Below are 144,179 nucleotides of genomic sequence, written 5' to 3'. Positions count from 1 at the left end.
TGTGCGCAAGTGTTTCAGTGTGTAGTGTGCAAGTGTTTCAATGTAGTGTGCGCAAGTGTTTCAGTGTATTTGCCCTAGACGGCCTCCCATAGTCTCTCTCTCTCTCTCGCTCTCTCTCTCTCGCTCTCTCTCTCCTATTTAGAAGCTGAAAATCTCTGGCTTCAGGCTCCAATAAAGAGGACATTTCTAATCAGTTTAAAACTGCCTTTAAATAAGAACACAAACCAGACACTAAAGCCCAGGCTCCTGTAAATCTGACTGATGCCATGTCAGCGTCTGTGAATGAAAGTGATTAGGAATCAGAGGATAGTTAATATAAAATCAAAAATTAAAATAAAATATAAAATGCTTTAAGGCAAACAGCATGAACTCTTCACACAGGCTACCAGTAATGTCCTGGAACACTGTTCCCTGATAGAGGTCATGTGGTGTAAGGCCATTATAAAGATATTTATATATTTAATTCACAACCGACTTCCCTCTGATCAGGGTGTGAATGCATTTACACTACACTCTCAGATCTGTAAATCTGACTCTGTCCCTCTCCCTATCGTTGTTGTTTTTTAATCCAGAATTTGCCTAAACAACATCTATTCACATTGTTTGTGTTCATAAAAGTCTTGCCTGTGAACTTGCTTTACTTGAAACATGATGAAGCCTGGAATTACCATGTGTATAGAAAAGTAATAAAACATTTTAAATTGTAAACATGTTTAAATATAATTAAAAACAAGTTTTATGGCTTATAAAGTGAGGCACTGCAAAGTAAAACAAGCTGCAAAAGCACAAAACACATCCATCAAATGACGACACATGGGCTTAATTTTAAAAAAGGCGATGCAATTTTGAAAAGCTGCAAATCAAGTCACAACATAACAGCTGTTTTCTGTGTATGCAGAACAACAAATTTCTCACCAGGATCTGTCTCTATTCACAAGCATCACCAAGCAGCGCGGGCAGTATCATTAGTTGCATTGCATTAACTATCACAGGAGTCTAGCAACACCTTAGCCACCACCAGGAATACTACAACTCCACAGTAACAAATTAGCAACCATCTGTGATACATTAGCAACACCCAGCAACTTTTTAGCAACAAACTTTTATACCATTAAGTAACACTTTGCAAAAACCTTAGCAAAAATTACTCTACAACTGCTCTATAAAACAGGTGTTGTCACAAAGCAGCATTATATATTTCCAGGTGCTAGCCCCAAGGGACCAAGCTGAGGCAAGGGTGGTAGAAAATAATTCCCTCGGAGCAGAGGATTCTCATAAGCAAATATTTGTAAGTGGGACCCATATTCCTCTGGTTCTTGCAGGTGGTAATCAAACTGAAAAATTGGCAAATATCAATGCTACAATGAGTGTACACTGGACCGTTATGTTCTGTGTGTTGAGAGCTGTGTCTGAAGCATGTGAGGAGTGAACAGGTCTGGTCTCAGTAGTCATTCTGTGATGTGAAAGTGAGACAAACAGGCACACGCAGAGGGTTAAGCAGGAATCTGTAAATTTTGAAGCATGTTCAGTTTGTCTCATGGTCAGAGCCGTCCAAATGACTAGCCCGTGAGTACCTCCCTCGAACTTTCCTTCCCCAGCATCAGTTCATACTGGATTCTTGTCCTGCTCAGCAGAGAAGCATGTAGATAGCTAGGTCTGATATTTGACTCAGTGTGAGTTAGTGAGTTAACATCATTGGAATGAAGAAAAACATATTGAACTGTAAAACATTGCTATCACCTTTGCAGCAATCTCTTAGCAACATTTGTACAACAACTTAAATATTGTCAATCAACATTATGGCTACAAGTAGGAACCCGATTACAGAAACATAGGACAACCACAGCATCATCATTTGATAGCATAAAACCCTTTAATAACAGCTGTGCAACCAATTATAATAATATAAAAAATGCACCTGCAATCAACACCTTAGCAACAACCTTAGAAAACTTTCCAACCCTCTAGGAATGCCTCACCAACCACTTGGTAAGCATAACAACTGCTTAAAAACACTAAAGCAACCACATGTAACATGATAGCAACCACCAAAGCTACCATATCACCTCCCTAATAACACCTTACCAACTACTTTCGGATATCAGAGAAACACCCACTGTGCTCCAACCTAAAAAAGCCTTGGCCATAACCTGCGACATCTGAGGATCCAATTAAAGACAATATATCAACCATTACACACTGTATTAACGACCTAAATTATTCCATATCAACAGCCTAATAACCATCATGGATATCTTAGCATCCATAAAGCAACAGCAAACAGACAATAAAAAATAATTTAGCGAACACAGACATTACAAAGCAACAACATTACTATTCCCAGGAATATTTTAGTGCCAACAACCTTCAACAAATCATTACGTTATAAACTACCATCTTATCTAAGACACAGTGGGTTATTTAAAAATCAGTCACACGGCTCCAGAGCTCTGGAGGTTATGGGTTCGAGTCCTGCTGCTGTCTGTGAGGAGTGTGGTGTTCTCCTTGTGTCTGCATGGGTTTCCTCCGGGTGATTGTCTGTGAAGAGTGTGGCGTGTTCTCCCTGTGTCTGTGTGGGTTTCCTCCGGGTGACTGTCTGGAACATGGATCAGTAAGTGACTCTGCCATGTCCGTCCTATACCAATATCCATGTGTTGCAGCGGATGTCACAGTGTAGAGCATATTGGGGACCTACTCCTTACTCAAAAACTGTACTACTTAAATTATTATTATTATTATTTTTTACAATATTATAAGTCCTCATTTAGATTTTAAAATTAAAGAAATGTATGTATGGATCCCTGACACATTTATCTGTGTCACATTTGTAAACAGAATAAAAAGCTTATTTGTGTCCCAAAATACTCTCTTACTACATACATAGTGCATATCACAGATAATAAAACTAAAAATACTGCATTAAGACAATATTTAGACACAAATTAGACCAGAAAACATGAATCATATAGTTAAAAAATATATATATTTTCATCATATAACACTATGTTTTATGACAGTCTGTGCCCTTTGAGGGAGACATTTGGAATGGAAAATCTCTTTGATTACTCACACTTTCAGATGAGGAGAACTACTTTATTACACTTTAAGCCAAACCAGAAAAATAATTTAATCAGAGAGTCGTGATAAAACATCCGCCAAGAATCTGTTCCATTCTCAGAGCGCAGGGACAGAGGGATCAGATTATTCACCTGTAAACAGTGGGAAAAGACAGAGGAATACAGGGCTTGTATCTGTCGTCTCTTACACATTACCACAACACAGCAGTGAAATAAGATGATGACTGAAGCTTGTGTGTGATCTGTGTGTGAATAACTCACTCAGATTCAGACACGAGCAGAAAGACGCCTTAGAGACTGACATGATAACTGTTTTCCATTAGATCCTATGACTATATACATACAACTATATACAATAATGTACAAAAGTCTTAGACACTTCAGATTATTATTTAAAACAATTTATCTTCTCAATAAGTGTTGTCCTCCTACAAAATTATATGCAATTACAGTAAGTACAAAATCCTAAATAAAGAACTTTAGTGTGCTGATTTGTACTACACTTTGCATTTTAAAAATTTCGTTTTATTTCAAAAACATTATATGACCTACACTATACTAAGCATTTTACAAGAATATGACTTGTATTATATTACTGTCTCTAAAGCTACAAACAGTGGAGTGTATCTTTAAAGGTACAGCAGTGGTGTTAAAGTCCATTTGTGTTCCCTAAATCTCTGTAATCTTTCATTATACAACTGTGGAGAATAAAAGAACACAATAAAAGTCCTGGAGATTACACAGGGTGAATGACATCAACACAACTTTAAAATCTGAAATTAGACTAAGGTACAATTCTAAAGACACTGAACCCCTTGAGGGTACCACCAGTGAGTTTTTCTGAGAGGAGATATTAAGTGTAACTTCATATCATTTTAATTACATATTAGTACTGTTTTATTACTAATTAGTAGATCAAAAATAAGTACATAACTACCCAGGTAAAAATGAATTAATGAACTTAGTAGTAGATAATAATAAATAATAACAATAATAAAAAATAAGTACATAACTACCCAGGTATGAAGCATACTTCAATGTACTGAAATACTTTAATATTAGTGGGTACATTTCAAGCACATTATTATGTGCTAAATATAAGATCAAGAAAATGTCTGATGTAATAATTACAATTTCATTTTACCTCAGCAGTACTTCGGATCTATACATACATTAAAGTACACTAATATTTAAATCAAACTTTGGTGTATTTGGATAAAGTATACTCAACATCACAAAAATTCACTGAAATGGATCCACTAAGTGCTTCACTTAATGGTGTGCTTTGAATGCTTTAAATATATGTTACATTTTAGTGGACTTTCATAAACAATACACACTAAAAATAATGGATTTTGAGTGGTTTTTTTTGTAAGTTAAAAGGTGCTACATAGAGTCCTGAACCACGGAGAACACTTTGCATGCTCAGACTGACAGAGAATAGGGTGAAGTTCTATACAGGACCCTTTAGAAAAGGATTATGGCTCCAACAAAGTGTTCTTCTCTATGGACTTCAAATCATCACTATATAAGAACCATATTTGGTTTATAGAATCATAAAGGCATGGAAGTATATTTAAATTAAGTATATTTCAGTGTACATTTCCCCCTTCATATTTCAGTGCAATTTAAACATACTTTTATGTTCACAAGAGATTTACATGTACAGTGAGTGATTGACACACACACACACACACACACAGACCAGTGTTAGTGCTAAACCTGAAGATGTGTGTAAGTTTATTTTCTCTCACACAGAAGCACTGAGGAGTTATAATAAACTCTAAACCCAGCGTAGAGGGGCTCAGTGAATGTGGAGGTGAATGTGTGTAAGTGTGTGAGTGTGTATGTGTGAGGTGAGATGGTGTAGAAGGACAGAGTGCCGGACCCCCAGTCCAGATACACTCCGACTCTGTTAGAGTGAGAGGGGGCAGGTATCACAGTTCTCTGTTTATTGTGTCTGACACTGTAATTGTCCTCAAAGCACTCCAGACTCCAGGAGAATTTATTGGATCCAAACACACACTCAGATCTGTCTCCTTTCCTCCTGATTCCTCTGTACGACACTGAGATGTCAACCTTCCTCCCGCTCCACTCCACCTCCCAATAACGGCGTCCAGTTAAACTCTCCACACTCAGAACCTGCCAACACCTATCAAATCTCTCCAGATGATCTGGATATGACTGAGTCTCCTTCACCCACTCCACCTTCCTGTTTCCCTCAGACAGAGAGAGAGCAGTGTGTGCTGTGTTTGGATCCAGAGTCAGAGCACAGGAATCTGTGTATACACACACACACAGAAAATGAAAAATGAATAAATGAAAGTATGTATGTGTGTGAATTTTTTTGGTGTGTGCGATATTGTGTATTTGTTAATGTGTGGAGTGGTGTCTGTGAGAATTTTTGTGTTGCAGTGTGTAACTGTTTGTGTATCTTACATTTCTTTTGTCCTGGGTTTATCCAGATCTTCCCTCTGTGTTCCACCCTAGACACACACAAACAAAGACAGATACAGTAATTCATTATTTTCTATCTGCTTTCTTTTCATTTTCCTCTTACACATACACACCTAAAGGATACAGACAATTAGATATTAGTCATTTATCCTGGTGTTACACAGTATGATGCAGTGTGGTATTATTAATTTCTACACTAATGGAGAATATAACAATTATAAACCAAAATAAATGTATGCCTCAAGCTGTCAGTGCTCCACTTAAGGTGCACACAGGGTAGGTAGGTCCACTATTACCCTCCACCTAACAACTCTGGACACATGCACACATAACCCAGTCAGTATCGTCCAAAACAAACAGCACTGAGTTCCCAAACCTACCTTCCAAATAATACCTGTTTAGTGGGGGTCCTGACCACTTAAGAACAGGGGGAAATGCAGCTAAGAAAGCATCCAGAGCTTTTTTGGACTAGTCTGTAATTGTAGAACTAAAGTGCTCCTGTGTGGTCAATGGAGCTGAGAGAATGGACAGTGAGTCTAGAAATAAGGAGGTGGTCATAATATTAGGATTCGACTGCGTCAGATGGAGTCAAGGGATGAGGACCAGGAGCAGAGGCCCTGTTTAGTGTTTTGCAGAGATACAGTATGTGTGCATAATTTTTGTGTGCTTGTGTATGTATGCATATATATATATATATGTGTGTGTGTGTGTGTGTGTGTGTGTGTGCAAAAAAAAAAAAATAAATAAATAAAATAAAACTCACTGCAGCTTCTCCAGTGCACAGCCTGGAACCTGCAGTAGATCAGAGAGCAGCTTCACTCCAGACTCTCCTGGGTGATTGTAGTTCAGATCTAGTTCTCTCAGGTGGGAGGGGTTTAATTTCAGAGCTGAAGCCAGAGACGAAAAGCCTTTTTCTGTAACCTTACACCCAGACAATCTGTAGGAAAGAAGAAATTAGGATGTTGTTTTCAAAACAATTAGTTTACTAACCTTTATAGGCTGATTTCTTGTAATATACAGCAAACAAAAGGAGATTATCTAAAATTGGGTTTGTAATATGGTGCTATTGTTGCTATTTGTTGTCATATTATGACCTTTCTCAGAAAACACCCGGAAACCTAACAGGATGATTTGACAGAGTTTCTGGTTACTGTGCATGCTGATAGAACCAGGCCTGCATTCCTCTGCATTGCCTGACAAATCCTAGCTAATTAGCTCTATGAGCTAAACCTGTGAGGACTTAGTGTGAACTCAAGTAGAAGTGAAGAGTAGGTCAGCCACAAGCAATATTGCACAAACATTTCCAAGTAAGTTCCAGTGACTGTGGTTATTTGAAAGTGTGTAAAATATAAATGAAGGAACATTAAAATAGTAGTGACTCCTGCTGATATATATTGGTACCTTGAATACCAAACTAGATACTTCTTGTAGCTGGGGAAACACCCGTAAAAATTGGGTCATAAAGTTTTTCTATTAGGGAGAGATTCTAAAATATTACTTCTGAATATTAACAGAATTAATAATACTTACTGGGAGTTACGTAAGTTTACATGTATTACAGTGGACAGTTACTTTCATTTCTGTAACTTTCATTCATTGTCTATAACTGCTTATTCTGTTCAGGGTCACCTCGGGTCAGGAGCCAGAATAACTGAACACAAGGAAGGAACAGGACTCTGGAGCTTTGTGACAGCAAAACTAAATATTGCGACACTGTGCTGCCCTCATTCATGTAAGTATATAAATTTTTTCTCTCTCCAGTCAACTAAATATATATTAACCATTCACAATGTTTATTAAAGAGATAAAACATTGTGTGCTTTATCATACTGTTTTCACCTGAGAGTCTCCAGTTTACAGAGTGGACTCTCTAGTCCAGCAGAGAGCAGCTCCACTCCTGAATCTTCTAGGTCATTTTCACTGATGTCCATTTGTTTCAGGGAGAAGTTTTCTGATTGTAGAGCTGATCCCAGAGCTTTACATGATGTGTTCTTAAGATTACAGATCACTAGTCTGTAAAGGAATATAACCAGCATAATAGTGTTATTAAACAACCACCAGTTAAGTTGAAATATCAAAGTGTTTGAAGGCTGTATTAAATGATTTTTCTGTAAATATAAATGAAGAATATTCCTAATGATTAATTATAAAACACAGGTTTGAACTCCAAGTGAGGCTCATATAACTTTTAATAATTTGCTATTTAACAAGTCATTACTGATTTAAACAGATAAAAGACTCTTTATTGTCATTATACACAAGTATAACAATATTTCGTTTTCCAGGCAGGACATATATTTACAAATACAAATTTACATGGACAACAGAATAGTTGGCAATGTAATAAAAGGCAGTGTTGGGGTAGATTTTGCAGTTGAAATTCAATCAGAAGTGAAAGCAAAAATGTGGGTATAGACCCCAAGATAGTAACAGATTCCAAGGTCGTGGTAGAGGTTTCTGTATAAATAAGCTACATTTAGTAAGTAAGGAATACAAGTATAAATCAAGTAGTAATAAATATGTTGATTGTAAAGTGACAGTGCACTTGCTGTGCAATAAGTATTACAGAAAGAATAGGGCTTAGAAAAAAATTTGCTCAATTATGTACAGAGTAAAGTGTCAACAATTTAAACTGGGAAGTTTAAAAACAACTAAATAAATCATATAAATTTTACCTGAGAGTCTCCAGGTTACAGTGTGAACTCTTCAGTCCAGCAAAGAGCAACTCCACTCCTGAGTCCTGCAGGTCATTGTTACTGAGGTCCAGCTCTTTCAGGGAGGAGTTTCCTGATGTTAGAGCTGATCCCAAAATTTCACAGGAATTCTTGGTCAGATTACAGCCAATGAGTCTGAAATGAAATAACACTTCATGAGTTTTGGGTAAAAGCATGGTGGCACAACATGTAAGTGTAATGTCACACAGCTGCAGGGTCCTGGGTTTGTGTGTTCGATTTCCACACCGAGCAACTGCCAGTGAGGAGTTTAGTATGCTCTCCCCATGTCTGGGTGGGTTTGCTCTTGGCAGAGTTTTTCACAAGTAATTTCTTGCATGTCTATTGCCAAGTCTCTGAGCTCGAGTCCTAGGCAAGGCAAGATTATTTATAGAACACCTTTATATATTTTGGTCAGAGGCAGTTTATTGATCCAAACAATTATAATAATAATGTAATGTGCAATTACATTCATCATTCCTATTGAAAAATGTTTATTATCAGCTGTTGCCAAAGATGAATATTCAACTATAGTGGAATCAGATCATGCACCAGTCCTATTGAATCTTACATTCTCTTCTAATTTGATAGTAAAACTTCCCTGGAAATTGGATAAAATGCTATTAACTGATGCTGGTTTCTGTAACTTAATATCTGGTAAAATTGATGACTTTATTTTGTGCAATAAAAATGATAATATCTCCCCATCACTTCTTTGGGAAACATTGAAAGCAGTCTTCAGGGGTGAGATTATAGCTTTAAAATGTGTAGGGCAAAGCAAGATAAGCCTATCAAGTTAATAAATGAGGTGGATGCCCAGTACTCTATTGCTCCCTCCCCTGAACTTTATAAAAAAAAAAATTGACCTCCAAACCAAATATAATTTATTATCAACTGGTAAAACTGAACATCTCCTGTTGAAATCTCATGGTCTGATTTATGAATATGGTGAAAAAGCAGTTTGTCTCCTTCAAATAAAGAAACGGAGACATAACTTATTAATGGAGACATAACTTCTGATATAGAGAAAATTAATTAATTAATTTTTGCATATTTTTATTCCAAATTATGTTAGACAGAAATGCCCTGTGACTGCACGGATATGTACAGTTTTTTAAATAACCTTCAGGCCCCTTTTATACATAATAGAATCAAATCAGAAATTGAGCTACCACTACAGCTGGAAGAAATTGTCAGTATGAGTCATTGCAATGCGGAAAAGCACCTGGTCCTGATGGCTACCCCATCGAATTCTATCAGGCATTTTTGAATAAATTGTCACCTCTTTTACTGGACATGTTTAATGATTCGTTATCTTGTGGTTTGCTCCCATCAACATTGACCCAAACTTCAATCTCTCTGCTACTCAAACCTTGCAAAGATAAAATAGAATGCAGTTCATATCGGCCAATATCTCTACTTAACACTGATGTGAAAATCTTAGCTAAAGCCTTAGCATCATGTCTTGAAATTGAAATGCAAGATGTGATCTCTGCCAATCAAAAGAGTGGTCGACACTCTTTCACAAATATTCGCCACTTTTGAATATTATCTACTCCCCTCCATCCAGTGAGGTCCCAGAAGTGTTGGTTTCATTGGATCCTGAGAAGGACTTTGATCGGGTTAAGTGGAAATATTTATTTTAATGCTTAGAAAAATTCAGATTCTGTCCTACATTTAATTCATGAATTAAGCATTTATATACCTCTCTTAAGGCTTCAGAGATTACAAATGGCAGGCAATCACATTATTTTCAATTGGCAAGAGGAACGCATCAGGGCTGTCCAATTAGCCCCCCTCTTTATTTGCTCTGGCTAATGAGCCCTTGTCCTACTTAAATTATTGTCATCAATAAGTGGAATTCTTAGAGGAGATGAGGAGTTCATACTCTCTTTGTATCTAGATGACATATCGCTATACATATCAAATCCCGTTCTGAGTACGCCACATATTGTTCATATACTGTAGATATTTGGTGCATTTTCCGGGTCTAAATTAAACTTTGATAAAAGTGAATGTTACCCTGTTAAAATCTGGTACTTCACTTCACATATTCAGGATAATATTTTGCAGTTTCGTATCCCTAAAAATGGTTTTAAATATCTTGGTGTTAATATTACAAGAGATATGCAAAACCTGTTTCAACAAAACTTCTCTCCCCTACTAGAGAAAACAAAACTAGATTTAACTTTCCATGTTCCATTTGAACATCTTATATTTGCATAGTACAAGATTTTATTTATTTACAATTATTATATTACATATTTATTAATATTTTTCCTGTAACATATATTATGTTATATTTGAATATATTTGTATTTATGTACATGTACATTTGGGCACATTAACTGATTTGCACATTTTCTGGATATCTTTTTTACCTCTCCTATTTATTTTATTTTAGATTATTTTATTATTAATTTATTCTGTTTTGTTTATTTGTTGGGGGGGGCATGAGGGAGGGAGGGGGTGGGACTTCTATAAAAAATGTATACATTAATAATTGGAACATGCTCCATTGTTAAAATATGACTTGTACTATACATAAAAAATATCTGTGTATAATTGGCAGCCTGTGCAGAGACCTGAGGACAGGGCTGATGTTATTGGTTCTCTTGGTTGTGATAATAGCTGCTGCATTTTGAATAAGCCACAGCTGCCTGACTGTGGACTAGGGTATTCCAGTAATGAGACCATTGCAGTAGATCAGCTGCTGGAGATGAATGAGTGTATTAGTGTTTCTAGGTCTGTTTGTGTAGGTATCTTTGTTTAGTTGAAGGAACCTGTCCCTCATCCAGTTATTTACTGAGGCTAGGCAATTGTTGAGTGTGTCAATGGGAATATAGTCGCCTGCTGACAGAGCTAAATAGATCTGAGTGTCATCTGCATGACTATAATAAGTTATTTTATTATTTTTAAAGATTTATCCAAATTGTAACATGTAAATTTATAACAGTAGAGGCCCAAGAATGGATCTTTGTGGAACACCACCAGTCAACAATTTTCGTGGATGGATAGATAGAGAGATAGAGATAGAGAGAGAGAGATAGATAGATACGATATTAACCAGCTGAGAATTGTTTCTGTAAGCACTGCCAAGTTCTCTAGTCTATCCAAAGGATGCTGTGATCGACAGTATGAAACATACATGCCTCACATACACTGTACTATTAATATTATGTCTGTAAGGGAGCAAGTAGGACAACATTCCCCCAGTTTTTGGAGAAATCAGTGTAAAGACAGCCCTGTTTCAGCTGCTTACTGGACATTAGTAAAGGACAGAGGGCAAAAAAGGCCAAAGTGGAAACGAGAAAAATAACTGGAGACCAAGCCCGCAATATACTCCTGAACCCACAAAGACTTAAGAGTGAAAAATCGAGAGAAATAAAGAGATAATTCTGTACACGTGACGAAAAAAATGGAAGAAAATGTGCAGCTGAAGGAAAACTATTTGCCTGTTCTTCACATCATTATAGACCTAAAACACCGTTTAATACAGCGCCACACCCCCTTCACCTTCTGATACAAGTGCAGAGAGCCACTGTGAGCATATGCTCCAAGCCCTGATTTTACATATAAACTTTTAAAGGGCATAACTGATACAAAATTGACTTCTCATTTTTATTTCTTTCAAAATGCTTATTTCCCATAAATGTATAAATTGTTTAAAATATACATATACATATAACATATATACATATATGTTACACAACTACATATACATATATGTTACACATGCAAAAATTCCAGCCAGACTTTGCATTATGCCCCCAGAACAGAGGAAGAACAGCTCTTTTATTTAAGCTCTAGATGTATTTAAGATCATTGCAGAATGTTTAGAATTTCATTACTGAAGACAGCTGCAAATTCATTACAGAGAGCAGTTCTGGGTTTACCTGTGGTGGTGGATTTCTCAGCCTATCAAATATGGTAAATAGCAAGCAGGCGTTTTTATAGCTTTTACTGATCTCAGAGAAATAGGCTTGTCTGGCCTTTCTAATTTCCAAGTTGTATTAATGAGTTTCCACCACCTTTTCTGTTTTCTCTACATACACTATAAAAACTGTAGCCTGGGGGAACGGATTCTAAAAGCACAGCAGCATTGGTGCTGTTTTCCAGCCAGGTTTCTGTTAAAAGTAAAAAGTCTAGATTTTGCGGGGTGATAAAATCACTGACTATAAATGATTTTTTATAAGTGACCTAATAGTAAGAAGAGCTAGTTTTAAAACAAATAACTTGGGTTCCAGATCTGACTGATCCACAAGGACATACGTCAGGTTGGAAACATTTACATTATCTGTTCTGTACTCTGTTTTTCTGTTTCTGATAAGTAGTCAGCAGACTTTACTGATTCAGTCACTAAAAATCCAAAAATGTTTCAGTGTAAAATCAAAATAAAACATAGTAAATATAATCTAAAACTACACTATGCTACACTGTAGTACCTTGCCTGAGTAAAATAAAAAAATAAAATAGGAATAAAAACAGCTAAGCAGGAGCAATAGGATAAGCATCTTCTAGTCAAATCTCAAGTAAATGAGGTGCTTCGGTTTCTTCCCACGATCTAAAAAAACATGTTGGTACATGGATTGGTGACTCAGAAGTGTTCATAGGTGTGAGTGTGTGAGTGTGAGAGTGAATGTGTGAGTGTGTGTTTCCCTGCAATGGAAAGGCGCCCCCTCCAGGGTGTGTTCCTGCCTTGCGCCCAGTGTCTATGGGTAGGCTCTGGCCCCACAGTGACTCTGAACTTGATAAGCGCTTACAGACAATGAATTAATCAGTTTAGGGTCAAAAGAACTCACTTATATCAACATTTAATATTTTGTTATGATTACTATATAATATTTAATTATCAAACGTTTAATTATCAGTTACACATTGGAAATCATTGAATACTGCCATTCTCGTGAAGTTTATTACATTTATTCCATAACATAAATTATCTATATCTTTGAGAGTGAACAGAAAGTATCAGACTAAAAAGCTATTAGTTACAAAGAAGAAAGTTTGTGACAGTTTTGTCTTGACATTTCACATATTTAATGAATAATGAATGTTCTTCAGGAACTGTGAACATTTTGACACCATCAGATAATAATCCAGAACCTAGTTTGTAAAAGAATTTGTTGCATATTACACAAATGAACAAAACAAAGAAGGACATCCAAATTTCAAATTAGTTTATCCTGAGCCAAAGAATCTCGAAATGCCTCTAAAAATAATAATAATAAATTCTTCTACACTCTCTATGTGTTTTACAGGAGATTTGAAGGACTAGATTTCAGTAGACTGGGTGTGCACAGAATTATTTGAAGGCAAACTGTGCTCACTGAATATTTGGAACAGTAAACATGAAATGCCTTTGGTTTGTATTTTCAATCCCAACGTTTGTCCCAACTTTTTTCGGATTTAGGGTTGATTACACTACACACACACATTGGGATTCACAGAAACCTCACCTGAGAGTCTCCAGTTTACAGAGTGGATTCTTCAGTCCAGCAGAGAGCAGCTCCACTCCTGAATCCTGCAGGTCATTGTTACTGAGGTCCAGCTCTTTCAAGGAGGAGTTTACTGACTGTAGAGCTGATCTCAGAGTTTCACAGGAGTTCTTGGTGAGATTACAGCCAATGAGTCTGAAATGAAATAACACTTAATGAGTTTTGGGTGAAAGCTCACAAAGCTGCAGGTTGAAATGGTTTTAAAGGAGTCCAGATTGCAGCCCGTGAGTCTGTAAAGAAATAACAGTTTTCCTGAAATCATCCCTATTAAATAAGAAATAACCCATTAACGTTAACGTTAATAAATCAGCAAATAACTCATTGCAAATTAATGGTGTAGTGGAGTTAGTGTCCTGATCAGAGAAATAAGCCACACTCTACTCTGTTTTGCTGTTCTCAAGGCCTTGTCTTCACCCTTGTGACCAGCAATAGCCCTCCCCGTGTTTGTTTTGCCCTCCCCAATGAGACAGAGCCCACCCACAAGTCATTCTCTAAACAAGATGGTTGATTCCACAACCAAACCTTCAGAACAACACAACCATCCACATGTTCCTCCATGTTCTTCAGCAAAAACAGACTCTTAACATAGAGTGAGACAAGCCAAATATCATCTCTGCACTGACATTTCCTTCATGGAGAACACTGTTACACGCGATAATGTGCACTGTGAAAGTATACAGGTGCTGGTCAAAAAACTAGAATATCATGAAAAAGTTTATTTATTTCAATAATTAAATTCAAAAGGTGAAACTTGTATATTATACTCATTCATTATAGACAGACTGATATATTTCAAGTATTTATTTGTTTAAATTTGATGCTGGGAAAGAGAAAGAAAAAGAGTCTGGCTGTTCACAGAGCTCTGTGTCCAAGCATATTAAAAGAGAGGTGACGTGAAAGAAATGATGTGGTAGAAACCGCACCCTGGAGAGGATTTTGAAACTAAACCAGGGGTCGGCAACCCGCGGCTCTTTGATCCCTCTGATACAGCTCAGCTTTTGAATATAATTAATGAGTATTTAATTAAAATGTATTTTATTTTAGTTAGTTTTCAAAATGTAATTCTATGAAGATTATGGCGATCTTGTAACATCTAAAATATTTGTCGCTCTTAATACATGTCACAACTTCCAATGTGCAACACCCGCCAGTGTGCGGTTTCTTGAACTTTTTGACAGCTGACTGCACCGCACCAGTAAAATAATAATGGCACGCAGAGGACAGCATTTTTTGTTTACTGCCAGTGGATAATTTAAGTTCAGCGTTTTTTTTCCATTACTACAAGAACTCAAATAGACATTGAGTATTTTACTTAACTATCAACACAACGTGTTTTTTTCTGAGTTAAAAATGTTTTGTTGCATGCAGAAATGTTATTTCATTTTCTCTACAGTCGTTGATTGACTTCATAAATGTAACACAGTATAGTTTGTTTATACACAGCATAAAGGCAAAAAACCCTGTTATGCGCAATGTTATTTCATTTAAAGTTTCAAAAGGGTTTTGTGGCGCCCAGTGTTTTCTTTATTGTATGAAATGGGTCCAAATGAGTGGTAAAGGTTGCCAACCCCTGAAATAAAGCCATTCAAAAATGTGGGAGAGATTTACAAAGACTGGACTGCAGCTGGAGTCAGTGCTTCAAGAACCACCACGCACAGATGTATACAAGACATGGGTTTCAGCGTCGCATTCCTTGTGTCAAGCCACTCTTGAACAAGAGAGTGTCAGAAGCATCTCGCTTCCAAAAAGTACAGGACTGCTACTGAGTGGTCCACAGTTATGTTCTCTGATGAAAGTAAATTTTGCATTTCCTTTGGAAATCAAGGTCCCAGAGTCTGGAGGAAGAGAGAAGAGGCACAGAATCCACGTTGCTTGAGGTCCAGTATAAAGTTTATAGTCAGTGATGGTTTGGGATGCCATGTCATCTGCTGGTGTTGGTCCACTGTGTTTTCTGAGGTCCAAGGTCAATGCAGCTGTGACGCAGCCTACCTCCTACCCATTAATCACCACACCCTAATGGTCATAAGAGGGATAATACCCACTAACAATGGGTTATATATTAAAAAAAAAAACCCTGTGATTATAGTCCGACTACGGCACCTGAGGAATTTCACCTCAGGAAATAAGACTAGTAAAACTAGCCAGGCAACCCAGGTTCGTTTGTTGGAGACAGAGGCTCGTGGTCCACACTCAGTTTTATTTTCACAATAAGAATTTTTATTTCAATACACATTCAACATTGACCTAAAAGACTAAAAGACTTTAGCTGCAGCTTTTAAATTAATACATCAACATTCATTAAAAATCATTCAAAATTACTATATTTTAAAATGACAACAAGGTGCCATAAACTAGCAGCCACAAGGAGAGAGAGAGAGAGAGAGAGAGAGAGAAAAGGACTCAAACAGAAAAAAAATAAAACAAATTGACAAACTCAAATAACCAATTACAACAAAACCAGAATAAACAAATGAAAATCAATGAGGATAGTATACACACAAAGAATAAGACAAAAAAATAATAAGAAAAAATGAGCAAGCCCGAAATTGGGATATAATCCGCCAACTAAACCCAAAAATTGACAAATAATCTAACAAAATAGGAACGAAAACTTAACACAAAAGAAAATCAACAATTTCCAAAAGAAATACAACTGTCGCAGAATAAACTGCGCCTTGAAAACGAAACAAAAAAGAAAATAACCAAAAACAAACAAAACAATTTAACAGACCCGCAAGTGATACGAATCTATACAGCGCAGCAGCATGACTTGGCCAAGACATGGAGAAATCAGCAGCAGCACGAGAGGAGGAGCAGCTAGGAAAATGTTTAAACTCCATTTAAAAGGAGGTTATCTGTCTCTGTCGGCACAGAGGTGCGACAACCGATAGAAGCGAAGGAGCAGCTGGCAGTGTGACGGCTCTAACGAAATATAAAATGTAAATACAAAAGACAACTGGAAATATTCCTAGAGAGAGGGAACATGTCCACCTGGAATTAAACTGTGAAGCAGCAAAACAGCGAAGATGCAAAGCACAGAGCAGCAACGATGCGAAGCAGAGAATGATTGAAGGCCTCAGACCACGGCACAACACCCACAGCACTCACTACTAAATACACACAAATCACCCAATTACTCCACACATTGTAAACCCACGCAAATAGGGAAAAATATACCGACACCCATGGTCCTACCTAAAATAATTAAAACACACAAATCATTGCAGTTGTACCTGAATCCACCACCGCCAAACCACACGCCAAGCCAACAACAGGAGGGTCAAGTTCACCGGAAAGAGGGGGGGGGGGGGGGGGGGGGCAAGCAGGTCAAACGAATCACTAAGTCCTCCTACTCCCCCTTCTTATAGGGCTACAGTGATATCCCCCAATTAACCCTTGACATTACCCTTACATCAGTATCAAATGGAAATAAATAAAACACAATCTGCCACACAGCCATCTACCAGGAAGTTTTAGAGCACTTCATGCTTCCTGCTGCTGACCAACTTTATGGAGATGCAGATTTCATTTTCCAACAGGACTTGGCAGTGCCAAAGCTACCAGTACCTGGTTTAGGGACCATGGTCTCCCTGTTCTTAATTGGCCAGCAAACTCCCTTGACCTTAACCCCATAGAAAATCTATGGGGTATTGTGAAGAGGAAGATGCAATACGCCTGACCCAACAATGCAGAAGAGCTGAAGGCCACTATCAGAGCAACCTGGGCTTTCATATAACACCTGAGCAGTGCCACAGACTGATCCACCCAATGCCACGCTGCATTTCTGCAGTAATTCAGGCAAAAGGAGCCCCAACTAAGTATTGAGTGCTGTGCATGCTCATACTTTATGTTCATACTTTTCAGTTGGTTGCATTTCTGAAAATTCTTTTTTTTTTGTATTGGTCTTAAGTAATATTCTAATTTTAATTTGAGGTTTTCATTTGTTGTCAGTTATAATCATCAAATTATAAGAAATAAACACGTGAAATATATCAGTTTGTGTGTAATGAATGAGTACAATATACGAGTTGGAGTTACTGAAATAAATCAACTTTTTCATGATATTTTAATTTCTGTAAAAGTCAAAACATGCTAAAAAAACAAAAGTCATAAACACATTTAAAAGTAAACTTAAAAAGTATATAATATTAGAAACATCATAATGATTTCCTACAATTTATTATGGGTTTTAGCACAGATAACTGTGGCCAAGATATCTAAAGAATTACACAGTATCTAGGAGAGAGGACACTAAAGCTTATGTGGCTTTATTATATACAAGGTAAAAAAAACAAACTCAATGTAACAAAAAAAACAAACAAACAGGGTACTCGAGTAGCACAAAGTGGCAATAAAGCTCCATCTACCTCCCACACCCCAATCGACAGAAAACCCTGAATCATATTAGATGTGAAATGGAGGACGGTGGGGTGGAAGCAGTGTGAAATTGAATCTGACCTAAAAGTAATAATTCTGTACAAGAAAGATGCACACACAAATAACCAAGGACTGCTTTTTATCACACTACTGGTTTATTAAATGTAATATCAAATATTGATTATACATTCATATAATGAAATGGATTACAGCGATACCTGAGGGAGCAGGGAGATTAATATATGACGGAATTTCTCTATGATAATTACCCTAAATTCTTACCATTCATATTATCCATCTCTTCAATTTGTCATCTATATTCCTCCTGCGGACATTCAGGATCTTAAATTTCTGAATAATATGTGTAACTGTACTCACAGGAACATCAAGCTGCTTGGAGATGGTCTTGTAACATTTACCTTTAACATGCTTGTCTATAATTTTCTTTCTAATCTCCTGAGACAAATCTTTTCTTCGCTTCCTCCGGTCCAGGTTGGGTGTGGTACACACCATGTTACCAAACCACACAGTGACTACCTGTAGCCCTATTTATAGGCCCACTGACTGATTACAAGGTTGTAAACACCTGTTATGCTAATTAGTGGACACACCTTGATTTAACATGTCCATTTGGTCACATTTTTTTCAGGGGTACAATCATTTTTGTCCAGGCCTGTTTAAGGGGTTTACTTTTTAAAATAATTGTTTTGAATGGTTCAAATTCAATGTTGGATTTTCATTTGTTCATTTTCATAGTATTTTTATTTATTATTACTTTTGTCAGATTCAAGTTATTTCTGTGACCGTTGTGGGTTTTTCTTTCATTAACCGAGGGGTACTAATAACGTAGTCCATGTGTGTACTAACTGACTACTTAGAAAATACCCGTCGATCTACTTCAGAGAATCTGGCGCCACTTAAAAGAAAAATTATGAGACAGAAATAGTTGCCCCATGGTACAATGATAAAACTTGTACCTTAAACATCACGAACAGAAACTAGAGTGGAAACAGCGATCAACCAAGCTGGAAGTGTTCCACTCTGCCTGGAAGGACAGCCTTAGAGTATAGAAATGCTCTCACTAAAGCTCGCTCAGCATATCTGGCCTCGCTGATCTCCAATAATATAAATAATCCTAGAGTACTGTTTAGTGTGTTTTCCAGAACTACAAAAAATAAGGCAGGTACTAAACCACAAATTCTGCCAACTTTTTTTTTTTTTTTTTAAATCAAAACTATTAGACAACAGACTCAACCCACAGTACTAAATCTGACCTGGTTGTCCTCTGATGTGACTGACATAACATAATTGTAAAAGGAAGGCTTGAAACCTTTTGCCCTCAAAGTAGTATTACTAGTTATTGTCAATACTCTTTTAACTATAGTAAACTCATCTCTTAGCCTGGGCCATGTACCCAAATGTACCCATAACAAAACAGTGACAGAGACTTTGACAGAAAGACACGGAGCTAACAGAGACAGACAAAGGGAGCTAAGCAGACTAAATTTAAATACAGAGAGCTAGACAGACTAAACACGGAACACTAAAACAAACGGGACAGACAGACTAAAGAGCTAAACAGACTAGCACTGGACAGACAGCTAAACAGAGTCATAAACAGAGAGAGCTTAATAGAGAACTAAACAGAGAACAAACCAAAACGAGGATCGACAGAAACAGACAGGCTTGGGAATAACACAACAACGGTGAAACAGCAGAGGCAGACAGAGTTGGAAACAACATGACAATGGAAACGATGACAGGGGAAACGAGTAACAGCAGAGGCAGACAGACTAGACCAGGCAACACGACATAGGAAACGAAACAAGTAATAGCAAAGACAGACAGACTAGACTGGGTAACATGACACGGGAAACGACGGAGACAGTTTCCTTGGAAATGAAACGATGACAAAGGAAACGAATAACTGACAAGAGGAAGTAAGACCTTAATACCTAACTTAAATACCTAACACAGACAAGAGACACCTGGAACAGATAACGAGGGGGATGGATTACACCGATGAGGAGGAGGAACAAAGGTGGGATTAGCGCAGAGACATGAACAACAAAAAACAGAGCCATGTGCTAAGTGAGCACATGGTGGGGAAAACAGACACGACGGGACAAGGGCATGACACAAGCCTGAAAGAGCAGACTTGGCCTAATGGTTAGAGACCGGGCTTAGTACCAGAAGGTCACTGGTTCGATCCCCAGGACCAGCGGGAACATCCATGGCTGAAGTGCCCTTGAGCAAGTGCCCTTGAGCAAAAGCTCCCTGGGCACCGGGGATGGCCGCCCGCCATTCTGGGTGTGTTTTCACAGACCCTAGCACACTAGTGTGTGTTTGTTCACTGCCACAGATGGCTTAAATGCAGAAGACACATTTCGCTGTACATTGTACAATGACAAGTAATAGCACATTTGATTTTTTTTTTTTTTCATTTTAAATACAGGTCTATTTCTAATCTACCATTTAAATCCAAGATCTGTGAGCTGTGGCCCAACAACTCAGTTCATATCTACATATGAAAATATATTTAAAAAATTCCAATCTGGATTCAGGCCACATCATAGCACTGAGACAGCTCTAGTCAAGGTAAACAAACTTCTTCTTGCCTCTGATCAAGGCCACTTATCCCTGTTGGTGCTTCTTGACCTCAGAGCAGCCTTCGATACAATAGACCACAGTATTCTCCTAGAAAGTTTAGAAAACATGCTTGGAATCACAGGGACAGTCTTATTATGGTTCAAATCTTACTTAGCAGAATGTTATCAATTCGTAAATCAGTAAATGATTTATCTTCAAATAATTCTAAAGTAAGTATTGAAATTCTGCAAGGCTCTATTTTAGGACTGATATTATTTACATTATACATGTTACCGCTAGGCACAGTTATGAGAAACCATTATACATACATAGATTTTCTTTTCCGCTTTTCCATTTCAGGGTCGCGAGAAATAATGGTGAGAAAACATTATACTATACTATAATATTAACTTTCACTGTTAATAAAACTTTCACTGTTTCACAATGCAGACAACACTCAATTGTACATATCAGCCAAGCCCGATCACAAACAAACCATATTTCAGGTCTGGGCAACCAGTTTGTGCTACACCAATAAGAGTCCTTAGGCAAGACTCCAAACACTGTGTTGGCCTACCTGTAATACCAGTAACATTGTAAGTCTCTCTGGATAAGTGTGTCTGCCAAAATGCCATAAATGTTAATTAAACACAGATTAAAAATACAGAGGACAGTGTAAAAGACAAGAAAGGCTGGATGTGACATAACATCCTCCTTCTAAACAGTGAAAAAAGGGGTTTTGCTCCTGGGTCCAAAAGTGGCAAGAAACAAATCATCAGATTTCATTTTAAATCTCACTGACTTTCCAGTTAAACCTGGTTACGCAGCAAAAAATCTTGGCATCATAATTGACCAGGATTTATCATTCGATCAACATATAGGCAGTATCACTAGGACAGGTTTTTTACATCTTTGCAACATCGCCAAATTAAAAATGTCTTATCCCTGCATGATGCAGAAACATTAGTACATGCCTTTATTATTATTTCAAGTCTTGACTATTGTAACAGTGTTGCCCTGATCCAGCCGCTGACCCTGTGTACTCTGTATCATTACTATATATTCACATTACTATAACTGACTGTCTCTATCAGTTCACTTGTACTTTTGTTTGTTCTCTGTTGTTCTCTCCGGTGTCGACCCGAGAAAGGACGGGTTCCCCCGTATGAGTCTTGGTTCCTTCCCAGGTTTCTTCCTTGGAGCTGAGGGAGTTTTTTCCTTGCCACTGTTGCCCTTGGCTTGCTCATCGGAGGCTTGGACTTGGAACTCTGTTAAACTGCTTTGTGACAACATTCTGTTGTGAAACCTTATATAAATAAAATTTGATTGATTAATTAAGTGCAAATTAATATCAGCTGGTTACTCATTACTAAGGTGCCATACAAGAAACATCTCATGATAGCAAAACCAGTGAGCTGTTGCAAGACTTTCCCGGTACCAAGGCTGCCCCCAACATGTTTGGAGGTCAAAGGTCACCCCAAAAACACCATAGCAACAGTGAAGTTTGAAGGTGGGAACAACATGGTGTGGGGGCTGTTTTTCAGCATAGTGCACTGGCACGCTTTGTATTATTGAAGGAATGATGAAAGGACTAATCTATAGCGACATTATTGACAAAAATCTGCTCCCATCTACTAGGATGATGAAGATGAAACAAGGGTGGACATTTCAGCAAGACAATGATCCCAAACACAAAGTCAAGAAAACTCTTAGTTGGTTTCAGAGAAAGAAAATAAAGAAAATAAAAACGGCCAGGCCAATCACCGGACTCCTACTGAAAACCTATGAAAGAACTAAAGCCCAAAAGGAGCCCACTGAACCTTCAGGATCTGAAGAATGTTTGTGTGGAAGAATGAGCAAAAAATCACAATGCAATGTGATTAGTTTCTCCAAACAGGAGGCGTCTTAAAGATGTCAAGGCTTTTGTACTAATATAAAGTATTAAATATATTTCAGTGTGTTCAATACTTCTTCCCTGTGTCATTTCTCATCTTTACACATAAATTAATCTATGGACATCTATGGTATGATTTCTTTGCATGTGTGGATTGGATGGGTTTTTACTAACATCTGGTGAAAATTTAATATCAATAGCACCTTTAGAAATATATTTACCTAGAAAATTGTTGATGTGTTCAATACTTATTTCACCTGCTGTATGAAAGTATAACAGATACGTAGATATAACACTCACCGAGCTTTCCTGCAGACAGTCACAGCTGGGATCAGTCTCCTATAACCTTCCTCTGATGTCATGTATTTACTCAGATCCAGTTCCTCCAGCTCCTCCTCTGAACTCAGGAGCATGTAGAAAACAGCTGCACACTGTCCAGGAGAGAGCTTCACCTGTGAGTGTTTCTCTGAGGTTAGAAACTCCTCAATCTCTCTGTAGAGGGACTGGTCCTTCATCTCAGAAAGACACAGGAACAGGTTGATGGATCTCTCAGTAGAGATGGGATTTTTATCTCCTTTGATTAATCTCTTGATGTACCATGTGGTTCTCTCTGATCCACTGTGTGTTTGGGTCAGTAGACCCTGTAGGAAACACTGATTGGACTCCAGTGAGAGTCCCAGCAGGAACCGGAGGAACAGATCCAGCCGTCCATTCTGACTCTTTACAGCTTTATCCACTGCTCCCTTCAGAAGATCATCCAGAGGAACCTTCTCAGACCTCCCTCCATACCCTGGTATAAAACACTGCAGTGGCTCCATTAAGTTGCTCTCATAGCAGTGAAACACAAAGACAGCAGCCAGGAACTCCTGAAAACTCAGATGAACAAAGCAGTAGACCTTCCTCTGGTGGATCACACATTCCTCCCTAAAGATCTCAGTGAAGATCCCAGAATACACTGAGGCCTCAGTGACATCAATGCTGCTCTCTCTCAGGTCCTCTTCATAGAACATCACATTGCCCTTCAGCAGCTGTGTGAAAGCCAGTTCAGACAGTTTCAAAAGCTCGGTTCTGTTGGACTCCAGTAGTTCTTTTGGGTCTCTCTCATCTTTCTCCTCATACTTCTCCTTCTTCATATTTGTCTGAGTGAGCAGGAAGTGTGAATACATTCCAGTCAGAGTTTTAGGGATTTCTGTGTGACTCTGTGTGATCATTCTCTGAAGAAGAGTGACTGAGATCCAGCAGAAGACAGGAATGTGGCACATGATGTTGAGGCTCCTCACTGTCTTAATGTGGGAGATGATCTTCTGGGCTTGGTCTTGGTCCATGATTCTCTTCCTGAAGTACTCCTCCTGTGGGTCAGTGAATCCCTGAATTTCTGTCACACGGTGGATGTACCGAGGAGGGATCTGATTGGCTGCTGCTGGTCGGGAGGTGATCCAGATTAGAGCAGAGGGAAGCAGATCTCCTCTGATGAGGTTTGTCATTAACACACTCACTGATAATGTCACGGTGATGTCAGACACTTTCTCACACTGTTTAAAGTCCAGTGGAACTCTGCTTTCATCCAGACCATCAAATATAAACACAGCTCTGAGCTGGTGATATATCTCTGGGTCCAGATCTTTGAGCTCAGGATGGAAGGCACACAGAAGTCCATGAAGACTGTACTGATCATCTTTAATCAAGTTCAGCTCCCGGAACGGAAGCACAAATATGATATCTACCTCCTGATTGGCTGTTCCTTCAGCCCAGTCCAGAATGAACTTCTGCACAGAGACAGTTTTTCCAATTCCAGCAATGCCTTTAGTCAGAACTCTTCTGATCTCCTGCTCTTCTGCTCTTTTATCCTCTTTTCTGTCTCTGAGTCTGAGATCTTCAGCCTTCACTCCTCCATCAGGACCTTGTAGAGGTTTAAATATGTCTGAGCAGTGGATTGGAGCATCCTGCTGGTGTCTCCTGGGTGTTTTCTCCATCTTTAAAACCTCATGTTCTTCATTCACTCCTTCACTCTCTCCCTCAATGATGTAGAGCTGAGAGTAAACACTGTTCAGGAGGGTTTTATTCTCTGGGGTTCTGATTCCCTCAAATAAGTTCTCGTACCTGTTCTTCATCCTGGTTCTGTGTGTGTGTAACACCTCCTCCACTGCTGGGTAAGAACCCTGCTGCACATCTCCAAGTCTCTCCTCCACAGTGAGAGTCTGTAGAGCTTCTTCTGAGAAGTGTTGCCTGTTGAGGTTCAAGCACAGAAACATCAATATCAAAAAAATGACCACAGGAAATAACTTATAATCTCATTTAGTGATGGGCCAATCTATGTGTTTTTTAGTTCTGATACTATTCCAACTGCAAAAACTGTTACAGATTATAATAAAATAAAATAATTAATATTATTATTGTTGTTGTTGATTTTGTGTTTAAGGGAACATAATGAGGCTGGAATTAGGCCAGCACTTATTATTAGAAGGGCAAAATATATACACACAATGCATTGAATTTAAATAATTCCAAAGGAAATTATGTAGGAGTGTTACTTAAATTCCAGAGAAATTATTTAAATTCAGTGCATTATGTGTATATATTTTGCTCTTCTAATAATAAGTGCTGGTGTAATTTCAGCCTCATGATGTTCCCTTAAACACAAAATCACCATCAACTCTGACACTCTGAGGTTAAGATCAGGCTAAAATAATGTTAGTAACAATACAATCTTCAGGCTAACACCTGGGCCCACACACTGATCCTCTTCTTGTTGTGTCAGTGCAGTGTATTTTGTAGTGGAGTATGGATCCAGATCAAGAAATGAAAAATTAAGACTCTGACTCTCCATTCTGTTTCATAAAAAGGAAGGGATGGGACCTGCATTCCACAGAGTGTGTGTGTGCTGAAAGACTACGCACCCCCACCCACCCACACACACACACACAAACTCATGCACACACCTATATCTGATAGCGAAGGCTAAGCAGAACACTTTTCAGTGACCCCCAGGATGACTACTCCCCCTTCTTCTTCTGAACACTAAGTGGTACCCCCCAATGTTATGACTCCATTAAGCCTAAAAGATCAATCAGAGTCTTGGAGACCAGGATTAAAGAACCCCAGCGTTTATTATCGTCAGCGTCGGACTGGCGACCCTTATCTAATCGCAAAAATAAACAGATGACTCAGGACTGCCTGATGGTGACCTCTCGCAACCCGAGTTCAAACCAGACAAACAGTATGGACCAACAGTGCCCCCAAGTGGACATTTGCGAAATCATTTTTCGCCCTCTCTCCCTCTAAAAAATCATCTCGGACGCACATGTTTCTGCTGAAATTAAGCATGTATTATGCAATGTGTTATTAATGTTATCCTCTATTTTTCTCAGGTGACTGTCTACTAACTAACTGAGTGATGTGAATTACTGTTTTTATCACGAGGAAAAATCCCTGTCTCAATTTAGAAAAATGAATGAATCTCTAACATCTAGAATAGTTGATAATATACGCGATATATATATATATTGGTGCTGTTTAGTTAATTAGAGTTTGGCACCAAGTGTCTTCAATATTGAACCTTTTCACAATATTCTAATTTTCTGAGATACTGAATTTGGGGTTTTCATTAGTTGTCAGTTATAATCATCAAATAAAAAAAATAAACACTTGAAACATATCAGTTTCTATGTAATAAATGGGTATAATATACATTTTTCACTTTTTGAAAGGAATTACAGAAATAAATGTATTTTTCATGATATTGTAATTTTATGCACCTGCACACCCCAAAACAGAGTGAATATGATGCCCAACTAAAGGTACTGGATATGTAACACTGAGGGTACCTCCACAGTTAAGAAAAGTATAAGAGAAGCATTCTAAATGCGCCACATTTCTTAAATATCATCCTAATTCAAATAAATCCTAAGTCCTATTTCTACCATTAGCTGTTTTACTTGAAAGGGTTTTTACTATTTTCAGGAAACCATGATTGGCAGAACATTGTAGACACATTCTCTCTTTCCTCAATTCACTGCATGTCTTAATGTCTGTGAAGATTTTACAGAAATTACCTTCAGCTGTAATTGTTTGTAATGATATGTTAAATATATTTATAATAGGATGAACATTAGTGCTGCTCAAGAGAAACTGATACAGATACAGACTTTAACATGAGGTGAGGTAACGTAAGTGAAGCTGTAGATAAAATAAGAGTGTACTAAGTTATATGAATATTTGTTCTAGAGTTGTTGATACATTTCCACAGAAAATTAATACATGATTAATACAAATGCTGGAATGTCATTCACTGTTGTTGAGATAGAAAGTCATGAAACAAGAGTGAGCTGCTCTGTGCAGTAACATTTTTCAACATTTATTTCATCACTCATCAGTTATAGGCTGAAAGATAACTCACTTTTGGTCAGAGAGGATCCATTCATTTCTGGGCTGGTCACAGCTGCTCTGGGCTGATCTTCCACAGCTGAATCGAGGGGGGTACTCCATGGACCTGTCACTCTTCAGAGACACATTAGTGGGATCTCGTTCACTGCTGAATCGAGGGGGGTACTCCATGGACCTGTCACTCTTCAGAGACACATTAGTGGGATCTCGTTCACTGCTGAATCGAGGGGGGTACTCCATGGACCTGTCACTCTTCAGAGACACATTAGTGGGATCTCGTTCACTGCTGAATCGAGGGGGGTACTCCATGGACCTGTCACTCTTCAGAGACACATTAGTGGGATCTCGTTCACTGCTGAATCGAGGGGGATACTCCATGGACTGGTCTCTACTCATAGACATAGAACAGGGATTTAGAAGTCTGTAGACTGAAAACACCAGACAGAATCATTATGCCACACATTTCAATTTCAGTTCTCTCATTTTACTACATATAAATCATGATTATACATTTTAAAGCTAGATTTAGTAATATTTACACTCATAAATCAGGGTAAAATAGATTTAGTTGTAGTTTATTTTGGTCATTATTAATAAATCTATTTTAAAATGATTACAGATATTGAAAAAGAAATCAATTATTTAACTTATCCATTCATAAATTATTTGATCAAACAATCAAGTATGTAATGAATAAGTTAACAAAATATTCCAACTCATGCAATATAATCATACTACATTATATTTACCACCTCATATGTGTCAGCTATGAAACGCTCATTAAAATATAACTCTTAAGCTCCTGCTTCATGATTAACAAATGATGAACATATCTGGAATTCAGTTGTTTTATATCAGAAATATATTTACTATAATAATTCATATGTATTATTAGGTAGTATAAGTAGCATTTTTAGTAGAACTGTGAAATGAGTATATATTTCTATTTTATGATTTACTAATCATGAATTAATCAAGTATTTAAAAATTATTCCTTATTTAACACATTAATGACAGTGGTGACATTTGAGCAATAAAAAGTCAAGAATATCCTGCATTCACTCATGTGTCCTGTGTCCTTCTTGCAAGATTTCAGAGTTTTATAATTGCCAGTATGTATTAATATGAATACTTGTCTATTTTATAAGACATGAGACAAGTATCAAGACTCTTATATATGGACCCATATGGTGAAACTCTGTGTGTTTAAACCTAATAATCATCTCTGACTCTTGCTTCTTGCCTGTGGCGGTTTTTTTTGCTCAAGTCTATCAAGAGACTCTCGTCTATTTACAATACAAAGGGATATGTACTGAATGATGATGGATTAGGTACAGCTCCTTGTATCTAAATTCAGTGGTCACTCTCTCAGCTCCACTGACCACACAGGAGCACTTTGTAGTTCTACAAATACAAAATGTACTCCATCAATTTATCTTCATACTTATCCCCATTTCATCCTGTTCTTCAATGGTCAGGGCTTAATAATTAATGATGAATAAATCAGATGTTTACTTTCATTTACATTACATTTACTTTCATTGAATGTATATGCATTTACAATAAATAAAACGCAATTTAAAGACTAAAATCCATTTATAAATAATTTATAAATTAATTGGTTAAAATTTATAAAACATTTTGCAGCCCCCAATGTGTAAACTTTTTCTTACTTTTAAATATATAAAAATGCCTATAAGTCTTTTACTAAAAGTTAAGCCATTATTAAATAAATTGGTCAAACAGATATTAAAGTTACAACAAATAATTTATAGACATTTACTCAAACAATCTCAGAAAAAAAGGTACGGTAGAGGTACAATATTGGTACAAACTGTGTAAATGTATCTTTAAAGGTACAATAGTGTTTAAAAGTCCAGTTTTGTTCCTTAAAGGTAGATTTGTACATGTTTGGTACATGGTACCAAAGGTACATGTTTGTAATCTTTCATTACAGTAGTGTGTCATGTAAAAAAACATAATAAAATTCCTGGAGATTAAATGGAGCGTATGAAATCAACACAATTTTTTTAATCTACAATTACAATAAAATAAGGTACCACAGAGACAGCATTTCTGACAACCTTTACCTCGAAATTTTTACCTGAATTAAAAGAAAATTTTATTTGGTGCCAGTGTCAATCACTTCATATACACAGAACAGTTCCCACTTCAAATAAGGGACTGCAAAAATGTTGCAAATATTTTGTATGTAAAACATGTCATAAAAATATGACTAAGAAATTGCTATCTGTTAACATTTAACCGATTATTTGTCAACTCTGATCTCAAGGTAAAATCGTACAGCATTTTTTTGTATAAATTATATGTGCTCTTCTGGCAACACAACATGCAAAACCAGCCTTAAACATTCCCCTGAACAAAAGCAGTTACGGGCAATAACTCTAAACCCAACTGTATACCAGAGATATTATGATTGAGGTCGTTCCCTAAACTAAACTGAAACACTAACATTAAGCTCCAAAATATTAGAAATAGCAATTTTTGAACACAGTTAACTAAACACTATTGCTAACACTAAACTCAAATCCTAACACTAGCACTCAAGCCTAAACGTAAATGAAAACCTATCATTGAAACTGTAAACTCCAGTAGGATACAAATACAGTATTCTGTAAACCAGCAAAATGTGCAAATGTTACGTTATTCTTTTAGCACATTGTTTACATTTAAACACAACACCACGTTGCACATATCTTATAAAGTAGACATGTATAAATGTTAACATATACTCTCCATTATTAAATTCTGAAATCTTAAAAGTACACAGCTAAAGAGTGAAGGCAGAATATTTTAGACAGTTGCTCAAATACCACAATGTTAAACATGTCATTAATGTATAAAGCATAGAATAACTTTTAAATATTGTATTAGTCCATGATTAGTAAATCATAATGTACATGTTTATAGATGTTTTATTTTGTGAGTGTAGAACACCTAAAATTTACAATTATTTGTAAATATGCTACTTACAGATGAGTTATTATTATAGTAAGTACAAAACTCACGTCTAACAACTGAATTCTTCATACTCATTTTGTTAATCATGAAGTAGGAGCTTATTTGTGTTTAACAGACTATGAATGAACGAATGAATGAATTCCAAACATTTCTATTGGTCCATTCATTATGAAATTTTCACACAGTGTAAAATATTATTTTAATTAATCGAAGGTAGAAGGATGCTGTAGTTGCTAACCATCCTATACTAGCAATGTTAACACAAGGAAAGACTAACTCTGAAAGTGAATGACCTCCTTGGTTCCAAACTCCGACTCACCCACTCACCAACAACAGCCCACCCAATGCCCCCACCCACCTCACAATAAAAGTTTACCTTTTGTACTGCAGTTCAAAGAGACATACGCTCTTATAACAAACTATGTAACTAAATACAAGGCAACCAAAGAATGTATTTTTTTGTATGAAACTTAACCAAGTTTTATGTGTTAAGTGCAGAGTGTAAATACAAACACTGTGGAGTGGAGCATGGGTGGCATAGATGAAGTTAATCTGGTGATTACTTATGTTGTAATGGATGTTATAGATTAGACGCCTTAAAAACTGTGGGAAAAATCTGTCTTGAGTCTGAGTGTGTGAGCAATAATGCTAAAGTATCATCTACCATAAGATAGCAGAGCATACAGATTACTGCTCTGGTGGCTACGATATGCAGGGCTGTAGTGTCCCATTCTTTAATTTTCCTCAAGAAAAGGTGTTCACAAGCACCTTCGAGGCTCCACCCCTCGTAAATACACATCAGACAACACTTTTGTGAAAGAATTTACAGATGTTCCATTGCAAGCCTGTGATGTTCCACATGTTCCTTGGCATAGTGATGTAAACTTATAGAAATGTCAGGCAGTTCCAGAGAGTGTATGATCAGGGAAAGCCTTTTTTTAACATAAGAAAACTGATCATGACTATATTTTAACATTATTAAACGCACGTTCCTTTACATTTTATAAATCAGAAGTAATATATACTTAATAAAAGGACTGGACATTGATGGTGACCACTCATTTATACAGAAATATTTACATTTCTGTGTAAAAGTCTGGTTGATAAATGGTGCTCTATGTAATAAACATCCAGAGATCTAAGAACTAAACATCCAGAGAACTCACTCTGGTGTTGTGGCTATAATAGTACTAAGGTTTCATGTAAAGTTAAGCAGAAAAGCTGTGGTGAACTCGTCAAAAAGTGATTAACAGATGTGTCCTGTGTATTAGGAAGAGCTTGTGGGTGACAACCTCCAAACATTCCTAAGATATTATTATTTATTATCTTTAAACATATTTATGTTTAAGCGTCTAATAAAAACACTGTAAATTTAAGCCCAGGTTGACTTTATATCATCGTGTTTTGCATTTAAGCTGCTGTATAGCCAAAGGGCACAAGTGTCCCATTCTGCTTCTAAAGCTCTGACCCGTTGAACCCTTAAACCCCTTTTGCTCAGCCTTAGACAATGTCATCAAAGTGCACAATTCCAGGAAATCCTTAGGGCTTAGTGCCACAATTGGGACATGGTGTCTGTCTGTATAGACCAACACTGTTGAAGTGCATGACCTTTGAGCCCTCAGACAGCATAACATGGAAAGCTCTTATGGGACTGTGATAAATATTGTCAGATAGGCTTGGGAAAGCTGTGGAAACCCTTTGTCAAATAACACAGCCTGCCTCTACATCAAGAAACGCAACCTGAAACCCAATATCACATGGAGAAAGCCACACATCAATTCTATGCTGACAGTATTTCTATGCTAATGGGTTTTCTGGGCCCAAGCTCATCTCAGGTGGTTCAGAAGACAGTAGAATGCATGCTGTGGTCAGAGAAGCCCATGTTTCAACATGTATTATGAATAAATTGAAGTCATGTTTTCTGTGTCAATGACGAAACAGACCATGCAATGTGTGTAAAGTTTACATTCATGGGAAATCCTGGGTTATTAGCCAGGCGTCATTCTGCAACAACATGGCTTTGTAGATACAAGGTCAGATTTGAAGTCAGATCTGTTTCCTATGGCAACAGGAAACAGATCTCAAGATTCTCAGGCAATGTTGACCATGGACTGTTGAACAGCTGAAGTGTGGTATCAAGTCAGAATGGGCAAAAATCACACTGGCAAAACTTAAACAATCACTATCCTAAGTTCCCAAATGATAAAACATTGTGATGGCTTGTTTGCCCTCAAAAGTATTTCCATTGATATATAACAAGGAACATGTATCAAGTGCTGTTGTACATGGGGTAAAGTGCAAGAATTTGACTGAAATAGGGGCAGACAGCACCAACACACACTCACCCTCACAACCACATGAGGCTGGAGTCAGTTATTAATTCACCTGTGTTCCATTCCACCTTAAATGGAACCGCAGATGCCATGAACCTGCCAAACCATTTAAGGTGGAATGGAAAGTGAATATGATTGTGCTGTCTACACTCTCAGAAAAAAAAGCTACAGTAGAAGTACATTATTTTCACTAAAGATACACATAGTATAAATGTACCTATAAAGGTACAGCAGTGGTGTTAAAGTCCAGTTGTGTTCCCTGAAGGTTAATTACATTCTCTTCTACAGAAGGAGAGGGGGATCTCTGTAATCTTTCATTATACAACTGTGGAGAGTAAAAGAACACAATAAAAGTCCTGGAGATGAAACGGGGCGAATGAAGTCCACACAACTTTAAAATCTTCAATTATTATAGAATAAGTTACAGTTATGTTCCCTAATTAAAGGTAATATTATGTACCCTTGAGGGTACCTCTTCAGTGACATTTTTTCTGACAGTGTATGAGTTTCCTCCGGGTGACTGTCTGTGAGGAGTGTGGTGAGTTCTCCATGTGTCTGCATGGGTTTCCTCCGGGTGGCTGTCTGTGAGGAGTTGGTGTGTTCTCCCTGTGTCTGCGTGGGTTTCCTCCGGGTGGCTGTCTGTGAGGAGTGTGGTGTGTTCTCCCTGTGTGTGCGTGGGTTTCCTCTGGGTAACTATCTGTGAGGAGTGTGGTGTTTTCTCCCTGTGTCTGCGTGGGTTTCCTCCGGGTGACTGTCTGTGAGGAGTGTGGTGTGTTCTCCCTGTGTGTGCGTGGGTTTCCTCCGGGTGACTGTCTGTGAGGAGTGTGGTGTGTTCTCCCTGTGTCTGCGTGGATTTCCTCCAGGCGGCTGTCTGTGAGGAGTGTGGTGTGTTCTCCCTGTGTGTGCGTGGGTTTCCTCCTGGTAACTATCTGTGAGGAGTGTGGTGTGTTCTCTCTGTGTCTGCGTGGGTTTCCTCCGGGTGACTGTCTGTGAGGAGTGCGGTGTGTTCTCCCTGTGTCTGCGTGGGTTTCCTCTGGGTAACTGTCTGTGAGGAGTGTAGTGTGTTCTCCCTGTGTCTGCGTGGGTTTCCTCCGGGTGACTGTCTGTGAGGAGTTGGTGTGTTCTCCCTGTGTCTGCGTGGGTTTCCTCCGGGTGACTGTCTGTGAGGAGTGTGGTGAGTTCTCCCTGTGTGTGCGTGGGTTTCCTCCGGGTGGCTGTCTGTGAGGAGTGTGGTGTGTTCTCCCTGTGTGTGCGTGGGTTTCCTCCGGGTGACTGTCTATGAGGAGTTGGTGTGTTCTCCCTGTGTCTGCGTTTCCTCCATGTGTTCCGGTTTCCTCCCACAGTCCAAAAACACACGTTGGTAGGTGGATTGGTGACTCAAAAGTGTCCATAGGTGTGAGTGTGTGAGTGAATGTGTGAGTGTGTGTCACCCTGTGAAGGATTGACGCCCCTTCCAGGGTGTGTTCCTGCCTTCAGACAATGAATTTGTGAATATGGGACTTTTTGTTACTTCGAAGTATTTTTTAAGCCTAACTGTGTTGAAAAATTAAATATTCAGTTTTTTTATTCTACCTGAGTTTTACATATTTTTTTTTTACTTTGGGGTTTTTATTTGTCTTATATATGCGCATTATCACAAATAAAACTGACTTCTGTATGACAGTGTGTAGCTTTCTCTTTTATGGGTAATGCAGTCACAGTTTCTGATACTGTTAAGTATGTTATTACATTAAAATTGTGTCTTGTTTTAACAGTTCTTGATAAAAACCACAGCCTATGGTAAGCCACTTGGCACTGATTCAATGTTCATTAAACCAAAAAGCAACCATAAATAAATCATAAGGAATTATTGATTTTATGTTGGTTTTGTATTGCGGATGCATCACAACATAACGTTGAACAAATATGAAATCAACATAAAATCAGTGTGCACAAATAAATAAATTCTGACGTTGGAGATCAACACTGATTCAACCATTAAGATGATGAAAAAATAAACGTTGATTCAACATATTTTTTTTTTTTGCTCGTTCAAAAATACTTCAAACACAGGGCTTCTGTGTCAAATCAATGTGTATAATACGATAAGGTAGGCAAACTTTCAAAACTTAATAACGTATGGTGTTTCATGTATAAACATACAACTTTCTTCAACAGTAACAAAAAGGTAAAAAAATAAGTAAAAAAAAAAAAAATTGTGTAGTGTAAAATCCGCCCAGAAAAACAGAGACTTGCTGCAGTAAAGAGGAAAACTCCGGGTTAACGGATTTCATTGTAACGCTGGAGGAAGTGTCCAGATACTTTTGGCCACAAAGTGTGTGTTGACTGGGACCACGGTAAAGTTTTCTTTTCGATATTCGGTTTTCCGGCATCAATACCTTTTCAAAAGAAGGTTATATCTGCCACAGGGTTACATATTCTGAAAGGTACGAACACAGAGAAAAATAAAACAAGAAAACTAACTTCACCGTGGTTAATCTGGGGCGAATTTAAATTCAGATTCCAGAGCTGACAGCAGATTTCACACTGATTTATTCTGCTCTAAATCAATAAAGCCGCTGTGTGTGAGGCGCGGAGTTCACTGTGAGAGATTCTCTTCACATACAGCCGCCATTTCACTCTCCGTTGTTTATAACGGTCTCACCGTCATTTTCTCCTGAAACGTCATCACGTCATCATAAGTTTAATTTAACACATCATAAGTTTAATCTGTGAATATTTCATAGACCAAATTACTTCATATCCATATTTGTACTCCCAAATCATATTATTTAGTATGAAAGAAAACACTCATCTACATTTAAATATTCACAACATGGACAATGTCAGATGGAATAAAAGAGTTTGATCTTGCCTTTCAAGTCTTTCAGTCAGATAAACATCAATACTTATAAAAACAAAACCTTAGAAGTACTATATATATATATAGTCCTATAGAAACCAGACAAGCCTAGTCTTGCCGAACCACTATCAGTTGGGTAACTTTGGTCATACAAAAGACATACCCACTTTATTAGAAATACTCAAGAAGATTTGGTGCTTCATGTCAATGTCTTTGTTTTCATGTGGTGTTCTGTATGTGATATTGTGGTAAAATGTAGGGCAGAGCTAATGAATGTGGAAGTAAAAAAAGGATTGCAGAGTTATAGGTTTTGCGTGATTGTACGAGTGCGTATAAACTGATAAGGCCATTCATTTTCAAGCTTTCAGCAGGTGTTGTATGTATTTATAACACCTGCATATTGTTTAGTGTCTGTGTGTTAATTTTTTAAAATCAGTTCTACCAAGGTCTTGTTGAGTTTAATAATCACAATTTATTACACAGTAAATGATACAGCTTACTTAAATATAAAGGGGTTTAGATAAATATAAATGGTAAATCTTTCAAAAGAGAAAAATATTGTAACCTAAAACATTTCATTCATCAAAAATATTTACACACAATATAACAGTGTATTGGAGGTAGGACAGGTATGCCAGTGTCCCGGATGTGTACTCTGAATTTTTTGTAACTCGTATTTTGGCATCTGAATTTCATCTACCGATGACAGTGAAAAGGTGTTCTTGAAAATTCAGAGTTCAATTCAAGAGCAATTATTCAGATGTATAATTGCGAAACAAAATATTCAGAGGTGGAAATCTGAAGACTTAAATTCAAAAGCAACAAAATTCAGATGCATAATTTCAGTGCAAAAAAAAAATCAATGCTACAAATTCAAAGGTGGTAATATTTCAAAGTCTGATGAGACATATTTGCTTCCATATCTGTTATTACTACATTTAAATGTATTTTAACCATGCTTGCATGATTTTATATGAATTTCTGTAACAAGATCAATTCCTTCCTCAATCTAAAGAATATTAATTAATCTCTAATAACTAGAATAGTTTTGTTCACCTATATCAATGTACTCAATGTATTTACTCAGGAAAGAAATTAATGCTAAATTATAAAAGAGGTTCTTACCACTAATATCTAAGTTAAAATCAATTCATGAGGACCACATGACAGCCACATGCATTCTCCGGGTTCAGCACCCAATCAGAACAACTCTCTCAAGTGGGAGGAACAGCTAACTAGAAAACAGTCAGGCAGTCAGCAGATCAGTGAGTCAAAAAAAGAAGAGAACGAAGCTAACGGAGTCAAAGAGAGTCAGAAGGCCGAAAAGATCAGAAAAAGAAAAGAGCGCTGACTACTGATGACTCTGAGAAAAGATGCTAAAGGACACACTTAAAATGAAAGCCCATCTGAGAACTGGACAGAGGACGCTCTGATCAGGTCTAGGATTGAGCTTACATTTAGATTTACTGAGCGTCAGATATTTAAGCCTTCTTAGAAATAACTCCATCAGTGTAAGTTTAACTTATTATTGTTTGTTTGTTTTCTTTTCATTTATTGCCCAGTCAAATCGGTTTTACTAACGGCTGATCAAAGCAGGTGAAACTTATTTTTGGCCAGAATAAGGAATCACGCCTGAGATTAGTAAATAGATTAGACAGAGATTTCACTGACTTCAGACGCCAACTCTGAACTTGATCAACGAGGCATCTCCAGACGTTCCCTGCTTCAGGAGAATTCCCAACCAGAACAGTGACGTCATCAGTCCTCCCAGACAAGGGATCCCAACTACGTCACCCCGTTCCGGAGAACGGCGCAAGTGGCCTGCTCATCCTGGAGGGAACCCCTCTTTCCCAAACTGTACACACGGCGGTGTCAGACAGGGCCAAGGCCTGAAGACTAGGTTTTAACAGAGACCAATTCGCTGTATCCGACGGTTGGTGAAACCACGTCACAGGAAGCCTCAGATCTAATTTTCAGAGCCAATGTCTAATTAGTCCCTTAATAAACTTCTACTTTAATCACTAGTTAAACTTACAGTATCATATTTAGTCACACAATCTATATCACCTAGCAATTAATAAGACTCATAAGAGGGGTTTCATCTGCATTGGTCCCAGTTTGTGAGGTTATAATAATTGTGCTATGTCTATCAATTCATTATTGTTTTAATAAAGTGTTCTTTATAATTTGAAGTGATATTGAGTGTATAGAGAGTGTATATCCCATAATTTTAGTCAGCATTCTGTATAACTTATAAAAGAACAATAAAAATTCAGTGCAAACAGTCTAACTCCTGCAAGTGTACTTCTGTCTAACACAGTTGCACTGACCCCAAATTAATGCCAAACCCAGCGTAGAGGGGCTCAGTGAAATTGGAGGTGAATGTGTGTAAGTGTGTCAGTGTGTGTGTGTGAGGTGAGATGGTGTAGAAGGACAGAGTGCCGGACCCCCAGTCCAGATACACTCCGACTCTGTTAGAGTGAGAGGGGGGGGCAGGTATCTCAGTTTCCTGATTATTGTGTCTGACTCTGTAACGATTCACAGCACAGATCAGACTCCAGGAGAATTTATTGCGTCCAAACACACTCTCAGCTTTCTCTCCTTTCCTCTGGATTCCTCTATAGGACACTGAGATACAAGCCTTCAAACCTCCACCCTTCATCTCCTCCTGCCCGCTCCACTCCACCTCCCAATAACAGCGTCCAGTTAAACTCTCCACACTCAGAACTTGAGGAACACCATCAAATCTCTCCGGATGATCTGGATACGGCTGAGTCTTCCACACATGTTCCACTTTCCTGTTTCCCTCAGACAGAGAGAGAGCAATATGTGCTGTGTTTGGATTCAGAGTCAGATCACAGGAATCTGTAAACACACATGAACACAAAGATTAGAGAAGAGAAGGGGAGGGGGGATTGTATTTATATGTGAATATGTTTGTGTGTCTTACATTTCTTTAGTCCCAGCTTCATCCAAATCTCCCCATTAGGTTCAGTCCTAAACACACACACACACACACACGCAGAGATACAGTAATTCTGTAAGTCTGTCTGCAGAGCTGAAAGAAGAAGAATTTCTGTATAGAATTCCAGGTCTTCTGTTAACATTTGATTGTAGTTAGTGATTTGAGGGATGGAAATGTACTGTTTAACCAAATGCCTAATTATTTGTGAGCTGTACACATCTGCTCCATCTTTCCGCACTGTTGAAATAGAAGTGAGAAACTCCAACCACTCCAGTAACTAAATACATAAGGGAACTTGTTGCTCTCCTTGTGAACCTGAATATTTTGAGTCATGATCTAAATAGTCTAGCCTAGTCTGAACTAAAGACTGAAATGAAAATAATATTTTTTTTAATTTGCACCACACATTTGAATAGGATTGAGATCTGGATGGTTTGCTGGCCCTGACACTGTGTCAATGCATTTCCTGAAGAAAAGCTTTTACACTTGTAGCCGGCAGGACTAAATGTTTGGTGGGCACTTTTATGTTGACTGCAGCTTTAAGAGGCAGCCGTCTTTAAGAGGTATATTATGCTGCATTCGAGTGATGTCGGAAATTGGGAAATACCATTTTTAAACTTAACTACATTTCACCCGAATGGTGGACAAAGTCATAGTTACCGCTGGTAAACTCGGGATTCTGTACGATACACGAGTTTACAAGATGTTTATCGCAACCTTTTACCTCTTTCCCAGGAGAAAATGGCAAATATGCATTTGAATAGTTTTTGTATGCATGTTTTCTGTAAATAAAAGCCAAAAATTATTATCAGTTTTGTTATTACTCAAAAACCATTTAGTTGTTATTTAATGACAAATCACTTTTTGGGGACATGTTGTGTACAATGGGTGGATCTTTAGTCAAGCTCCCCAACGCAGTGAAGTCATACTTAACCACCCGTTATATACAACCTTTCGATCATCACCCGAACGCAGCATTAGTCTCGCGTCAGCTGGTGGAAGGATCATTTGGTTTCGTTTGTTGGTTGCCAGGTGTGTGCAGCGTGTGAGCCTGATAAGTGCAGTATTGGGGTTTCTTCCGTTTATGCTCCATTTGGGAACAGATTTTACTGTGACTCGTGCAAGCACAGAGTAGGGATGCTGGCTGGAGAAAGGGTAGACTCAACAGACGTCTATGTATAGCACCGGTGCTGGGTATCTTTGGAAGTAGGTTAATGGGATTTGTTTATAACTTAAAGAAAGTTCATTAGCATATGGTAGCTGTGGTTTTAAAGTATTGTCTTTTTGCAGAGAGTCACAGTTTTAGACAAGGTGCAGGCAGAGCATATATGAACCAGAGGAAATTACAGGTATATTGTGTTGACTATTGTTTAAGGATATTTTTTGTATATAAGGAGCTCATTGTCACATATTAATGTATGTTTTATATTATAGAACTTGGTTGGGAAGTCCAGCGCTACCGTGTAGCGGGAGTGGGGAGTCATATTTGAACAGGTACAAGTTTTTGGGTTTTATTGGTATCTTAATTAAAACTGAGGTAAGGCAAGCTTGCTTAAGTTACTTATATGTTCATGTACTTTTCAGGATTCATGTTCCTGCTGCGATAGTAGTCATTTGTTTTTCCCCTTCTCTTTATCACTTCTCAAGTTTATTGGAGTGTATACAGTAACAGTATCAATAGGCTAGGTGCCAAAATCCAGGTATATTAAAATCAGTCCGGACGTAGTCTTTAATTTCTGGAGTAAAGGGATCTGGTTTACACTGGGTGTGCTATTGGCCTATAGTAGTCCCCCTGTTGCTTGACAGTGGTGTGTGTGTGACATGACTGTATACTGATTTTGAGGTTTATTGTTAGGGTTCAAGCACTCTAGTGCATAGAACCCTATTGCTTTTGTTTGAATTTTTCTTTTTCTCCTTAAGAAATGAATCTGCAGAAGAAACCATAACAATTACAGACACCAAAATTGGTGGGTAGGTGTAGTTTGTGTGCATCTCATTGGACAACAAAAATGACACTTATTGGTCAATTGAGAGGGGGGGGTGTTATAATTTAGCTAAACATATTTTGCCTCATAACTTCTAAACACTGGTAGATAGGTACAAAATTCACAAAAAAAAAGTCCCTGATTCCTTGCATGCAAGCAAACAACTTTGCCACTCAGGCCATATATGTACGCCTAATTTAAAATTTGCTAATTTTCATTAAATACAAAACCGACTTTTGTAAAGTAGTCCCTGGATTTTGACCCAAGATTCTAGATGTTGGTGTCAAAATGTTCATAGAAGCCTGAAGTTGAATAATTATCCAAAAAAAACTTTAAAAATGTTAATGTTACTTTGAAACATGTTCGCCACCATATGCAAATTAACCTCTCCCGTCATTTGCATATTTTACTTAAAACCTTACAACTTTTGCATGTTTTACTCAAATTGAACGAAACCTCAGAGTTTTATTACAGTTGAGATTCTGAGGTAGCATGTCAAAGATGGCGCACGAAGTCTTATAGGGGACACTGCAATAGCTAGGTAGCTGTTTCTCAGCATCTGAGTGTCGGATAAATCTGTCATCTTGCTGCTTCTGTGGGTGATGCTATAATTATGGGAAACATTATGAACATCATGATACGCACAAAACTGTTAACGTCATTGGCCAATCAGATTTCAGCACCTGTTTGACAGGCTTAACGTTGGCCAATCATCATGAACTTTGAATGGTATGTCCATGGAGGCACTTTCTATGTACCTATGAAATTTTGTGTTGATAGCCAGTAGGGAGATTCAGATTTTTAACAAGAAAATATGGTATATCTCAGCGAAAATTTTGCATATTGAGATGGAATTTAGATTAAAATATACACTGCAGAATGTCTCACAACATTGCAATTACATGTGTTGTCAAAAAGTGCATGTTTTGTTCTCAATGGTCAGTTATGTAAAAACTGAGATTTTTGAACTAGTCTGTGGATTTTCAAGCAATAGACAAATAATTGGTTTTGCTGCAATCTGCAGAATTTGGAGGTAAATAATTATCCAAAATAGTGTGACTTTTGGACATGCTGTCATTGCAAGATGCAGATGAATCTAAGTGGGAGTAGCTATATACATTCTTTCAGCTGTAACTCAAACAAATTAAGCCCAATTGAAACCAACCTTGGTAGATGTATATATATGCATAACCCCACCTAGGGTTGGTTGGTGATACACATTTAAATCAAGCCTAAAAATGTTTGTAATATTTGGGTAAAATTTTCCTGAGTTACAGCTATATTTGTGTGCTTTGTAAAGTACATGCTCCAGCCATTATTGGGAAGGCCCTGGAAGCCACACTGTGATAAAAGTTAAAAATTTTATTGATAATTATCAAAGTTTAGGTCCTTAGGTTTCTGCTAAAACCACATATGTCCATGTTTGGTAAACATCCATAAAGTAGTTTACATTCAAATATATGTGTGATTGCATTTCTAAGCTGAATGCCTATAGTTAATGCTTTACCTACATCTTGCGGTGAATTAAATATTTGGATGAAGCCTATGACGTTTTGTTCCTGAGTCACAGCTTTATTTTTGTGCTTTATTAAATGCATGCTACACCGGTCACTGGGAGGGGCCTGGAAGCCAATAAAAGTCTAAATTTTTTTGATAATTATTAAAGTTCAGGTTCTTCTGAATCTGCTAATGATACCACATATATCCATGTTACATAAAACTCCAAAGCAGTTTGCATTCAAATATGTGCGTATTTGCATTTCTAAGCTGAATGCCAATAATTATTAATAATGATGTAATGTGATAATTATTGGCCACAAGATGGCATTAAAACATCACTTTTACAGCAAACCAAGCTTGACACTTTTGCAAATATATGTCCATTAAAATAATAGTTTGAAAATTTTACATTTTAAACTAATGAGAGTTTTAACCAGATTTTCTCAAAACCGTTACTGAATAATGTGTGGGGTCTCAAAGTAAAATAATTACTGCATCTTTTTCGGCTGGAGTGCCTAAATGATAATTTTATTAAGGATTTTCCAATTGTGATCAAATGTAAAACATTTTTCCCCAATATCAACCTAAAACCGAATGTTGAATATATTTTCATTTTGCTATAATGATAACAATTCAAAGTTTTTGAAATACTTGCAAGCCTGGGGCTTGATTCCATATTACTTCACCATTTCAAGAGGCTCAAGATGTGCAAGGGCTTTGCAAGTCACTTGTGGTGTAATGTGAAAGCTATTGCCTACTTGTCCCATAGGTCCATGGTTCAAACCCCTTGCTGGACAACAAAAAAAAAATATGTGATCAATGTGAATACCTTAGCAAACTTGTACACAGAGTCTGTTACAAAAGTGTGTTAAACTGAAAAATAAGTATTCCAATGTTCATAATAATATTGCAAAAACTGGAAAAAAGGGTGAGCTAAGCTTAAAGAATGGTGTGGTGCATGCTGTTGGTGCATGACTTTGAAACCAGAAGGCCTGGGTTCGAATCCAGTGGTTGATAAGTTTGGTGTGTTTTGTGTTTGATTGCATATTGATCCCAATTCAAATGGTGTAAAGAAAGCACAAGAAGCCTCATGCCACAAGTGAAGTAACCTGTTACTTGTTGACTTTGTAACTTAACGGCCTAGGTTCAAATCCACCTGCTGATTAAGTTGGTGAAGTGACCCATTAGAAATGTCCTCAGTTTAATTCTTTGTTATTATTAGAACTTTGCCATAGAAAAATGAAAGTAAACTTTGACTGGATTACTTGTATGTATTTCCTGCAGTAAAATTGATAATTTTCCTTATGGGGCATAAGGCTAGTTGGCCCAAACTGCTAAAGGTGTAATTGTGCTGATGTGGTTGAATCCTTGGATTGCCGCTTGTTTGGGTTCAAGCACCCTAGTGCGTAGAACACTATTGCTTTTGTTTGATTTTTTAGGGATCAGGTTCAAGCACCCTAGTGCATAGAACCCTATTGGGTTTTTTTTTTTATTTTATTTTATTATCATTCTTTTTCTCCTAAAAAAATTAATCTGCAGAAGAAATTAACGCTGTTAGTGCTTGACCTTGGAACCAGAAGACCTAAGTTTGAATCCAGTGGCTAATTAGTTTGGTGTGTTTCATGTTTGACTGCATAGTGATCCCAATTCAAATGGTGTAAAGAAAGCACAAAAAGCCTCATGCCACAAGTGGAGCAACCTGTTAGTTGGTGACTTTGTAATTTAATGGAATGGGTTCAAATCCACCCGCTGATTAAGTTGGTGAAGTGACCCATTAGAAATGTCCTCAGTTGAATTCTTTGTTCTTATTACAAGTTTGCCATAGAAAAAAAGAAGTACACTTTGACTGGATTACTTATACACTTTATTTCCTGCAGTAAAATTGTTTAAAGCTTAGTTGGCCCAAACAGCTAAAGTTGTAATTGTGCTGACAAGTGCTTGAACCATCGGGTCGCCGCTTGCGGCTATATTTTGGTACATGGTCTTGGATTTTTTTTTGGTTGTTGTGTATCTTGTGCAATTTCTTTCCCTACAGTCCACACCTGTAAACTTGTGCCATTGGTTGATAGTGGTGGGGAAGCTACTATAAGGCCTAAAGACCTACAGGTATCCCGTATAATTTGTGACCACCATATTCTCCCATTCCCCTTTTTCCCTTTAAAAACTGGTCTGTGAGGTTTTGTTCGGTCATATCACTATTTTATTGTATTTGGCCTTAGCCAATGTTTTAAGCATTGAGCGTAATTTTAAAAATAGTATTGGCAAATTAAAATAAGGTGTTAATTGTATTTAATACTTTGGATATAGGTCTTGAGTGTTTTGACTATGTCTGCCCTTTGTAATAAATAAACATTTTCCACTGTGTCAGCAGTAGACGAGTCTTGTGTGCCTTCAGTTCCAAGAAGTCTATTTGTTTATTTTATGTTTTGATCTTAAAATGGTTGGGTAAAATTACTGGATGAGGGCTACACCCTATTTGCTCTGTATGTAGCCCTACCATTTACAATTTTCTCTCATACATCTTCCATGTAAGGGGAGTTATAGACATGTCAACATACACATCCAGTCCATGTAGGTGCTCAGTCCTGGGTCCTCTCCTTTCTTTTAACTCATTTTACCACTGCTACAGTGAAAACACCAAACTCCTTTCCTTCTCACCTTCTGATTCTCAGCTTTCAGTTTGCATGTCTGTATGACAGGCAGATAGTGTTTCATGGATGATGGTTCACCATCTGAAGCCGAACCCCAGCAAGACTGAGAAGGTTTACGTCCCATGAACTATTGGTTTTCATCACGATTTCACAGTCTCCTTTTAAAAGGCCCTGGTTACTCTATCTGGAGCTGCATATAGCCTTGTTGTAACTACGGATGACAGTTATTCTTATTGACATGTTTCTCAACATGTTTGGTCATGCACCTCCCTCATCTACACTCTACAACTTCCATAATTTGAGCCTTTCCCTCTCAGGAGTAGAACCAGGTGCAGTTTATGATCATCTCAAGGCTCAAACAACCAATGCAACCCGCTCTTTGCTGGTTTTCCTTAGTAAGACATCCTGCCCATTCAGCTGAGTCCTGGCTCCCTGGGGGTCACTCACTGTCTTCAAAAGTAGACGGAAGACTCATCTTTGCATGCGGTAAATAAAATGGTCTCTCATCCTGCACTTATAAAACATCTTGACATTTTTTAAAGATTTTAAATTATGTTATGATGGAAGTGTTTCTCAAAACAGTCCTTGGAACTATCGAGGTAACTACGTTGGTAACTTGTATAGTCCGAACCATCGTTAAACGACACAGGTGTCTCTCAAAACCGTAGTTCCACTAAACGTTCGCAACACTATAAGACATATTACATACCCTTGTAGAACCATTTTTTTAAAGTGTGAGATTACGCGATAAACATATAGCAGCTGTTTTCTCACAGATTTCCCACCTGCTCTAAACAGTTTAATTACTACAGTACTCACAAAAAAAAAGTTCAAACAAAGGATGAAAAAATATAGAGTACAACTGGCACTTTGAGTGTACCATTTGTGTGTGTGTGTGTGTGTGTGTGTGTGTGTGTGTATATATATATATATATATATATATATATATATATATATATATATATATATATATATATATATATATATATATATATATATATATGAAGAGGCAATATGAAGTAATTTACAGTTCCTTTACAGAGGAACTGCAGACACAGATGAACCTGAGTAAGTGCATGCTTGTGCATTCTGTATTTATTTACCAACTTAACTGATCTTGTGGACTTCCTGTGTTGTGGCTCCAGAGTTTCAGCTGTGACCACTCCCTCAGGCCTTTTGTTCTCTACCAAACTGTCAGTGGACGGTCTCAGCCAGGAAAATCAATCACCAACACAGGACAGCTGTGTGAGATCTCCATTACAAAAAGAATGATCCCTCTGAAGCGTCAGCCTTTGTGTTCAGCCTTTCTGGTGTGAAGACATTCTGGGGTAAAAACATAACGTGTCTCCCAATCGTGTCCCCCAAGCGAGGCCACCAAACAAACAAACAAAGCCTAATTTTTCTTCTTCCACAATGTGTCTCTACCCCAGCTCTGCTCTCTCTGGAACTCGCAGGCGCTTTTACTTCCACAGACGGAAACGGAACCTCGATAACCTTCGCTCTCTATATCACACATCCACACCCATAACCAATTCCTTCTCAATAGGTCTATGGAACTGTCAGTCTGCGGTAAACAAAGCAGACTTCATCTCCGCCTATGCAAACCATCTTTTGCTAGACATCCAAGCCCTCACTGAGACTTGGATCAAACCGGAAAACAGCACTACCCCCACTGCTCTCTCCATCAACTACAGATTCTCCCATACCCCACGGCCTGGTAAACGAGGTGGTGGTACGGGGCTGTTGATTTCCAACACATGGAAATATACCCAGTTTGAATTATCAGTCTTGTACAGCTCCTTCGAATTCCATGCCATCCTGATGACTGCACCTGTAAAAATGTATTTGGTCGCTGTATATCGTCCCCCAGGGCAGCTGGGTGATTTCCTAGAAGAACTAGACACTGCATTCTTCCATCCCTGAACATGACTGTCCCATGTTCATCCTCGGTGACATGAACATCCACCTAGACACTCCGGCCGCTGCTGATTTCTTCTCTCTGACCCACTCTTTTGAGCTGCAGCAGGTATGCCCCCCTTCAACTCACAAAGCAGGTAATGCACTTGATCTTATTCTCACCAAACACTGCTTAATTAACTCTGTAAAAGTTCCTCCTCTACATCTCTCTGACCATTACTTTATTCAGCTCAATGCTTGTCTCCCTCAGCAACCCACTGTGTCCGCTCCCTCTGTCCCCTTCTGGTGCAATCTCCGCAACCTATCTCCTACCCACTTCTCTGCCCTTGTGATTTCTGCTCTCCCACCCCCCAGCACCTTCTCATCTCTTGAAGTCAATGATGCCACAGAGTCACTCTGCACAACACTGAGCTCCTGCTTGGATCGCCTGTGCCCTCTGACTGTCAGACCCGCAAGACCCATGCAGCCCCACCCATGGCTTACTGACTCCCTTCGATCAATGCGCATTAACCTCAGAGCTGCTGAGAGGAGATGGTGAAAAACAAAAGACCCATCACACCTGACACAACTGCAATCTCTGCTCTCAGACTTCTCATCAAATATCACCTCTGCAAAAAAGAAATTCTACCAAGACAAAATCAACAATGCTACTGACACCCGGAAGCTGTTTTCAACCTTCAAGTCTCTACTGAACCCTCCACCTCCACCCCCTGCAACCAACCTCACTGCCCCATTTGCTGACTTCTTCACCAGCAAAGTTGCTGCAATTAGCAGCCGGTTTTCTTTCCCTTCTACACAGCCTCCAGCTCTCCCTTCAAATCCTTCTAAACCTACTGCTTCCTTCTCTTCTTTCACTCCTCTCACAGAAGACGAGGTATCAAATCTTCTTAGAGGTGGCCGTCCTACATCCTGTCCACTGGATCCCATTCCTACCACCCTACTGCAAACCATAGCTCCGTCCATTGTGTCTGCAGCCACTCATGTAATCAATTCTTCACTAACCTCTGGAACATTTCCAAATACCTTCAAGCAAGCTCAAGTAAGACCTCTACTCAAAAAACCTTCTTTTGATCCTTCTATAGTAGAGAACTACCGACCAGTCTCTCTCCTCCTCTTCCTGTCTAAAATCATTGAAAGAGCTGTCTTTAAGCAGGCAACAAAATTCCTCTCCCAACATAACCTTCCTGACTCTAACCAATCCGGCTTCAAGGATGGCCACTCGACGAAAACTGCACTTCTGTCAGTAATGGAAGCTCTTAAAGATGCCAAAGCGACAGGTCAGTCCTCAGTTCTCATCCTACTTGACCTATCAGCAGCATTTGATATTGTCAACCACTACATCTTACTAAACAAACTTACTGACATGGGCTTCAAGAACAATGCACTCTCCTGGTTTGAGTCTTATCTCACTGGATGATCCTTCAATGTGTTATGGCTTGGACAAACATCAGCGTGACACCAGATCACCAATGGTGTGCCCCAAGGCTCAGTGCTGGGTCCCCTCCTCTTTGTATTGTATACCACCTCTCTAGGCCCAATCATGCATTTGCACGGCTTCTCCTATCACTGCTATGCAGATGACACACAGCTCTATTTATCCTTTCCTCCAGGTGACACTTCAGTGACAACTCGAATCTATGACTGTCTCTCTGACATATCTACATGGATGAAGGAACATCACCTCCAATTGAATTTATCCAAAACTGAAATACTGGTCCTCCCAGCCAAACAAGCTATTCAGGTCAGTCGAGGCTATTCTTATCTCTGGTACCACACTGGTGGAACGAGCTTCCAAGCACTTTCAGAGCAACAGAAACCCTCTCCGCATTCAAGAAATCCTTGAAAACCCAACTCTTCCAAGAGTATCTTTTGCACTAAAAGTCTTTGTTCAATGCACTTATTACTTCCTGGCATATGTAAGGTATTTTGTATAATCAATGTAAGGTATTTTGTATAATTTGTGCTGTAGTTTGAATGTTAGATCCTCTTTTGTAAGTCGCTTTAGATAAAAGCGTCTGCCAAATGCATAAATGTACTTTAGTGAATCAATCTTTCATCAGTGAGAGCTTCAGTTGCTGTTATGAAAACGACACAGTAAACACTCTCGGGTCTCGAACTCACCTCTGTGCGACACAGAAATGCGTGGCTTTCACATGTAGCCCACTGCGCCACAGTGCTGTGATTTCTTGCCGTCATATTTACAAACTTTTCTAATATACTTAATATCTATATATTATAATAAAAAATACACTGAAATATTATTTTTGTTACAAAACAATCTTTGTCTATTATCACTGTTATTTCTTTTGTTTTATTTTAAAATATGCATTTATTTTTAATTCAAGTAATGTTATTCTTTTTGCTGCTGGTTATATATGATTACAATATGAGTAATTGCGGTCACAACTCTCATAATTTTACAAAATACATGAGTTTTTGAAAGTTTCCCGCTGTGAAAGCCAGACCAAACATGTCTGGAACCATTGTAGTTTGGACTACGGTGGTTTAAACCTACATGGTTCAAACTACTGTGATACTAACAAAGTATGACGGTTTTGGGAAACGGTCGGACTTCAGATGTTGGTTAGTTTAACGATGCATTGTACCACATTCGTTCAATGCTAGCAAATGCACCCCAGGATAAGAGCAACTGCTAAATTCTCTGTATTCTGCTAAATTCTGAGGGCACTTTAATATAAAATGCAGAAGAAGGCTGCAGCACTTTTGCAAAAACCATGTCTAAAGCATCTGAAGACCATGCTAATCATTGAATTGACAGTGATACTATATTTCAAAATGGAGATTCTGCAATGCACTCTGTACAGTTGTCTGGTGTGTGTGTGTGTGTGTGTGTGTGTGTATGTGTGTGTGTGTGTGTGTAATTAACTCTATTGTCTCCAGTTCAGAGTGGATCCTGCAGTAGCTCAGAGTGCAGTGCGTGTACCTCACTGTAGTTTCTCCAGTGCACAGTGTGGATCCTGCAGTAGATCAGAGAGCAGTGTGTGTGTGTGTGTGTGTGTGTGTGTGTGTGTGTGTGTGTGTGTGTGTGTGAAACTGACTGTAGTTTCTTAAGTGCATAGTGTGGATCCTGCAGTAGATCAGAGAGCAGCTTCATTCCAGACTCTCCTGGGTGATTGTAGGTCAGATGCAGTTCTCTCAGGTGGGAGGGGTTTGAATTCAGAGCTGAAGCCAGAAAAGAAAAACCCTCCTCTGTAATCATACACCCAGATAATCTGCAGAGAAAGGGGAAGAGAACAATGTGTAAAACAAGTTGTAAGTGTAAAAAACTGTAGAGAAGAATACAGCTTCAGTACAGGACCCTATCAGCCATCATTAAATCTTCAGAAATATACATCAACACACAAATATCTGAGACCAGAGAGATTCAAATGAGCAGGCAGGACAATACTGAAGTGCCTGCAATCTACACAAGTTACAGTATAAAATCTGAACTATTTGCATTATGCATTGCTTACTGACTTTTTCATCCAAATAAAACCTAATCATATTCATATTTGCAGAAAAGGGTTCTTACTGTCTTCTGTTTTCACAAACATCCAAGCAGATGTTAGAGACTACACTATATAATTATTACAAACCGGATTCCAAAAAAAGTTGGGACACTAAACAAATTGTGAATAAAAACTGGATGCAATGATCTGGAGGTGCCAACATCTAATATTATATTCAGAATAAAACACAAATCACAGGTCAAAAGTTTAAACTGAGAGAATGTATCATTTTAAGGGAAAAATACGTTGTTTCGAAATTTCATGGCGTCAACAAATCACAAAAAAGTTGGGACAAGGCCATTTTTTAACACTGTGTGGCATCCCCCCTTCTTCTTGATGTTGTGATTGCTGCAGAATGTGGCCTGGCCTTATCTTGTTGAAAAATTACTTCCCTGAAAGAGATGACATCTAGATGGGAGCTTATGTTGTTCTAGAACCTGAACATAGTTCTCTGCATTAATGGTGCCTTTCCAGACACGCAAGCTGCCCATGCCACAAGCACTCATGCAACCCCATACCATCAGTGATGCAGGCTTCTGAACGAAGCGTTGATAACAACTTGGGTTATCCTTGTCCTCTCTGGTCCGGATGACATGGCGTCCCAGTGTTCCATAAAGAACTTCAAATCGTGACTCATCTGACCACAGAACAGTCTTCCATTTTGCCACACTCCATTTTAAAAGACCCCTGGCCCAGTGCAAACGTCTGAGCTTGTGGAGCTTGCTTAGAAATGCCTTCCTCTTTGCACTGCAGAGTTTCAGCTGGCAACGGTGGATGGCACGGTGGATTGTGTTCACTGACAATGCTTTCTGGAAGTATTCCTGAGCCCATTCTGTTATTTCCTTGACAGTGGAATTCCTGTTTGAGGTGCAGTGACGTTTAAGGGCCCGGAGATCACGAGCATCCAGTAGAGTTTCACGGCCTTGACCCTTATGTACAACAATTGTTCCAGATTCTCTGAATCTTTTGATGATATTATGCACGGTTGATGATGATAACTTTCTGTCTTTGCTATTTTACGCTGGGTAACACCATTCTGGTATTGCTGCACTATCTTTATGTGCAACAATGGTAGAATTGGTGATCCTCTTACCATCTTCACTTCAGAGAGACACTGACACTCTGAGAAGCTCTTTTTATACCCAATCATGTTGTCAAATGACCTAATTAGTGTTAATTGGTCTTCCTGCTGTTCGTCATATGCTCAATTTACTTTTTCCTCAATTTTTGGGGGATTTGTTGACACTGTGAAATTTTGAATCAACATATTTTTCTTTTAAAATGTTACATTTACTCAGATTAAACTTTTGATCTGTCATCTATGTTCTATTACGAATAAAATATTGACATTTGCCATCTCCACATCATTGCATTCAGTTTTTATTCACAATTTGTTTAGTGTCCCAACTTTTTTGGAATCCGGTTTTTGTATATATATATATAGAGGAAGGTCTACTGCTTTGTTCATCTGAGTTTTCAGGAGTTCCTGGCTGCTGTCTTTGTGTCTTTGTGTATTATTATTCATACGCAATGAATATTAAATAAATATGTATGCATCTCAATGGAACAGGTTTTTTGGTGACACTTTAAATTACAGCCCTCTAATTACTGGGTGAGTACAGAGAAAGAACCTGTTAATTAAGCCATAAGATAAAATAAGTACTGAGTAAGTAAAGGGTACGATACTAGAAATATGTGGTCATTACTGGGTATCTTAAATATTTTACAAATGAGGGACGTAACTACGTTCTGAATCCATTGTACTTCTCAGCATAATTATAGATTATAATTTTTAATTAGAAGTCTGACCGTTTTTGTAAGTGATTTCATTTTTCATGAATAAGGAATGCAGCTTCTATTTTGAATTCACTGTAGGCAGAGCCATTGGCACACAGACTGGGACTGTGAATAGAAGCTTGGATTCCATCAAGGAGCAACTAACGGCTTTGAACTCCAAGACAAAATGTTTGGAAGACCAGTGCAAAAATTGAACTTTGAATCAGAGGGACTTTTAGCTCAAAACATGCAGTAATTTGAAGTGTAACTTTGTACCCTCAACTTACTTGTAAATAGATGCTAATTATGGTTTAAATAGTTTGGCATCCTGTACTTTTCTTTAACTAACTACTAAATGAGGTATAAGTACAGCTTAGTGCTCTGTATATTGTATTAGTCTCTGTGGGCTGTAAAGTATGTAGCTTCTTAACAGGGAAGCATGAGCCCTGAGTACTGAGCATGACAACGGAGTATATATACTGAAAATATTACATTATTTCATATTGTCAGCAGGTAAATATTAATTTAATATCCAATTTTTTTTTTCAACTGACATACATTCAGGGGTTCACTTTGTAATTTTTTTGAGACAAAAAAACAACAAAATGCATGGGAAATAAAAGGGAAAATGAACATTTTTTTATTTAAAATGACACACTTTAAAAGATAATAGTTACAAAACCCTAAAACAATGTCTGCCGCTCAGTAAGTTAATGTTCTTGCCACTCAGGATAGTTCAGCTGTGTCACAGTGAAGGAGCGACTCAGAACCGAAGAGCCGTATATGATTCCTGAATGAATTGGTCTAACACTGAGAATTTGCAGTGGTCATGTGACCAAAGACTTATTATTATATTTAGTTATTGTCTTTAAGTCATATGTAAACTTATCTATATCCAGCAACTAACGCTAAGCTAAAGGAATGTTTTTTAATGCTTAAAAATGCTAGTTAACATGCTATGTATGTGATATATTTGAAAATGTTCATGTTTTAGCTGCATAAGAGTTATAGCTGGGGTAATTCAAAGTAGATGGGCCTACGATGGAAATACTCAAAGTAAATAAAATATAGATCTTTTAGTGGCTTGCTATAGTTTGTATAGCTAACACCACTTACGTGAAATTGGCCATAGTTTTGCCACAATTCCTGTACTATTTGTCACAAAATGTTCTTATAAAATGTGAAAAGGGCATATTTTTATCCTGATAAGCCAATGTCCACTCTTCCTATTCTAATTATATCCATGAGCCTTGGTATCTATAATGTCAACAATGAGTTATCTTTTTTAGGGTATGCACCATCCGACCCATCCCACTAAATGAAGCAGGAAACGAATGAGGAGAAGAATATTTTTTAAGAGTTTGGATGTTTTTGTGTGTTTTTCTGGTGAGCTAATTAAAGAAAATAAGCATATAAATCTTTGGTTGGTGTTTGTGTAACTAATTTCTTTGATCAACTGGTCTCTCAGCGCTACTGACACCATCTTCTCAAGAAGAAGCTTGGGCTCAGGGGAGCCCACCTGCCCTGATGGAACAACAGCTGGATACGCCATGGATGGATGGGAGAGGTGGTGCGTGGTATGTCTGGTGCCTCTTTCCATTGAGGACATTGAAGATGTATACCTATTCGGATTTATGACCGTGGGCTTTCTGCTGATTGGATTAGGTGGTGCCCTGTTTTATCGGAAAATTAAAAGAGTTGAGTCAGTTGTAAACAGTCCAAGGAAACTGACTAACATGACTGATGGGATGGGCAGAGCTGTTGGCGCACAGACTGGGACTGTGAATAGAAGCTTGTATTCCATCAAGGAGCAACTAACGGCTTTGAATCAGTGTAAAAATGGAACTTTGAATCAGAGGGACGTTTAGCTCAAAACATGCAGTAATTTGAAGTACAATTAGCTCAGGTCTCTGATTCAAACAAGCTGAATTTATCTGTTTTGGCTGCCCCAGCTATCAGCGGCCTTGAGCTGCTGATAGTCAAACTCCCCCAGAGGAACGGTTGCTATGGAGATCTGCTGCACCTCCCCTGTCTGAACCGTGGGCTCAAGGACACGTGACTGCTACTACATCCTTGGACTTTCTCACAGACTGAACCTTGCACCCCGTCCACCCCTGAATACGCCTCCTACTGCTTTTGTCCATGTATGAAACTATCTGTGAGTATTGCTTGTGTGCTATAGGTGTTGTTTTTTTCAAGATCACACACTGTGCATCCTTAAGGCACATTCTGTGACCTACTTTTTTTTTTTACCACCACTTCCCTTTTGTAATCCAGCTGTTTTTTTCTAACTGTAAGATGGCACGGGCGCCTGCTGCCATCGCGTCTGTTGCGCACACCTAACCCCTGTTTGGGTGAGTGGACAGACGGAATGTAATTTCACTGCAATGTTGTACTTGTATAACTTTGTGTGTGACAAATAAATGAATCTGAAAATTAATAAATTGTGTTTATGTATTCTGGTGGGCTGGATGCAGAGTCTTTGTTGACAAATTATTCTGTTAAAAGTATTTTCAAAATTGCAAGCTATCATGTTAAGATTTCACTAGTTGAAATCACCCCAGTATTTAAGAGGTAGGAGTACTGGGGACTAAGCTGCACTTTAATTTACAATCCGCACTGCCTGTATTACAGGGTACTTAAGAGTAAGATACAGGAAAGTACCAGGGACTATCTGATATTTGATATTTAGAAGAGCTAACTTAATAACAAGTGCACTTTGCCACATAATCTCTGTCTCACATTGTATATGGTTTAGATTGGCTTCATTCACAGAATCTGACATGAACTCCCTGTTCTTTCTCTCTCTGATAAGTACTGGACTGGGAGAGATTACAGGCACCAAGGGTCCAAGCTTGTTTTGAAAACATTACTGCTGACATCATCACTGCAGCATCCAGGACCTGAAAAACAATCACTTTTCCTCGCCCTTATCAGCTGACAAAGCTATGCGAAGCTCCTGCTGGCGATGGGGCTGTGAGCAAAGCTGCCTTTTTGGGGGTCGAGGAGTATGGAAAACAACACAGATGCATGTTCCCTGCTACACCCATGTGAGCAGAGGAGAAACATGCATTTCATCATTGGTCAGCTATGTACATATAATGCCCCTATATTCAAAACAATAGCTGCATTCCTTATTTATATAAAATGGCAGTAATATTCACTTGCATAAACTGTCATAATTTTAATTCAATTTTATAATCTATAATTATGCTGAGAAATACAATGGATTCACAATGTAGTTATATGCCTTATTTGTAAATTTTTTGTAAGATATACAGCAATAACCGCATATTTCTAGTATCATACACTTTACTTAGAATATTTTTATCTTTTACGGCTTAATTAACAGGTACTTTCTCTGTACTTATGGCATGCCTTATTTGTAAAATATTCGTAAAATACCCAGTAAAAACCACATATTTCTAGTATCATACCCTTTACTAACTCAGTACTTATTTTATCTTATGTACGAACAGGTACTTTCTAAGTACTCACCCAGTAGTTAGCGGGCTGTAATTTAAAGTGTTAGCTTTTTTTTTTTACCTGAGAGTCTCCAGTTTACAGAGTGAACTCTTCAGTCCAGTAGAGAGCAGCTCCACTCCTGAATCCTGCAGGTCATTGTTACTGAGGTCCAGCTCTTTCAGGGAGGAGTTTACTGACTGTAGAACTAATCTCAGAGTTTCACAGGAGTCTTTGGTGAGATTGCAGCCAGTGAGTCTGGAAAAGATGAGTTTAGAGATACATGAATTTTCAAAAATCAAACTAAGGTAATGTTTATGACATAAGTATTTGAATCAGAATTTTCAATATTTGAATTATATTTGTCTGATTTTTTAATATTTTAATTATATTTGTTTGAATATATTACATCGGAATTATGTATGGCATTTGACAAACCTGAAATTTTTAGGTGGTGAAATATTCAGATTTGAAAATTTCAGATTACAAAAATTCAGATTTAAAAAATACGAACCCATAAATGCAAGTAGAAAAAAATTCAGATTGCAAAAATACGAATCTAGGCAATAGGTCAAAAAGTGGGCTTCTTAGGAAAAAGTAAACTTCCTCAGAGAGATCTATCGCAGTGTTTAACCGGATAAATACTGACTGAACCTCTGACCAATTTACACAGCGTCTCTGATTAAGTTTACACCAAAACAGGGCAAATCTCCACATGATAAAGCCACAAGTTTATGTTTTCTTTTTAAATTTTTTTCTTGTTATTTATTTTTTTTTCTCACTAATTTTAGACTAGGCGGCTGGACCACCATTACACACAGCACTGTGTTATAATCAGACGTTTATGAATATGTAAGTATTTCAACATAAATGCTATGCTCCGTGCCATATTCTGGTAAATAAAAAGTTAAAAGGGATTTGCGTTTAGTAACAAATATATCACTGTTTGAATAAACTATTAATGATCTGACCGTTTTCTTGTGTAGAGTGTCATTTCTGTACAGTGTCTTTCTTAAAAACATGCTGAAGTTCAGGGAAATACTTTGTTTAATTTGCCATAGTGATATAATATAAACGTCTTGCAGTTCAGGACAGTCCATGATAAAATCCCCTGTTCAAAACCAAACTGAAGACATTGCTGAACGGCACAATCCATTTACACACAAAACTCAAGCTAATTGCAGGAGTTTAAAATATAACATTTTAATGGCGATGTGTCATTAAACACAAGGACCATTACATTGAATCAACCAGATTAATAAAAAATTGATGAAGGAAAATGGCGTTTATCTAGAAATGTTTAAATATCTATAAAGGTCTGGTTGATTAAACAGTGCTTGTAATAGAGATTCAGTCTTGTTAAAATATTGATCAAACCACTCTCTCTCAGGTGTGTTGACCTAGTTTGGAGATCTTGCCTGTTTCTCTGTAAAGTTAAACAGAAAAGCTGCGGTGAATCCGTCAGAAAGGCAGTAAATCTGTGGGTTATGGACAGAGGATGCTTTCCATTATAAAGTGAGAGACGTGTATCACAGAAACACCACCACACACGAATAAGAGATTATGATTAAAATCTCAACAACTTTCAACTTTCTGTCTGAATGTCCAGTAAAACACTGTAATGTTGAGCAGAGCTCGGATAGTGCAGTGTGAACGGTGTTAGAGCCGTAGTCATGGACACGAAGCGACGAGGCGAAGTGTCCCATTTCTACACTCAGTTCCCTTCATCACTTAAAGACTGCGCCCTTTTTGCTTACGCTTCCACTGTCATTAAAGTGCTCACTTCAAAGAAGTACTTAGTTTTCAGGGCGGGATTTGGGACGGTGTGAGACTGCTCTGTGATTGGTGGCCTTGAGAAGACGGCGCTGTGATTGGTTAATACTGCGATAGATCTCTCTGAGGAAGTTTACTTTTTCCTGAGAAGCCCGCTGGTTGACCTCTGGCCTAGATTCGTATTTCTACAATCTGAATACTTTCGACTTGAATTTATGGGTCCATATTTTTTTAATCAGATTTTTTTTACTCTAAATATTTTAATGTGAAATTTTCAAATCTGAGTACTTCACCACCTTAACATATCAAGTTTCAGGCAAATATAATTAAAATATTCAAAATTCAGATTCAAATACTTATGTCATAGATTTAGCTCCATAATTGTTGAGCTCATGAGCTGCCGACATTATACAACAAGCAAGGATGGGAAAACATTTCACTTTCATGACTACAGCAACTGGCCTCCTCATTTCCCAATGAGAATCCCCACTTACAGAGTGTTTTAAAAAGAATGTGTTGCAGTAGTGTTAAACATGGCCCCATCTCTTTTTTTTTTTTTTTTTTTTGATTGTATAGCAGATATCAAATTCAAAATTGGAAAATACTCAAAATACAATAACATTTGTCAAATTCAACATTTAAAATGTTTTCTTATTAAAATTAGGTTCAGGGTTTAAATATTTCACTTTTATTCACATTTTGTAAAGCAACCTTTTTTAAGAATGGGATATATATATATATATATATATATATAAATAATCACAGAAACCTCACCTGAGAGTCTCAAGTTTGCAGTGTGAACTCTTCAGCCCAGCAGAGAGCATCTCCAGTGCTGAATCCTGCAGGTCATTATTATTAAGATCCAGCAGTTTCAGGGGGCAGTTTACTGACTCTAGAGCTGACTTAAGAGTTCTCCAGGAGTCTAATTTACAAACAATGAGTCTGAAAATAAATATCATCCTGAAATTAGTGTGCTTGTAAATGTAGCAACAGACTTTTCACTTAGAGAAACATTTATTCAATATCTGTAATTACTGATAGAGGGTGCCAATCCTTCATAGGGCGAGACACATTCACTCACACTCACACCTACGGACACCTTTGAGTCACCAATCCACCTACCACCTACCATGGGAGGAAACCGGAGCGCCCGGAGGAGTCACCTGGAGTGGGACTCAAACCCTGCCTGGGTGCACCATTGTCCCGCCCCACTACAGAAACATGTCTGTTCTTAATTCACAGCCACCTCATAGCCCAAAGATCACAGCCAGCCAATAGTAGTTTTTGGACTTGTCTCTTGTAAATAGAGATTTTTTCAAACTTTTAGTGATATATACCCAAGATGAGATCCCCAGGATTTTTGATATTTTACATTGAGAAGTGACATACATGAATCATTTAGCTATTTTCTGTATTTCTTTCACACACAGTTGTGAACCCCTATTTCTTCACTGTCCCACACTGCTTTAAAAAAGGGCACGGTCCCAACACGCTGAGTGAATTTATGAAATACTGTATATTCAAATAATAGTGTTGTTATATAAATATAAACATAACAGACTGGATAACATAACACTCACCGAGCTTTTCTGCAGACAGTCACAGCTGGGATCAGTCTCCTATAACCCTCCTCTGATGTGCAGTATTTCCTCAGGTCCAGTTCCTCCAGCTCCTTCTCTGAGCTCAGGAGCATGTAAACCAGAGCTGAACACTGTCCAGGAGAGAGCTTCACCTGTGAGTGTTTCTCTGAGTTTAGAAACTCCTCAATCTCTCTAGAGAGGGACTGGTCTTTCATCTCAGACAGACACAGGAACAGGTTGATGGATCTCTCAGTAGAAAGGAACCTGCTGGTTGGATTATGAACTTCAAATTTAAATTCACCTCCACCTTGTTTGATTAATTTCTTGATGTACTCTCTGGTTTCCTCTGATCCACTGTGTGTGTGGGTCAGTAGACCCTGTAGAAGATTCTGATTGGACTCCAGTGAGAGACCCAGCAGGAACCGGAGGAACAGATCCAGGTGTCCATTCTGACTCTTTACAGCTTTATCCACTGCTCCCTTCAGAAGATCATCCAGAGGAACCTTCACAGACCTCCCTCCATACCCTGGTATAAAACACTGCAGTGGCTCAGTGATGTTATTCTCACAGCAGTGAAACACAAAGACAGCAGCCAGGAACTCCTGAAAACTCAGATGAACAAAGCAGTAGACCTTCCTCTGGTGGATCACACACTCCTCCCTAAAGATCTCAGTGAAGATCCCAGAATACACTGAAGCCTCAGTGACATCAATGCTGCTCTCTCTCAGGTCCTCTTCATAGAACATCACATTGCCCTTCAGCAGCTGTGTGAAAGCCAGTTCAGCCAGTTTCAAAAGCTTCGTTCTGTTGGACTCCAGCAGTTTCTTTGGGTCTCTCTCCACTTTCTCCTCATACTTCTCCTTCTTCATGTTCGTCTGAGTGCGCAGGAAGTGTGAGTACATTTCAGTCAGAGTTTTAGGGATCTCTGTGTGACTCTGTGTGATGATTCTCTGAAGAACAGTGGCTGAGATCCAGCAGAAGACGGGAATGTGGCACATGATGTGGAGGCTCCTCACTGTCTTAATGTGGGAGATGATCTTCTGGGCTTGGTCTTGGTCCCTGATTCTCTTCCTGAAGTACTCCTCCTTCTGGGGGTCGGTGAATCCCTGAATTTCTGTCACACGGTGGATGTACTGAGGAGGGATCTGATTGGCTGCTGCTGGTCGGGAGGTGATCCAGATTAGAGCAGAGGGAAGCAGATCTCCTCTGATGAGGTTTGTCATGAACACACCCACTGATGATGTCACAGTGATGTCAGACACTTTCTCACACTGTTTAAAGTCCAGTGGAACTCTGCTTTCATCCAGACCATCAAATATAAACACAGCTCTGAGCTGGTCATATATCTCTGGGTCCATATCTCTGAGCTCAGGATGGAAGGCACACAGAAGTCCATGAAGACTGTACTGATCATCTTTAATCAAGTTCAGCTCCCGGAACGGAAGCACAAACATGAGATCTACCTCCTGATTGGCTGCTCCTTCAGCCCAGTCCACAATGAACTTCTGCACAGAGACAGTTTTTCCAATTCCTGCGATGCCTTTAGTCAGAACTCTTCTGATCTTCTGCTCTTCTGCTCCTTTTTCCTCTTTTTCCTCTTCAGCCTTCACACCTCCATCAGGACCTTGTAGAGGTTTAAAGATGTCTGAGAAGTGGAATGGAGCGTCCGGCTGGTGTTTCCTAGGTGTTTTCTCTATCTGTAAAACCTCATGTTCTTCATTCACACCTTCACTCTCTCCCTCTATGATGTGGAGCTGAGTGTAAACCCTGTTCAGGAGGATTTTATTCTCTGGGGTTCTGATTCCCTCAAATAAGTTCTCATACCTGTTCTTCATCCTGGTTCTGTGTCTGTGTAAAACCTCCTCCACTGCTGGGTAAGAATCCTGCTGCACATCTCTAGGTCCCTTCTCCAGAGTGAGAGTAGGTAGAGCTTCTTCTGAGGAGTGTTGTCTGGTGAAGTTCAAACACAGCAACACAAACATCAAAAAAATGACCACAGGAAATTACTTATAATTTAGTGATGGGCTGATCCACATGTTTTTTTTGTTGTTGTTGTTGTTCTGATCCTATTCTATACTCAACTGCAGATACCAATACAGATTTGAATACAAGAGCTCGTTTCTCTTTAATATTATCATTGTTGTCGTTGATTTTGTGAATTTATGTAGGAGTGTTACTTAACTTTAATTAATTGTGTGCATATATTTTACTCTTATAATAATAAGTGCTGGCCTTATGATGTTCCCTTAATCACAAAATCAACATCAACTCTGACACACTATCAGCGAGTTTAAAATCAGACTAAAGTAACGTTAGTAACAATACAATCTTCAGGCTAACACCTGGGCCCACACACTGATCCACTTGTTGTTTGCCTTTTTTTTTTTTTTTTTGCATTTTGCATTTTGCAGAGAGAAATAAGTATTTGATCCCTCTAGCAAACAAGACTTAATACTTGGTGGTAAAACCCTTGTTGTCAAGCACAGCAGTCAGACGTTTTTTGTAGTTGTTGATGAGGTTTGTGCACATTTTAGGAGGAAGTTTTATCCACTGCTCTTTGCAGATCATCTCTAAATCATTAAGATTTTGAGGCTGTCTCTTAGCAACTTGGACCTTCAGCTCCCTCAATAAGTTTTCTATGGGATTAAGGTCTGGAGACTGGCTAGACCACTCCATGACCTTAATGTGCTTCTTTTGAGCCACTCCTTTGTTGCCTTGGCTCGAACCCACCTCTGCGCGACACAGAAATGCGTGGTTTTCACGTGAAGCGCCCACTGCGCCACTGAGGAACACTGCTGAGAGTTCTCGTTGTCATATTTATAAACTTTTCTAACATACTTAATATCTATTTTTTTTATGATAAATACACTGAAATATTATTTTGTTTGTTACTAAACAATCTTTGTCTTTTATCATTGCTATTTATTTTATTTTATTTAAAAAAAAAATTAATTCAAGTACAAGTTCAACATTATTCCTTTTGCTGCTGATTATATCTGATTACAATATGAGTAATTGCGGTCACAACTCTCATATTTTCGCATAATTTTACAAAATGCGTGATTTTTTGCAAGTTTCCTGCTGTGAAAGCCAGACCAAACACGTCTGGACATCGTAGTTCAGACTACAGTGGTTTAAACCAACATGGTTCAAACTACTGTGGTACTAACAAAGTATGATGGTTTTGTGAAACTGTCGGAGTTCAGATGTTGGTTAGTTTAACGATGCATCGTACCACGTTAGTTCAATGCTAGGCTCCATCGTTGTATGGGAAACGAACCCCTGTGCAGTAACATTGTTCAACTGTTATTTCATCACTAATCAGTTTTAGGCTGAAAGATAACTCACTTTTGATCAGAGAGGATCCATTCATTTCTGGGCTGGTCACAGCTGCTCTGGGCTGATCTTCCACAGCTGAAGTGAGGGGGGTAGTTCATGGACCAGTCACTCTTCAGAGACACATTAGTGGGATCTCTTTCACTGGTGAAGTGAGGGGGGTAGTTCATGGACCAGTCACTCTTCAGAGACACATTAGTGGGATCTCTTTCACTGCTGAAGTGAGGGGGGTAGTTCATGGACCAGTCACTCTTCAGAGACACATTAGTGGGATCTCTTCCACTGCTGAATTGAGGAGGGTTCTCCATGGATCGGTCCCTCTTCACAGACACATTAGTGGGATCTCTTTCACTGCTGAAGTGAGGGGGGTAGTTCATGGACCAGTCACTCTTCAGAGACACATTAGTGGGATCTCTTCCACTGCTGAATTGAGGAGGGTTCTCCATGGATCGGTCCCTCTTCACAGACACATTAGTGGGATCTCTTCCACTACTGAATTGATGGGGGTACTCCATGGACTGATCTCTACTCATAGACACAGAACAGGGAAATAGTCTATAGAATCATGATTATACACTTTAAAGCTAGATTTAGAAATATTACCATTCATAAATCAGGGTAAAATAGAATGTGTTAGGCTATTTTGGTAATTATTAATAAATTTGACTATTTTAAAATGATTACAGATATTGAAAAAGAATCATAATCCATTATCCATCCATCCATTATCTGTAACCGCTTATCCAATTTAGGGTCGCGGGGGGTCCAGAGCCTACCTGGAATCATTGGGCGCAAGGCGGGAATACACCCTGGAGGGGACGCCAGTCCTTCACAGGGCAACACAGACACACACACATTCACTCACACACTCACGGACACTTTCAAGTCGCCAATCCACCTGCAACGTGTGTTTTTGGACTGTGGGAGGAAACCGGAGCACCCGGAGGAAACCCACGCGGACACGGGGAGAACACACCAACTCCTCACAGACAGTCACCCGGAGCGGGAATCGAACCCACAACCTCCAGGCCCCTGGAGCTGTGTGACTGCGACACTAACTGCTGCGCCACCGTGCCGCCCATAATCCATTATCAAAATTAATAAATAAATTAATAAATTATTTGATCAAATAAGTAATATTAAAAATGAATAATAACTACCGTATTTTCCGCACTATAAGGCGCACCTAAAAAACTCAAATTATCTCAAAAGCCGACAGTGCGCCTTATAATCCGGTGCGCCTTATATATGGACCAATATTGAGCCACAACAGGTCTCGCAACTACGGTAAGCAGCCGCCTACTTCATTTTCTTCCGCGCGCGGTGCATGCTGGATATATACCGGTATATATATTTCATTTCCATTTGTTTTTTATGTAAAGACCCCAAAATGGCTCCTATTAAGAGACACGCATATGACGCAGAGTTTAAACTCAAGGCGATCAGTCACGCAGAAGAACACGGGAATAGAGCAGCAGCAAGAGAATTTAACATTAACGAATCACTAACGAACGGGATTCGTGGATGAGGAATAACTTAGTAAAGTGAGCTTTACGTGTTTATTTTGTGTGTTGTGTGATTTTAACGTTTGAGCAACGTTGAGTTATTGATATATTGTTATCGCTTTGCACTATTTCGAGTGTTACTATATTGTGATTATTATTATTATTGAATCGAAGAAAAGTCCCCCCCCCCCCACTATGTGGGTTATATTAACATTGCACTACATGTTTTACCTTAAACTACGCTGGGTTGTAATCTATTAATAAAGTTGAACTGACCTATCTGACTGTTTTGTTGACATTCCCTTTAGCGCAGCTCCATCTAATTGATGCATAACGTAACCCCCAGCCTCTACTGTAGCGTCTATTGTATGCGCCTTATAATCCAGTGCGCCTTATATATGGACAAAGTTTTAAAATAGGTCATTCAATGAAGGTGCGCCTTATAATCCGGTGCGCCTTATAGTGCGGAAAATACGGTAAACAAAATATTCCAACTCATGCAATATAATCATAGTTCATTATATTCACCACCTCATATGTATAAGCTAGGCAAAAAATATCAAACAATTGCAGAGCAAAATAAAGTCTTTCAATGAAGGGGACTAGTCAAAGATCAATGTAGAATTACACACAGCAGTTGAAACCGGGAGATCAGACCATAAAACAATTCAAAGGGGTAAGGCAAAAGAGTAATAAAAAAATCAAGTATTTAAGTTATTCTTTATTTAACACATTAATGACTGTGGTGAGGTTTGAGCAATATAAACTCAAAAATATTCTGCATTCACTCCTGTCCTGTGCCCTTCTTACAAGATTTCAGCGTTTTATAATTGCCTGTATACATTAATATGAATACTTGTCTATTTTATAAGATATGAGACAAGTATAAAGACTTTTCTTCTGGACTCACATGGTGAAACAAAGTTTCCCTCATTACTCGAGTACCAAAATAATAATTAGTTTCAGCCCTACTCTGTGTGTTTAAACCTAAGAATCAGCATTGCCTCTTGCTTGTGTCAGTATCTTAACTCAAGTCTAACAACAGACTCTGATCTATTTACATAACATAGGGACGTGTACTGAATGATGATGAATTAGGAACACCTACCTTGTATCTAAATTCAGTGGTTACTCTCTCAGCGCCACTGACCACACAGGAGCACTTTGTAGTTCTACAAATACAAACTGTACTCCATCTATTTCTTTTCATACTTCTTTAGCCCCATTTCATCCTGTTCGTCAATGGTCAGGACTTCATAATTAATTATGAACAAACCAGGATGTCATTTACTTTCTTTGAATGAATATGTATTTACAACAAATAAAATGCACAATTTAAAGTCTAAAGTCCATTTATAATTTATAAATTAATTGGTAAAATTTATAAAACATTTTGCAGCCCCTAAAGTGTAAACTATTTCTTATTTATAAATATACAAAATGCCTATAAGTATTTTACTAAAAGTAACATAAATTAATGTTACAACACGTAATATATAGTCATTTGATTTTTTATCAATTTTTATTTGATGCCAGTGTCAATCACTTTATATACACAGAACAGTTCCCACTTCAAATAAGGAGCTGCAAAAATGTTGCAAATATTTTGTATGTAAAGCATGTCATAAAAATATGACTACGAAATTAATTAATTCATTCATTGTCTGAAACCCTTATCCAATTTAGGGTCGCAGGGGGTCCAGAGCCCACCTGGAATCATTGGGCGCAAGGCGGGAATACACCCTGGAGGGGGCGCCAGTCCTTCACAGGGCAACACAGACACACACACATTCACTCACACCTACGGACACTTCTGAGTCACCAATCCACCTCCAACGTGTGTTTTTGGACTGTGGGAGGAAACCGGAGCACCCGGAGGAAACCCACGCGGACACGGGGAGAACACACCAACTCCTCACAGACAGTCACCCGGAGCGGGAATCGAACCCACAACCTCCAGGTCCCTGAAGCTGTGTGACTGTGACACTACCTGCTGCGCCACCGTGCCGCCCTATGAATGAATTAATTCATTCTAAATATTTCTATTTGTCTATTTTGCTAGTACGGACCACACCCGTAGAGGCTGAAATGGGAAGGTGAACTCAGAAGTCTTTGGGGAGGAGTTCAGGGTGGCTTATGAATGCATATGAAGCTGGACCCCCCCGCTGGATAAATGAAAATGAGAAAAGGGTGGAGACGGGTTGTTTTTTTTTTTTGTTTTGTTTTTTAAACAGGAGGCTCGGTGGGTTTGATAGTGGCCGAACACGGCTCTGAATATGAGGATCAGCAGGAATGACCCAGCACGGAGGAGCGAGCTGACGTAGTGAAGCAGTCAAATCGAGATCCGTCTCCTGAACTAAATAAAGCGAGTTTTTCTGACGCGGAAATGACGTGAATTTGCGGGGTATATATAGGGCTGAGAGGAGGAGTTTGATCGTGGTCCTACTCCCAAAATGATGTTATTACATAAATTCAATTATCATGAAATTTTCACACAGTGTGAAATTTTTTTTCATTAATCGAAGGTAGGCAGATGCTGTAGTTGTTAACCATCCTATACTAACAAAGTAAAAGAGCCCACTCTATGTCCCCACCCACCTCACAATAAAAGTTTACCTTTTGTTCTGCAGTTCAAACAGACATACGCTCTTATAACAAACTATGTAATTAAATACAAGGCAACCAAAATGTATTGAATGTATGAAACTTAACCAAGTCAGTGAAATTTTGTGTGTAAAGTGCAGAGTGTAAATAGAAACACCATGGAGTGGAGCATGGGTGGTGTAGATGAAGCTATTCTGGGGATTACTTACGTTGTGATGGATGTTATAGATTAACCACGTTAAAAACTGTGGGAACAATCTGTCCTTGAGTCTGAGTGTGTGAGCAATAAGGATAAAGTATAATCTACCATAAGATAGCAGAGCATACAGATTACTGCTCTGGTGGCCAAGATACTTCATGATCCATCTCCAACTAAAAATGTCTTGGAGGGAGATGAGCTCACCTCTGTCTCTGGGCCATTTTCACAAATTTCTACAATGTTTGCTGTTGAGGGTGATACAGAAGTAGATACAAGAGTGTTGCTAGGTGCTTGCTATGCTATCCCCAGTGGTTGCATATATGCAGCTAAGCGCCCGATGACTGTTAGTTGGTTCAGTATGTTTTCTGGGTGGTTATTTGGGGACACGCATTTGGAAGAAAAATAAGAAAAAAGACACAGAAGACAGAAGTAGGTACACAATAGTATGGCAACTGACAATAAACCACAATCACTAGCGAACTAATTTACTGTCGAGGTGATATTTTATACTTTATCTACAAGTAATTATTCGTTATTGTTTAATTGTGCTACATCCATAAATGTTTATGGAAATAGGAGATTCTGAGTCATAAGTTTAGTCCACCATATGCTAAACCATATAAATATAAATAATAAACCCATATGAACTGAACGGTGAACGCAGTGAAGATCATCAAGTTTAACTTCTAACAAGAGAGACACTAAGAACTACTCACATTTGGTCAGAGGTTCCTCCTTGATTCCTGGAGTTTTGAAGGTCCATTGTAGAGGTGTTACTTGTCACATCCCGCTGGACCACCCTCTGTGTGTTCATAATAATAAATTAAATACAAATTTATCAATAAACTACTTATAAATATTTATAATTTTTAGATCATAATAATACAATGCTTGAGGAAATACGATACTGTTACATTGTTGGACATCCATAGAATCATCACTGTTACACCATTTACTCAGTGATACACAGCTGGTCCAGCGGCAGGACGTACAGAAGCGTTAAGTCTAGAACTAATTGATTCTGTGAAAGATTTTTCCTCCAGCCATCAGAACGCTGAACAGCCAAGAGCACAGTGAACCTGTCCAGAGTCCATTACAAACTTCAACCATCATACTAAGATATTAATGAATGAACCACACCACAACTTCACCCCTATCTCACTCTGCCCCTGCACTTTACTTTCTACCAGCACTGTTACTAATAGTTCAGTCACACTGTAAACAGCATTTATTTGTTCCAGTCACGTTGTTACACTACATTTGAAATTCATCTCTAGTGCCAATATATAAAATATGTTTGATTTTGTGTATTCACTACTGTGACTGATTGTGGACCTAACAGTTTCACTCACATTTACACGTGTTAATTCGATGTGACAATAAAACAAAATTAACCTATTTACTCCTCATTAGAAGATTATTAATTGATTTTATTCATATTCTGTAACCTCTTCACACTGTTCAGGGTTGGGGTACATGAGGAACCTAGCCATAATCATTGGGCATGAATCAGAAACACACCACATACAGGGCACCAATCCCAGGACATCACACTCACCCAGTCACACCTGTGGTCAATTTCACACACTCACCCAGTCACTCACACACTCAGACCCATGGACACATCTACAGAGCCAATCCATCTACCAGCATGTGTTTGTGGACAATGGAATGAAACTGGAGCACTTGGAGGAAACCCATACAGATACAGAGAGAACACAACAAACCTCTAAAAATCAGACGCCTCTAACGCCAGAACCCTGAAACTGCATGACAATGACAATAATGTTGAGCCACCATGCTGCCCCCTACAGGCGTATTATTAATACACATCACCATTATGTTTTTACTCTGTTTTGCTACATATTTACTAATTCCTAACTTATCTCTAATTCTGGTTCCAACTCACCCCAAACTCAGATTTATTATCATCGATGAACTGTTACTTCAGCGCTCTCCCATCCTCTGCTGGACACACAGCGCTACTGCACTTTAACACTTTAATTATCTTTAACTTTAAACATATTTATGTTTGGCTTTACATCATTGTGTTTTGCATTTAAGCTGCAGTACACCCAAAGGTCACAAGTGTCCCATTCTGCTCTTAAAGCTCTGACCCGTTAAACACTTAAACTCCTTTTGCTCAGCCTTAGAAAATGTCATCAAAGTGCACAATTCCGGGAAATCCTTAGGGCTTAGTGGCACAATTGGGACAGGGAGTCTGTCTGTACCAACACTGACCAACACTGTTGAAGTGCATGACCTTTGAGCCCTCAGACAGCATAACATGGAAAGCTCTTATGGGACTGTGATAAATATTGTCAGATGGGCTTGGGAAAGCTGTGGAAACCCTTTGTCAAATAACACAGCCTACCTCTACATCAAGAAAGTAACCTGAAACCCAATATCACATGGAGAAAGCCACACATCAATTCTATGCTGACAGTATTTCTATGCTAATGGGTTTTCTGGGCCCAAGCTCATCTCGGGTGGTTCAGAAGACAGTAGAATTCATACTATGGTCAGAGGAGCCCAAGTTTCAGCTTGTTTTATGAATAAATTGAAGTCATGTTTTCTGTGTCAGTGACGAAACAGACCATGCAATGTGTGTAAAATTTCCATTCATGGGAAATCCTGGGTTATTAGCCAGGCATCATTCTGCAACAACATGGCTTTGTAGATACAGGGTCAGATTTGAAGTCAGATCTGTTTCCTATGGTGCATCATGAAGAGGAGACTCAGGCAATGCTAACCATGGACTGTTGAAGAGATGAAGTCTGGTATCAAGTCAGAATGGGCATAAATCCCACTGGCAAAACTTAAACAATCACTATCCTAAGTTCCCAAATGTTCCCACTATCCTAAGTTCCCAAACAGTGTGATGGCTTATTTGCAGATGACATCAATTCACTGTGTGAACTGCAGGGCAGGTAGTGATTTTATACACTGAGATCTCTATGAATCACTCTAATAAAGCCTGTGGTTTGTGGTTTACAGTCTTTCAAAATATTTCCACTAATATATCACAAGGAACATGGATTAAGTCCCTAATGGTGTTGTACAATGGGGGAAAATTGCAAGAATTTAACTGAAATAGGGCTTCAAAGCTTATGTCAGTGTCCAGGACGACGCTGAGGCAGCTTCCTGTTCAGAAGTTTCTTGTTGGAGTTCAGTGGTGTTTCTTGTAGTTGATTTAAATTTATCACCAGCGCAGACAGAGCACCAACACACACTCACATTACTGTCATGAAAGGCACAAACAGTGTAGTGTATCTTTAAAGGTACAGACAGTGGTGTTAATGTCCAGTTGTGTCCCCTAAAGGTTCATTACACTCTCTTCTCCAGAAGGAGAGGGGGATCTCTGTAATCTTTCATTATACAACTGTGGAGAATAAAAGAACACAATAAAAGTCCTGGAGATGAAACGAGGCGAATGACATCAACACAACTTTAAAATCTACAGTTAAAATAGAATAAGGTACAGTTATGTTCCTTAATTAAAGGTAATATTTTGTACCCTTGAGGGTACCTCCTCAGTGACATATTTTCTGACAGTGTATGTATTTTGCTCAGTTTTGTGGTGCTGTGGTAGTCCACTGGTGATGGATAAACCGTGAATGTAAACAACCGCAACATTAACATCAAGAGGCGTCACGGCACTGAATTTCTTTTGTTGTTCAGTTAATACACCTGAAAATAAAATACTGATAAAATAGTGAGATCTACCAATCCGCTAAAAACAAGCTGTATGTCTCACTACATTTGTGAGCTTTCATTAAAGTCACTGAGTAAAAGGGTGTCTGGAGAAGATGACTGTTCTATTACTGCTTTGACAGCAGCTAAAGCATCACCTCCTACAAATGTTGTGATGTATTTGTTTGTACATTTCTCTTGTAATTAACACAGTATAGGCTCCTCACACAGTGTCCTCCATTCTGTTACTCTTCCTGCCCTCCATCTGGATTTAGCTTGTCGTCTGAACCATGTGACTTAAACAACCAATTAAAAAGAGAGGGTATCTAACACAGTGGTAAACATGACTCTGTCCCAGTTTGTGTGAGTGTGTGTGTGTGTGTGTGTGTGTGTGTGTGTGTGTTAATATTCACAATGTACATTAAAGTAGTTCAGTAAAAACAGAACTTTAATGTCATTGCCATTAAATAAAGTTTTAAGAAAATTAGCAACTCACAAATTTATGTTTTATATTGCATTTTACAAAATGTTCCAATGTTTTTTGAAAATGGGATTCTAATGGCACTGCATGGAACCTACACGACTCGGCTCTTTTGACTTTCCACTGGCCAAATCTGGTCTGAAAACAAGTTAGGTTTTCAGTCCCAGCTCGCTCTGGTTTCTAACCGAACCAAGTAAGCACTAAATGGTAACACGTAAATCCTGCAGAGCACTTATTGGCCAAATGAATGCAGAGTTCATTCAAATCCAGTGAAAACCACTGCTTGTAAAGTCTCTAAAATTACAGCAGCTTTCATGTTTATTTTTATGACTCACAGCGGCAGCTTGTAATTTCACCTCGAGGCGTTTTGAAGAGTTTCAAACTCCCATTGGGCCGATGGCCAACGAAAATTTCCAGTGAATGAGCAACAAGTGAAACCGATCTGTGAGAACTGGGGCATGGACCCGTGTTTAGTCCAAAAAATTAAAACAACACTTGATACACGATGAGTAAACAGCTCCCGCCATTGTTGTTGTGGTTTTCAAAGCCAGCGATTGCTGTGAGACAAGGTTTTACGACATCACCAGCTCCATTTGGCGGGGGGCGGCGTTGCCAGTGGAAAAGTAACAAGCTTTAAGCGAGATGAGCCGTGTCGAGTCGAGTCATGTAGAGCTGGACCCATGGAGAGGAAAAGCATCATAAATGTAAAGATATACACCAATCAACCATAAAATATGACCACCTTGTTTCTACATTTTTAAAACAGTTTTTAAATCCTGAGTCTACTCTCTGTCCACTCTGTGAGACACTCCTCCCTCGTTGGTCCACCTTGTAGATGTAGAGTCAGAGACAGTAGCTCATCTGTCACTGCACAGTGTGTGTTGCTCGTCCTCTAGTCCTTCATCAGTGACACAGGACGCTGTCGGCTGGATGTTTTTGGTTGGTGGACTGTTCTCAGTCCAGACACTGAGGGGTTTAAAAACTCCAGCGGCACTGCTGTGTCTGATCCACTCTACACCAGCACAACACACACTAACACACCACCACCACGTCAGTGTCACTGCAGCGCTGAGAATGATCCACCACCACATCACACCTGCTCTGTGGGGGTCCTGAGCGCGGAACAAGGAGGTTAGAGTCTAAACGTTTATGCAGAGCAACAGATGGACTACAGTCTGTAACTGTAGAATAATAAAGTGCTGTGTTGTGGTCAGTGGAGCTGAGAGAACAGACAATGCGTGTAGAAGGTGGTCTTAATGTTATGGTGTATACCCTTTTTCTATTTAAAAAATCTGCCTTAGAATTCACTGGGGTCTTTGAACTCACCTGGCGTCTTGGTGAACTGGGAAATGATCCTGTGTCTGATTTTCTTTTCCTAGGCATTTTTACTGACCTGGATGACAGACACACATATATACATGTGCGCATGCACACACACACACACACACAGCAAGTTATTTACAGTACTAGGAGAGAGCAAAACCTATTAACAAAGTTTAAAATGTGCCTAGTTAGATTTAGTTTTTATAAAAAAGCATGTCTCTAATGTTTTGCTGTGAATGTGTAAATGTCCATAACCATATAAACCCTGCTAAACCCTTATATTTCAGTGTTTTTGTAATTTCTCTATGATATTACACACACACACACACACACACACACACACAGAACTACCACTGGATTAGGAACACCTAAGTTTTATCTGCACTCAGGGGTCCTGACCACTGAAGAACAGGGTAAAAGGGGGATAAAGTATTCAGAGCAACAGGTGGACTACAGTCTGTAATTGTAGAACTACACAGTTCTCCTGTGTGCTCAGCAGAACAGTGAGTGGAGAAACAAGGTAGGTGTTCCTAATCCAGTGGTCATTGTGTGAATGTGTATGTCTCTGTGTGTGACTGCGGTAAAGTTGGTTTTCTTTTCGATATTCGTTTTTCCGTGGTTAATCTGGGGTGAGTTTAAATTCAGATTCCAGAGCTGAAAGCTAATTTAACACAGGTCGATTCTATTCTAAATCAATAAACCCGTGAGCAGCGATTCACATTCTTCAAACTCTCTCTTCACATACAGCCACCATTTCACTCTCTGTTGTTTATAATGGTCTCACCGCCATTTTCTCCAGAAACTTCACTGCTCTAAGTTCAGTTTAACGCCTGGACACTCTCAGTGATGTATTATTTATTAATCTCCACTCCATTAATCTACACGTCTCTCAGGTTTAAACTCACCGTGTGAAAATACAGCGCAGTTTTGCTGGAAATCTCTTTGGTTCGTCTCCTACAGCTCCATCTCTTCTCTACCCTTTGTTTTTGTTTTTTTTTACTTTCGGTTCTGTTCAGGAATTACGCACCTCAATTTCTCTTATGGTCAACAGATGGCGCTGTCCCGCAGCACAGGCTGAGCCCAGTTTACACTGTTAATCTCTTTCTCTCTCTCTCTCTCTCTCTCTCTCTCTCTCTCTCTCGCTCATAGGATGTTTTCTATTTAGAAGCTGAAAAAATTTCTGGCTTCAGGCTCCAATAAAGAAGACATTTCTAATCAGTTTAAAAATGTCTTTAAATAAGAACATAAACCAGACACTGAAGCCCAGTCTCCTATAAATCTGTGAATGAAGGTGATTAGAGATCTGAGGATAGTTAATAAAACATCAAAATTTAAAACAAGATATAAAATGCTTTAAGGCAAACAGCATGAACTCTTCACAAAGGCTACCAGTAATGTCCTGGAACACTGTTCCCTGATAGAGGTCATGTGGTGTAAGGCCATTATAAAGATATTTAATTTTCTTCACAACAGACTTCCCTCTGATCAGGGTGTGAATGCATTAACACTACACTCTCTATATCTTCACCCTTTGGACCCAGGAGAATACGTTTGTCCTCTGATAGGATTCTGTGTTTCTGTCTTCTCTCAGATCTGTAAATCTGACTCTGTACCTCTCCCTATCATTCATGTACCCTAAATATGTTGTATGTGCCCAATGTAATGTACCTATTTTGTCTAAACACCATCTATTCACATTGTTTGTGTTCATAAAAGTCACAAAAGCACAAAACACATCCATCAAATGACGACACCTGGGCTTCATTCTAAAAACGAGATTCACTTTAGAAACGCTGCAAATCAGGTCACAACACAACAGCTATCTTCTGTGTACACCAGAATCTGGCTCACAAGTATCACCAAGCAGCATGGGCAGTAGCATTAGTTGTATTGCATTTAATAACCTGAATAGCACTTGGTTTAATTGTTGGTGCAGAACATGGGATTTTTTAAATCAAAAACATCTCCACAGTAAGAAGTCATTTGGTTTGTATCAGACTTCACACTGCAGTACAGATTGGGGAGATGTGTTAAAAGTTCGACAGCTGTCAAAATAGCATTACCAAACAACTTCTCCCCCTGTAAAGTTCTCCCTATAGAACCTACAAACTGGAAGATACCATTTACACATCATTAAAATAAATCTGATGTGTATCAGGCTTTAAATTAGTTACAGGTTTGAAGGCTTTGCCAAAACTCTGAAATTATACTTTCTTTGTGTACAGTCCAATACACATGAAGTTTCTTTTGGTGACCATGTAAATGTTTCTCCCTGGAGGATTTTATAGGGGCAGTAGAAATTTGGCAATGCTATTTGACACATTCTGAAATGGTAAACACCCCCACAATGTAGACTGTAAAGTCTGATACACATCAAATTATTTCTTATTGTTGAGATATTTTTGATTTAAAAAAATCCTGAGTCCTGCACCAACCATTAAACCAAATTCAGTGTATTAAAATGCAATACAACTAATGCTTCAGGTGCTGTGAATGTAATCAAGCCTAGCATTAGTTTTAAACAGAAAGAGGAATCATCTGTTTAATCTGTTGTGCCTTTGTTGCTTTGTGATGCACATCAGGCTCCTCCATAAAACTTCTGTCGTGTTGTGACTGGTTCGTTTTCTGAATTCCTGTATCACGTTTTTAAAATGAAGCCCAGGTATCTTCATTTTGATGGATGTATTTTGTGCTTTTGTGCTCTTGCTTTCGTTTTAATTTGCTGTGCATTTGGGCCTTCCCCCAATAGTCTGGCTGCAGATAGACACTCCCTTCCTTCTACACTCGTCAGTCAGTTTGACAAAGCTACTGTCCATTCAGTGTCAGTCTTATAGCCCAACAGTACATGGTTTGTCTATGCTCATCAGTGTGACAGGATTTACTCACTCTAATTTTCTAAATCCCTGTGTCATTATTGAAATGCATACGGTACAAAGCTACATTTTTATTCTGTGTAATTTTCATATTATTGTATCAAATTGTGGTTACTTGAAATTTATATAATTTTGTAAAAATAAATCTTGGGGTCAGTCAAATGTTTCAATTAATTAAGTAAGAGAGGGCACAAGTAAGAGTACTGGGACAGGAGGAACATTCACATTCTCTCTCTTGTACACACACTCTCACTTTCTCCATTATCTCACTACACCATTCCTCATCAGACACAACATCATTCAGTTTCTGTGGCAGAGAGTGAACTGACATCATGAATAGGGTGCTGCTGCATCATTAGCTAAACACTGCTAACTGACTGACTGTCCTGAGGGCTACTTTTCAGGGCCTCAGTAAAATACACCATCATTAAAGTTTTATGCTTGGCTAATAATAATAATAATGTTTATTTATTGACAGAATATTCATATCATTGTGTAGCTGCTGTTAAGCCCACTTCTCGTTAGGCCATGGTTGCCATAGAAAGCACCTAGCAACATCTTAGCAACCACCTTATATATCATGGTAATGACCATAGCTCAGAAACATCTTGTGTGAACACCATATCAAAAACCTAAGGAACCCACTTGGATACGATCACAGTCAACATTGCAACATTGCGGCAACTCCTTAACAACCATTAGAGACATTAGCCACTCCCTCTTGTATAGAATACAACGCATTTCAACTGATATCACAGGAGTCTAGCAACACCTTAGCCACCACCAGGAATACTACAACAACTCCACAGTAACAAATTAGCAACCATCTGTGATACATTAGCAACACCCACCAACTCTTTAGCAACAAACTTGTATACCATTAAGTTACACTTTGCAAAAACCTTAGCAACAATTATTCTACAACTGCTCTATACAACAGGTGTTGTCACAAAGCAGCATTATATGTTTCCAGGTGCTAGCCCCAAGGGACCAAGCTGAGGCAAGAGTAGGAGAAAATAATTCCCTCGGAGCAGAGGATTCTCATAAGCAAATATTTGTAAGTGGGACCCATATTCCTCTGGTTCATGCAGGTGGTAATCAAACTGAACAATCGGCAGATATCAGTTTATAAACAGAGACAAGTACAAATGAAGAATAGAGCTACAATGAGTGTACACTGGTCCGTTATGTTCTGTGTGTTGAGAGCTGTGTCTGAAGCATGTGAAGAACAGGTCTGGTCTCAGCAGTCAGTCTGTGATGTGAAAGTGAGACAAACCTGTGCAGCAATCTCTTAGCAGCATTTGTACAACAACTTAAATATTGTCAATCAACATTATGGCTACAAGTAGGAACCCCATTAAAGAAACATAGGACAACCACAGCATCATCATTTGATAGCATAAAACCCTTTAATAACAGCTGTGCAACCATTTATAATATTATTAAAAAATGCACCTGCAATCAACACCTTAGCAACAACCTTAGAAAACTTTCCAACCATCTAGGAATGTCTCACCAAACCACTTGACAACCAAACTGCTTAACAACACTAAAGCAACCACATGGAGCATGATAGCAACCACCAAAGCTACCATATCACCTCCCTAATAACACCTTACCAACTACTTTCGGATATCAGAGAAACACCCACTGTGCATCAACCTGAAAAAGCCTTGGCCATAACCTCCGACATCTGAGGATCCAATTAAAGACAACATATCAACCATTGCACACTGTATTAACGACCTAAATTATTCCATATCAACAGCCTAATGACCATCATGACCATATCTTAGCATCCATAAAGCAACAGCAAACAGACAATAAAAAATAACTTAGCAAACAGACATTACAAAGCAACAACATTACAATTGCCAGGAATATTTTAGTGCCAACAACCTTCAACAAATCATTACGTTATAAACTACCATCTTATCTAAGACTGCCAGAACATCTTAACACACAGTGATAATGGAGCATATGTAATGCAGCTCAGTGAGTCCAGTTTACACAGTGGGTTATTTAAAAATCAGTCACACAGCTCCAGGGCCCTAGAGGTTATGGGTTCGAGTCCCGCTCCGGGTGACTGTCTGTGAGGAGAGTGGTGTGTTCTCCCTGTGTCTGCGTGGGTTTCCTCCGGGTGACTGTCTGTGAGGAGTGTGGTGTGTTCTCCCTGTGTCTGCGTGGGTTTCCTCCCACGTTCCAAAAACATACATTGGTAGGTGGATTGGATACTCAAAAGTTTTCATAGGTGTGAGTGTGTGAATGAGTGTGTTCTGTGAAGGACTGACAGATCAGAGCAGGTAAGGTGTTGAATGTAATGTAGATTGTGTTGTTTCTCATATCATTATGTTGTTATGCCCGTTTATGGTCCAGCTGAAACTGTGGACTGGAACATGGATCAGTAAGTGACTCTGCCATGTCCGTCCTATACCAATATCCATGGGTTGCAGCTGATGTCACAGTGTAGAGCATATTGGGGACCTACTCCTTACTCAAAAACTGTACTACTTAAATTTGTTTTGTTTTTGTTTCTTTGTTTTTTTTTTTTGACAATATTATAAGTCCTTATTTAGATTTTAAAATTAAAGAAATGTATGTAAAGGACTGGCGCCCCCTCCAGGGTGTATTCCTGCCTTGCGCCCAATGATTCCAGGTAGGCTCTGGACCCACCGCGACCCTGAATTGGATAAGCGGTTACAGATAATGAATGAATGAATGAATGAAATTTATGTATGGATCCCTGACACATTTATATGTGTCATGTTTGTAAACAGAATAAAAAAAGCTTATTTGTATCAGTCAGCAGAGGAGCTCGGACCGTCTCCCAAAGTACTGCCATACTACATACATAGTGCATATCACAGATAATAAAACTATAAATACTGCATTAAGAAAATATTTAGACACAAATTAGACCAGAAAACATGAATCATATACTTCACAAAAAAATAATTTTCAACATATAACACTATGTGAGTTCACAAACTGTTATTTTATGACAAACTGTGCCCTATGGCGGGTGTATGGAGACATTTGGGATGGAAAAACTCTTTGATCACTCACACTTTCAGACTAGGAGAACTACTTTATTACACTTTAAGCCAAACCAGAAAAATAATTTAATCAGAGAGTCGTGATAAAACATCCGCCAAGAATCTGTTCCATTCTCAGAGCGCAGGGACAGAGGGATCAGATTATTCACCTGTAAATGGGGGAAAAAGACAGAGACAGTGGAATACAGGACTTGTATCTGTCGTCCACAGTTTTCCATTAGATCCTATGACTATATACATACAACTATATACAATAATGTACAAAAGTCTTAGGCACTTAAGATTATTATTTAAAATAATTTATCTTCTCAATAAGTGCTGTCCTCCTACAAAATTATATGTAATTACAGTAAGTACAAAATCCTAAATAAAGTAACTTTTTTAAAATTTTTAAAGTAATTTTTTTTCTAAAGAGTAGTAGATGTGAGTGAGTGTGAACTTGATTCCAGATGTTCTCCTGATAGTATGGATTTGATAAATCAACAGCACACTTGATTTAACATAATTTAGTATTTATTAACCTCTAAAACTAGGGATTGGATAAATTTCTCACATAGCACTGGACTGTCAGGAGGAGAGATTTTTAAAGGGTTAAACCAACAATTTCACACACACAATATCATTCATTCATTATCTGTAACTGCTTATCCAATGCTTTTTGTTTATTTGTTTATGTAGCAGCCCTACTCGTCTTCTTTTTGTTTTGTCTTTCTCTTACGCTAGGTATTTTTCTTCAGAGTCTGTCTGCATGTGCCTCTTGGATTTGTTTACTTTCCCCATGTGCTCATCTTGATTCATGATTTCATTGTTTATCATTTCTCTTTTATGGCTAATCAGTCTTTTCCTTTGTATATCAAGTCTGTTTTTTTCCCTCTATCCTCCATTTTACCTAGTTTCTCCTTTTCTTAGTTGCTTTCATTATATTTTCCCCTTTTCTCACCATTTCTCACTTTCATGTCCTAGTTATTCTCTGTTTTATATCATTCTCTATCTGTTTTTATGCTTGTTGTGGTTTCCTAGTTTGTCATGTAATGCAGGGCATAGTGCGAGAAACACAGAATCAGAGACAGAGACAGACACACTACCTGCTGCACCACTGTGCCAACCACAAGTGCAGAGATGCCAATGTTTATTAAAACAAAAAGAGCAACTAAGAGAAAACAATAGACAACACAGGTACAGGGACTATCAATAGGAACTAATTAGAAAACATTGCAAACATAATTCAGGAAATTAAATATGAATTAGATGAGCTGAATAAACCAAGCAAAGAGCTAAAGAGAGACATAAACAGAAGACTAAACAAAACTGAACCAAAACTAGACAGAAATTAAATTAAAAGCTAGACAGAGAGCTAGACCTGAAGCTCACAGGGAGTGAACAATCACAGCTAACAATGAGAGCTTATATATGGAACTAACACGTGGAACTAGGAACACAAAATGGAAAAAGACAAACATAAGAACCAACCAGCATGAAGAGGAAAGAGACATGAAATGACTGCAAGAGATAGAGAAGGAAAACAAAACCAGTGAGAAATTGAGACAAAGAAACAAACCACAATAAATCACAAGACAAGAGGACTAGGCTTGAAACACAGACTAACTAGAGACGCTTGGAGCAGTCACGAGGAATGGAAAACAAGAAATCTGAAGAACCGAAAGACAACAGCACAAGCCAGAAAACCAAATATAGAATTTAGAAACAATCGGAGCATCTAACGAGTAGCATTTACACACAACCTGTGGAACAAAAACATTAGAGCAGTAAACATGACACAAAACATTCACAAAATCCAGTAACATTACTCTCAGGAAAAATCATGACAAAGTTTGTGAAACCAAATACTGTTCAGGCTGGATAATGGTAAGGGAATGGATTTGGGGAAACATGATGAATACTGGTCAGGTAGCTGCACCGGGAGTTGCCTAGCTGACTGTGCCTGTGATAGACTTGGCCCTACAGTGGACTGGTCAGACAGCCATATTGGGAATAATCTGGACATTATTGTGGACAAGTCTGAGAGCTGCCACACGAGAGACTGGCTCTAGAGAGGGCCGCACTAGAAATGTGCTTGGGTTTTATAACAAAAATGGAGCTGCTTCCACTCCTGGGCTTCAAGGGTTGCTGCTGCCACCTTGTGGGCTGTAGGGGCCACACAAGAAGCTGGTATGGCAGACAGTTGGGAGGCATCGCTGAATCTAGAAACAGGTGGGTGGAGCCACAGACTGGAGATGGAGCAGCAGGCCTGACCAGTTTCTCCTACTTTAGTGTGTTGTTGTGTTTTGTGTTATTTTGTCAAGTCTCTCAAGTTCCTCTTTGTCTTTTGATAGCTGTCTAGTTTTACTTTTTCTTTTTTAGTAATGGTTTATGCTAAGTTCCAGTTTGTTCTGTTTCCTCTGCTGTTAATCTGTCTGTCTGTTTACTTAGTTTTGTCTGTTTGTTTCTTCAGGACATATTTAGCTCTTATTGTCCCATTTCATGTGTACTTTTTAGAAATTAATTTTTTCTGTGAATCATCGTGAAATACTTGTAAAACATCGTGAAAGTCCCAAATCTCCACACTTACTCTTTCTTTGTTACTGGCTTCCATTCTGACTTACTTTAACAATGAATAAATACATTGTGTTGTAAATTTTATGTGATGGAAACGCATCTAAGCCAAAGTAACTGAATAAACAAAACTGTTCACACAGGCAGAGATTTTATTGAGAATGTTGTAATTACATTGATAGGGTTATAAAACCATAAAATATTTTAATAGAGTGTAAATATATAAACAGTGATTTTTGTGTATGTAAAATATACAGTCATATCAGAATATTATGGCCACCTACTTAATAATGGGAATAACCACCCATTTTACCATACAGCATCTCTTTTTAACTCTACTATTACTGATACTGTAGTCCATGTGTGGCTCTGCATACTTTGTTTGCCCCTTTTCCCCCTGTTCTTCAGCGCTCAGGACCCCCAAAGAGCAGGTGTGATGTGGTGGTGGATCATTCTCAGCGCTGTAGTGACATTGACGTGGTGGTGGTGTGTTAATGTGTGTTGAGAGTGGATCAGACACAGCAGTGCTGCTGGGTAGTAAGGCAGTAAGAAATGTTTAAGTATTTGAATAAATTATATTTCATTGAAAATATATAGCATATATGTAATAAAATATACAATAAAAATATATAATTTTTATATACAAAAAAAAAAAACATTATATATAACATTGCTAAACTCAACACCAACTATTTAAACATGACCAAATCACAGGTAATATCAATTAGGCACAAAAGTGATCAAACAAAAGCAGTTACAAATCATGGTGCTGCAAGTGATGCAATAAATGGAAAGAAATTTAAACCAAGACACTAAAATAAAAGTGATTTTCTGTGCAAAACTAGTGTGCATGTTTTGATTGTTTGTTTGGTTTATTTTAAGTGTTCTGAAAAGAACAAGGAGAATAAACCAAAACAGGAAGTATATTTACTGTTAGAACTGTTTGGGGTAAAGTGACAAGTGACAAGCAGGTTTTCATACATAATCCATGTATTTTAAGATGTGTAATCTAAAATGTCCTGAATGAAGACTATGTGTAGTCTGGTGTATATCATTTTTTTATGTTATTGCCATTTTAACTATTGTACAGCAGTGTGTAATATTCTTTATAAAGATTTAATATTGTGTACTGCAGTATATTTTAACCTGTTCTATCATTAGGAATGTTGCATATCGTCTCTTTTTCACATTTTTATATGAGTCTGGCGGTTTTACTTTACATTGTGTCAAATAGAATAACTTTTTTTTTTAAACTGACGTTTGTTACAATAAAAAAAGTACTTGTATTATATGACCTGCACTACACTAAGCTTTTTAAACGAATATGACTTGTATTACATTACTGTCACTAAAGGCACAGTGTACAGGATTGATATGGATAAACCTTAATAAAATGGGAGATTGGTTGGTGATATTAACTTCCTGTTTGTGGTACATTATGGAGGGGTTTGTACATATTTATGGGAGGGGGTAAACTTTTCAAGATGGGTGGTGACCATTTCGAAATCAGCCATTTTTAATCCAACATTTGTTTTTTCAATGGGAAGAAGGTCATGTGACACATCAAACTTATAGGGAATTTCACAAGAAAAACAATGGTGTATTTGGTTTTAACGTAACATTATTCTTTAATGCGTTATTTACAAGTTTCTCCTTGTTTACATCCATTGATATGTCACAGAGGTTAACACATGAGGAGCGGATAGAAATTGTGTTGATGTCTGGTGAACGCAGTAACCGGGTCATTGCAGCAGATTTCAACGCAAGAAACCCTACAAGACCACCCATCTCCCATGCTACAGTTAGCAAACTGCTTCCCAAGTTTCGTGAAAGTGATTCAGTGTTGGATTTACCAAATGTGGACATGAAAACTGTCACTAATGAAGAAACATCAGTGGCTGTCCTAGCTTCATTCAGCAAGAGCCCACAGCGTAGCACTTGCCACAGGAGAGTGGCATCAGTCGAACATCCCTTCGGCAGATATTAGCGACTCACAAACAGCTCCCTTTACACAGAAGATTTTGTTCAGTGATGAGGCAAACTTTTATGTGAATGGTGAAGTTAACAAACAAAAACACCGCTATTGGTCTGACACTAACTCACATTGGATAGATTCCTCCAAGACTGTTGGAACAAAAAAATTGATGGTATGATGTGGTATATGGGGTACAAAGATAGTGGGGCCATTCTTCATCAATGGGAACCTCAAGGCCACTGGATATGCAAAATTGCTACATGATGATGTGTTTCTAACTTTATGCACTGAAGCTGGCATGTTCCCTGAGTTTTTCCAGCAAGATGGTGCACCACCACATTATGTGTGTCAGGTCCAAGCATTCCTAGATGAACAGTTTCCTGGAAAGTGGATTGGTCATCAGGGGCCAGTTGAATGGCATCAAAGGTCTCCCGATCTGACCCCCTAAGAGTTTTATCTTTGGGGTCATCTGAAGGCAACTGTCTATGCTGTGAAGATACGAGATGTGCAGCACCTGAAACTACGGATACTGGAAACCTGTGCTAGCATTTCTCCTGCGGTGTTGCTATCAGTGTGTGAAGAGTGGGAGAAGTGGTTTGCAATGACAATCCAACACAATGGGCAGCACTTTGAACGCATTTTAAAAGTGGTCAGAAACTTATAAATAAACTCATGAAAGAATAAAGTTACGTTAAAACAAAGCACACCATTGTTTTTCTTGTGAAATTCCCAATAAGTTTGATGTGTAACATGACCCTCTTCCCATTGAAAAAACAAAAGTTGGATCCAAAATGGCCGACTTCAAAATGGCCACCATAGTAACCACCCCCTTGAAAAGTTCCCCCTTCCCATATACTAATGTGCCACAAACAGAAAATTAATATCACCAACCATTCCCATTTTATTATAGTGTATCCATATAAATGGCCCACCCTGTAGTGTATTTTTAAAGGTACAGCAGTGGTGTTAAAGTCCAGTTGTGTTCCCTAAAGGTTCATTACATTCTCTTTTTTCAGAAGGAGAGGGGGATCTCTGTAATCTTTCATTATACAACTGTGGAGAATAAAAGAACACAATAAAAGTACTGGAGATTACACGGGGCGAATGACACCAACACAACTTTAACATCTACAATTAGACTAAAGTACAATTCTAAAGACACTGAACCCCTTGAGGAGAGGAGGTATTAAGTGTAACTTCATATAATTTTAAATACATATTAGTACTGTTTTATTACTAATTAGTAGATCAAAAATAATTACTTAAATACCCAGGTAATCATTAAGCATATATCAATGTACTAAAATATTTTAATATTAGTGGGTGTATTTCACAGTCATTTATTATTATTTTATTAAAAAGAAAATTTCTAATTTAATAATTACAATTACATTTTACTTCAGCAGTACTTCAGTTCTATAAACAATAAAGTACACTAATATTTAAACTTATCTAGTATTTGGATAAAATATATAATATCAAAAAAATCCACTGAAATGTTTTATAAGTGCTTTACTTAATGGTGTGCTTTGAATGCTTTAAATATGTTACATTTTAGTGTTGTTGACTTTCATAAACAACACACTAAAAATGACAGATTTTCAGTAGTTCTTTAGTAAGTTAAAAGGTGCTACATAGAGTTCTGAATCATGGAGAACACTTTGCATGTTCAGATTGACAAAGAATAGGCTGAAGTTCTATACAGGAAAAGGATTATGGCTACAACAAAGTGTTCTTCTGTATAACTTTAAGACAGTCTATTCTGTCTTACACAGATGAACTGAGGATTTGTAATATACCCCAAACCCAGCATAGAGGGGCTCAGTGAACGTGGAGGTGAATGTGTGTAAGTGTGTGAGTGTGTGTGTGTGAGGTGAAATGGTGTAGAAGGACAGAGTGCCGGACCAAGAGTCCAGATACACTCCAACTCTGTTAGAGTGAGATGGGGAGGATATCACAGTTGTCTGATTATTGCGTCTGACACTATATCTGTTATCAAAACACTCCAGACTCCAGGAGAATTTATTGGATCCAAACACACACTCAGATCTATCTCCTTTCCTCCTGATTCCTCTGTATGAGACTGATATGTCAACCTTTCTACCGCTCCACTCCACCTCCCAATAACAGCGTCCAGTTAAACTCTCCGCACTCAGAACCTGCCAACATCCATCAAATCTCTCCGGATGATCTGGATACGGCTGACTCTCCTTCACCCACTCCACCTTCCTGTTTCCCTCAGACAGAGAGAGACCAGTGTGTGCTGTGTTTGGATCCAGAGTCACAGCACAGGAATCTGTATTTAAAAAAAACCCCCAAAAAAAACAAACACACACACACACACACATGAGGAAATTACAAATAATTATGTGTGTGTGTGTGTGTGTGTGTGTCTCACATTTCTTTAGTCCTGGTTTTATCCAATTCCTCCCTCTATGTTCCACACTAGACACAAAACACAATCAAACAAACATTAATCCAAATGCATTAACATTAAATACTTATCAATTTCTATTATATCTTCAACAACACACACTAGCACACCACCTCCACGTCAGTGTCACTGCAGCACTGAGAATGATCCACCACCACATCACACCTGCTCTGTGGGGGTCTTCACCCAAAGTTACAGGAACATTTTTCAAAGCACTGTGTTGAGTGCACAGACCTCAGTGTTTAACAAGAAAATAAGTGTTTTTAAGAGATAAGATTTTCTTTCCTGGCTAAGATCTTCCTTCTGTTCAAGTGGAGTCTGTGTCACTGAAAGTTACTGATCACAACACACCAGGTACAGGTACTGTTTAAACGTCTAATGGTTAATTTGAATATCTTTAGATGTGAGATCTTTAGATGATATTACAGTATAGTAATAACCTGGGCCACACATTGGCTAGTGCTAACTCAGGCTTCATATAGTTATAAAGATATGTTCTTCACAGTTCTTCGTTCTTCAAAAGAAAATGAATTTAAAGATAAGGGAATTTTATTTAACTGTAAAATGTCTCCATCTGAAAATAGTGGTGAGAAACTGTCACGGTTGCGCAGGAAGGACGAGGAGACGGACGTAAATGCAAGGAAATTTATTTAAACAAAGACAGACTCAAAATAAACACAAAACAAACTAAACAGAGTTAAACAAGGACGGACAGGGAAGAGCCATGAACCGGGGTAGACACGTGTGAACAGAAAGACCATGAAACACACATGTACACACACACACACACACACACACACACACACAACACCAGACAAAGGAGCACTCAAACTACAGGGGTATATCAGGTCAAGACAAACAAGGAACAACTGGAGACAATAACAGGACAGAGGCAGGAATAAGGCGGGACTAGGGTGGAGACATGAACAATAACAAACAGAGCCATGTGCTAAGTGAGTACATGGCGGGGAAAACAGACACGACAGAACAAGGGCGTGACAGAAACAGTGCATCCGGAAAGTATACACAGTGCTTCACATTTTCCACATTTTGTTACGTTACAGCCTTATTCCAAAATGGATCAAATTAATTTTTTCAGCTTCATTTTACACACAATAACCTATAATGACAGTGAAAAAGTTTATTAGGAATTTTTCAAATTTATTAAAATATATATATATATATATATATATATATATATATATATATATATATATATATATCACATGCACATAAGTATTCACAGCCTTTGTTCAATACTTTGTTGAAGCACCTTCGGCAGCAATTACAGCCTCAAATCCTTTTGAGTATGATGCTACAAACCTGGCACACCATTTTTGGGCCATTTTCATGCTGCTGAAAAACATCCCCATAGCATGATGCAGCCACCACCATGCTTCACTGTAGGGATATTATTGACCATGTGATGAGTCCTCCAGACATGACACTTGGCATTCAGGCCAAAGAGTTCAATCGTTGTTTGATCAGACAAGAGAATTTTGTTCAGGTGCCTTTTGACATACTCCAAGTGGGTTGTCATGTGCCTTTTACTGAGAAGTGGCTTCCTTCTGGCCACTCTACCATACAGGCCTGATTTGTGGAGTGCTGCAGAAATGGCTGTCCTTCTGGTAGGTTCTCCTCTTTCCACAGAACAATGCAGAAGCTCTCCCAGATTGACCCTCTGGTTTTCTGCCACCACCCTAATCAAGGCCCATTTACCCCGATCATTCAGATTGGCCCGGTGGCCAGTTCCATGAAGAGTCCTGGTGGTTCCAAACCACTGTGCTTATTGGGACCTTCGATGCTGTTTCCTTGGTTCAGGTTCTGAGATGGTCTGTCAACTATGGGACCTTTTATAGGCACGTCTGTGCCTTTCCAAATCATGTCACGTCAACTGGATTTACCACAGGTGGACTCCAATCAAGTTGTTGAAACAGCTCACCTACGGACATGTTTGAGTCTCCAATTCACCTATCAATGTGTGTTTTTGGACCGTGGGAGTAAACCGGAGCACCCAGAGGAAACCCACGCAGACACAGGGAGAACACACCAAACTCCTCACAGACAGTCACCTGGAGTGGGACTCGAACCCACAACCTCCAGCTCCCTGGAGCTGTGTGACTGCAACACTACCTGCTGCGCTACCGAGCCACCTCATTATTATAACATCACATATATGAATGTATCTTTACATATATAAGAGAACAGAAACCTAATTTTCCACAATTTAACTCTGATCCCTGGGGACATATTGAAATGACTTTGACATGCTTTGGTCAAAACACCACAAAGATCCATTAACACTGTACCTTTCTGCCTCTATCTAAACCACCCTCTTTAGGTTGGACAGTGCCTGTTTAAACAAGGATGAGATATATGGACTATATTCATCAATTGCCCAATGATCTAGTTAATAATTTTAGGTTGTGTTAGTCCAGCTGAAACATTTGCTCAGTTTGTGGCTGAGCAAATGTTTCATTAGTTTTGTACTAATTGTCTAATTATCTAATAGAATACTTAATATTAACTAATAATGTTCTTGCAAGACTTTTTCTGACTTTTTAGCAGTGCGTGGGAAGAATATTTATCACTTATTTCTTGCTATTTATTTATTTATATATATTTTGCTTTACACACCTGAAGTAGTCTAATTTGTATATTTTATGGAACACAACATTAATTTTATCTCCTTTGCAATGGGATTTATTTAACATTACATATTACAGAACTGAGAGGTAGAAAGTGTTTATATTTTTACATGGAAACATAGTTGACTGAGAACCCCTGATACTAAGTGAAAGCAAAACATTCTCTTCTCTGTAATCAAGTGGAAGGCACCTGTGTCATGTTTATGTGTTTTTGTCAGCGTCATTCTCTGAAACCCAAATAAAAAAAATACATTGATGTATTCACAGGTTGATTATTTTGGACATCTCTCTTCCCCTCTCTCTCCTCTCTCTCTCTCTCTCTCTCTCTCATACACATTTAATAAAGAGAAACTGCCAGTTCTACTCTACAGTTCTGCCCTACTGAAAATGTTATTCGTCAGCCAAGTTTTCAATTAAGAATGGTATTACGGATTGATCATAAAGACTGCAGCCTACTTTGGCATCCCCCTCAGGAATTGCTTTTCAGAAATTATACCATTTCCTCCATCTGTCCCCAAAACACTGAAATAAAATTTACTTGAATTATTATTAATGTACTGTTTTGTGTGTGTGTGTGTGTGTGTGTGTGTGTGTAAAACTCACTGTAGTTTCTCCAGTGCACAGTGTGGATCCTGCTGTAGATCAGAGAGCAGCTTCACTTCGGAATCTCCTGGGTGATTGTAGCTCAGATCCAGTTCTCTCAGGTGGGAGGGGTTTGATTTCAGAGCTGAAGCCAGAGGAGAACAGCCTTCCTCTGTAATCGTACACCCAGATAAGCTGCAGGAAGGAAAACAATTTGATACAGATGTTATTTACATAGAAAGAATATAATACACACAGTTAAGGCAACATCATGAGACATATTCATCAAGACACTGATGTCAAACAGTAGTGTTTTTACCAAACGATTAGTTTTCTGATAACTAGTCATTTTAAAACAACCAAAAGATATAATCTAAGATGGTGGTATAATAACATGCAGAGGCCTCTATGCATCTAAAATGTGGTTCTATTTCTGCTATTTGTTGTCAGAATTTGAGTGACTTTTCATAAACTACAACATGGAAAGATTTGCACCCATTTACTACTGCCATATCCTGATACTGCTTAGAAAATTATTTGATTCAGAGGCTCTAGGCACAATGTATGCTAACAGGATCAGGCCTGCATTCCTCACCACTGTCTGGGGCAGCCGTAGCCTTGAGGATAGAGACACTGTGGTGGCTGGAGGGTCGCTGGTTCAATTCCCAGACAGGTGGAGGGGGGCATTAAATAATGGCTGAAGTGCCCTATACCTATGCCCCCGGGCACTGAGGTTGTTGGCTGCCTGCTGCTCCAGTTATGTGCATGTTCTCTGGCCCTATTGTACATAATGAATTTCTCCCTAGTGTGTGTTCACATCCATGGATGGGTTAAATGTGGAGGAATTTCCCTAAAGGGATCAATAAAGGTAACTTTTCTTCTTCTACTATGGTTATGAGCTATCCTTTTCCAGTATGTGTTTTGAGGATGTGTGAGCTTGAATAAAGATAAAGAGATGTTTTTCCATGAGGAATACTTCACAAACACTTCCAGGCACGTTCCTGTGATTGAAGTTTATTTAAAGTGATCAAAACAAAGAAAAACACTATTTACACTCAACCACAGATGGTATTAGAAACTCAAAAGTATCAGTGACTTTTACTGATGTCATTAGTCAGTCTGGTGCTTGCGAAACCATATAGATACTGACAACACATAAAGCATCTTGTGAAAGCTCCTCTGAACTGAATTCCTATTGCCCTTCAGCCGTTTTAACACAAGAAGCATTAGAAGGTCAGCTGACCACAGCAACCCATTAAAAAAGAAGTCGTTTCACTAAATGGAATTCCAGTGTTTTAGGAATGATTTATGAACAAATTCGATCTGTTCGTGTTTCATGAATGAGACCCATTGACCCATTTGTACAATTTTCAATAAAATACAGAGTTCAAAAATATTGGTAAATATTTAATTCTGCTTTTATTACATATACCTACATATTTAACTCTTATTAATTACAATTACTGTTTAACTCTGATCCCTGGGGACATGGTGACCCTGGTGAGGCAAAACACCACAAGGATTCATCAACACTGCACCTTTCTGCCCCTATCTACTCTCTTTGTGTTGGCAGAGTTCAGTGGCTGTTTAAACAAGAATGAGCCACTGCTTACTCCAAATACACAATCCAGCTGTAAGGATGGAGCAGCAGAAGCTTCTGTTGAAGCTCATTTGATCTCCGTGCTCATTTTATATATATAAAGAGAGAGAGAGAGAGAGAGAGAGAGAGAGAGAGAGAGAGAGAGCACATACAACCATATCTTTGTGTGCTTGTGTGCTCACAACATAAAAATGTCCAGTTGTGTGATTATGGAAATTCAGAAGAACAGGCATAAAAATACTGAAGCACAAAATCAGACTTCCTAGTATTATGCCATGCTTATTAACTACTCCCACAAGAAAAAATTTTTAATTCCTTATTTTAGTGTTTGGATAGAAGCTCCAGATTCCCAAATTAATGCTTAAATGCTAGATAGTTCAATAGCATATTTCAATAATGCAATGGGGCTGATGGTAAATGTTCTGTAAAATATTTCATGGCAGCTTACACACATTCAGTTGTCTACTATTTCACCTGTGCAGATTCACAAAGCACAGCTAATGGAGAGAAAAGCTTGCATGAAATATGGATGCTCTATGCCAGGGGTAATTTATTAAAATCAATTAAGGTCCTCTTAGACCAAATTTCCTCAAGCCAAGTTCTGGAATATAATCATCATCATCATCATCTTTTCCACTTATTCCTCCAGACATGACAGACATGGTGGAAACGGCGAGCAAAAAAGCCCAGACATCTCTGTCCCCCGCAACTTCCACCAGGCAAGCCGGGAGATATAATCCCTCCAGCGTGTCCTGGGTCTACTCTGGGGCCTCCTTCCAGTAGGAGGTGCCTGGTATACCTCCAGTGGGAGGCGTCCAGGAGGCATCCTCATCAGATGCACAAACAACTGACTCCTCTCAACGCGAAGGAGCAGCGACTCTACTCTGAGCTCCTGCCTAGTCACTGAGCTCCTCACCAGATCACTGAGAGTATGCCCAGCAATCCATCGGAGAAAGCTCATTTCAGCTGCTTGTATCTGCAATCTCGTTCTTTCTGTCTTTACCCAGAGCTCATGACCATAGGTGAGAGTGGGGACGTAGACTGACAGGTAAATTGAGAGCTTTGCTTTATGGCTCTCTCTTCACCATGATGGTCCTGTACAGTTACCACATTACTGCAGATGCTGCACTTAATCTACAGTCAAGCTCATGATCCCTCTTCCCATCTCTCAAGAACAATAACCCAAAATACTTGAACTCCTTCACTTGGGGTAGGTTCTCACCCCCTACCTGAAGGGAGCATTCCATCTGTTTCTGGGAGATAAACATGGCCTGAGACTTGGAGGAGCTGATCCGCATACCGACCACTTCACACTCTGCAAATTGCTCAAGTGAACGCTGGAGGCCTCCATGCAAAGAAGTCAGACGAACAACATTGTCCACAAACAGCAGAGATGCCACCTCCTGGGCCCCTCGCAGAAGCCTTCCTGTCCCAGGCTACAGCCCTGACAGAGTGCAATGCCCACATTAAACAAGCTTGACTTGCTGCTGAAAATACGAACACTCTGAGAGTACAAGGACCCAAACTCTGAGAGTACAAGGACCGTACAGTTCTCCAAAGCGACCCTGGCACCTAATAATCACAAAGCATGTGTAGATTGGAGTAGCAAATTCCCACGCCCCCTCAATCTGTGAAAAAGTAAAGAGTTGGTCCATAGTTCCACGGCCAGGACGAAATCCTCATTGTTCCTCCAAAATCCTAGGTTCGACTACAGGACAGATTCTCATTTCCAGCACCTTGGCATAGACTTCCCCAGGGAGGCTAAGAAGTGTGATGTCACAATAATTGGCACACATTCTCTGGTCCCCTTTTTTAAAATATAGGAACCACCACCCCATTTGCCAATCCAAAGGCACCGTTCCCGAGGTCCATGCAATATTGTAGAGGCGTGTCATCCAAGACAGCCCCACAGTATCGAGGGCCTTCAGTAACCCTGGGCGAATCTCATCCACTCCACTGTGAAGCTTTTTCACCACCTTAGTGACTTAGTGACCAAGAAAACAGAGTCTGAAAACCCAGGCACTTCTGGCCCTACCTCCTGCACAGGAGGTATGTCTCTTGGGTATAGGAGTTCTTCAAAGGGCTCCTTCCAATGCCCAACAATATGCTTAGTCAAGTTTAGAATTTCACCACCCTTACTGAGCACAGCTTGGACAGTGTCCCCCTCCCCCTCCTGAGCTGTCTGAGTGTTTTCCAGAACCTCTTTGAGGCAGCCCGGAAGTCATTCTCCATGACCTCTCCAAACTCCTTACATGCTCTGGATTTTGCTTCAGCAACTGCCACAGATGCAGCCTTTTTTGCCTGCCTGTACCCATCCGCAGAATCCGAAGTTGCCAGAGCCAGCCAAGCCCGAAATAGCCTCCTTCTTCCACTTGACAGCTTCCCTCACCCTCGGTGTCCACCAATGGGTACTTGGGTTGCTGTCATAACAGGCACCAACAAGCTTTTGACCACAGCTGTACTCAGCTGCTTCCACAACGGAAGTCCGGAACAGGGTCCATTCAGACTTCATTCCCCCTACCTCCTCCTGTGAGAAGTTCTCTCTGAGGTGAGAGTTAAAATCCATTCGGACAGAGTCCTCGGCCAGCTTTTCCCAGCACACACTCACTATATGTTTGGGACTACCAGGTCTGTCCGGTAGCTTTTCTCTCTGCAAGCTGGTGCCGCATTGAGGCGACCTTGTCATTTACTGGGACAAACTCCAACTGTACAGGCGCCAGCCGGGGACATGTGAGTATCCCCACACCTGCCCGGTGCCTCTCACCCTGTGCAACTCCTGAGTAGGAGAGAGACTAACCCCTTTTGAGGAGTTTGGTTCCAGAGCCCACACTGTGTGTAGAGGTGAGCCCAACTATATCTAGCTGGTATCTCTCAACCTCACGCACCAGCACTGGCTCTTTCCCCCCCAGTGAGGTTACTTTCCACGTGCCAAGAACCAGTTTCTGCTGCCAAGCTCCATGACACCAGGGGCTCCTACGCTCCCACTCTGTGCCCAATGGGCATTGCACCACACCCCTACTCACCACCCGCATGATCCCCCCACATTGCGTTTTTAGTTGAGCCTGGCCAGGCCACGTGGGCTGCCCAGCCAGCATGCGCTTGCCGTCAGACACTACCCCCAGGCCTGGCTCCAGGGATAGGTCCTGGTAACCCTCTGCCGGGCAGAGTTCTAATGGTTTTACTCATAGGGATGCTTCTTGGATCGTGTTTGTCTGGATCTTCACTCGAGACCTGTTCTCCATAAAAGACCATAATGGGAGCTAACAGCTCCCGACGACATAGCCCTGGAGGTCATGAGACCACACAAGCCTTTTTGCCATAACAAGGCCCCGATCCAGGAACAGTATATAATGGAATATAATATACTATAGGGGTGGCACGGTGGCACAGCAGGTAGTTCGATTCCTGCTCCAGGTGACTGTCTGTGAGGAGTGTGGTGTGTTCTCTTCGTGTCCATGTGGGTTTCCTCCAGGTGCTCTAGTTTCCTCCCACAGTCCAAGAACACACGTTGGTAGGTGGATTGGCGACTCAAAAGTGTCTATTGGTGTGAGTGAATGTGTGACTGTGTGTGTTGCCCTGTGAAGGACTGACGCACCCTCCAGGGTGTGTTCCCGCCTTGCGCCCAATGATTCCAAGTAGGCTCTGGACCCACCGCGACCCTGAACCGGAGAAGCGGTTACAGATAATGAATGAATTAATAATTTTACCTCAGACAACACTATCGTCCCAAAAGTGTCCCAAAAGAGCTTTTATCACATCCTTTTTGGTTATTTCTACTGGTCCCAGGACAGCGGCATCTGGAGCCCTGCCCTGTGTAGGTCACTCATTGGAGTCACAGCGCTCATCATAATGTACAAATCTGATTGGCTGAGTAGCCTCATGTGTGATATGCAGAAGCACATGTGATTAATCAGTGAGTTTCCTAGATCGCTAAACCCTTAACAGCTTATCAGTTACAGGTCCAAGTCCGGATAGAACAGCGTATGGGTCCGGACCTGGACCACGGTCCACTTATTTGATACCCCTGCTCTATGACGTCCTTAGGCACTCCTCTGAAGCTCCTATTTATGACATTGTAGCTCCAAGGCAGTCAGTAGAGGATTTTCCATCCACCGAGTTGTTTGCAAATTACGATTTGCAAAAATTAAAAATGTACATGAAAAAAACCAGAATGGAAAAATGCCAGAATTCAAAAAAGATGGCAAATATGGCAAAAAGAGTTTTATGGTCTGACAAGGTGGAAAAGTTAGAACATCGTTAAAGCACAAATGTGCAAAAGGGCTATGAATAAGGGTTTTTTGTATAAATAATGATGTTTCAGCTGGTTTATAATCACTGCGACAGAGCGTCCCCTGGAGCCCCAGACTGATCCTGCGACAAGGGGCTGTTAATAGACTCCCCCGACTCTCCCTTCTCTTCTCTCATCTCTTCACTTTACCACTCTGTCCTCAGACCAGCACCTGGGTTTCTTATCTTAGTGCCCAATAAATAAATAATGCATCAAGCTTTTTGATATAAAGTGTGTTTTAGATATAAACGACCCACTTAGATCTCTCCCTCGTTTCGATGGTGTCCCTGATCACAGGGCCCTATGTCATCGGAAGTTTATTCGCAAAAGTGTAGTTTTCATTTTGCATATTTGCCGATATTTCTTTATTGCGCAAAATATTTGAGAATGTTTTGGATGGAAACCCACCTAGCGTTGTTGCCAAATAAATAAATAAGAACCAAGTACAAATAAACATTTCACTTGATGATAATCAAATGTTACTAGTAAATACAGCTTTGCATTTCATGCTGGCTAAAGTTCTATTAAAATAGTCTCTTCTCTTCTTACACTTTCCAAGAAGTAAAACAACATCAAATATCAGAAAGATACTTAAGTGTGTAACAAACACCTATGTCTAAGATCATCAGAGCTAAAAAAATAAATAAATGTTTTTTCAAAATATATCTGCACCTTTGAAAATAGGTTTTTGGAAAGTCAAGTTAATATAAAATAGATTATTGACATTCTAACTGCACTCACTGTTGCTGAGTTTGTATAGAATATAAAGATGTGGCATAGTATTAATGAATGCTGATGCTGTAGAGTGTCAGGATCACGGAGCGGACTGACTGAGGGCGGACGCACTCGCTAAAACACAGTAAACGTTTATTAACTGAAAATAACAAAACAGAGACTTTAAAAATAAGGAAAACAGACTAAACTAGACACTAAGAAATAAACAGGGTAAACGGGGACAGACGGACAACAAAGCGAAACGACGACTAGGAAACTACGGAGACAGACAGATAGATAACGTGACCGACAGGACTGAAAACAACGGAGAAATGAGCAATGTTCGACAAACAGGACGTGAGACAAGAGGGCTTAAATACAAGACATAAATGAGACACACCTGGACAGATAACGAGGAGGACGGGTTAACAGATGACACAGACGAGGAGGCGGAACAAAGACGGGACAAGGGCGGAGACAAGAACATAAACAAAACATAGCCATGTGCTAAAAAGAGCACATGACCGGGGACAACAGACTTGACAGGACGAAGGCGTGACGTAGAGGGGTCTATATTGGCTTTACTGGATATTCATGCAGTCATTATCAGCCATCATCAAACAAAGTTTATAGTGTCTGTTGGTTATATTTTCCGTTGCTATATAAATACAATTTTATTTACTTGATTATTCATTCAAATATTAATTAAGAATATATGTATCACAATGGAACAATTTTTTTTACCTGAGAGTCTCCAGTTTACAGTGTGAACTCTTCAGTCCAGCAGAGATCAACTTGACTCCTGAATCCTGCAGGTCATTGTTACTAAGGTCCAGCTTTTTCAGGGGGCAGTTTACTGACTGTAGAGCTGATCTCAGAGTTTTACATGATTTGTTCCCAAAATTACAGATCGATAGTCTGCAAAGGAGTACATACGGTATAATTAGAAGCATGAAATTGAAATCCAAACACATTAGAACATAATTATAAAAGTGTCCTGTGTACATTGATGACTAGAGCAAGACTAACACAAACTGTAAAAACAGATGAGCTACTGTCTCTGACTTTACATGTCACAGATTTTTGTCACACAGAGTGGACAGTGAGTGGACACAGGGTTTAAAATGTCCAGCACTGCTGTGTGTGATCCACTCATGCCAGCACCACATACACTAACACACCACCACATCAGTGTCACTGCAGTGCTGAGAATGGTCCACCTATGATCCACATATCACACCATGCTAAAGAAAGAGTCCTATTGAGCTTGGCTGGCTTATGGGACTCAGGAAGCAGCTGATGGGTACCAAAAGGCAAATCGAATTGCAGCTTCGGCTGTTGCCAAAGAGAAAACTTGGGTGTGTGAGTAGTTTGTTGAGATCAGCATTGACCTTGACCTGGGGTACCTCTGGATGGTGGAAGGAATATTTTGAGAATCTTCTCAATCTCACGGGCACGTCTTCTAAAGAGGAAGTGGAATTTGGGGACCCCGGGGAGTGTTTGTGTATCACCTGTGATGAGGTGGCCAAGGTAGTCAAAAAAACTCCTTGGTGGCTGGGCTCCAGGGGTAGATGACATCTGCCATGCATTCCTCAAGGCTCTGGATGTTTTGGGGCTGTCCTGGCTGACACAACTTTGTGACATCCTAAGGACATCGGGGGCAGTGCTTCTGGACTGGCAGACAGGGGTGGAGGTTCCCCTCTTTAAGAAGGGAGACCGGAGGGTGTGTTCCAACTACAGGGGGATCACACTCCTCAGCCTCCTCAGTAAGGTCTATGTGAGGGTACTGGAGAAGAGAGTCCGACTGATAGAAGAACCTCAGATTGAGGTGGAACAATGTGGTTTCTGTCCTGGTCGTGGAACACTGGACCCTCGCTAGGATCCTGGAGGATGCAAGGGATTTTGCTCAACCAGTCCACATGAGCTTTGTGGATCTGGAAAAGGCATTTGACCATGTCCCTCTGGGTATTCTGTGGGGGAGCTCTGGGAGTATGGGGTTCTGGGCTCATTGCTAGGATCTGTCGAGTCCCTATTGTAGCCGAATATGAAGCAGCAGGGATGAGAATCAGCACCTCCAAATCTGAGACCATAGTACTCAGTCAGGAAATGGTAAAGTGCTCTCTCCAGGTAGGAAGTGAGCTCCTCCACAGTGTATCTGGACTCTCCCATACAGACAGGGTGAGGAGATCGGACATCCAGGAAAGACTCTGAGTGGAGCTGCTGCTCCTCCACCACATAGAGAAGAGGTGGTTTGACTGCTGCCCCCTGCGACTCAGACCCAGATAAGTGGTAGACAAAGGATGGATAGATGGATTAAAGTCGGAAAATAAATATACCATGAGTGATTTACCTGAGAGTCTCCAGTTTACAGAGTGAACTCTTCAGTCCAGCAGAGAGCAGCTCCACTCCTGAATCCTGCAGGTCATTGTTACTGAGGTCCAGCTCTTTCAGAGAGGAGTGTACTGACTGTAGAACGGATCCCAGAGTGTCACAGTTGTCTTTTGTTAGATTGCAGCCAGGGAGTCTGTAAAAGTTTAATCATTAATGAGTAAAGGGTTATTAGAACTTTACTTAATCAAAATATTAGGAAATGCTGAGCTGCTGAGCATCTGAAATCCTACAATTTGTAGCAACTAACAACATAGCAGCTGATCTGGTCTGTGACTGGAGTGTTGTTAAAAGACGTGGTGATGCAACACAGTGGTAAAAACTGCCCCTATCCCAACATGTTTGAAGTTTGTTGCTGAAATAAAATTAAAAGACAGTCAAATTATATTAAAAAAAAAAAAACAGCCTAAAGTTTCTCAACAGCATTTAAAATGTTGTGTTTGTACTATAACAGTTAAATAAAGGGTTTAAATTATTTATATTATTATTTTGAGCACATATAGAATTGAGATTCACAAAAACCTCACCGGGCGGCACGCTAGCGCAGCAGGTAGTGTCGCAGTCACACAGCTCCAGGGGCCTGGAGGTTGTGGGTTCGATTCCCGCTCCGGGTGACTGTCTGTGAGGAGTTGGTGTGTTCTCCCCGTGTTCGCGTGGGTTTCCTCCGGGTGCTCCGGTTTCCTCCCACAGTCCAAAAACACACGTTGCAGGTGGATTGGCGACTCGAAAGTGTCCGTAGGTGTGAGTGTGTGAGTGAATGTGTGAGTGTTGCCCTGTGAAGGACTGGCGTCCCCTCCAGGGTGTATTCCCGCCTTGCGCCCAATGATTCCAGGTAGGCTCTGGACCCCCCGCGATCCTAAATTGGATAAGCGGTTACAGATAATGGATGGATGGAAAAACCTCACCTGAGGGTCTCCAGTTTACAGTGTGAACTCTTCAGTCCAGCAGAGAGCAGTTCCACTCCTGAATCCTGCAGGTCATTATTACTGAGGTCCAGCTCTTTCAGGGGGCAGTTTACTGACTTTAGAGCTGAATTAATAATTCTCCAGGAGTCCATATTACAACTAATGAGTCTGAAAAGAAATAACACTCCTTCTGATTATATAATGATACTAATAATAATTTAGGTTTTAAATCCTTTGTCTTTGCTATTTAACTTTGAAAAATTAGATTCTTGAATTGTTTCACTATTTTTTTGATGAATCCCTCTCCCTCTTTTAAAATACTTTGCTTCTCTGTGCTGCTCTTTAGAAACAAAATTTCACTTACCTGTTACAAAATAACCCTCTTTAATTTAATTTTATGGTAAAAATACCAAATTTCCACTACTTATGTCCTACCTCATGCCTTATAAATATTTACTATACTGTGTTAACACTGAGCTAATGGTTTTGTACATACTTCACTCTGCCATTAAAAAAAAAAGAAAGAAAAAAGGTCACAGCCCAAACACACTTACTGAATTTATGAAAGGGTCTATAATCAAATAATTGTGGTGTTATATAAATGAAATGTTTAACACTCACTGAGCTTTTCTGCAGACAGCCACAGCTGGGATAAGTCTCCTATATCCCTCCTCTGATGTGTTATATTTACTCAGATCCAGTTCCACCAGCTCCTCCTCTGAGGTGAGAATTATGTAGGTTAGAGCTGAACACTGTCCAGGAGAGAGCTTCACCTGTGAGTGTGTCTCTGAGGTTAGAAACTCCTCAATCTCTCTGTAGAGGGACTGGTCCTTTATCTCAGATAGACACAGGAACAGGTTGATGGATCTCTCAGTAGAGATGGGATTTGTATCTCCTTTGATTAATCTCTTGATGTACCATGTGGTTTCTGCTGATCCACTGTGTGTTTGGGTCAGTAGACCCTGTAGGAGACTCTGATTAGACTCCAGTGAGAGTCCCAGCAGGAACCGGAGGAACAGATCCAGGTGTCCATTCGGACTCTTTACAGATTTATCCACTGCTCCCTTCAGAAGATCATCCAGAGGAACCTTCACAGACCACCCCCCACACCATGGGCTTAAACACTGCAGTGGCTCCATGATGTTATTCTCATAGCAGTGAAACACAAAGACAGCAGCCAGGAATTCCTGAAAACTCAGATGAACAAAGCAGTAGACCTTCCTCTGGTGGATCACACACTCCTCCCTAAAGATCTCAGTGAAGATCCCAGAATACACTGAGGCCTCAGTGACATCAATGCTGCTCTCTCTCAGGTCCTCTTCATAGAACATCACATTGCCCTTCAGCAGCTGTGTGAAAGCCAGTTCAGCCAGTTTCAGGAGCTTGGTTCTGTTGGACTCCAGCAGTTTCTCTGGGTCACTCTCATCTTTCTCCTCATACTTCTCCTTCTTCATGTTTGTCTGAGTGAGCAGAAAGTGTGAGTACATTTCAGTCAGAGTTTTAGGGATTTCTGTGTTACTCTGTGTGATCATTCTCTGAAGAACGGTGGCTGAGATCCAGCAGAAGACGGGAATGTGGCACATGATGTGGAGGCTCCTCACTGTCTTAATGTGGGAGATGATCTTCTGGGCTTGGTCTTGGTCCCTGATTCTCTTCTTGAAGTACTCCTCCTTCTGGGGGTCAGTGAATCCCTGAATTTCTGTCACACGGTGGATGTACTGAGGAGGGATCTGATTGGCTGCTGCTGGTCGGGAGGTGATCCAGATTAGAGCAGAGGGAAGCAGATCTCCTCTGATGAGGTTTGTCATTAACACACCCACTGATGATGTCATGGTGATATCAGACACTTTCTCACACTGTTCAAAGTCCAGTGGAACTTTGCTTTCATCCAGACCATCAAATATAAACACAGCTCTGAGCTGGTCATATTTCTCTGGGTCCAGATCTCTGAGCTCAGGATGGAAGGCACACACAAGTCCAAGAAGACTGTACTGATCATCTTTAATCAAGTTCAGCTCCCGGAACGGAAGCACAAACATGAGATCTACCTCCTCATTGGCTGCTCCATCAGCCCAGTCCACAATGAACTTCTGCACAGAGACAGTTTTTCCAATTCCAGCGATGCCTTTAGTCAGAACACTTCTGATCTCCTGCTCTTCTGCTCCTTTATCCTCTTTTCTGTCTCTGAGTCTGAGATTGTCAGCATTCACACCTCCATCAGGACCTTGTAGAGGTTTAAAGATGTCTGAGTAGTGGGTTGGAGCGTCCTGCTGGTGTTTCCTGGGTGTTTTCTCCATCTGTAAAACCTCATGTTCTTTATTCACTCTTTCACTCTCTCCCTCGATGATGTAGAGCTGAGTGTAAACCCTGTTCAGGGGGGTTTTATTCTCTGGGGTTCTGATTCCCTCAAACAAGTTCTCGTACCTGTTCTTCATCCTGGTTTTGTGTCTCTGTAAAACTTCCTTTACTACTCTATAAGCATCCTGCTGTAGATCTGGACTCATGGAACGGGCACCTTTAGAAAAAAGTGATCTCTTGGCCTGCAATCTGGAGATACCACAGGCAGGATTATTCAACACATTTCTATTCGAATTGATTCAGAAAACTGCATATGAAGCAGGATATATAAAGTTATAAATCTGCATGTGAAAAGATTACCAACAATATATATATATATATATATATATATATATATACAGACTATTGCTCAAACAGCAGGGTATGGAACTATACTGTTGGAAATATAAATATTTCAGCTCATAAAGCAGACAATATAAACATACACCACTAGATATAGAAAGAACACTGTTCATAAAGCAGACTATATAAAGATACGACACTAGTTACATTAAGAACACTGCTCATATAGCAGACTATATAAAGATACAACACTAGTTATATAAAGATCACTGCTCATAAAGCAGAATATATAAAGATACAACACTAGCTATAGAAAGAACACTACTCATAAAGCAGACAATATAAACATACACCACTAGATATAAAAAGAACACTGTTCACAAAGCAGGCTATATAAAGATACGACACTAGTTATATAAAGATCACTGCTCATAAAGAAGACTATATAAAGATACGACACTAGTTATATAAAGACCACTACTAATAAAGCAAACAATATAAACATACACCACTAGATATAAAAAGAACACTGTTCATAAAGCAGACTACAAAAAGATACAACACTACTTATATAAAGAACACTGCTCATAAAGCAGAATATATAAAGATACAACACTAGCTATAGAAAGAACACTACTCATAAAGCAGACAATATAAACATACACCACTAGATATAAAAAGAACACTGTTCATAAAGCAGACTACAAAAAGATACAACACTACTTATATAAAGAACACTGCTCATAAAACAGACTCTATAAAGATAAAACACTAGTTATATAGAGAACACTACTAATAAAGCAGACTATATAAACATACAACACTAGATATAAAAAGAACACTGTTCATAAAGTATTATATAAAGATACGACACTAGTTACATAAAGAACACTGCTCATAAAGCAGACTATATAAAGATACAACATTAGTGATATAAAAAGAACACTGTTCATAAAGCAGACTATATAAAAATACGACACTAGTTATATAAAGATCACTGCTCATAAAGCAAAATATATAAAGATACGACACTAGTTAAATAAAGAATACTACTCATGAAGCAGACTATATGAAGATAAGACACTAGTTATATAAAGACCACTACTGATAAAGCAAACAAAATATACATACACCACTAGATATAAAAAGAACACTGTTCATAAAGCAGACTACAAAAAGATACGACACTAGATATATAAAGAACACTGTTCATGAAGTAGACTATATAAAGATACAACACTAGATATATAAAGAACACTGTTCATGAAGTAGACTATATAAAGTTACAACACCAGATATATAAAGAACACTGCTAATAAAGCAGGGTATATAAAGCTATAAGAATTGATATATGAACAATAAATCTGCATAAAATACACCAAAGTTCTGGATTTCACTGATATAATAATCATACCCTATAAACACTCTCCAAAACCTTTCTAATTCAAACACATTATCCTTACATTGACAAACATGTACATTTATAAGGGGGTGCCAGTCCTTCACAGGGCGACACACACTCACACCTATGGACACCTTTGAGTCGCCAATCCACCTACCAACATGGGTCTTTGGACTGTGGGAGGAACCAGAGCACCCGGAGAAAACCCACATGGACACGGGGAGAGCACACCAAACTCCTCACAGACAGTCACCCGGAGTGGGACTTGAACCCACAACCTCCAGGATCCTGAAGCTGTGTGACTGCGACACTACCTGCTGCACCACCATGCCGAGAAAACAATAGACAACACAGGCCCTTAATTGTACATTTCTTAAAACAGTGTTAGACTAGATAAACTAATAGTTTGTTGACTGTTATGTTAAGGGTTATGTTACTACTGTAGGTAGTGTCACAGTCACACAGCTCCAGGGACCTGGAGGTTGTGGGTTCGAGTCCCTCTCCGGGTGACTGTCTGTGAGGAGTTCGGTGTGCTCTCCCCGTGTCCGCGTGGGTTTGTAATATTTGGGGCAAATCTGATGCCTTCCGGGAGTCTGTTCCGAGGGCAGGCAGCATAGTGACTGTAGGTTGCCTCCCCCTGTGTGGTTCTGACCCGGGGCACCACTAGCTGACCAGTCCCAACTGATCTGAGGGGCCACTGGGTTCATACATGTCTAGAAGATCTGAAATATATTTTGGTCTGAGGTCATTTATTGATTTATAAACAATTAATAACACTTTAAAATCAATACCGTGTTGAATCTCTTTCATTGCTGAATATAGGAGGGTTAATCATGGAACGGTCACTTCTCATGGACACATAGCTGGGTTCAGGAGAAGGCGATCTCTTGGCCTCCAATCTGGAAAAAATACACACACACACACACAGGATTATTCAACTAATTTTTGTTCATATTGACTCAGAAAACTCCATATGAAACAGGATATATAAAGTTATATTGCAGCATATGAAAAGATTACAAACAATATATATCAAGACTCATAAAGCAGGGTAAAATACACCAAAGGACATCACTCATAATCACACATTATAAACACTATCCAAACCTTTCTAATTTGAACATACCATTATTCTTTATATTGATACATGTGAAGGTTTAGCACATTGTTCAGTAATCAATGTTCAGTATGTCATTTACATTTATCAAAAGAGTCAAAAACAATTATGTCAAATGTGTTTTTAACAGCTATAGATGATTCCATCAGTCAGTTTTAGAGTCAGAGTTTTAAGAAAAAAAACCTGATTCAATTACAGTGCATACACTGAAAGAGGGAACGAAATAAAAAATATGTTATAAAGTGAAACTTGTTGCACAGTTACTCAGCAGCTAGTGTCACTTTCACATCCACTTCGGATGACTGTCTGTGAAGAGTTTTGGTGTGTTCTCCCTGTGTCTGTGCCAGTTTCCTCCCACAGTCCACACACACATGATGGTAGGTGGATTGACCATGAAAAAGTCTCCATAGCTGTGAATTTGCAAGTTTGTGATGCCCTGTGATGGATGGTTGCTCTGTCCAGAGTCTGTTCCTGTCACTAGTTATATAAAGAACACTGCTCATAAAGCAGACTATATAAAGATACAACACTAGTTATACAAAGATCACTGCTCATAAAGCAGACAATATAAAGATACGACACTAGTCATATAAAGAACTCCACTAATAAAGCAGACTATATAAAGATACGACACTAGTTATATAAAGAACACTGCTCATAAAGCAGACTATATAAAGATACGACACTAGTTATATAAAGAACACTGCTCATAAAGCAGACTATATAAAGATACGACACTAGTTATATAAAGAACTCAGCTCATCAAGCAGACTATGTGAAGATACAACACTAGATATATAAAGAACACTGTTCATAAAGCAGACTATATAAAGATATAACACTAGTTATATAAAGAACTCAGCTCATAAAGCAGACTATATAAAGATACAACACTAGATATATAAAGAACACTGTTCATGAAGTAGACTATATAAAGATATAACACTAGTTATATAAAGAACACTGCTCATAAAGCAGGTTATATAAAGATACAACACTAGATATATAAAGAACACTGTTCATGAAGTAGACTATATAAAGATACAACACTAGATATATAAAGAACACTGCTAATAAAGCAGGGTATATAAAGCTATAAGTATAGATATATGAACAATAAATCTGCATAAAATACACCAAAGTTCAGGATTTCACTGATATAATAATCATACCCTATAAATACTCTCCAAAACCTTTTTAATTCAAACACATTATCCTTACATTGACAAACATGTACATTTATAAGGGGGTGCCAGTCCTTCACAGGGCGACACACACTCACACCTATGGACACCTTTGAGTCGCCAATCCACCTACCAACATGGGTCTTTGGACTGTGGGAGGAACCAGAGCACCCGGAGTAAACCCACATGGACACGGGGAGAGCACACCAAACTTGAAACCACAACCTACAGGATCCTGAAGCTGTGTGACTGCGACACTACCTGCTGCACCACCATGCCGAGAAAACAATAGACAACACAGGCCCTTAATTGTGCATTTTTTAAAACAGTGTTAGACTAGATAAACTAATAGTTTGTTGACTGTTATGTTAAGGGTTATGTTACTACTGTAGGTAGTGTCACAGTCACACAGCTCCAGGGACCTGGAGGTTGTGGGTTCGAGTCCCTCTCCGGGTGACTGTCTGTGAGGAGTTCGGTGTGCTCTCCCCGTGTCCGCGTGGGTTTGTAATATTTGGGGCAAATCTGATGCCTTCCGGGAGTCTGTTCCGAGGGCAGGCAGCATAGTGACTGTAGGTTGCCTCCCCCTGTGTGGTTCTGACCCGGGTCACCACTAGCTGACCAGTCCCAACTGATCTGAGGGGCCACTGGGTTCATATATGTCTAGAAGATCTGAAATATATTTTGGTCTGAGGTCATTTATTGATTTATAAACAATTAATAACACTTTAAAATCAATACCGTGTTGAATCTCTTTCATTGCTGAATATAGGAGGGTTAATCATGGAACGGTCACTTCTCATGGACACATAGCTGGGTTCAGGAGAAGGCGATCTCTTGGCCTCCAATCTGGAAAAAATACACACACACACACACAGGATTATTCAACTAATTTTTGTTCATATTGACTCAGAAAACTCCATATGAAACAGGATATATAAAGTTATATTGCAGCATATGAAAAGATTACAAACAATATATATCAAGACTCATAAAGCAGGGTAAAATACACCAAAGGACATCACTCATAATCACACATTATAAACACTATCCAAACCTTTCTAATTTGAACATACCATTATTCTTTATATTGATACATGTGAAGGTTTAGCACATTGTTCAGTAATCAATGTTCAGTATGTCATTTACATTTATCAAAAGAGTCAAAAACAATTATGTCAAATGTGTTTTTAACAGCTATAGATGATTCCATCAGTCAGTTTTAGAGTCAGAGTTTTAAGAAAAAAAACCTGATTCAATTACAGTGCATACACTGAAAGAGGGAACAAAATAAAAAATATGTTATAAAGTGAAACTTGTTGCACAGTTACTCAGCAGTTAGTGTCACTTTCACATCCACTTCGGATGACTGTCTGTGAAGAGTTTGGTGTGTTCTCCCTTTGTCTGTGCCAGTTTCCTCCCACGGTTCACACACATGATGGTAGGTGGATTGACCATGAAAAAGTCTCCATAGCTGTGAATTTGCAAGTTTGTGATGCCCTGTGATGGATGGTTGCTCTGTCCAGAGTGTGTTCCTGTCACTAGTTATATAAAGAACACTGCTCATAAAGCAGACTATATAAAGATACAACACTAGTTATACAAAGATCACTGCTCATAAAGCAGACAATATAAAGATACGACACTAGTCATATAAAGAACTCCACTAATAAAGCAGACTATATAAAGATACGACACTAGTCATATAAAGAACTCCACTAATAAAGCAGACTATATAAAGATACGACACTAGTTATATAAAGATCACTGCTCATAAAGCAGACTATATAAAGATACAACACTAGTTATATAAAGAACACTGTTCATAAAGCAAACTATATAAAGATACAACACTGGATATATAAAGAACACTGTTCATAAAGCAGACTATATAAAGATACAACACTAGATATATACAGAAGTCCGCTCATAAAGCAGACTATATAAAGATACAACACTAGATATATAAAGAACACTGTTCATAAAACAGACTATATAAAGATACAACACTAGATATATACAGAAGTCCGCTCATAAAGCAGACTATATAAAGATACAACACTAGATATATAAAGAACACTGCTCATAAAGCAGACTATATAAAGATACAACACTAGTTATATAAAGAACACTGCTCATAAAGCAGACTATATAAAGATATGACACTAGATATATAAAGAACACTGCCCATAAAGCAGACTATATAAAGATACAACACTAGTTATATAAAGAACACTGCTCATAAAGCAGACTATATAAAGATACGACACTAGTTATATAAAGAACACTGCTCATAAAGCAGGTTATATAAAGATACAACACTAGATATATAAAGAACACTGTTCATGAAGTAGACTATATAAAAATACAACACTAGATATATAAAGAACACTGCTAATAAAGCAGGGTATATAAAGCTATAAGTATTGATTTATGAACAATAAATCTCAATAAAACACACCAAAGTTCAGGATTTCACTGATATAATAATCATACCCTATAAACACTCTCCAAAACCTTTCTAATTCAAACACATTATCCTTACATTGACAAACATGTACATTTATAAGGGGGTGCCAGTCCTTCACAGGGCGACACACACTCACACCTATGGACACCTTTGAGTCGCCAATCCACCTACCAACATGGGTCTTTGGACTGTGGGAGGAACCAAAGCACCCGGAGTAAACCCACATGGACACGGGGAGAGCACACCAAACTCCTCACAGACAGTCACCCGGAGTGGGACTTGAAACCACAACCTACAGGATCCTGAAGCTGTGTGACTGCGACACTACCTGCTGCACCACCATGCCGAGAAAACAATAGACAACACAGGCCCTTAATTGTGCATTTTTTAAAACAGCGTTAGACTAGATAAACTAATAGTTTGTTGACTGTTATGTTAAGGGTTATGTTACTACTGTAGGTAGTGTCACAGTCACACAGCTCCAGGGACCTGGAGGTTGTGGGTTCGAGTCCCTCTCCGGGTGACTGTCTGTGAGGAGTTCGGTGTGCTCTCCCCGTGTCCGCGTGGGTTTGTAATATTTGGGGCAAATCTGATGCCTTCCGGGAGTCTGTTCCGAGGGCAGGCAGCATAGTGACTGTATGTTGCCTCCCCCTGTGTGGTTCTGACCCGGGTCACCACTAGCTGACCAGTCCCAACTGATCTGAGGGGCCACTGGGTTCATATATGTCTAGAAGATCTGAAATATATTTTGGTCTGAGGTCATTTATTGATTTATAAACAATTAATAACACTTTAAAATCAATACCGTGTTGAATCTCTTTCATTGCTGAATATAGGAGGGTTAATCATGGAACGGTCACTTCTCATGGACACATAGCTGGGTTCAGGAGAAGGCGATCTCTTGGCCTCCAATCTGGAAAAAATACACACACACACACACAGGATTATTCAACTAATTTTTGTTCATATTGACTCAGAAAACTCCATATGAAACAGGATATATAAAGTTATATTGCAGCATATGAAAAGATTACAAACAATATATATCAAGACTCATAAAGCAGGGTAAAATACACCAAAGGACATCACTCATAATCACACATTATAAACACTATCCAAACCTTTCTAATTTGAACATACCATTATTCTTTATATTGATACATGTGAAGGTTTAGCACATTGTTCAGTAATCAATGTTCAGTATGTCATTTACATTTATCAAAAGAGTCAAAAACAATTATGTCAAATGTGTTTTTAACAGCTATAGATGATTCCATCAGTCAGTTTTAGAGTCAGAGTTTTAAGAAAAAAAACCTGATTCAATTACAGTGCATACACTGAAAGAGGGAACAAAATAAAAAATATGTTATAAAGTGAAACTTGTTGCACAGTTACTCAGCAGTTAGTGTCACTTTCACATCCACTTCGGATGACTGTCTGTGAAGAGTTTGGTGTGTTCTCCCTTTGTCTGTGCCAGTTTCCTCCCACGGTTCACACACATGATGGTAGGTGGATTGACCATGAAAAAGTCTCCATAGCTGTGAATTTGCAAGTTTGTGATGCCCTGTGATGGATGGTTGCTCTGTCCAGACTGTGTTCCTGTCACTAGTTATATAAAGAACACTGCTCATAAAGCAGACTATATAAAGATACAACACTAGTTATACAAAGATCACTGCTCATAAAGCAGACAATATAAAGATACGACACTAGTCATATAAAGAACTCCACTAATAAAGCAGACTATATAAAGATACGACACTAGTCATATAAAGAACTCCACTAATAAAGCAGACTATATAAAGATACGACACTAGTTATATAAAGATCACTGCTCATAAAGCAGACTATATAAAGATACAACACTAGTTATATAAAGAACACTGTTCATAAAGCAAACTATATAAAGATACAACACTGGATATATAAAGAACACTGTTCATAAAGCAGACTATATAAAGATACAACACTAGATATATACAGAAGTCCGCTCATAAAGCAGACTATATAAAGATACAACACTAGATATATAAAGAACACTGTTCATAAAACAGACTATATAAAGATACAACACTAGATATATACAGAAGTCCGCTCATAAAGCAGACTATATAAAGATACAACACTAGATATATAAAGAACACTGCTCATAAAGCAGACTATATAAAGATACAACACTAGTTATATAAAGAACACTGCTCATAAAGCAGACTATATAAAGATATGACACTAGATATATAAAGAACACTGCCCATAAAGCAGACTATATAAAGATACAACACTAGTTATATAAAGAACACTGCTCATAAAGCAGACTATATAAAGATACGACACTAGTTATATAAAGAACACTGCTCATAAAGCAGGTTATATAAAGATACAACACTAGATATATAAAGAACACTGTTCATGAAGTAGACTATATAAAAATACAACACTAGATATATAAAGAACACTGCTAATAAAGCAGGGTATATAAAGCTATAAGTATTGATTTATGAACAATAAATCTCAATAAAACACACCAAAGTTCAGGATTTCACTGATATAATAATCATACCCTATAAACACTCTCCAAAACCTTTCTAATTCAAACACATTATCCTTACATTGACAAACATGTACATTTATAAGGGGGTGCCAGTCCTTCACAGGGCGACACACACTCACACCTATGGACACCTTTGAGTCGCCAATCCACCTACCAACATGGGTCTTTGGACTGTGGGAGGAACCAAAGCACCCGGAGTAAACCCACATGGACACGGGGAGAGCACACCAAACTCCTCACAGACAGTCACCCGGAGTGGGACTTGAAACCACAACCTACAGGATCCTGAAGCTGTGTGACTGCGACACTACCTGCTGCACCACCATGCCGAGAAAACAATAGACAACACAGGCCCTTAATTGTGCATTTTTTAAAACAGCGTTAGACTAGATAAACTAATAGTTTGTTGACTGTTATGTTAAGGGTTATGTTACTACTGTAGGTAGTGTCACAGTCACACAGCTCCAGGGACCTGGAGGTTGTGGGTTCGAGTCCCTCTCCGGGTGACTGTCTGTGAGGAGTTCGGTGTGCTCTCCCCGTGTCCGCGTGGGTTTGTAATATTTGGGGCAAATCTGATGCCTTCCGGGAGTCTGTTCCGAGGGCAGGCAGCATAGTGACTGTATGTTGCCTCCCCCTGTGTGGTTCTGACCCGGGTCACCACTAGCTGACCAGTCCCAACTGATCTGAGGGGCCACTGGGTTCATATATGTCTAGAAGATCTGAAATATATTTTGGTCTGAGGTCATTTATTGATTTATAAACAATTAATAACACTTTAAAATCAATACCGTGTTGAATCTCTTTCATTGCTGAATATAGGAGGGTTAATCATGGAACGGTCACTTCTCATGGACACATAGCTGGGTTCAGGAGAAGGCGATCTCTTGGCCTCCAATCTGGAAAAAATACACACACACACACACAGGATTATTCAACTAATTTTTGTTCATATTGACTCAGAAAACTCCATATGAAACAGGATATATAAAGTTATATTGCAGCATATGAAAAGATTACAAACAATATATATCAAGACTCATAAAGCAGGGTAAAATACACCAAAGGACATCACTCATAATCACACATTATAAACACTATCCAAACCTTTCTAATTTGAACATACCATTATTCTTTATATTGATACATGTGAAGGTTTAGCACATTGTTCAGTAATCAATGTTCAGTATGTCATTTACATTTATCAAAAGAGTCAAAAACAATTATGTCAAATGTGTTTTTAACAGCTATAGATGATTCCATCAGTCAGTTTTAGAGTCAGAGTTTTAAGAAAAAAAACCTGATTCAATTACAGTGCATACACTGAAAGAGGGAACAAAATAAAAAATATGTTATAAAGTGAAACTTGTTGCACAGTTACTCAGCAGTTAGTGTCACTTTCACATCCACTTCGGATGACTGTCTGTGAAGAGTTTGGTGTGTTCTCCCTTTGTCTGTGCCAGTTTCCTCCCACGGTTCACACACATGATGGTAGGTGGATTGACCATGAAAAAGTCTCCATAGCTGTGAATTTGCAAGTTTGTGATGCCCTGTGATGGATGGTTGCTCTGTCCAGAGTGTGTTCCTGTCACTAGTTATATAAAGAACACTGCTCATAAAGCAGACTATATAAAGATACAACACTAGTTATACAAAGATCACTGCTCATAAAGCAGACAATATAAAGATACGACACTAGTCATATAAAGAACTCCACTAATAAAGCAGACTATATAAAGATACGACACTAGTCATATAAAGAACTCCACTAATAAAGCAGACTATATAAAGATACGACACTAGTTATATAAAGATCACTGCTCATAAAGCAGACTATATAAAGATACAACACTAGTTATATAAAGAACACTGTTCATAAAGCAAACTATATAAAGATACAACACTGGATATATAAAGAACACTGTTCATAAAGCAGACTATATAAAGATACAACACTAGATATATACAGAAGTCCGCTCATAAAGCAGACTATATAAAGATACAACACTAGATATATAAAGAACACTGTTCATAAAACAGACTATATAAAGATACAACACTAGATATATACAGAAGTCCGCTCATAAAGCAGACTATATAAAGATACAACACTAGATATATAAAGAACACTGCTCATAAAGCAGACTATATAAAGATACAACACTAGTTATATAAAGAACACTGCTCATAAAGCAGACTATATAAAGATATGACACTAGATATATAAAGAACACTGCCCATAAAGCAGACTATATAAAGATACAACACTAGTTATATAAAGAACACTGCTCATAAAGCAGACTATATAAAGATACGACACTAGTTATATAAAGAACACTGCTCATAAAGCAGGTTATATAAAGATACAACACTAGATATATAAAGAACACTGTTCATGAAGTAGACTATATAAAAATACAACACTAGATATATAAAGAACACTGCTAATAAAGCAGGGTATATAAAGCTATAAGTATTGATTTATGAACAATAAATCTCAATAAAACACACCAAAGTTCAGGATTTCACTGATATAATAATCATACCCTATAAACACTCTCCAAAACCTTTCTAATTCAAACACATTATCCTTACATTGACAAACATGTACATTTATAAGGGGGTGCCAGTCCTTCACAGGGCGACACACACTCACACCTATGGACACCTTTGAGTCGCCAATCCACCTACCAACATGGGTCTTTGGACTGTGGGAGGAACCAAAGCACCCGGAGTAAACCCACATGGACACGGGGAGAGCACACCAAACTCCTCACAGACAGTCACCCGGAGTGGGACTTGAAACCACAACCTACAGGATCCTGAAGCTGTGTGACTGCGACACTACCTGCTGCACCACCATGCCGAGAAAACAATAGACAACACAGGCCCTTAATTGTGCATTTTTTAAAACAGCGTTAGACTAGATAAACTAATAGTTTGTTGACTGTTATGTTAAGGGTTATGTTACTACTGTAGGTAGTGTCACAGTCACACAGCTCCAGGGACCTGGAGGTTGTGGGTTCGAGTCCCTCTCCGGGTGACTGTCTGTGAGGAGTTCGGTGTGCTCTCCCCGTGTCCGCGTGGGTTTGTAATATTTGGGGCAAATCTGATGCCTTCCGGGAGTCTGTTCCGAGGGCAGGCAGCATAGTGACTGTATGTTGCCTCCCCCTGTGTGGTTCTGACCCGGGTCACCACTAGCTGACCAGTCCCAACTGATCTGAGGGGCCACTGGGTTCATATATGTCTAGAAGATCTGAAATATATTTTGGTCTGAGGTCATTTATTGATTTATAAACAATTAATAACACTTTAAAATCAATACCGTGTTGAATCTCTTTCATTGCTGAATATAGGAGGGTTAATCATGGAACGGTCACTTCTCATGGACACATAGCTGGGTTCAGGAGAAGGCGATCTCTTGGCCTCCAATCTGGAAAAAATACACACACACACACACACAGGATTATTCAACTAATTTTTGTTCATATTGACTCAGAAAACTCCATATGAAACAGGATATATAAAGTTATATTGCAGCATATGAAAAGATTACAAACAATATATATCAAGACTCATAAAGCAGGGTAAAATACACCAAAGGACATCACTCATAATCACACATTATAAACACTATCCAAACCTTTCTAATTTGAACATACCATTATTCTTTATATTGATACATGTGAAGGTTTAGCACATTGTTCAGTAATCAATGTTCAGTATGTCATTTACATTTATCAAAAGAGTCAAAAACAATTATGTCAAATGTGTTTTTAACAGCTATAGATGATTCCATCAGTCAGTTTTAGAGTCAGAGTTTTAAGAAAAAAAACCTGATTCAATTACAGTGCATACACTGAAAGAGGGAACAAAATAAAAAATATGTTATAAAGTGAAACTTGTTGCACAGTTACTCAGCAGTTAGTGTCACTTTCACATCCACTTCGGATGACTGTCTGTGAAGAGTTTGGTGTGTTCTCCCTTTGTCTGTGCCAGTTTCCTCCCACGGTTCACACACATGATGGTAGGTGGATTGACCATGAAAAAGTCTCCATAGCTGTGAATTTGCAAGTTTGTGATGCCCTGTGATGGATGGTTGCTCTGTCCAGAGTGTGTTCCTGTCACTAGTTATATAAAGAACACTGCTCATAAAGCAGACTATATAAAGATACAACACTAGTTATACAAAGATCACTGCTCATAAAGCAGACAATATAAAGATACGACACTAGTCATATAAAGAACTCCACTAATAAAGCAGACTATATAAAGATACGACACTAGTCATATAAAGAACTCCACTAATAAAGCAGACTATATAAAGATACGACACTAGTTATATAAAGAACTCCACTAATAAAGCAGACTATATAAAGATACGACACTAGTTATATAAAGATCACTGCTCATAAAGCAGACTATATAAAGATACAACACTAGTTATATAAAGAACACTGCTCATAAAGCAGACTATATAAAGATACAACACTAGTTATATAAAGAACACTGCTCATAAAGCAGGTTATATAAAGATACAACACTAGATATATAAAGAACACTGTTCATGAAGTAGACTATATAAAAATACAACACTAGATATATAAAGAACACTGCTAATAAAGCAGGGTATATAAAGCTATAAGTATTGATTTATGAACAATAAATCTCAATAAAACACACCAAAGTTCAGGATTTCACTGATATAATAATCATACCCTATAAACACTCTCCAAAACCTTTCTAATTCAAACACATTATCCTTACATTGACAAACATGTACATTTATAAGGGGGTGCCAGTCCTTCACAGGGCGACACACACTCACACCTATGGACACCTTTGAGTCGCCAATCCACCTACCAACATGGGTCTTTGGACTGTGGGAGGAACCAAAGCACCCGGAGTAAACCCACATGGACACGGGGAGAGCACACCAAACTCCTCACAGACAGTCACCCGGAGTGGGACTTGAAACCACAACCTACAGGATCCTGAAGCTGTGTGACTGCGACACTACCTGCTGCACCACCATGCCGAGAAAACAATAGACAACACAGGCCCTTAATTGTGCATTTTTTAAAACAGCGTTAGACTAGATAAACTAATAGTTTGTTGACTGTTATGTTAAGGGTTATGTTACTACTGTAGGTAGTGTCACAGTCACACAGCTCCAGGGACCTGGAGGTTGTGGGTTCGAGTCCCTCTCCGGGTGACTGTCTGTGAGGAGTTCGGTGTGCTCTCCCCGTGTCCGCGTGGGTTTGTAATATTTGGGGCAAATCTGATGCCTTCCGGGAGTCTGTTCCGAGGGCAGGCAGCATAGTGACTGTAGGTTGCCTCCCCCTGTGTGGTTCTGACCCGGGTCACCACTAGCTGACCAGTCCCAACTGATCTGAGGGGCCACTGGGTTCATATATGTCTAGAAGATCTGAAATATATTTTGGTCTGAGGTCATTTATTGATTTATAAACAATTAATAACACTTTAAAATCAATACCGTGTTGAATCTCTTTCATTGCTGAATATAGGAGGGTTAATCATGGAACGGTCACTTCTCATGGACACATAGCTGGGTTCAGGAGAAGGCGATCTCTTGGCCTCCAATCTGGAAAAAATACACACACACACACAGGATTATTCAACTAATTTTTGTTCATATTGACTCAGAAAACTCCATATGAAACAGGATATATAAAGTTATATTGCAGCATATGAAAAGATTACAAACAATATATATCAAGACTCATAAAGCAGGGTAAAATACACCAAAGGACATCACTCATAATCACACATTATAAACACTATCCAAACCTTTCTAATTTGAACATACCATTATTCTTTATATTGATACATGTGAAGGTTTAGCACATTGTTCAGTAATCAATGTTCAGTATGTCATTTACATTTATAAAAAGAGTCAAAAACAATTGTTATGTCAAATGTGTTTTTAACAGCTATAGACGATTCCATCAGTCAGTTTTAGAGTCAGAGTTTTAAGAAAAAAAACCTGATTCAATTACAGTGCATACACTGAAAGAGGGAACGAAATAAAAAATATGTTATAAAGTGAAACTTGTTGCACAGTTACTCAGCAGCTAGTGTCACTTTCACATCAACGTCGGATGACTGTCTGTGAAGAGTTTTGGTGTGTTCTCCCTGTGTCTGTGCCAGTTTCCTCCCACAGTCCACACACATGATGGTAGGTGGACTGATCTTGAAAAAGTCTCCATAGCTGTGAATTTGCTGTGAACGTTTTTGATGCCCTGTGATGGATGGTTGCTCTGTCCAGAGTGTGTTCCTGTCTCTTGCCCAGTGATTCTCGTTTAGCTTCAGTAGCATTTATTTAACTTTTAACTTCACTATACCTATGAACCTCCCTTATCATCAGAGGACCCCTCCCCTTCTCAAGAACAAATGCTGCATTTATCTACTTGAGTGTGAAAACTTATCCTACAACAACTACTGTAACTAGAACTACAAAAACATTTCTGAACTCATATGCTGCTGCACCAAGTACCATTTGGAGCTTGGACAGCCATTGAGCTCGGAGTGTGGGTAACACTCACTCTGACTGGTCTGGTCAATGTATACAGAACTCCACTTGTCATATTGGTACTAAATTTGCTTTACAAAATATCTCTGCAATAAAGCAAAAGAATCATGAAACATGGGACGTGATGGTAAACTGTCCATTATACAACAGTTAGTTCCTGTTTCACTGTATACAACAGTTAGTTCTGTTCTAAAGCATGCTTTATTTCGCAAAAACAGCACCGGTTTTTCACAAACACTGTATCACTCCGCTGAATGCCATTGCTTAAAACTCTACGCTCCAGCTGTCCTTATCATATTTTTACTGCTAAATAAGCTCTAGTTCATGTTTCACACCAATAAACTCTTTAGTTTTCTTCAAGAATACTAATATCAAATAAAAATCACATAACAATTATACTCAATCACTGTTAGTAACACGTTTATCACCAAGTTTAACTTGAAATAAATGGAGACTGAGGGCAGTGACTGTCACTACAAACCGTTTAATTCAACACAAAATAAGACATAAGGAGCTGAGACTGAGCCAGTCTGGGCGGTGAGTGCAGTGCAGTTCATTGCTGTGACGTAGCAACAAGCTACTTGTTGAGGAACATAATTTGGTGGAAGGATTTATTAATAACAGCCATGCTGTTATTTCATGACAACACACTTCCTTTTTTGTTCTACTGCTTAACTGTGCCAGTAGATGGTATGCACATGAGGTTTACCTTGGTGTTAAGAGTGGCGTGAGAGCTGTATCTCATACAAAAAAGATGTACATTTCAGGACACATCAGTAGTATAGCTTTGAATCAGGGGGTGTTTTGGCCTTACTACACTAGATACCCTCATCAAAGGTGGCCAGCTACAGAATAATCAAACCTGAGCTCGTGTCCCATGCCCAGGCAGGGGCATCATCTTCCCTGAGTCAAGCCTAGAGCTGACCGCATACCTTTTTCACACTCCTCCTGGAGGATTGTGACCTGGGTTCTCAAAAGGTGGACGGGGTGATCCATATCCAATAGCTTGCAATATGCATATTGTCCAAACCACTGCACAGATGTTGCCATAGACACATCCCTTCACCTGGCTCTCTCACATCTGGACAATAAAGACATCTGTGCAATTGCTGTTCATAGACTTTTGTTTAGTATTCAGTACCATCATTCCTCAGCACTTGATCAGGAAACTGAACCTACTGGGCCTGACACCTTCTGCCTGAACACCTTCTTCAACTTCCAGACTTTCTGACTGTGTGAACTCAATCACTCCAGATCAGGAAGAACATCTCCAGCACCATTATGCTGAGGACTGAGGTCCATAGGGCTGTGTACTCAGTGCACTGCTGTTCAATCTATGTGCTTCTCTCATAGCTGCTAGTACACTGTCAAGCCTTTGCCTGTATCCCCACCATGTGCTCAGTTAGCACATGGCTCTGTTTGTTTTGTTCTTGTCTCTGCCCTAGCCCCACCTTAGTCCCGTCTCAGTCTCTGCCCTCTCATTAGTGTTTCCAGGTGTTCCTCGTTTGTCCTGCGTGTTTATACCCCTTTGTTTGAAACACTCCCTTGTCTGGTCTTGTGTGTAGATGTTTGTTTCTTTCTCTGTGTTTTACTGAGGTCTACACCAGTTCATTGTTGTTTTCTGTTCCCATCCTTGTTTGTTGCTCTTTAGCTCTGTTCAGCTTTAGTCTAGATTGGTTTCCATTTATCTTGCTCATATTTGTTTTCTGTTTCGTTTACTTTTGTTTCATAATAAGGATTCCTTGCATGTACATCCACCTCCATCATCCTCCCTCCAACTGTGACGTACACCCATAAAACATGCTTCAGTAGTGTCTGATTAGGTTAAATTCTAAAAGAATTGTTGGACAAAGAATGGGAGTTATGTAGCTCCTGAATATTGCTTCATAATTTTGGCTAATTAAACATCTCCTCAGTATGGTGGAACCCCAAATTCTGCACACATTCAAGTGAGGTGTTGTGGTATTGTGTATTGTGTCAAGCCAATAATACCACATAATTACACTGAGGAGAAATAGGCCCTGTATAGGCACATTGTCACCAAAGGTACAGTGTAATGTACCTTTAAAAGAGGTGTTAAATTCCAGTTCCATAAAGTTATATTACATTCTCTTCTGCATTTGAGGTCATCACACCTAAGCTGTGGAACACATTGCCCCCTTTTTAAGAACGGGCTATTCTGTGGACTCTTTTAAAAAGCAACTAAAGACCAACCTTTTACACAGGCATTTAAACAATGAACAAGGCTGTAATGTCATTGCCATTATTGCCTTTTTTTTATCATTTTTGTAGTGTATTTGGTTGTATTTCATGTCATGGCGTGTCTTTGTAAAGCACTTGTGCTTGTAAAGATGCTGTATAAATAGTTTTTATTTACTTACTTTTCCAGAAAGAAAAGGGAGTACCTGCAACCTTTCATTATAGAATTATGGGGCGTATGACATCAATATAACAATTATGTGCAATTATGTTCCATAACTAAAACTACTGAATCTTTGAGGGTACCAACACATTGACCTTTTCCTGTAGGAATAAATTTGGAGTGTTTTTTTTTAAAAGGAGAATGCTGAGAGGTTTAAGTATGCAACATCAAGTAATGTTTCTCCATTCCACATTAGCACTTCTCACAATATTTTTTAACACCAACATATACACAGTGCTGAATGCCAGTTTGAAAAATGTATAGCTTCCTGTCGCCAAATATATAATCCACCCCACATTTGTGTCCTTGTTGTGCTGAGAATCAATTAAATAATGACAAAATGTTATGGTAATTTCAAAAACTATTGGTCTGGGGTTATGAAAAGAGTAACATTGTATGGTGACAGTCATTCTCATAAACAATCCATCTTCAAAGTAAAAACATTACAACATTTTATCTAAAATGGTTATCTGTTCAATTCAGGACCATGGCGGTCAAACTGCAGGGATAAACTGCTGTCACTGTTGTTTGTGTCATCATTTTGGAAAGCTCTCCCCTGTCCGAATACTCACACTTGTGCCCTCGTGCCCCTTATTTGCACATATCCGTCTAAATATTCAAGGCTTTAGAGTGTCCCAATTCTTTTATATACCTCTAAAAGGATGCTCACTAGCACCACCTATGCGCACTTGACGCCGCTCCCTTAAGTCCACAGCAGACGAAATTTTCCTGAAGGGAATGTCCAGTGAGGATTACAGGGAGAAACTAGATCAGATCTGTTTTGTAAAAGAGCAGAATGTTAAAAGCTTGTGGGTCACAGGCTCCAAATATTCATAAGATAAAATAATAAATGATCATAATTATCTAATAAATTAACTTATTTAATAACTTATAAGCATATTTCTGTTTGAGGGTCCAGAATTCTGTTTGAGCCCAGTTTGGCTGGAAGCTGCTGTGTTTTGTGTTTAACCCACAGTGATTTAAACACCTGAAGGGCACGAGCGTCCCATTCTGCTCCTAACACTCTGACCCCTTGAACTCTTGAACCCTGGCTCCTTTTGTTCATCCTTCAACAACATCATCAAAGTGCACACTTCGAGGACGGCAAAAAATTGGACAGGGGGTATATCATGTTACTGATTTCTGGGTACTAGCATCTAGTGAGTATTACAGAGGGGCCATTTAGATTGATGTTTTGTTGTTGCTTATGTTACTCTTCTATAATCTGGAGACAAATATTTGTCAGAAAAAAGAAAATCCACAAAAGAACCAATATCACTGCACACTGCTTGGTAATGAACAATCACTAATGAACTAATAAACTGTTGAGATGTCCTTCTATAGTTTCATTATTATAAGTATTCACTGAGTACTTTGTAATTGTGTTACACTCTGAACATATTCATTAAAACAAGACATTTTCAGTTCTGAACTTATTTCATCTTGATATTCATCAGTATTCTCATAGCTTGATCTGCCTTATCATATCCTGTAAATGGTAAAATGTTCTCTATAGTGAAGTCTAATGTGTTATTATTTTATGTATAATGTGTTCTACTATAAATACACCTAATACTTGAATGTTTTTTCGTGCATTTTGTGTGTTTATGAGTCACCATGAGTTGGATTTGAACCAGCCGTCAGGATAACGGGGCGGACTCACTTGCTATAACACAGTGACTTTATTTAAACAAAAGATAACAAAACAGAAAGACTAGAGTAACAGACAGAATACTTAAACAAAGAAAGACTGACACAGAGGCTTGGACAGGATGACCTGGACAGAGGGGCTTAGACAGAGAGGGAACTGGACTGACAAACCTAGACAGATAGAGCTTAAACAGACTAAACCTATACATAGACATAGAAAGACAAACCTAGACATAGCGAACTGAACAGAGATCTAAACAGAAAAAGCTAAACAGACTGAAACTAGACAGAAAACCAAACATAGAACTAAACATGGAAGAGCTAAAGCAGACTAAACTTGAACACAGAAATACAGAGTAAGCACACAAACAGACAAGAGACAAAAGACTGACTTGTAGGGCATGAGATACAGACATGACAGACAGACCGGAGAGCACAAAACAAAGGTGGAATGTCCAACACGAGGAAGAGAGACAAGGGAACTTAAATACACCACACAGACAAGGGACACCTGAAACAGATAACAAAGGGGCAGGGTTACAAATGACACTGATGTGGACACTGATGAGGAGGAGGAACAAAGGCGGGACTAGGGCGGAGACACAGACAATAACAAACAGAGGCATGTGCTAAGTGAGCACATGGCGGGGAAAACAGACACGACAGGACAAGGGCATGACAGCAATCTCCTGTGCCATAAGCATGTGCGTATTGCCACGCCAGTTAGTTTTAAGTACTGGAATTGCACTTCTTAACATTCAAGTAAAAAAGACAAGAACGGTCAAACAAATGGGACACGAAAACTGTGTATGCATCAGCTCCTGTTTGAACAGGATTCAACCCTTCAAATATTTCTCTTTTTATTTATCTTTTCTTCTGAGCTGTTATTACTTCATTATTATTTTCTCTTCTGTTTCTTTTTTCTAACTCTTTTCTTTTTCTGTTTGTTTCTTTTCTCTTTTTTAAATACCATACATGTCAGCCCTCAAAAAAGGCAAAATGCTGAACCTTTGTTTGATGTTTTTTTAAACAGGGATCAAGCAGGTGCACCCAGTCAGCTCTGATTGCAGTGATTAGTTCTGGAGGGTCTAGGAGTTGGAGTATTAGAGCTGGTGATGCCTGCTGTCCTAGTGCATCACCTGACCCCTTACAGAACCAAATTGTGATTGAGCTGCAGATCAGCCAGTTTCACTCTTAATGAGCTCTGGTGCAGAGATACTCACGTTTGGTCAGAGGTTTCTCCTTGGCTGCTGGAGGTCTGAATCTCCATCATAGTGTTCTTACTGGTCACATCCTGCTGATCCCCTCTCTGTGTGTTTAGAATGATACATGAAATATTCATATTCATTAATAAAGTTCTCACAACATATTCAATTCAAATTATTTTACAGCAACTATAACACTTAAAAATATACAACATAAAACATGCAATTACATTGTTGGACAGTGGTAAAACCATCATTTTACAAATTTAACACTATAAAGAATGCCAATGCCCTTTATATAAAGTGACTAACTGATCCCTAAATGATTCTAACACAGGTCTCAGATCAACACTGAACTCTGTGTAATAAAGCAATGTTACTGAAGAACTCTGCTGGACACACAGCGCTACTACACCTCAATACTTCTAAATATTGTGCTTGTATTATTCTGACATTTATAACCTGCTCCAGAATGTCAAATAAAGTCGATGTGTGCTTTAAATTCACAAAGACTACACATTAATTTATCAACAACACATTACATCAACAAATACATTCAGTATAATAATCTACAAATATCACAATGATAAAAAAAGAAATCACAAGCATTTTTCAAGGAAAACCTGAAAGTACCTTAAAAAACCCTTTGTATTAATATTTATAGAGGAAGCCTTTTTTATTTTAACAAATGTTCGTAGATTTCACTAAAATTTTTAAACTCACCTGGCGTTTCAGTTCCCTCTTTAATGATCCAGAGTCTGTTTTTCTTTTCTTTGACATTTTTACTAAAGTGGCTGACACACACACACACACACACACAGAGGGAGAGAGAGAGAGAGAGAGAGCAGGTTATTAACAGGTGAGAAATAAACCCCTTAAACTGAATTAAAGTTAATGTATGTCTATTCAGATGTAGTTTTTTTCTGAAGAAGTAGATTTCTAGTGTTTTGCTCTCAATGTCTGAATGTCCATAACACTTTAAAACCTGCTGAATTTTTATGTTTGTTCTAATTTAGTTTTACATGCATCAAACCTACAGTTATAATAAAAATCAGTTTGAGGAGATTATAGATGAGTTATATCCTGTACAGGACAGTAATCTGTGTGGTCCGATGGTGGACCAGCAGTGGTCTACAGTCAGTGGCGTGCCAGCCTTTTTACTCCACTGGACCTATATATGCTCGCTGTCTGGGGCAGCGCTTCTTGAAGCAAAATTTTTTTTGGGGTCTGGCTGAAATCGAAGTGTATAAGTTATAAGTTCTTGTAAACACACATCACTCTCATAGTCTTCACAGGAAATATTGTAAACATTTAGCAAATTCAATACATTCAGTTGGTCGCTACAGTAAAACCAAGCATGGTTTGATTGCTGCATTCACACAATTTTAAAGGAAAATTTTAATGATACCAAAGTATTCAGAATTATTTTTATTGAGCAATGTCACATAATACTTTAAAAATATTTCAGAGGCTATATTTTGTATTCTGTATTGATGTACAATTGATGTTTAAACGTAACCCTCCCAACACTGTCCAGGAATAATCATCCAGAAAACCCCACTTTGCTAAACTTAGTGGTAAATACAATCAAATCCTCTTAGTAATGTTACAAAATCTAGTGCAATATATTTCCAGAACAGAGACTGTTACTAGAGTAAAGGGAAAAACAATCCTAACAACGCTTTTTATTTCCGATGTAACTATGGAGGAAGTGTCCAGATACTTTTGGCCACACCGTGTGTATAATTTCTGGTGTTCCGAGTTTAAATTCAAATCCCAGAGCTGACAGATGATTTCACACAGGTTGATTCTGCTCTAAATCAATAAACCCGCTGTGTGTGAGGAGCGGAGTTCACTGCTGGAATTTCAATTTCTCATCTTCTCTTCACATCCACCATTTCTCTCTCCGCTAATAACAGTCCCGCCGCCATTTTCTCCTGAAACTTCATCCCTGCCCTGAGTTATTTTTAAACCGGGAAACTCTCGGCTTTTTTTTTCTCCACTCCATTTTTCTACATTTCCCTCAGGTTTAAACTCACCGTGTGAAAATAAAGCGCAGTTCTGGAGAAAATAACTTTGGTTCGTCTCCTACAGCTCCATCTCTTCTCTCCGTCTATTTATTCCTCTATTTTCCGTCTCTTTTTGCTTTCGGTTCTGTTCAGGAATTACGCACAACAATTTCTCTTACGGTCAATAGAGGGCGCTCAGACACTCTCTCTCTCTCTCTCTCTCTCTCTCTCTCTCTCTCTCTCTCTCATAGGATGTTTTCTAGTTAGAAGCTGAAAATCACTGCCTTCAGGCTCCAATAAAGAAGACATTTGCAATAGATCTGCCTTTAAATAAGAACACAAACCAGACACTGAAACCCAAACTCCTGTAAATCTGTGAATGAAGGTGATTAGACATCTGAGGATAGTTCATAAAAAATCAAAATTTAAAACAAGATATACAATGCTTTAAGGCAAACAGCATGAACTCTTCACACAGGCTACCAGTAATGTCCTGGAACACTGTTCCCTGATGGAGGTAATGTGGTGTAAGGCCATTATAAAGATATTTAATTTTCTTCACAACAGACTTCCCTCTGATCAGGGTGTGAATGCATTAACACTACACTCTCTATATCATCACCCTTTGGACCCAGGAGAATACACTTGTCCTCTGATAGGTTTCTGTGGTTCTGTCTTCTGTCAGATCTATAAATCTGACTCTGTCCCTCTCCCTATATTTCATATACCCTAAATCTGTTTTAGGAAAACAATGTTAGTTATTATAATAGGGAATCTTAGTGTGAAGCATGTAGAGGATGGTCTACATGTTTATTAACCAAGAACTGGCCTAAACAGAATCTACTCAGATTGTGTTTGTGCACATATTCCCTGTCTGTGAAATCCCAGCTGGCCACCAACGTCAAAAGACATTGATATGTGGTTGAATGTTGGTCGTGACGTCGGATGACCAAAATTTTACGTCAGGGTAACGTCTAATACTGATGTTAAACTGACGTAAGAAACTGACGACATATGACACTGATATTTTGTTAGTTTTAAGTCATGATATTATGTAACCACAATCCAACGTCTAATAAACGTCATATCCTCATGTCAAATAGACGTAAAATACCAACATTTAGTTGTAAGGTATGGTGACCAAATCCCAACGTCTGATTAACGTCTGAATTTTAACGTCAGTTCAACCTGCCATTCTAACATCAATAGACGTTTATAATTTGTTGGTTTTAAGTAGTGATGTTATGTAAACAAAATCCAACATCTTCCAAACGTCACATCCTGATGTCAAATTGACGTAAATTACCAACATTAAGCTGTAAGGTATGGTGACCAAATCCCAACGTCTGATAAACTTCTGAATTTTAACGTCAGTTCAACCTGCCATTCTAACATCAATAGACGTTGATAATTTGTTGGTTTTAAGTAGTGATGTTATGTAACCAAAATCCAACATCTTCCAAACGTCACATCCTGATGTCAAATTGACGTAAATTACCAACATTAAGCTGTAACTTATGGTGACCAAATCCCAACGTTTGATAAACGTCTGAATTTTAACGTCTGTTCAACCTGCCATTCTAACATCAATAGACATTGAAAATGTGTTGGTTTTAATTTGTGATGTTATGTAACCAAAATCCAACATCTTCCAAAAGTCACATCCTGATGTCAAATTGACGTAAATTACCAACATTAAGCTGTAAGGTATGGTGACCAAATCCCAACGTCTGATAAGCGTCTGAATGTTAACGTCAGTTCAACCTGCCATTCTAACATCAATAGACGTTGATAATTTGTTGGTTTTAAGTAGTGATGTTATGTAACCAAAATTCAACATCTTCCAAATGTCACATCCTGATGTCAAATTGACGTAAATTACCAACAATAAGCTGTAAGGTATGGTGACCAAATCCCAACATCTGATAAACTTCTGAATTTTAACGTCAGTTCAACCTGCCATTCTAACATCAGTAGACATTGATAATTTGTTGGTTTTAAGTAGTGATGTTATGTAACCAAAATCCAACATCTTCTAAATGTCACATCCTGATGTCAAATTGACGTAAATTACCAACATTAAGTTGTAAGGTATGGTGACCAAATCCCAACGTCTGATAAACGTCTGAAATTTAACGTCAGTTCAACCTGCCATTCTAACATCAATAGACGTTGATAATTTGTTGGTTTTAAGTAGTGATGTTATGTAACCAAAATCCAACATCTTCCAAACGTCACACCCTGATGTCAAATTGACGTAAATTACCAACATTAAACTGTAAGCTATGGTGACCAAATCCCAACGTCTGATAAATGTCTGGATTTTAACGTCAGTTCAACCTGCCATTCTAACATCAATAGACGTTGATAATTTGTGGGTTTTAAGCAGTGATGTTATGTAACCAAAATCCAACATCTTCCAAACGTCACATCCTGATGTCAAATTGACGTAAATTACCAACATTAAGCTGTAAGTTATGGAGACCAAATCCCAACGTTTGATAAACATCTGAATTTTAACGTCAGTTCTACCTGCCATTCTAACATCAATAGACGTTGAAAATTTGTTGGTTTTAATTTGTGATGTTATGTAACCAAAATCCAACATCTTCCAAACGTCACATCCTGATGTCATATTGACGTAAATTACCAACATTAAGCTGTAAGGTATGGTGACCAAATCCCAACGTCTGATAAGCGTCTGAATTTTAACGTCAGTTCAACCTGCCATTCTAACATCAATAGATGTTGAAACTTTGTTGGTTTTATTTTGTGATGTTATGTAACCAAAATCCAACATCTTCCAAACGTCGCACATACTGATGTCAAATTGACGTAAATTACCAACATTAAGCTGTAAGTTATGGAGACCAAATCCCAACGTTTGATAAACCTCTGAATTTTAACGTCAGTTCTACCTGCCATTCTAACATCAATAGACGTTGAAAATTTGTTGGTTTTAATTTGTGATGTTATGTAAGCAAAATCCAACATCTTCCAAACGTCACATCCTGATGTCAAATTGACGTAAATTACCAACATTAAGCTGTAAGGTATGGTGACCAAATCCCAACGTCTGATAAGCGTCTGAATTTTAACGTCAGTTCAACCTGCCATTCTAACATCAATAGATGTTGAAACTTTGTTGGTTTTATTTTGTGATGTTATGTAACCAAAATCCAACATCTTCCAAACGTCACATCCTGATGTCAAATTGACGTAAATTACCAACATTTAGTTGTAAGGTATGGTGACCAAGACCCAACATCTTGTAAACGTCAAACTTCTAATGTCAGATCAACCTGCCATTCTAACATCAATCGACATTGAAAATGTGTTGGTTTTAATTTGTGCTGTTATGTAACCAAAATCCAACATCTTCCAAAAGTCACATCCTGATGTCAAATTGACGTAAATTACCAACATTAAGCTGTAAGGTATGGTGACCAAATCCCAACGTCTGATAAGCGTCTGAATGTTAACGTCAGTTCAACCTGCCATTCTAACATCAATAGATGTTGATAATTTGTTGGTTTTAAGTAGTGATGTTATGTAACCAAAATCCAACATCTTCCAAACATCACATCCTGATGTCAATTTGATGTAAATTACAAACATTAAGTTGTAAGGTATGGTGACCAAATCCCAACGTCTGATAAACGTCTGAAATTTAACGTCAGCTCAATGTGCCTTTCTAACATCAATAGACGTTGATAATTTGTTGGTTTTAAGTTGTCCTGTTATGTGACCAAAATCCAACATCTTCCAATCATCACATCCTGATGTCAAATTGACGTAAAATACCAACATTTAGTTGTAAGGTATGGTGACCAAGACCCAACATCTTGTGAACGTCAAACTTCTAATGTCAGATCAACCTGCCATTCTAACATCAATAGATGTTGATAATTTGTTGGTTTTAATTTGTGCTGTTATGTAACCAAAATACAACATCTTCCAAACATCACATCCTGATGTCAAATTGACGTAAATTACCAACATTAAGCTGTAAGTTATGGAGACCAAATCCCAACGTTTGATAAACTTCTGAAAGTTAACGTCAGTTCAACCTGCCATTCTAACATCAATAGACGTTGAAAATTTGTTGGTTTTAATTTGTGATGTTATGTAACCAAAATCCAACATTTTCCAAACGTCACATCCTGATGTCAAGTTTATATAAAAAAATGCCAACCTTAAGTTATAATATAGGGTGACCAAAACCCAATGCCTGGTAAACATTAGACTAACATCAATAGACGTTGATATTTTGTTTGTTTTAGGTCGTGGGGTTTAGTACTTCAAATTTAACGTCATCTTGATGTAAAATACCTACATTTATTTGTTAGGTATTTGTAATCAAAACCCAGTGTATGATAAACATCATAATCTAAATGTCAACTCAATGTGACATTCTAACAATATTGGATATACTTAGTTGGTTTAAGATGCAATATTCATTCATTCATTCATTCATTCATTTATTAAATGTAACTGCTTATCCACTTTAGGGTTGCAGTGGGTCCGGAGCCTACCTGGAATCAGTGGGGCACTTGTCCTTCACAGTGCGACACACACTCATTCACACACTTATACCTATGGACAGTTTTGAGTAGCCAATTGAGCTACCAACATGTGTTTTTGGACCATGGGAGCAAATTGGCGCACCCGGAGAAAACCCACACGAACACAGGGGAAACACACCCAACTAATCACATACAGTCATGCGGAGCAGGGTTCGAACCTACAGCTGCAGCACCCTAGATTTGTGTGACAGCGACACTACCTGTTGCAGTCACAAGTTGAATTTTATCATCATTTTACATCATTCTGATACTCTACCATACTGAAATTAATTAATTAATTAATTCATTGTCTGTAACCGCTAATCCAGTTCAGGGTCGCAGTGGGTCCTGAGCCTACTCGGAATCACTGGGAGCATGGCAGGAACACACCCTGGAGGGGTCGCCAGTCCTTCGCAGGGTGACACAAACTCATACATTCACACCTATGGACACTTTTGAGTCGCCAATCTACCTAACAACATGTGTTTTTGGACCTTGGAAGGAAACCTGAACACCTGGAGGAAACCCCCGTGGACACAGGAAAAACACACCAAACTACTCACAGTCACCTGCCGCTCCAGGACCCTAGAGCTGTGTGACAGCGACAGTACCTGCAGCACCATCGTGCTGCCCCAAGCTGCAATGTTAAGAAACCAAAATGCAGTGTGTTCAAAACATTATTCTGATGCCATATTGACATAACATAACAAAATTCAGTTGTGAGATACCATGACCAAAATGTAAAATTATAGAATAAGAAATCATTAAAATCATTTAAAATTTGTTTTAGGAGATCAAAAACTACTGAGATGTTCTTCAGTGGGCAATAATCTGAGGGGTCCAATGGTGGACCAGCAGTGGCCTACCATCAGTGGGTTACCAACATTTTCAAGCCATTTGACAGGTATATGCTTGCCATCTTAAGAATACAAAACACACTATAAATAAATGCTGTAGCGAGTTTGCTACTGTATTGTAATGTATTTTTAAATACAGTATTTTACTGTGTATTGTAATATATCTTGGGTAACAGACTGGAAGCAGCAATGAAGCAAATAGCTTTACAGTATTGCACTGTATTGTGAGCTGGGGAGGCTGAGGACTGCAAATGGCATCTAAAGATAAGTAACTTATTTACACCATTTATTTATCACTTATTTTATTGTTTTGACAACGTAAATATAGCTTAGTTCCAAAATTACATTCGTGTTTTTGTCGTCCCCCCCCCCCCCTTTTAGGCAATGGTACACTTAATTTTTTTAACGTCAGTTGTAGGCCTCACTACAAAACAAAACCAGAACAGGACAAGTGAATACTTTTCGTCCAAATAAAAAAAGAAAAAGAATTGTGTTTTTTTATTTCGTTACACCGCGACCCTGAAATGGACAAGCTTAAAAGATGATAATGATGATGATTTGCGTTAATATTGTTTTATTTTATTTAAATTATTTTGTTGAGGGTGGGGCGGTTAGCGAGAACGGAGCTAACGGTTCCCTGGGGGCGGGGTGACGAGAACAGAGGCGGAGAGAAAGAGACAAAACGTATTCAGAGGCTGCAAGCGTCGTCGTACTTTAGGGATTTTGGAACAAAAGTAATGAGTAAATGTATGTTTTAATCATACAGCTCTAAAGGTTTCCAACCACATTGTCTTGGTACTGCTTTTTAGCAAGATAGATGGTGCTAGTTATGATAGCCGCGAACATTTAACCAGATAACTCCTGTGGAATTTGCACACTTGTTTGCCCCCCTCAAATTATCCCCTCCAACGTCCGTTGGAGGGGATTGGAGCCGGAGATATCACCAGTTTTGTGACGGCTTACAAGCAGGAGGCTGAGGGAAAGGTAGGAGAGAAGAGGCGGGAAGAAAACAAAGAGAGGGTTCTGCTCCATTGAAACAGGCTGCCGGTGAAAGGACGGATCAGTCGTAGCATTATTTATTTATATTTAGCGTAGTAGAGACCACCAGGTAGAGAACGATAATTTAACTGTACAAACAATTGTAAACTCAAAGTCCAGTTTTGGGCTTCTTGCGGGTACTATTCGAGTTTTAGTTAGCTAGCAGAGTAATGCTTTTTAAAGAAGAGAATGGAGGGAAATATAAACATAGAGATGGACAGGGATTCTGGTCATTAATATTGGTCAGTTTGGTAAAATTAGCTACGTTCATTATAACAGAGAATTGTAAACGTAGAACAAGTAATGTTAGCTACAGACAAACTCCATTCCAGATTATTAGCTAATATATATTTGGAGTGTCAGGTGTGAATGAGATGCAAGATGGGGGGGAAATTTTACTGAAGTCAAGCCAGCCCCCACTTAGATTTGTTGGAACGTCGTATTCTGAACATTACGGTAATAGCGTGCAGAGGAACAAATTTCCAGATAAAAGCCAAAAGTCAATGACAGGAAATGTATGTAATAAATAAATAATTTTCTAAACAAATAATAAATGGATAAACAACAAATATTTGCTATTTTGTGGAAATGATGAAGATTTTAGGACATGACTCTCAAGTCACTCTGATGTGCCATTTAAAAAAAAAAGGCCCTTTGTGTAGTCCTATGTCTGTAAATTTATTTCTATTTTGCTGTGAAATAGATTTTACTTTGTGCTGTATTGAGAATTATAGGCTACTGTATTTTGCAGCAGAATTTTGAGCTCCATTCTACGGAGCCCCTAAAGGGACTGGGGGAAAAAAAAAAAAAAAAGACTTGATTTTGCGTTCCCTCGCAAACACAATTGTGTTCGATGGCAAATACATTGCGCTCCTTTGCAAATGTTTTATGATACACAATTGTCTTTGTGGCTCAGTCAACACATCAGGACACTGCAGTTTCCAGTGAAATCCAGCCACTTGAAACAGATATTATATATGTATTTATTTATCTCTACTAACACACAGTTTCGTTGCCAGTGCGACGTCTGTAAGGAATACATCTGTATACATCTGTAAGGAACTGCCTAACATCAGAAGTTGTCAGCAACAGGTTTATATACGTTATGTAGCATCCTGAAAGTTTTAGTCAGAACGCCGTAGTTCCACGTATTTCCATAGTAACAGGTGTATGAGACGTAGGCTGCTTCATGAAAGAAAGAAAAAGTGTTGACGGCTGTGTTTTTTTTTTATTGTTATTGACTGGGTTAGGGGTCAAGCTAAGAATGTTAACGAAAAACCTTTACCAAGCAAAGACTCTTAAAAATCCGGTCATTCAGTAACAAGATGGAGGGTGTAAGGCGCAACACACAGAGATCTCAGGGCACACTGCGGACTAATTTTTACAGAGACGTGGCTCAGCGCGCTGACTCCAGACACGGCTGTGGAGCTAGAGCCGGTCGCTACACCATGAATTTCGTTTTATCTGGAAAATGTTTTTTTTTTTTTTTTTTTTTATAAATAAAGCTGCAGTAAAAACAGGATACCCTTTTCTGACTGACTTTTACACACATACACACATTACTCCAATACACTACCAATAGCTACACATTTATTTAGGTGTTCACTCTCCTTTCTCTCCCACTGATTGGAAACTGTGTTCATTGTCTGTATCTTTATACTGTTCACGTAACCTTTGTCCATGCGCTCGCTCCCCAGTAACATCCATGTTCTCTGCTGAGAAGAAATGCTATGTCTTTATATTTCAGTCCAAGATCAAAGTAAAATTCAACGAGCTGCTCCATAGTTCACCTGACACGCACAGCAAGCATATAATCAACAGCAAGCACAGTACTACGGAGCCCACAAAGTATTTGCGAGGTAACGCAATTGTATTTGCGAAGGAACGCCAAAGTCTTTTTTTCCCCAGTCCTTTTAGGGGCTCCGTAACAAAGACAATTGCGTATCATAAAACATTTGCAAAGGAGCGCAATGTATTTGCGAGGGAATGCAATAATGTTTGCAAGGGAACACAAAATCAATAGTCTTTTTTTTATTTTTCCCCCAGTCCCTTTAGGGGCTCCAAACCATTCCAAATCTGATTTGAGATTCCCATTTTTGTTATTTAGTTTATATAGTGTGTACATTTTAATTGTTTATCAGAGTTTAAGAGTATTGCATTTAAAGTGTCTAAATACTAAATGTTGGCTAACAGTTCTGTGATCACAAATGTAGTGTGTTGGTTTTTGTAATGCATATGAAATGACATCTTATTTCTCTTTACTATATGTTTTAAATGTGGAGAGTCTCGTCGTGCCATGACTTTCAGGAAGTTGGCTGCATTTAAGGCTCACATTTACAGGTATCATTAAAACAGCAAAACTGAAACTAGACCTAGGCTATATCATATAGGTTTTAATTTGACATGTCATTGAAAACTGCAATGGTAAATGTTGAAGACTTAAAAGAATTTATATTCTCATCATTTAGGCAAGTGCCACAGTTGCTGATTTTGAAACCCTTAACCTGCTTGTGAGTCCTCAGATGTGTATTCTGGGTATGTATATATAATTGCAAGATACTCCAGAATGACAAAAGTTTAAGAAACATTTGAATTAATTACAGTGGAATTTTTGACCAATGCAAGATATTTGCTGACAGTGGAAGGACAAGTGACCTACGTTTGCTCAAGCCTCCATTAATTTCTGGAAAGGCAGCCCTATTCACCTTGTACTAAAATTTCAATTTCCAATATCGACAGGAAATTTAACATATAATTGAGTTAATCCAGAAGTAAAAAATTGTATTCTTTGTATTTTTTTCTTTCTTTCTCTCTCTCTACTTGTTTACTTCCTTCTCTGAATTAAACTAGCCTCTATTTCATGTTATCTTACCTGTAATTAAAAGTATTAATATATATAAAAACCTTGAAATATGATAACTTTACTGATGCAGAAACCCCATGTATGAAAATGGATTAAAAAATTCTAAAATTATCTGAAGGTAACTGCTTATTAATATTTTGACCAGTTTCTGTTGGATAATTCTTTATGAAATTATTATGAAGAGCAGTTACTGTTTACTGTCATTCATTCATCTGTTGCAGCCATTTAATTCTAATCAGAGTCATTGTGGGAATCATTTGATGCAGTTGAAATTTGTGCTTTTGATATGTGAAATTAAAGGTCAAATACAGGATTTTCTGATTACTATGATACATTGAAATATTGCATAGCATATCAGTATACATGGCTTTTAGATCAGGTATCAAATTGAAATTGCAGTACTTTTGGAAAAAAATGGTTTTGTTGTGTTCGTATTAATATCTATCCTCAGTCTTCACTACCAAAAGTGTGAGCAAGCGACAACTAGGGCTGGGCGATATGACCAAAAATTCATATCTCAATATGACTAAAAGAAATGGAGATATATGATACAATATGACATTATGAAAGCCATAACAAAATACAATGTCAACGTATTAGTGTTTATTTTTAGCACCAAAAAGGACATGCTGCATTATCTAACTGTAATTATTAATGTAATTCACCCTTTACCTCACTCATTTGCTCTGATTACTTGCAGAAAAATAAACATAGCACAAAAAGTAAGGAAATTTGTGTCTGGTTGATTATTTCTTTGTTGTAACAGTGCTTCTTGCCAATAAACCTTATACCATTACTGTTAATTTCTCTTTTTAATGGTGCTACATTTGTAAGAAACATGCTTTTGTGAGATGAGCAGTAGAGCTGAGTATGTGGGTTGCGCCAGTGAAAAATTTGTCAAATACTCACTGCCAGTGCCAAACAGCTTATTTTGTGTGATGGTGTGATGTGGCATCTCCTTCACTTGAAAAATGAGGCTTATCGTCATTGGAAGCAATCTCAATGCAGAAAAAGATATTGAGATGAAATTCTACAACCAGTGGCAATGCCATATCTCCACAGTCTGGGACCAAACTCTATCCTCCAAAATGACAACACTTGCCCCCACAGAGCGGTATTTATCAGAGACTACCTCCAGAATTTGGTAGTGGAGAGGATGGAATGGCCTGCTAGCTCCTGACCTCAACCCCAATGAACACTTGTGGGATCAGCTTGGGCGTGCTGTTCATGCCACAGTGACCAACACAACCACATGTGTGACCAGCAGTGTGTAACCAGGATGGTGACCATCATGAAGAGAAAGTCCTGGGCTGTTTTGGCTGTTTATGGTTCTTCCACACGCTACTGAAGCTCCTATTTGTTAAAAGAATACATTGTTAAATTGCCAATATGTCTTGTTTCTTCAAACTTCAGTCAGCCAGTCACAACTCACCAAACGAGTCAATGGCAGAATAAGCTCTTTGGCATCGGCAGAGAGGATTGGGCTAATGTTTCATTGGCACAACCCACATACTCATCTCTGCTGCTCATCCCACAAATGCATGTTCCTTATAAATGTGGCACCATTTCAAAGGGAAATTAACATGATTCCAACAGTATAAGATTTATTGCCAAGAAGCATTGTTACAACAAAGATATAATCTACCAAACAAAATAAATTCTTGTTTTTGTGCTATGTTTAGTTTTAAAAATTGTCTTGCCCATGATGTCATCTGATCTTCCCCTTATTGTATCCTCTTGTGTACAAAATTTTTATTGCAACTTTTTTGTGCCTTTATTTCCACATGCTATGTTACTAACTATGGAATTTTTATTTTTATAGATGCCTCATTGGTACAAATCCCCAGGGGTGGTCAACGTAAAGAGCAACCAAGAAGTCCTGAAAAATGCATCCGTGTGTATCCTCTCTTTAAAGAAACTGATTGACTTTGAATGAAATTTTATTTACAAACCGGATTCCAAAAAAGTTGGGACACTAAACAAATTGTGAATAAAAACTGAATGCAATGATGTGGAGATGGCAAATGTCAATATTTTATTCGTAATAGAACATAGATGACAGAGCAAATGTTTAATCTGAGTAGATGTAACATTTAAAAAAAATTTATGTTCATTCAAAATTTCACAGTGTCAACAAATCCCAAAAAAGTTGGGACAAGTAGCAATAAGTGGCAAAAAGGAGGAAATTGAGCATATAACAAACAGCTGGAAGACCAATTAACAATAATTAGGTCAATTGACAACATGATTGGGTATAAAAAGAGCTTCTCAGAGTGTCAGTGTCTCTCTGAAGCCAAGATGGTAAGAGGATCACCAATTCCACCATTGTTGCGCAGAAAGATAGTGCAGCAATACCAGAATGGTGTTAGCCAGCGTAAAAAAAACAAAGATTTTTAAGTTATCATCATCAACCGTGCATAACGTCATCAAAAGATTCAGAGAATCTGGAACAATTGCTGTGCATAAGGGTCAAGGCCGTAAAACTCTACTGGATGCTTGTGATCTCTGGGCCCTTAAACATCACTGCACCTCAAACAGGAATGCCACTGTCAAGGAAATAACAGAATGGGCTCAGAAATACTTCCAGAAAGCATTGTCAGTGAACACAATCCACCGTGCCATCCGCCGTTGCCAGCTGAAACTCTACAGTGCAAAGAGGAAGCCATTTCTAAGCAAGCTCCACAAGCTCAGACGTTTGCACTGGGCCAGGGGTCTTTTAAAATGGAGTGTAGCAAAATGGAAGACTCTTCTGTGGTCAGATGAGTCACGATTTGAAGTTCTTTATGGAACACTGGGACACCATGTCATCCGGACCAGAGAGGACAGGATAACCCAAGTTGTTATCAATGCTCCGTTCAGAAGCCTGCATCACTGATGGTATGGGGTTGCATGAGTGCTTGTGGCATGGGCAGCTTGTGTGTCTGGAAAGGCACCATTAATGCAGAGAACTATGTTCAGGTTCTAGAAAAACATATGCTCCCATCTAGACGTCATCTCTTTCAGAGAAGACCCTGCATTTTTCAACAAGATAATGCCAGACCACATTCTGCAGCAATCACATCATCATGGCTACATAGGAGAAGGATCCGGGTACTGAAATGGCAGCCTGCAGTCCAGATCTTTCACCTATAGAGAGCATTTGGCGCATCATAAAGAGGAAGGTGTGACAAAGAAGGCCCAAGACGATTGAACAGTTAGAGGCCTGTATTAGACATGAATGGGAGAGCATTCCTATTTCTAAACTTGAGAAACTGGTCTCCTCTGTCCCCAGACATCTTTTGAGTGTTGTAAGAAGAAGGGGGGATGCCACACAGTGGTAAAAAATGGCCTTGTCCCAAATTTTGGGATTTGTTGATGCCATGAAATTTTGAAACAACATATTTTTCCCTTAAAAATGATACATTATCTCAGTTTAAACTTTATATCTGTGATTTGTGTTCTATTCTGAATAAAATATTAGATGTTGGCTCCTCCACATCATTGCATTCAGTTTTTATTCACAATTGGTTTAGTGTCCCAACTTTTTTGGAATTCGGTTTGTATTTAAAAGGTCATGTTCAACACAAAACTGACTCTAAGTCAGTAACGTTGGGTTCACTGATATTTGAAATACAAAGTTTTAGTAATCCAGATTACATATTTTTTATTACATTTTTCATGATGTTTTACAGTCACTATTTGTGTTGTCTGGAAAGATCAAAAGTCATGTGATATAACGTAATGTTTTACTATAAAGATTTGGGCAACTTTCTTGTAATTCATCAAAGCAATAATGTAATTGGATATTGTGAAGTATTTTTGGTTAGAAAAAAAAAGCAAATATCATAAGGGGCAAAAATATAAAGTTCAAGTAAAAACATAAATGATTTGAACATGTTATGTAGTATCTGAAATTTGTCCACATTTTGCATATATTCAGTTTTAATAAAGCGTGTTACTGATTTTAATTCTGAATGTAGATTTGGACTTCTTTTGTGTATGTTATGGTTATATATTTTTAAAGTATTCATGCTTGGCAGACTTGATTTTTTTTTATTTAATAGTAACACTATAATCTTAATACAAAAATATTACGTGCTGGTATTGTTCAGTATATATAAATAATTGAATGTAATTTAGATACTGTTTGTAATTAGTGTTCCTCTGTAAAAAGGTATTGTTTCTGAAAAAAGGCAGTAAATGGCTGGCAATTCTGCTGAAAGTATTACTGTACATTTAAATATTTAGAGTAAAACATTGTATTATGCAATTACAGTAGTATTCTGTACATTTTAAATACAATCTTGTTCCTGTACAAATGCAGTAATTGGCTGTAAACTCTGTTGCCAGGTATTTACTGTAAATCCCAATATTTACAGTTAAGTTTTATTCAATTACAGTAGTATTTTGTAAAGTTGAAATACATTAATGTTCCTGTAAAAATACAGTAATTGTCTGGGAGCTCAGCTGCCAGTTATTTACTGTAAATCAGTTTTTACAGTAAAGTATTATATTATTTAATTACAGTAGTATGCTGTAAATGTGAAATACGGTAGTGTTGAGTCTCTATGTCACACCAGTGTTGGGTTTAGACGTCGACCCGATTTTCATTACAACTAAAACAACACTGGAGCTTGACGTCATCCAAATGTTAATTTTTGAGTAATATCTGACTTTGATTACTAACCATAATTCAATGTCTAAACTACATTGAGTCTTGATGTCACACCAATGTTGGGATTTGACGTCAACCCGATTTTCATTTCCAACTAAAAATCAACATCTATACAACATTGGAGCATGACATCATCCTGACGTTAAATTTTGAGTAATATCTGACTTTGATTACTAACCATACTTCAACGTCTAACCAATGTTAGTTCTTGACGTCACATCAATGTTGGGTTTAGATGTCAACCCGATTTTCATTTCCAACAAAAATCACCAACTACACAACATTGGAGCTTGACGTCATCCCAACGTTAATTTTTGACTAATATCTGACTTTGATAACTAACCATATTTCAACATCTAACCTACGTTGGATCTTGATGTCACACCAATGTTGGGTTTAGACGTTGCTGTTAACTTTGCTGTGTTGTGAAGACAAGTGATGGAAAAGAATCTCCGCAGACACGGTTAAAAGTGTAAATACATCTTTATTTACCAAAACAGTGTCTTACGGGTTCTTAAGGATCCCGTGAGAGAGTAGTGTTCAATTGAGCGCTCCGATCATCTCTCTCCTCCTGGCTCGAATCCTTTCGTCTATATCGTTCTCTCACCTCTCCAAATAAGGCAAACATAAAGGACAGTTTACATTTGCTTGCTCTAAGGGAGGGGTATAATTTATAGTTTTTTACTCTCACTGACAGCTTATCCTAAACATCTCTCTCTGTGTAGCGCACATACATATGTTCAACCATATGCTCTAAAAACACACTGAACATTCCTTAATACTGTCTTATGAGGCTGTCTGATAAATATACCTCATAATTTCCTCCCTTCGAGACTGTTAAAGTCTCGTAAAAATTTAAGCAACCCATACATGTAAATGTCATAACAAATAATTGATACCTTCCTACACACAATTTTAACATCACTTGCATTATGATGTAACAAAATTTCCTGGAGTGTGAGGGCGAAAAAACCTGTCCGGCAGCAATCTTTCTTGAAAATCCTTCAAACATTTTAGACAGGAAAAATTCCCTCAACGATCCCTCTGCCCGGCGATCACAAAAAATTGTACTCCAATCCAATTAAATTTATTCTATATGTGTAGGGAGTTGACTTAAGTAAATGTATATAAAAATCTCAGAAAATAAAATCAAACCAATGTCCAAATTCAGGCTGGTCGACCCATCGGACCTTCCAGTGGACCTGTCCCTACCTGACATACCCCTTGGCCCTAACATCGATAAAACAAACAAAAACTCTGAGATTTCAATACACTTACACAGATTACATTTCATCAGTCTATAAATCTTCATAATAAACAGTTGTTACAATTTTTAATATCACTCATATAATGGTTTATCAATATCAAAGATTACTAATAATAAACAATTCAATAGAAACATATGACATAACATTGTCTTTTCAGCAATTTTGTCTTCTGATGTGATGTTGATGACATATTGAGCTTCAGCAAGTCTTCACCATTCTGTTTCAAAGTCTTTCTGTTTTATTGTCCTCTTTTGAGTTTTTGGATCCCTGTAGCATTTCAGGAATCTCGAACAACCATCCTCCCTTACAGTGATCTTCCCCCCTTTTTCTTTCTGGAAGAAAGAAACAACAGCCAGTATCTTTTGCAAAAATGACATATGCAAATAAACATCAAATTAAACTTTAATAATAGTAACATTAATGGATTAATACGTTTTATAAGCTACAGTGTATACTTCATCCTACAATCTTTATAATTGATTACTAAATAATAAACCTAACAAAATAAAAGATAATATCATAAGTGAATGAAAAATATATAATAGTGGATATTCAAAATGGATATCTTTCTACCAGGTTGTTTTCCAACATTTCCTCCTCATGTTTGTCTGAGTCGGTTCTACTTAATAATGGCATCTGTACTTGATTTCCAGGCATTACAACTCCAACCCATTTCAAAATCATAGCTTTCGCACAAGTTAACAACAGTGTACAAAAACAAAACATTATACACACTGCTAAAAGAGCTGCTCCAAAAACTTGAGCCAACATTGCTCCTAGTGGTCCTAATTTCTCCAATAACCAAGCATTCACAGACCATCCAGCTCCTTTTGATGGACCAAACGCCTCCCTTATATGCTTCAATGCTTCTATAACACTAGTCATATTATCAGAATTATCCGGAATCAAAGTATAACAGGCATCCCCTGTCAGATTCAAAGCTACACATAAACCCCCTTGCTTAGCTAAAATGTAATCCAGAGCCATGTCATGTTTCAACAAAGTTAATCTGTGACTTTTTTGAGTATTTGACAAAAACTGAAACCCTCTTATTGTTTCATTAGCAAACCCTTGTAGAGTGTACGTTATATTATCTATATGATCTGCTAAAAATGTCACACCATACCATGGGAATAATCCTATACCCCATTTTTCTCCTATACTGATTCTCCAATGATATGCTTCCAAGTTATGAAACTGAGCCATTTCCCTTTTGTTTCTTCTTACAGAATTACCTTCAGAATTCCCTTCATCAGTTGCTTCAACTTTTTGGAGAGTATAAACCTCATAAGGAAGCTTTAATGTTGCCATATAACAACAGCCTGTCCATCCATATGGTAGAAATATGTATGCTTTATCTCCACAAACCCACCAAATATCCTTAAAATTTCCTATAGTCACATTTACAGGCAAAATGTCATACTGCACCATTAATGTTCTACTCTGTTTGCTATCTGGTGTATGAAAATTCACTTTAAACAAAACATCCTTAGGTTTAGGCTCTTTAAAATTCATCTTATAACGAGCACAATCAGATATTCCCATAAACATCCCCTGTCCATTGTGAGTATCATTGGAACAAAAACAGTCTTTAGTCTCCACAGATTTTACTTCCATCGCATCAGGCCGTGCTGTCAGTATATTTTCATGCCGATTAAGGAAATTCACATATGGCAACTTCATCAACCAAGTACAATTTAATCTAGGTCTAAACAAATGCACTGATAAAGCCATTATTATATCTTCTTCAGAGTTTTGCTGATATATTAACCACGATAAAGCATAAGATTGACACATAGCATGCAGTGGTTCTGGTATTGTCTCTAAAATCGATGGCCATGTGCTTGGTGATGGAACTTTCACCACACATGGACCAGTCAACATCGTACTCATTCTTACGGAATGGGTTATTTGCTGAAACCATAAATTTCTAGATGCCCATGGGTCTGTAATTTGTAACACTGAAGAATCAAATCCATATGCTTTCCATTTTGCTTCTCTTTTCTGTAATGCATGGTAATGGTCAGTCATTTCTTCAGATGTCCAGTCAGAATCAAAAAACTCTCTCTGCCCTTCTAAAGTTATTTTCTCAGTGGTTACTAAACCCTTTGAATCTATGTCTTCCATTGGGTTTCTAGCTTCAAAAGTCACTTGACTGATATTCACTTCATGCTCCATATTTAACTCTGGACCCTGTGTTATGTTTACTTCCTTCTGCAATGGAAAGGACATTAGTTCTGGAGTCCGGGTTACTTTTACAACATTATGTGATCTTGTTATTTTTCCCTTTTCAACAGTTGTGCTAGATTCAGATGTACCCGAAGCAGAAGTCATCATTGGCAGTGTAGTGCTATTCATCTCCTTTAATGGCATATCTAAAGTAGTAATCCGATTAGTTACATTATTTCCTTTACTTATTTCTGGAGCTAAAGTAATTGGCTTAATTTGTTCTTTAGTAACCTTTAAAGTCATTGCCATAGTGGTTTGGTCCTGAACTCTTTTAATAGATGTAAAAACTTCAATAGGACTCTGGTCCTTTATCATCACTATCACTGTACGAGTTATGTACCCTTCTCTCCACACATTTTGAAATGGCACAAACTTAAGCTCTGGTTCCAAATAAGTACAAGTATATTCCCCTTGATCTTCCCATGTAACATTACGTAAAAGAATTGAACAATCATCTCTAACCCTGAACCACCTAAAGGCATTAAACAAAAGATACTTTCTCTGGTCATGAGGCAAATGATCAACTTCAGGTCCTGTTAACACCACTTTTTCACCACGACTATTTTTCCACTCAGGAGGACTATTACCCCCTGTATTAAATCTTCCACATTTACAGGGAAGATGAACTGCTTTACCTAATTTAGCTTTAACCACTGTCTTGAAAGGTGATGACGTTGTTGAAATTATCAAAGGCACTAGTGTAGTTAGATGTGATCCATTTACCCCCTCACTAACTTTCGACACTGAAAAAGTAAAGTTCTTTAAAGTTTCATTCTCTTTAGTTCTCATACCGTTTAGGTCTAACCTTTTTCCGAACTGGTCTTGGACTCTTCTCTTGATCCAAGTCTCTGAACTGTTTTGAAATGGAATTACTGCTTTCTGGAATGGGACCTGCTGTTCCTGGGACATATTGAAATTCAATTTCTCCAAACTTTTTGTCTCGTTTACAATCTGCTGTGTCATGTCTGGCATCATCAGAAATATACACAGAGTCATCAGCATCATCCAAACCAGGGACAATCTCCTCTTCAGGAGATCTACTCTGATTTGTTTCTTGCATGTTATTTTCAACCTCGTCTCCCTCATGTTCTTTTGGTTCTCCTGAACCTGCAACCTCTCCTCCCTTTGAGAAAGACTCCTCTTCACTTGGTGCTTTAACACAGTGAGATAAATGATACCACGTTGGAGACCCCTTGACTTGAACTGCCGTTCCAGTACTGCGAACAACTTCAAAAGGTCCTTCTCTGCGTTCGTTATACCATTTTCTTCTAAATACCTTTACAAACACCTTGTCTCCAGGCTGCACTGTATTCTTCCTTTGCTCATCCAGTCTCTCTTGCTCCTCCTCTTTTCTTTGCTTTTCTGAAACGTATGTGGATATTCTTTTATGTAAATTAGCTAAGTATGAAACATATACTCTCATGTCATCTTCTAAAAGAGCTAAACTTGGACCTTTTCCACTTGTACGCAAACATGGCGTTGGCATTCGTCTGCCTGTCATCAACTCATGAGGAGTCATGTGTAAATCACGCAGCTCACTTGAGCGACACACCATTAATGCTAATGGAAGTGCTGCTATCCAATTTAACCCCGTGTGCTGACAGATTTTAACAATCCGATTTTTCAAAACACCATTCATTTTTTCACAAATCCCTTGACTTTGCGGATGGTACACAGCTCCCAGACGCTGTTTAATTCCTAATTTTTGCAAAATTAATTTCACCGTTTTATCCACAAACTCTCTCCCATTATCGGAGGATATTCGATCTGGAAGTCCCCACCTGCTTATGACTTCTCTACACAAAAACTTTGACAACAGTTTGTGCATCCTTACACTTAGTTTATGACCTGTTTCCTCACCTGGTGCACAGAGAAGAATATCATCCATGTATTTGAATGACAGAACTTTTTAACTTCTGATCTACCCCAACTAAATCATCTTTCAATACTTTATTGAAAATGTGAGGACTATGTTTATATCCCTGTGGTAATCTCTTATACTCATAGAATTGTCCCTTGTAAGTAAACCCAAATAAACCCTGACTTTCTACACTTAGTGGAACGCTAAAAAATGCACCACATAAATCTAATACTGTGAAATACTTTGCATCCGGAGGAATTTGGGCTAACAAAACATGTGGATCTGGCACTTCTGCTGGAAAGTCTGCTACTACTTCATTTACTGCTCTCAAATCATGTACTAAACGATAAGAGTTATCTGGCTTCTTCACAGGCAACAAAGGTGTATTACTCTGCGGATTCTGTGTTATCTTCAGAACATCTGCCTTCACAAGACCTTCAATTTGTGGTTCGATCCCTTTGATTGCTTCTTCATTCAAAGGATACTGAGGCTTCCACGGAGGTTTTGTTCCTGGTCGGAGTTCAACTTTCACTGGTTGAGCTGACTTCACAAATCCAATGTCAGTGCTATGTTGTGACCATAAACATTTTGGAACATATCGCAGCATTTCCTCTTTCAAAGAGTTTGAATCCATCTTCTCATTGTAAAGTGATTCATGTGTCATCCTGATGACTTGTGGCTGTCCTTGTCCTTGAGCAGTAATCATAATCTTAATAAATCGCTGATCTTCACTCCTCCAGATGGAAAGATTCTCTTTAAGCGGTTTAAAGACAACTTCTTCTGCTTCTGCCATCATTTCACCTATTTGTTTCTGCTCACAATCTTCAGACACCAGCAAAGTCACATGTGGTACACTTTTTCCCATCTCAAACTCTTTATGCAAGTAATCATTTTTGTCTATCTTCATAGCAGCTCCTTGTGGTCCCAAAATTATGCAACATGAACGTAATTCAACTTGCTTTGGTTGATGGCTCAGCCATTGTTCTCCATCTGATTGTTCAGCATCCTTAAAGTATTTCAGTGTACAATGAAATGGATACTCTGGAGTCTTTGCATCAGGCATGTTTGCTACAATAAACTTCTCCCACATCTTGGCTGGTTCCAAGAATTCTTCGCTAAGATTTCCAATCCAATATACTGAAGAAGCATCAGTCTCTGTTTTCATCATCAGTTGATCAATCATTTCACTCGGCACTTCCACCAGGCAGCCGTCCGATGTGCATTTTATTGTACAGTTCAGTCTGCACAAAGCATCTCTTCCCAAAAGTGCAATAGGTGTATGTTCTGATACCAGTATGGGTATTGTAGTCTTCAGATGTTTATAGCAGAGCTCAATTGGTTCTGTGAGAGGAATCAGCTGTTTTACTCCCTCAAACCCGATTGTCCGAATCATCTGACCAGACCTGGGGAGGTGTATAGCATCTTCAGGCCGAATACAGGTGAAAGCAGCTCCACTATCTGCCATCATTATCAATGGTCGATTATTTATTTTCACCTCTATTGTTGGATCTCTCTCCGGCCCTATTGCTACCAGCTGAGACCTCCCACACGAGTTCTCCGGGCATCCCTAGAATCCTGGTTCCGGGCCCCTATAAGGGTTCACAGGTCCCTTGATTGACCTTGGTTGTCCTCTGAATCCTCCTCTAAATCCTCCTCTAACGTATCCCCTGAAGTTTCCTCCTGGCCGGTTGCATTCACGAGCAAAATGACCAAACTGTCCACAATTATAGCACACTTCAGGAGGCTGCTGAAAGTTCAGATTGAATCTTCCTGGTCTTCCTCTTCCTAGATTTCCTTGACTTCTTCCTCTCCATGTCTGCACCTGACCAAACACTGGCTGCGGCCAGGGAGTCACTGGAGCAACTGATGCTGACTGGCTCACTTGAGGTTGAATCTGATCCAGATGCGGTCCTGGCTGATTAGGAGGCTGACTTTGTATGACTACAGCTTGTTTCTTTTCTTTTTTCTTGTTGTCCACCAGTTGTATTTGGTTCAGCTTTCTGAGGGTCTCTTCATCCTGTATTTTCTGATCATGTTCCTTCTTTCTATATAGCTCCACTTGATGGGCTATATGATCTGTATAGACACTCTTTGCCATGCTTCCAAGACCCACTACTTCTGCCAGTTTACTTCTCACTGGTAAGGGTAGTCCCTTCTGTAATTTGGCTCGCAAAATTGACTGCTCCATCTGATTTAAATCTGGATCATTTCCTGTGACATTTCTCC

At 38.7% G+C, this 144,179-nt stretch overlaps 2 protein-coding genes and 1 long non-coding RNA gene across 7 annotated transcripts; 1 reads left to right on the top strand and 2 right to left on the bottom strand.

Moving 5' to 3' along the window:
- Positions 1-3,453: 3,453 nt before the first annotated feature.
- LOC136701597 (NACHT, LRR and PYD domains-containing protein 3-like) lies at positions 3,454-27,325 on the bottom strand. Its single transcript, XM_066676216.1, has 8 exons — positions 27,000-27,325; positions 22,904-24,829; positions 13,705-13,878; positions 8,210-8,383; positions 7,374-7,547; positions 6,298-6,471; positions 5,517-5,563; positions 3,454-5,356 (listed from the first exon to the last, which is right to left on the bottom strand). The coding sequence occupies exons 1-8, from the start codon at positions 27,293-27,295 to the stop codon at positions 4,818-4,820; spliced, it is 3,504 nt and encodes a 1,167-aa protein (XP_066532313.1). The 5' UTR covers positions 27,296-27,325; the 3' UTR covers positions 3,454-4,817.
- Positions 27,326-34,820: 7,495 nt separating this feature from the next.
- On the bottom strand, positions 34,821-122,778 carry LOC136701574 (NLR family CARD domain-containing protein 3-like). Of its 5 annotated transcripts, XM_066676165.1 has the most exons (23): positions 122,649-122,778; positions 121,333-121,403; positions 120,628-120,713; positions 114,277-114,384; positions 112,105-112,212; positions 109,571-109,678; positions 107,037-107,144; positions 104,503-104,610; positions 102,255-102,362; positions 98,043-99,968; positions 97,422-97,589; positions 96,479-96,652; positions 94,873-95,046; positions 87,548-87,721; positions 71,409-71,475; positions 66,625-66,710; positions 61,613-62,125; positions 58,265-60,214; positions 57,459-57,626; positions 54,996-55,169; positions 49,221-49,394; positions 38,094-38,140; positions 34,821-38,008 (listed from the first exon to the last, which is right to left on the bottom strand). In XM_066676165.1, the coding sequence occupies exons 2-23, from the start codon at positions 121,387-121,389 to the stop codon at positions 37,455-37,457; spliced, it is 7,140 nt and encodes a 2,379-aa protein (XP_066532262.1). In that variant the 5' UTR covers positions 121,390-121,403; positions 122,649-122,778; the 3' UTR covers positions 34,821-37,454. The 5 variants fall into 5 exon arrangements, with proteins under 5 accessions (XP_066532262.1, XP_066532263.1, XP_066532266.1 ...); XM_066676168.1 differs by lacking the exons at positions 34,821-38,008; positions 38,094-38,140; positions 49,221-49,394; ... (4 more) ...; positions 66,625-66,710; positions 71,409-71,475 and adding exons at positions 80,029-84,158; positions 84,261-84,307; XM_066676166.1 differs by lacking the exons at positions 102,255-102,362; positions 104,503-104,610; positions 107,037-107,144; ... (4 more) ...; positions 121,333-121,403; positions 122,649-122,778 and having other exon boundaries at positions 34,822-38,008; positions 98,043-99,718; positions 99,846-99,960.
- A 7,164-nt stretch (positions 122,779-129,942) lies between these two features.
- On the top strand, positions 129,943-133,940 carry LOC136701667 (uncharacterized). Its single transcript, XR_010803834.1, has 3 exons — positions 129,943-131,418; positions 131,547-131,613; positions 133,764-133,940. It is a non-coding gene; the product is annotated as an uncharacterized lncRNA (long non-coding RNA).
- Positions 133,941-144,179: the final 10,239 nt, after the last annotated feature.

The sequence above is a fragment of the Hoplias malabaricus genome, chromosome 7 (assembly GCF_029633855.1).
Source record: "Hoplias malabaricus isolate fHopMal1 chromosome 7, fHopMal1.hap1, whole genome shotgun sequence".
NCBI classification, from domain to species: Eukaryota; Metazoa; Chordata; class Actinopteri; order Characiformes; family Erythrinidae; genus Hoplias; species Hoplias malabaricus.
Note: the sequence above shows the minus strand (reverse complement) of the source record. Positions and strands in the feature narration are given on the sequence as shown.

What these genes read in the sequence shown, in the direction of transcription:
- LOC136701597 (XM_066676216.1), bottom strand. Translation starts at nt 27,295, where the DNA reads ATGGAGTACCCCCCTCGATTCAGCAGTGAACGAGATCCCACTAATGTG. An exon ending in TGGATCCTCTCTGACCAAAA is followed by an intron (nt 24,830 to 26,999) that starts GTGAGTTATCTT and finishes GAACCTCAACAG; the next exon opens with GCAACACTTCTCAGAAGAAG. An exon ending in TGTAAACTGGAGACTCTCAG is followed by an intron (nt 8,384 to 13,704) that starts GTGAGGTTTCTG and finishes ATTTCATTTCAG; the next exon opens with ACTCATTGGCTGTAATCTGA.
- LOC136701574 (XM_066676165.1), bottom strand. Translation starts at nt 121,389, where the DNA reads ATGTCAAAGAAAAGAAAAACAGACTCTGGATCATTAAAGAGGGAACTG. An exon ending in AATGAAAGAGATTCAACACG is followed by an intron (nt 112,213 to 114,276) that starts GTATTGATTTTA and finishes TATTTTTTCCAG; the next exon opens with ATTGGAGGCCAAGAGATCGC. An exon ending in GGAGGAACCTCTGACCAAAT is followed by an intron (nt 62,126 to 66,624) that starts GTGAGTAGTTCT and finishes GTCTATGAGTAG; the next exon opens with AGATCAGTCCATGGAGTACC.